We start from the raw sequence: 144,179 nt of genomic DNA on the forward strand, positions 1-144,179 counted from the left end.
GACTATTTCATTCTAACTAAACTGTGCCCTCCTGAGCCTTACCTGAATTCTTACCAAAACCCAGAGCAGGAGCCGTGCTAGGCAGCTCCCAAAAGCATTCCAGAGTCCAACGGAGGCTAGGATGGCATCAGGACCTTCGGCATGGGGGACACTGGAACTCAGAAAGGAGATGGAGTTGATCAAAGTCTCCGGAAGCTCGCCACACTCCGGGACCAGGACACTTGTGCTCCCAGCCCATGCACCCCCAGAAACCGACCTGGCCCCCACAACAGGGCTAGGCCCATTGTAGGGGTTTAATCAATGTTTCATGATGCTCTGGCTGAATGGGAAAGGAAGCAGGAGAAGGCGCCCCCCCCCCCTCCGGCCCCCCAAGAGGAGCTCTGACTCACAACCTGTTTGGCACAGCGCACCCCTCGGGTTTCCTGAATGTCTCTCTCTAATGCAGAAAGCCTCCACGGCAGATGTTTTAAAACAATGATCGTGACAATGACACTGTAATCCCCTACGTACCCCCTTGCATCACAAGAATTTTTTGAAAGTTTTTGCAGGCTTACTCCTTAGGGAGCATTTGCAAGACTTCTGGTGGGCCCACGGGAGAACTGCAGCCCCCGGGGCTGGGGCTCTGAACGAGAAGGGCCGGGAAGCAGGGAGGCCGGCGGGAGGCGGGGAGGCGGGCGGGAGGCGGGGAGGCCGGTGGGATGGGGGAGAGGCTGGCGGGAGGCGGGGAGGCCGGCGGGAGGCGGGGAGGCCGGCGGGATGGGGGAGAGGCCGGCGGGAGGCGGGGAGGCCGGCGGGAGGGGGGGAGGCCGGCGGGAGGCGGGGAGGCCGGCGGGAGGCGGGGAGGCCGGCGGGAGGCAGGGAGGCTGGCGGGAGGCGGGGAGGCGGGGAGGCCGGCGGGAGGCGGGGAGGCCGGCGGGATGGGGGAGAGGCCGGCGGGAGGGGGGAGGGGGGTAGGCCGGCAGGATGGGGGAGGGAGGGAGGCCGGCGGGAGGCAGGGAGGCTGGCGGGAGGCAGGGAGGCCGGCGGGAGGGGGGGAGGGGGGGAGGCCGGCGGGAGGCAGGGAGGCCGGCGGAGGGGGGTAGGCCGGCGGGAGGGGGGAGGGGGGTAGGCCGGCGGGATGGGGGAGGGGTGGAGGCCGGCGGAGGGGGGTAGGCCGGCGGGAGGCAGGGAGGCCGGCGGGATGGGGGAGGGGTGGAGGCCGGCGGAGGGGGGTAGGCCGGCGGGAGGGGGGAGGGGGGGAGGCCGGCGGGAGGCAGGGAGGCCGGCGGAGGGGGGTAGGCCGGCGGGAGGGGGGAGGGGGGTAGGCCGGCGGGATGGGGGAGGGGTGGAGGCCGGCGGGAGGCAGGGAGGCCGGCGGGAGGCGGGAGGGAGGGGGGGAGGCCGGCGGGAGGGGGGAGGCCGGCGGGAGGGGGGGAGGCCGGCGGGAGGGGGTAGGCCGGCGGGAGGCGGGGAGGGCTCCGCGGCTTCCGAACCCAAAGTGAGGTGAGAGCGCGGCCGCGGGGCCTTTCTCGGGGCTTCTGGGAGAGACTAGTGGGAATGCTGGACTTGGGCGTGTAGAGGCGGCCAGCGCTGGTCCCGGCTCCCCCTCGGAGGCCGCGGCGGAGGGGGCGTGGGGGCAGCGGGCACCGGCTCCGGGGCGCAGAGGGGGCGCGGCGCGCGCGTGCGGCCGGGCGGGGGCGGGGCGGGGCGGGGCGGGGCGGGGCGGGGCCGGGCTGGGGGCGGGGCGGGGCGGGGCGGGGCCGGGCTGGGGGCGGGGCGGGGCGGGGCCGGACTGGGGGCGGGGCGGGGCGGGGCCGGGCTGGGGGCGGGGCGGGCCGGGGCGGGGCTCCGGGGCCGTCTCGCAGGCTGCGGCGGCCGCGGGAGAGGCGTCCACGGCGGCGGCGGCTGGGGCAGCGGCGGCGGACGCGCGGCGGAGCAGGGCGGCGGCGACCCCGGGTGAGCGCGGCGGGGCGCGGGGTGGGGGCGCGGGGTGGGGGTGCGGGGAGGGAGGCTGGGAGGAGCGCGGAGGACCCAGTGCCTCAGCCCGTGTCCCGCGGTCCCGTCCCGAGGTCCGCCCGTGCGCCCGGTGCCCGGCTCCCCGGGACTGCCCCCTGATCGCCCCCCTCACCCCTCGGCCGCTCGGGGCCGCCACCCCCGCCAGGCACCTCCGGCTCCAGAGCGGATCTTCCAGGCGCCCCAACCCTCTGCGTCCCCTTCCCAGCGCCAGGGGCCCAGAGGCGAGGGTGACCCCCGCCCTCCCCAGTGCCTGCGCACCTGGACCCTCTGCTGCCACCTGCCCCAGGTGTTCTTGGCCAGCCGGCGCACCGCTGTGCCTAGGACCCAGGCCTCCTGGCCTTAGCACCTTCCTCCTCCTCAAAATCCCAGTCTGGCAAAAGGGACTTTACAGACAGATCCTGCGCTTTGGGAACAATTTGACCCACTTCCCAAAAGGCTGGTCCCAGGCCAGCCGTGCTCTTTGGTGGAGACACCTGTCTTGCCTGCCAGCTGAAGGACCAAGAAGCCTCTGTCAGCATGAGCCCGTGGGCCGCTGGATTCTTCTCCAACCTGTCCTGAGTTGATGGCCAGTGTCCCCAGGGGCCAGAACCAAGAGATCTTTGTCCTTTAAGACCCCCAGAGGAATTTGCCGACCCCACTCCCAGATCCTCAGAACAGCTCCCAGCCACTATGTTGGGCCTGCAGGGTCCGGCACTGACGGGGCCACCATTCTGGGCCTGGTGTCCTCATCCATGTCCTTGTTTCCTTGCCTGCTCCCCCGGGACTCCGGGGCAGAGTACTGGGGCAGGTGTTTTGGGCCTTGGTCGCCCCCACAGTTCTGTGGCCCTCCTGTCTTACTCTGTTGGAAACTTTTCCCAGCTTTCACCATCACCATCATCATCCCTCTGGATAGGGCCTGGGCCATCTGCATAGCGCAGAGTCCCCAGGGCACAGCAAGCTGGGCTGGGTTCATGAAAGGCTGGGACCTATGCTACATGCGGGCCAGCAGAGGGGGGCACTGCTAGCCAGGTCAGCCTGGGGCCTAGGGCTTTAGGGGGGGTCCGTGGCTTTCAGGGAGCTCCGAATGGGGTCCCAGGCTTGCTTTGCTGAGAGGAGAGAGGCAGAGCAGGGGCTGTTTTCCCTGCGTGCTTCTGACTGTCTTGTGTTGCTATGGTGACAGTTTTGCCTCTCTTCCTCCTTCTGACTCTTCTGGGAGCTGGTTTTTATTGGTCTGTTGTCCTGTCTTTTATGGCTCTAATTTCTCCTTTCTACTTGCCCTGAAATAAACAGTCATAAACATGGGCACTGGGCCCAGGCTGGGGGCTGGCAGAGGTTCACCTCCCTCGGGCCCCGGGCTCCGGTGAGGGGAGAGGGGTGGGGACAGTCCTGCCCACGCTGCCTCCTGCCTGCAGCCCTGGGAAGCGGGTAGCAGCGCCCCCATCTCAGGCACCCGGTGGGTAGCATGTGGCCTCGGTGCTGAGAATAGAATCCGTGTGTAGAGGAGGAGCTCACTGACGTGCATGACACCCTGTGCAGCAGGGGCTGTCCCCACTTTGCAGATGACAAAACTCAGCTCCGAGTGAGCTATTACCCTCGGGTCACACGGGTTTGAACACATAGTCAGCGCTCAGTGTTTGCTCAGTGAACAGAACAGTGATGGAGCTGACCCCCAAAGGCCCATCTCCCTGACTTCCCACCCTGTGGGGTGCCTGGTCTGGCTCCTCCCGGGACAGCAGAGTCCCCTGAACCCTGTGTTCTGAGGATGCCACAGACTCCCACGGGGGCGAGCTGCCAGGGAGTTGCCTGCCCCAACTTCTGGAGACCCAAGTTGAGAGGAGAGTCAAGCCACTTGTGACTTCCTGTTTTTTTACTCAGCATCAAGAAGCATTCAGTTTTCTTTTGCTCATGGGGCCTAGATGCAACTGGTTGAGTCAGGGAACTGAGAGCCAAATGAACCCCCACCCCAGGCAGCCCTGAGTGAGGAGTTCAGAGTTTGCCAGGGCCATAGGGTCACCGACTGTCAGCTGTCAGCCACAGTCTCCAGAGAAGCTGCTCACCTCTCTTGCACACTCTCCTCTTTTACAGCTACCCACTTTCTCCCTTCACTTTGCCAATCTATGGTCCAGGCTGATCATGAGCTGAAGGGGCATTATGGTCCCATGAAAAGACTAGGGAATCAGCAGCCTCATTGTCAACTGTTGGCCCTGGGGCAGTCAGTTCACACCTGTGGGCCTCATCTTAGTCTTTAAAATGGGATTAACAGTGTCTGTTCCAATGGCCATGTTTGCTTGTTCCTGAAGGATGGCACACAGGAGCCTGTAGGGAGGGCTTTGAATGATTGACCGCCTTAAACACCCCTAATGTCCTCATCCGGTTGGAAAATCTTGATGTTGAAGAGACCCTAAACTGCCCAGAGATGGAAAACTGATCTAGGAATCATTAAGGCATGAAATCCCAGGGTTGGAACCATGGTCTAAAGTCCTCTTGTCCAGCCTTGATGTTGAATTCTCTTCATTTCACACACTTGACATTCATTGAGCATCTACTCTGTACCGAATGCCATTTCGGGGACTGGGGACTTAAAACACTGTCTGTTATTCCTGTTTCCAAAGAACATAGATGTAGAAAGAGATCCTTATGATGCAGTCAGAGAGGTGGTGTGATGAGGGGAAAGTCAAGGGGATTTGGGGCCCCTGACAACTTGACTAGGTCATCCACGGAGGTTGAATTGGGCAGCCTGTGCTTGGTGGCTACGGTATAGCTGTCTTACCCCTGCCCACTTGGGGAGCCCTTTAGCCCTCACAGTGAAGGGGGGTATTGCCATGGAGCCCCTCACTCAGTGGGTGAGCAGGAATAGCGAGGCCTGTGGCAGGGAGCCAGGTCTTCCTTGCTGAGTTTTGACTAGTCGACCCAAGTATCCTCTGGTTCCTCTTACATCCTGGTTAAACTCCTTTCTCAGAGGCTGCAGGAATCACCTGACAGGGCAGCAGGGTGACGGGAAAAGTGGATTGTGGAGTTGGCTAGGAATCCAGACTTTGCTGCTGCTGCGTCCCAGCTGTAGGATCCTGAAGGACCCTCTAACTGCTCCGAGCCTCAGTTTTTGTACCTGTAAAATGGCAATGCTGATACCTTCTAGAAAGTAAATGATCATATGTCTTTCTGGGGTCTGGCATGGTGCCCACCTCACGGTAGACTTGCTGTTACTTAGTTTCATTGATGAGGAAAGAGTCCTCAGTAGCTGGGTCTCTGGGTCCTCTTAGAATGGTGGCAGTTGCTCTTTGGACTACTTCAGGCCTTCGGAGATCCCTTCATTATGTGGGAAGTTTAAAAATTGCCCATGCTCAGCTTCCTCATCTGCTGGTTAGTCTTCGAGTTATCTCTCACCAGGTAGGCTATCCTCCATCTCACGGCAACTCTAGGCAAATCACCAACATTTTTGTTTTCTCAAAGGGGAACAAACTTGAAATGGCCCCCAAATACCCTGAGTTTCAAGAATATGTTACTACCTGCGAGAATCCTTTAATTTGACTGAGCCCTGCGTGCTTATTTTTGCTTTGTTGCCTTTGATTTTGGTGTCAGATCCAAAAAATTCCCTGCCGAGACCTGTGTCAGGGAGCTTATCGCCTGTATGTTCCAGGAGATTTATGGTTTAGGGCCTTACTTTCAAGGTTTTAATCCATTTGAAGTTCATTTTCCTGTAGGGTGGTCCAGTTACGTTCTTTTAGTGGTGGAGGCATCCAGTTTAACCCAACACCATTTGTGGAAGAGGCTGTCCTTTCACCATTGTATATTCTCGGCTCCTTCGTCACAGAATACTTGAAAAAATGAATGCTTCAAACTCTTCGTTCTGGGCATGTTTAGCTTCCTTTTTTTTAAGTTACTATATATAGGTATATACATTTTGCTCAAGTCATCACCAGAACTCTGTGACATTAGTCTTATCATTCCCTTTTCCCAGCTAAGGAAACCAGGAAAAGCAAGGTAACTTGCAGAGAGCCCATTAGCTAGGAAGTGACAGGGCCAGAATTTAAAACTGGGCCCTGCTTGCTCTTTCTGCCACGGTATACAATCTTGTCATTTCCTTGGCTGGTGTGTCAGTGACCTAAAATAATCGTGTTTGGAGAAGGAGAGCGGATTTTAATGGGGGTGGAACTGGTCAGTAACTTAGACTCATAGTAAATATTTAGAGACTTTATTAGGGTTTTGCTCTCAGCGCAGCATTAACGAAGCTTTGTGCAGTTGGCCAAGGCTTCATTCCTAGAAGTGATGAATGGAAGAGGAGTCTGATATGTCTGAGTTAAGAGAAGATGTTTGATGATGCTGGAAGTCGCTTCCTTTTCACAGGAACAGATTGCTGGGTTATCACTGAAATAAATTGAACTGATTTTGTGACCAAATGTATGAATGGAGAGCATGACAGGTGCAACCCAGGGATATATGGACAGAAGCAGCAAGGTCAGAAAATGTGGGTGGGTGGCTTTTAAATGTGAGGGTGATTTGGATTCAAGCTGTCATTATAACCCATGTCGAGGAAGATGGAGATTTTGAAAAGCTTTTGTAGAATTGCCCACTACTAACCTTTCTCGGGTAATTTGGATGCCTGATTTCCCTGGTTTGAGAACCCGTTGTCCCAGTGAATCCGAGTGCTAAAAATGGGAGCCCTGTTCACCTTACGAGGCCCAGCTTAGCGCTGCAGACACATGTGCCTCTATTTGCAAATTATCTCAGGGCCTGAGTCTGGTGTCTGCTTATTTAATGACTTCACTTTCTAATAAAAATTCTGTATGGTGTAGATAATTAGATCTTTAAAATGAAACTGGGGAAATGCTATGCCCCCGAAGACTTTAATTGCAGTTTTATGATGTATCAAGCGTAAAAACGAGATCGTTCATTCATTCATTTAACAAATACGTATGGGGTAGATTCTTGCCCTGTGCTGCCCTAGGAAGGATATAGTGATCAATCAACATGGCATCATCCCTGCCTGCAGCTGGCTGTCATTCCAGGGGAGGCAGAGGAGGAGACACATACCTACGTGAAGCTTGGCATTTGTCATACGGAGTGCCATGTGCCAGAGAAAGAGGGAAATGTGATCGTTTCGACTCCTCCTGCAACGCAATACGCGTTATTACGGTGTCATTTGCAGAGCACCTGAATTACATGTTGCAGGGAGAGGAGGGAAAGCGTGTGGCCTGGACAGCCGATGACCCAGGCGTGGCTCTCAGCTCTGCCCCTCACTGCCTGGGTCGGTTTCTGTGTTGTTGAAACGGGCGGGTTGGATTTGATCATTTAGAAGGGCCCTTTGGCATCTAACCTGATAATTCTAATACACCCGTGGGCTCCTTTTCCTGAGTGACAGGGGAAGAAGCAAACCTGGCAACCTCAGCCAGCAGCACTGCCGAGGCAGAGCTAGAGATGGGGAGAGCCAAGGGTGTTTTCAAATGATCCTCTCCAAGAGCAGAGAAACATCTTTCTCTTTTCCAGAAAGGGAACCACGTTCTTTTTTTTTTTTTTTTTTTCCACGTTCTGATTGAGCATCAGATAAATGAGTGCAAGTCAAGGCCAATGACAACAGGGAGAGACAAAAGGGAGGCTGGAGCTCAGCAGAGGCCGGGAGCAGGGTCACCAGTTTCCTCCCACTTTCCAGGGTCTCTGCTGACATGGCTGTGGAGGGCTTGGCTTCACAGATGCCTTGGTTACTGCAATTGTTTTAAGTTAATGTCCTTTAAAAAAGAAAAAAGAAAAAAAAAAAAGCAATGTGGTTTGATGATTCCCAGGCTTTAGAACCAATGAAAATGCACAGTCGTTTTAGGATCGTGAGGAACAATGACAAACACACAGCTTCCTCAACACCCCATCTGGTTCTGTCTTTCCCATTGACAACGGAACACAGGCCCTCCCGTGGCAACCACGGGACCGGGCCCCAGTCTCCTAGAGTAGGGTGGCAGCGTGCTGTGGCTGGGAGATGAGCAAATTCCCATCTGTCTGAGTCTCTGGTCCTCTCGGTAAAACATGGGCCACGGCACCCCCTGAGCCATGTAAGTTATTATTGGCAGGAATCATGAGCATCTAGGATCACTTTTAGCCATCTTCTGACAAACTTTTGAGAGAGATATCCCCCTTCTGGATGGGGAACCTGAAATGCTGAGGTATTCAAGAACTCTCATAATGTCACCTCCTTTTGGAAGGTTGCGGGCTGGTGCCTGAAGCCACATCTGTGTGTCTGCAAAGCCTGATCTCTCTCTACCACCCACATGAGAAATGAGAGCCGTGAGTATGAGAGGAGCATGGAATTAATTAATAAGCATGCATCTTGGGTAAAATCCTCATCTCAGAGGGCTAGATGTGCCTCCATACCTTGAAACTGAAAAAATAAAAATAAAAATAAAAAATAAAAAACCAAGAAGAAGAAGAAAACAAAGTCTAGCTGTATATTCAGTGCTTCCCTGTGAGCAGTATCTCTGCATTGGACTGACGTCCTTGGAGGGTGTCCTTTGCTTAGCCCACTTCATCCGAGAATGCCATCCAGCAGTCACGAGCTGAGCCTCTGGTGTGTGCGGCATATGGCCTTGCTGAGCCGTGGAGCCCACCCAATTGAGGCAGGCTGTGTAGAACTTCTTTTTCAGGCCTCTGCCTGAGACAGCTGGAGGTCATGGGAATGCAAGAGAGCTGTGGTCTCAGCTTACAGAACGACAGACTTGCCATGTCCTCGAAACTAGAACAACACCTTTGGTCCACTTCCTCTATTTTGCAAAAACCGAAGTCAAGAGAAAGAGACAGATAGATCGGGAACCAACAAACATCAGAGGCTTTTCCAAGGCTGGGACGAGAATTCAGCTTCGCCAAAGCTACAACTGGGCCATAACTCTTCGAGATGTCTAGAGGTGAAATATGCATCTAGACATTTTGGGAGAATATCCCAGGGCTCCAGGGCGAGCGTTCACCTGGAAGCAAACAAACCTGGGTTGAAATCCTGGCTCTTCCCCAGGACTGGCAAATTCCTTAGGCTTGCTAAGTAAGGTTTGTAATTTATGAGCTGAAGTTAATAATATTTGTGTCTCAGGGATATTGTAAAGGATAAATTAACATATGTCAGTCTCCTTTTTTTTTTTTTTTTTTTGCCTGCTCTTTGAAGAAAATTTAAAAAGTTTTTGCTGCTTCCAGTAGGCTGCTCTTTATTTTGTTGTTTGGGGTAGAAAGTGACATGGGGCTCTTCCTTACCCTGACGACACATTCCTGAATTGCCCCTGACAAAGCCCCCAAATCTACCCCTCTGGATTTATATTTCTAGCTGTGAGCCTTTGTTTTATACTTGAATTGAGCCTGGCTGTATTGTTTGCTGGAGTGTAAAATGAGAGTCGTGCTTACTCTATAAGTAATCCATCTCCCTACCCTTAGTCTCTATCTTATTTGTGTGCGTGTGTGTGAATGTGTGTGTGTGTGTGTGTGTGTATTTTCTTTCTGGAGTGTTGAGGAGGTTTCAAATCTGGGCCCTTGAGTGACTTTCAGAACAATAAATGATGTTGTAAGCTGTTTTCTGACATTCCCTTATTTGTAAGTCCAAAATGGAAAAATCCTCTGAAAAGTTAAAGTTTTGTCTTTCTTAGCTCATTTGGAGGCAAAAGCTGGCCTGATCATACATGAGAGTATTCATATTTTTTTTATTTATACCATTCTAGGTGAATAAGTTTTTCATCGAAGGAGGAGCGCCCCCAACCCTGCTGGGGGGTATACATAACAAAGTATATGCACTATATTGTTGTTTTAAAATCTGGACAATTCTTTTTTTTTTTTTTTTTTTTAAGATTTTACTTATTTATTCATGAGAGACAGAGGGAAAGAGAGAGCCAGAGACACAGGTAGAGGGAGAAGCAGGCTCCATGCAGGGATCCTGATGTGGGCCTTGATCCCAGGTCTCCAGGATCATGCCCTGGACTGAAGGCAGCACCAAACCACCGAGCCAACCTGGGCTGCCCTAAAATCTGGACAATTCTGAGTTGAGGGAGGACATGGGGAAGGAATTTCAAGAAGAGTTTGTGGACCTCTTCCTCAAAAGCCCAAAAGAACACACAGCCTCCCTGGGATTGGGGGTTTAGGAAGGCATAGATGGGGTCCGCAGGCATCCTACCTTTGGTACCAGATGGCATGGTGACGTGATTCATCTGGTGCTCATCCAAAGCCTTAATGCGTGTTTTGTATATGATATGTGTTATGTACTATATTCCTATGATAAAGTAAACGAGAGAAAAGAAAATGTTAAGAAAATCATAAGGAAGAGAAAATATATTTACACTGCTGTACTGCATTTATCAAAAAAATCTGCATATAAGTGGACCCACATGGTTTAACTCTGTATTATTCAAGGGTCAACTATAGTAGGAAAAAAAAAATTAAATGGCCATCCTTGACACAGACACAAAACAACAGCAGCAACGACAACAACACAACTTTTTAAAGCAGAGCTTCCAGAGTTTCACTGGGACAAAATAATTTTTTAAAAACTTCCATAGAACTAAAAATAAGCTGGGAATTTTTGGACTAATGTGGCTTATAGTCAAGTTTCATCATTGGCCGTTGGAGGAAGGTAGAAGGGAATTTTTAAATCTTACTCATCATTTTAGTCCTAGGAGGAGGAACCAGGGCCTAATAGTGAGCAAGGGGAAGTGAAAGCGGCAGGCAGAGCGTGAGAAGGTCTTGCTTCTTATCTCTGGTCTGCTCTTGACCTGTTGAGTCAGCTTGGGCATCTTGCTTCGCTTCTCTGGACCCTAGGAACTCTGTTTCTAAGTCAACCAAGTCTTTCTTGCTCCTTCCCTGAGAGGCTAGGGGTTGAGGTGGGGGCCCCTAACAGAGTGAAAAGCGTTCTCGTAGCTTCTATCTGGCCTCCACGCAGCCTGGAGGGAGGCCAGGAGGTTCCCGCACTCTGTGTTGGTTTCTTCTCGCTGTTCCTTTGCTTCTCACAACACTGATCCTCTGATGCTGCTGGGGCTGGTTTGTGTGGGATCCGCAGAACCTGCACTGGTGCCCAGCAAGGGTTCGCTGAAGGCTCCGGCAAGCGTGGCAGGTGACGAGGGGCCACCCTGGCAGCTGCTCTCATGACTAGGATGTAGTTGAGGCCATGGCTCGACACTGCCAAGGAGGTGTCCGGAAGGAGAGGGAAAGTTCCATGTTGTGGATTGTGCAATTGGGGAAGGCCTACCCCCAGGAAGTGAGTGGAATAGTCTGCACTTTTGTGAGCCAAGCATTAATTCTAGAACATGTGGGTAAAGGGCTCTAGGGACCAACCTCGTTCTCTCTCTCTCGTCTTTATCTCTTTGCCTTCCAAGTTTACACTTACTCTATCATAATTCTGGCTTTTGCCACGTTGAGAATTTATCACACGCTCCTGGATCTGGCACCATTAAGGGAGTCAGTAGCTCTCACTCTGAGCGCTCACCCTGATCCTCTCACTTAGCAGTGACTCCTGACTCGGGACAGAGGGTCTCCACAGTGGAGAAGTGACCTTGCATTTTAGCATCCTGGGGCCCTTTGTGCAGACCGTGGGAGCCACTGGGGAGCGGTGGAGGTGCCGGACACCAGGGCACACCAATTTGGGGGTGCCTCTGGGGAAGGATGGTGTTATAGATGAGAGTCGCCTGGACTCTTCTGTGTGTGTGAGTGTGATTGTGTCCAAGGTAGGTAGACATATGTGCGGTGCGGTGTGTGAATGTGTGTCCGTGTGTGCATGTGTGTGTGCAGGTGCATGCATGTGTTAGGGAGTCCTTTCAGATTCTGGGAGGTGCCGCCGAGGCCTGAGCCCCCTGCCAGGTGCTCCCTGAACAAGGAAGGCTCTGCCTCAACCTGAGCCCTGGTTTCTGTGTAGCTCCCTGGGGGACTGACCCGCTGGGGTGCTCCCGCAGGGCTGAGGGACCTTTTGTGTTTCCAGGCCCAGAGACCACTGAGATCTGGCAACTCTGAGCTTCCCTAGCAGGGAAGTGACTAGATTATGTTTCTTAGGGAGAAATATCTAATCCTTTTGCTTGGGAAACACAGAATTCTGTCAAATCTTATTCTAGGCATACTTGAAACCACTCAAACCATTTGAACATATTACTTTAAATCATAGAAATAAATGAAAGTAAAACCTAATAGCAGTTTTTAAAAAGTAAAGGACTAGGGAAATATTCAGTCTTATTTAATAGCCATTTGGGGGACCTAGGAAAAGGTTGAGAATGAGAGGGAAAGGGCAGCCTGGGTGGCTCAGCGGTTTAGCGCCACCTTCAGCCCAGGGCGTGATCCTGAAGACAGAGGATCGAGTCCCATGTCCGGCTCCCTGCATGGAGCCTGCTTTTCCCTCTGCCTGTGTCTCTGCCTCTCTCTCTCTCTCTGTGTGTGTCTCTCATGAATAAATAAATGAAATCTTTAAAACAGGAAAAAAAAAAAAAAAGAATGAGAGGGAAAGAGAGAAACTCTGCTGACTTCCTTCTCCCTGGGGAATGTGGATAGTTGGGTCCTCTCATGCCAGGTTGGGAGCCTGGAGGGGAGTGGGGAAGAAGGAACAGAAGAGTAGGGAGCTAGGGATCCTGGTTCTGTTTTGCTTCCTAAGCTTCCAAGGAGCAGAAAGACCTAGTGGGATGTGGAGGAAGCACTGCTTTGGGAGTCCCTGGGGAACTGAGGTCTGCCACTGACCCCCTAACCTTTTGTAATCATCCTGCCTCTCTGGATTCCAGTCCATGTCTAATGAGCAGGTTTCCCTAGATGACGTGGAAAGCAATTCCTGGGGTACATGAGGGAAGGCTGGGCCCAGACTGGGCCCAAGGCCTTCCAGGAGAGAGGGTTGCCTGACTCTGGCCTGCAGTGGTAACCTTCTTCCCCATGGGTCCCCAGGCGGGCTTTCCTCCCTTGTGCCTGGGGGCAAGTGTGTAAGCCCGTGCCTGCATCCATGAAGTGCTACATGCATAGCTCCTATTTTTTCCTTCTTTTCAACCACTGTGTCAGGGCACCTGAGTGGCTCAGTGGTTGGGCATCTGCATTTGGCTCAAGTCCTGATCCTGGGGTCCTGGGATTGAGTCCCACATCGGGCTCCCCACAGGGAGCCTGCTTCTCCTTCTGCCTATGTCTCTGCCTCTCTTTCTGTGTATCTCTCTTGAATAAATAAAAAATAAAATCTTGTAAAAAAATAAAATAAAATAAAATAAACCACTGTGTCAAGACCCCATCCTTCTTCCTCCCTTTTGTGCTGTGCACTTGGTAACTGCTAGTGAGGTTGTGGGTTGTATAAATTTATCTGTTCAACCTCAACTTGAGGAAATACTCTGAGTAGCTCGTATAAACAAAAATAGCTACAGTGTTTCTGATATTTCATGGTATAGGCACATGAATTATTTTTATTACCCAGGACTTAGAGGGCCCCTCATTTTGCAAAGTACACTCAAATATTCAAGTATGTTAGTAGCAACGAATAACACTCTTCAGCATGCATTGAGCACCTAGTAATTCCATTTTGCTAGTCTGTTTGTATACACTTCTCACCCCATGGACAACCTTGCAAGGTAAATCTATTTCTTTCTCTTTGGAAGATAAAGACAATGAAGTCAAGAAAATTTTTAAAAAATATTTTGTTTAAAAACATAAAAATAAATAAAAATAAAAATAAATATTTTGTTTATTTGACAGAGAGAGAGCACAAGCAGGAGGAGTGGCAGAGGGAGAAGGAAAAGCAGACTCCCCACTGAGCAGGGAGCCTGACACAGGGCTTGATCCCAGGACCCTGGGGGCATGACCCAAGCCAAAGGTAGACACTTAACTGACTGAGCCACCTAGGTGCCCCAAGTCAAGAGAATTTTAAAAACTTGCTTGGAGACATAGGATTGAAAATGGGGCACCAGGATTTTGGCTCAACTCTGCTTGGCCCTCAAAGTCCTACACTTTCCCACACCACAGAGTTCACACTGCTTCCAGACCACAAGCTTATTTTTTTAGGAAAATACTATCTACTTAAGCCTCAGAAAATACAATCTTAGCTGGAGTTCTTTGCCTTTTTCCAGAATGGAGTCCCATGGCTCTCCCGACTTTAATGTAAACTTCATGAAATCACTGTATTTCCATATAGCAGACTTTTACTCTGCACTTCCAAAGTAACAGACACTGTTCTAGAAGCTTTTATGTGTCATTTAGTAGGAGATGCTTGGACTTTTATTTTACAAGGGGCAAAACTAAGACTCAGGGAGATGCAGTTATTAACACAAAGGCAAATAGAAGATGAAAAGTGGTGGTTTGCTTTGTGAATTAGCAATTTAGAATGCAGTTATATAGTGTGCTTGGGATTTTGCTCTTGGCCTAGGACCGAAGCACTGCTTGTTAAACCGCAAGATCAAGTTCAGCTGACCCACCCAACTAACACCCTCATTGTGCCTGGCTTCCTCAGTCTCTGCTGCGGTTGGAACTTGATTTGGTGGTTGTGGAGAAAGGCATCGTTCCTCTTATCTTTTTCCCATCTTGCATTAGCCTGTACCACTCTTAGCTCACTTTAGTTAGTCTGAAAGTTCTGTTTCACTTTCCTTGCTCATCACACACTTGCTAATATTATGCATTAGCTTCATATTACAGAGAAGAAAGTGGTGATGTGATTTACCCAAGATCATGCATAGGCTAGGCATTCTCTTTCTGAAATGCATTTTGTTTACCCAAAAGATCCTTTGAGATTCAGTTCTGGTATTACCCTCTCCTGGATACATCCCCCAACTCCTTGCCAAATCCATCCATCCATCCATCCGTCCGTCCATCCATCTATCCATCACCTATCCATCCATGCATCCATTCATCATCTATCCATCCACTCATCATCCATCCATCCATCCATCCATCTACTTATTCAACAAATATTTATTGAGCACTCACAATAAATGGGAACTTCTCTGTCAATTTCTGGAGATTCAGCAGGGGAAGCAAACAGACAAAACCCCTTGCTGCCATGAAACTTTATTCTATTGGGGAAAGATGGGCCATAAGCATGTAAACAAGTAAGATTTATATATGTCAGATATCATATGTTCCACGAAGAAAAATGAAGCAAAGATGGTGTATAGAGTGAGGGGTGAATAGGGGGAAGAGCTGAAGTTGGGTGGTCAGGGAAGTCCTCATGAAGAGTGGGGATGAGGGAAGGTCTGTAGGAAGTGAGAGGATGAACCACGTAACTTGCAATGGAAGGCACACTCCAGGGAGAGAGCAAGAAGAGTAGGTGTACCTAGGTCACTGGAGGAGCAACAAGGAGGCCAAGGGTTGTAGCAGAGTAGGCGGGTGGGTGGTGGCAGGTAGAGATGTCAGGGCGACAGTCCAGGGCTGGCCTCTGTGACTTCAGTGTTTTCCTGCTGTTCCCTCTGACTGAGAGCCTGCACTGTATTTGTGTGGTCACCTCTTCCCCTGATCTATCCCCACACTGGTCTGTGCACCCTGGGGGGAAAGGGCACTCCTCTTTGATTTTCACATCCCCAGATGCCAGCCCAGGCCTAGGGGAGAGGAAGAGTGCAGCATTTATAACCTCACTCCTTTTCTTCTTCTTTTTTTAAGGCCAAGTGTTCTCATTAAAGACTATTTGTGATTCTTTTTGATAAAAAAAAAAGTGGTTATTTTGAAGGAATGCCACTTCTAAACTCCAATTAGCTAGTTCCTTTTTGGCCAGCCATCAAACGGATGGACTCGCTAGGGAGAGAATAAGGTGCCAGGAAAAAGCTGGAAGTGAAAGTTGCAGAGAGGAGGGTGTTAACTGAGTCAGGAGGAAGAAGACCTCACCAGAAATCCCCAGGGATTAGCAGGACAGCCCAGTTCCCTGCCGGGGTCTGGTGTTTACAAAAACTGACCACAGGCTGGAACAAGGAGGCTCTCGAGAAACCCTCAAAGCGTGTCAGGAGACCAGCCAGGACTTTCCACTTACTGCTTCTCAGTGGAGAGCTGGGGAGGGGGGATCCCCAGGGACCTGGAAGGCCTTGTCTCTGGAGACCTTTCTGGAAAAAAAAGTGCATTTTCCCTGGTAGGGCGTTTTCCCTCACAGAGTGGAACGCTGGTCTTTGAGAGGCTTATGCTGCTTCTGAGGTGGGGAAGGAACATGTGTAAAGCAGATGGGTTAGGAGAAAAGGCCAAAACATGTGGCCTCCGGTGAGGTGCTAACATCAGAGACCTTCATGTCTGCTCCCAATTGGAATCCTGCATTCTCAAGACAAAGGAGACGTAGAGCAACTTGGCCCAACTCATAGCACTTGGTCCTAGTAGCTCAGTAGGGTCAAAGCAAGGGAGCCTGGGGGAGTGGGAATTGAACCTGGGCATCCTGAAGTCTGTGGGAAACCATTGGGAAATCTGTACAAGGCAGTAATGAAATTGGATTTTCAATGAGAGGTATGAATGCGTCAAACTGTGTATGATATATGTATAACACTGCGGAGTGTTCATTAATGAGAGTTGGAGAGGACAGTAATTCCTTTAGGGCTGGTATGTCAGGTGGTGGGTTTGTTTAAAAGTGATAAAGTAGGGGAAAAAGTTTGTCTTGTAATTATTCAACAACTCTCTCTTTTTTTTTTTTTTTTTTGAGAATGGACTGTGTGCAGGCACTGTGCCAGGTGCTAGTGTAACTAGATCAACATGCCCTCATGGAGCTTCCATTCTACGGGGACTTCTAGAACCATACATCGGGGCACTTGAGATAAGACCACTTGAACGTCCAGGCCTCAGATGCATGTTGCAAATGTCTAAAAGTGGGGGAATACAAATTCACAGTACCTGGCATTAGAATGGGGAGTTAGTTCTGTACCAACCAATGACCTATTTAAAGCAAGTCACAGCCTTGCCAGACTGTCAACTCCTCCCCGCCGGTGGAGTGGACCCTCTTTCCTTGCAGCTCTCCCTCTCGGGGATATTAGGAACATCACCAAACTCTGAAAACAAGAGCTCTCTGCAAATGGCAAGTGTTGCTCACCTGCCTGGGAGGCAGCAATGTGGTACCTGTGAGAGGTTTGGATGAAGTCCAACGTGGGTCCGCAACTCAATCGTTACAAACTTTGCTTCTCTTGGTATGTCTCTGGCTGCCTGTATGGGTTTTCTTCCAGCTTTCAGAATGACTTTTCCTGACATTATGTTAGTGTCTGGTTTCTGCAATCCGGTGCAAAACTTTCAAAACGTACATGTGTATACGTGTACCTGAGTGCTACAGGGCCGATTGTGTTTTTGGTGGCTATGATATTAAAGAAAGAAAAAGGCCAGGATGGTCACTCAGGATCTCAGAAGCCCTGGGTGCTATATGAAAATAGCATCTGTGGGTAGAGAGCGCAGAGGGAGGTGTCAGAAGTCAGCCTCGCTTGGGTCAGGGTAGGAAACCAATAGTGTGAATGAAAAGCAGCATGCAGGGTGCCAACTCTCTCAAACCCCCAAATATAGCTGCTGAAAACTGCGCCTTCTGGTGAAAAGATCAGCTGTGGCGGGATGCCGTCCATATATGTCAGTAAGCTGGGACTGAGAGCATAAAACCGGCCTGAAATGTGTCTAAATCAATGATGAAGGTGACTCACCCGCTCCTGTTGAAAGGAGCGTTTCTGAAAAGTGAAAATAAGAGGGAAAGAAGAGAATCAAGCAAAGACAGAGAACAATGGGCTTGGATTTAAAACAATAGGAGTAAGAAAATTGAATTAGTCACTCCACACAGATCCTGTGAGCCTCTGTCCTGAATTATGACCTCCCTGCCAAGGTTTTAAGGTCGGGGTTTCTTTATGGTCTTATTTCCTGGTAAAATGACACACTGTTCCCAGTGCTGGCTTCAGGCATGTGATGGGCATCCTGGGGATATGTGACATAGAGCTGCTGCAGGGCTACTCTGGGAGCTCAGGAAGCCTTGCTAGGGCCAGAGAACAACCACTGTCCATGCAAAGTTTCAGTATGACCACGTGGAGCCCCTGAGCCACAGGGCAAAAGAGCTGAGAAGAGCCCCCCCCCCCCCCCCCCCCCGGCTCAGTTCAATGCAGATGGAAGCTCAGTCCTTTGGTTCTGCATTTCTTTCATGATAGATCTCTTGTGTTTGGACTATATCATCCCTGATCTCAGCTAATGGCCCAGAAACCAGGGAAACAAACCTGTGTAGTTTGCTAGTGTTTTAATCAATCTGCAGTTTGCAAAAGAGATTTTTACACTAAATATGTGTCAGTCCTGTTTTTTTTTAAAGGTTTTATTATTCATGAGAGACACACAAACACACACACACAGAGAGAGAGAGAGAGAGACAGAGACAGAGACACAGGCAGAGGGAGAAGCAGGCTCCATGCAGGGAGCCCGACGCGGGACTCGATCCCAGGATCAGGCCCCGGGCTGAAGGCGGCACTAAACCGCTAGGCCACTGGGGCTGCCCCCAGTCCTGTTTTTAATCACACTTGGCGACGATAAGAGCGATGATTGTCTTTCTAGTGTCTTCATCTCGTTGCTATTTGGTGACGATAACACCTATGATTGCTTTCTAATGTCTTCATCTCATTGCTGTTTGATTCTGGGCCCATCCCATAACCACTTGTAGTTAGGTCTTAGGGACTTCATCCATCCAACGGACATAATTCCTTTTTTATATCCATTGGTAGTATGTCCTCAGCATACTACCTATGGATATGAAATGATTTTGTGTGTGATAATGTGGTATATTAGTCAGCTTTGCTGCTATAAGAAATAGTCCTCAAATTTCAGTGGCTATAGCAACAAGCGTCTCTTTTATGTCACATGTCAGGGACTGCAGATTAGCTTCTGTGGTCTTGTTCTGCATTTCTTATCCTGGCATCCGGGCTGAGGGGACAAGTGCTTCTGGGAGCATGTTATGCTCGTGACAGAGGGAAGAGAGTTAGCAAGGACGCAGAAACTTGAGATGCTTCTTGAAGCTTCTCCTTTATTCTACTTCTATTCTATTTGCTAAACGGGGCAAATGGCCAAGCCCTCTATCATGTCCCCCTCTGTGGGAGGGGAGGTCAGACGTGCAAGTCACATGGCAACCAGAAAGGCAGTAATAATCTTTTTACAGTTGACAAGACGATGCAGCCTAACCTATACCTTATAAAACTATGCAAAAACATGGGAATGTTAGGTGCTTAGTAAAATAATATGAGGCTGCTATTTTGTGGTGATATTTTAGTTAACTGTTATATGCCGACCTAGCCAACATTTGATTACATGAGAAGAAAGTGTTCCAGGATAGAGGAAGTTTTATATCATTTACCGCTATCTGCTGGGGGTAAAACCTAGCACCATGTCTGGGAAATAGTAGGTAACAATACATACTAGGTGTCCTGAATAACCGCATGAGGTCACAGCTGCTCTAATTCTCTGGGAGCCCAAAAGCCAAATATAATTAAAGTTTCCACAGTCTATTTAAGATTAGAAGATTTGGCAAAGCACGGATTTTAACTGTGCACTAGATAAACAGGTTTACCGGTATAGTTCTTAAATTCGAACCTAATCACATCTCTTGAAGCCTTGTCTTCCTTTATGTTGGAACTCATGTCATTACATCAGAGAACTCTCGTGCAAACATAACTCAAGGTCCCCAGCAGTGTTGATGATCTCTGCCCTTGTCAGGAGCAATAATAGCAGTGCTATTGACCATTGTTGCGTCTTTCTCTGGGGCTTTCCAGAGCACGTATTATCCTTCCTATCTTTTGTTGTTGTTCCTAACCTGCCTTGCTGGGAGCCTCTTAAATTCAGAGAAAAGAAAACCAAGATGCCAAGATGTGAGGGCAGGGCCAAAGGCTGGGCTGTGGGCATGGGCCCCTGCTCCGCTCACCAGCTGTGTGATCTTGGGCTAATTACTCGGCTTCTCTGTGTCTCATTGTTCACATCTGCAGAGTGTGGATGATAGTAGCATCTTCCTCCTGGGGTGCTGTGAGGAGTTAATGAGGTGGTACGTGTGGAGGGTTTGGAGGCATGCTTAGCAATAGTGAGTGCTCGCATTCACGATCCATTTCAATGAGGAGCTCTGTCCAGCCTTGGCACCGAAGAGAGAGCAAAAGCAGAAATGAGGTCTCGGGTTGCGGCTGGGATGTGGAATCATATGGACTAAGGGACAGAGATGGGCACCCAGGAACGGGGGTCCCTACAGTAGATGTGGCTGTGCTCCTGTCTTGAACAACCTCATGACATGGTGCAAAGACTGGAAAAGTCCTCGGGTTCAAGGCCCTCATCACTCCTGTACCCGAGCCTCGGCAGACAGGGAAGGCCCTCTAGGCTTCCTGTTTGGGCAAGACTTCTAGTCAGTTCCGGCTCTGGGCCTCAGATTGCTGTGTTGGTGACTCGAGCAAGGCTTTCCAAAGCAATGCTCATTTGAGACAGGAGGGACATCCACGGGGATGTTCATCTTTGTCTCGGGCTCATGGCCTGGGTAGGCAGTGCCCACTCGTCTGTCAAAGGTATGGGGCCTCTGCATGTGAAGTGCAGCTCCAGAAACGTGCTCAGAGCTGGTTTCAGGTGAGAGGGTTCCATATGAAATGCAGGCAGGTACCCCTCCACACAGTAGGAGGCACCTGCGCACATAAGATCCTCTGAGGGTCCTTCCAAACCATCACCATCTCTTTCCTTCCAAGACCCTGAGTGGACAGAGTTCTAAGAGGCCAGTGTGTACTCTATTATGAACTTGAAAAAAATGAAATGTCTTTCTGCTTTTTAGTCTGTAATTGAGATTTACCTCTCCTCCTAGGCATTAAATTTAAATAATCTCATCCTGAGCATCCAGAAATTTCAAAATCCATTTCAACACCTAACCCTCCTGTCACCAGGATTAACAGGTATTAATAGCAAACGAAAACAGCTCATTTAGAATGCTGTGTTTTAGGAATAATGGAAATATAGGCCTTATTTACATTTTAATCATTTTTCCCTTCTGATAGCATTAGTGGGGTAGGCTGCTCTGTGTACAGCTCTGATGTGTGTCATTCAGTGGTGCATGGACACTGGTTTCCAGAGTGATTCCCACCTCCATTGTCTCCCTTACTCTTCACAACAGCTCTGAAAATTATGCCTTATTATTTATGCCCATTTTATGGACTAGGGAACCAAAGCTCAGGCTCATGTGAGCACTTGGCTCAGGGTATGATAGCTGATGAATGGAGGGGCCACGACTTAAACTCGAAAGCAGATGTGGGTGACCTGGAGTATGTGGTCTTGGCATTGCACAGGGTAGTGGTCAGGTGCATGAGGATCACATCAAACTTTTTTTTTAAGATTTTATTTATTTATGAGACACAGAGAGAGAGGCAGAGACATAGGCAGAGGGAGAAGCAGGCTCCCTGCTTGGAGCCTGATGTGGGACTCGATCCTGGGATCATGACCTGCGCCGAAGGCAGATGCTCATCCCCTGAGCCACCCAGGTGCCCCCTATCAAACTTTTTGAGGGTACTTTGGCCCTAGCTGCTTGGGCCAAAGGGAGGAAGGATTTGTGTTTATGAAAACCTTTCTACTTTGGTTCAAAGTGTGTATGTGAGGGTGGTTTTAGTGTTTAGGAGAGATGGTCGCCTATACAGAGGGCCCACCCTGCAACCATGCAGTGGTTTCTTCCTGAAAGAAGTGGGAGATGAGCCTTGTCAGCATCTGCAGAGAGAGGTGGACTGTACAAGGCATAAGGAAAAGAAAGTGAGGGTGTTTTACTGATTCAAAGACAGGAGAAGAGGTTGGTGGGATGCCTGGGGTAGTAAATTAAGCCAGAGTGGTAAAAGAAGTGGAAGCTGGGCAGGACCTGAAGGACCTTGCTGAATGGGTTTTTAACATTTACTGAGCACTCAGTGTACACTAAGCTCTGAGCTGGGTCTCAGATTAAAAAGATTATTTTAGTAATTCTGCAAGAGTAGTTGGAGCAGCTGAGAAAACTGAGGTGCTTGTCTGTAATCAGGTTGATCACAAATGACCAAACCAGCACTGAGACAAGGTCTTTTGCATTTCAGAACATATCCCAAACCGGCTTCAAATTTAGATATTTGCTAATTAAAATTGACCTCGAACAACGTGGGGGGTTAGAAACTCCCCTGAGTAGTTACAAATCCCTGTAGAACTTTTGACTCCCCAAAACCTTAACTACAAATAGCTTACCGGTTAGGAGCCTTACCAGTAACATAAATAGCACATATTTTGTATGTTATGTTTTATACACTGTAGACTTCCAATAAAGCAAGCTAGAGAAAAGAAAATGTTATTGAGAAAATCATAAGGAAGAGAAAATACATGTACAGTACTGTCCTGTATTTGCACAGTTCAAACCCCTCTTGTTCAAGGGTCAGCTGTATTTAGGATCTGAATATAGTTGTTCATTTCTCTGCATCGTATCAACTATGATGATGGAGGAAAGCTCAATTTCTACTCTCTAATTTGCATTAACGCAGTTAATGGCCACAACACATCTTTTTGGAAGGGAGATTATGTCAGCGGTGGTTTCATAGCTTCAGCAAATTAACACATCCTCTGTTACCTGGTATGGGTTAGTGTGTTTCCAGAGAAACAGAACTGATAGGAGATACACATGCATGTCCAAGAGGTCCAGGATCTGCAGTTGGCCAGCTGGAGACCCAGAAGTGCTGCTGGTATAGTTCTAGTCCAAATCCAAAGGCCTGAAAACCAGGAGAGCTGATGGCTCTTCCCGAAGGCAGGAGACTCATGTGCTAGCTCAAAGACAGATGGATAGAGAATGCAAGTTCTCCTTTACTCTGCCCTGTGTTCTGTTTAGGCCTTTAAGGGATTGGATGGGGCCCACCCACATTTGGGAGGGCATCTGCTTCATTCAACATACTGATTCAAATACACTCTATGGTAATTAGTTGAATTTAAGTAAAATAAAAAAAAATTTTTTTTAAAGTTGATCTTGTGCAGAGACACCCTCAAAGACACAGTCAGAATGCCCAGGCATTTCGGCACGCCATGTCCCAACTGATTGACACAGGACACTATCGCAGAGACCTTTTTTATCAATATGAATACAATGAAAGAAAATTGAAAGTTGGAATGAGGAAGCTTCAACAGTAGGTGTGCCTTGCAGGGAGGCCTGAGCTCCTTTGCCAGGACCATGCTCAGAGCTCTCTCCCCTTACGTGGACCAGCTTCTCTAGATTCCTCAGACTGCTTTTAACCAATTCAAATGCCCTTCATTTTCAGGCCAACATTCAAGCTCCACTTGACAGGCTGATGGAACAGGCAGGGTTCTCTGAGATCATCTGGGCTAGGGATTTTCTAACATGCTCTATGTCACCGTCACATGGAAAATGGTACTATTTGTACAGCACACGGAGGAAATGCTGAAGCTGTTTGTGGCCACAGAGCAGTGGCCAGTGGGGGTTTTGGCCACACTGAGCCCACTTGCTATCTCCCATGACTGTGGGCATGCATTAGCTCATCTTTGCCACATGGTTGAAAAATGTCTTGATTTAGCCCAAGCCATCTATTTTACAGATGGGAATACTGATGCCCAGAGTGGGAAAAGCTGGAGCTAACTGGTTACAGCTTGAGATCATCTGCACACCGTTGGTTCACTGCATGGCTCCAGATTTCTGAATTATTCATTAATCATTTGTCACAAATTGTCAAAGATGGATGACGTCTGTGTGTGCACATGTATACACACATGATCTCTTCCCCACTAGGTTATCTATCGTCTAGGGACAGAATCTTTGTCACGTTTCCTTCTTTTCTTATACCCTCCAAGTTAGCAAGCATAATAGCTTGGACTTTTCTATGTATTAAAAGATAAATGAATAATCCATCCCTCCATAACCTGAAATGTAAACTATGGCATGCTCCTACATCAAATGTCCCTTCTGCCAGAGGCGTCCACTGATGTCCTTGGCTGTAAATCATCTCTGCTTTTTCTGACCCTCTAGAGTGTTCTTTTTGTGATATCAGAGAGCTTTTACTACTTTCTCCTTTATATTGGAGTCATAGGTGAATGTATACCATCTTCCTTTTCAATAATACAGCTGCTTTGAGAGGAGGGCATGTGGCTCATGAGACAGGCATTTGATTCGGATTCAGCATATTTTGAGAAGGACCTCTTGAATATCAGATACTGCACACAATCTGTTGTCACAGGAGCTCGTTTCACCCTCAGCAGCCCTGTGAGGTGGGCGGGGCACATTAGCTTCATTTTATGAGACAAGGAAGAGGTTCGAAGAGCAAAGTTACCTATTCAAGATGGTTTTAGTTGAGGCCAAAATCTCTAGCTTCAAGTCCCACACCCTTTGCACCAGCCCAGGATGTGTCCCTCTGACCTTAGCTGTTTGTTGAATAAATATACAAGCCAAGAAGAAATTAGCTAATTAACCTGGAGGCAAATAAATGCTGGATGTAAGTCATGTGTGATTTTTGTTACTGGTCAAAAAGTACCCTCCTACTGGAGAAAAATGAAAAGAATGTTTGCTTTCAGGGATGTGTTCTCCCCTTGTCCCCTGGAAGGTCTGCAAGTTCTATTGAAATGTGCCTTTCAGATGCAAGAATGTCTTGCTCCCCTGGTTTATACCACAATGAAAATGGGGATTTGTGCCTTTTCATTTTGATGTTTGTCTGTTTCCTTGATAAGCCTTGCATTTAGGAGGTAAATCCAATCAGCTGTTGGGGTCTCGGGGAAGCCTGGTGGCTACAGCTTCCTGTGCATGTGTTATGTGCGTGTGTGTTGTGTGTGTGTGCAGGTGGCAGGGCAGTGAATACCCTGCTTTAGATTTTGGCTCTGCTTTCTTTTTTCCCATAGCAATAATTGACCCCTTCCATGGTAAAGACCCTCGAAAAGTAGAAGAAAGCATGCCCAGCGATGCGGGATTCATCTTGTATGTGATTATCTAAGTGTGGCCTCCAAGGAAGTTGATTCTCTGGCCCAGTTAATTCCTGACCCTAATCAGAGCCCAAAGCCCCTAATCATGCTTCTGAGTTTGGTAATGGCACGTCTCTTCACAAACATCTGCGAAGAAATCATGCTTAGAGGAGTCTTTTGATAGAGAACAGTAGTTAAGCCCCAGCACCCGCTTGACAGATGCCTCTTGAATAGCATGATAAGCTCCAGCTCACTGGGGTACACGGCAGGGAGCGCCCACAGAAGAAATGGTCACCCGAGGCTAAAATCAATGAGATCAGCCTTCAAAGGGTTTTGCAAATCCTCATCACAGCCTATGGAGATGTCCTTTTTCTGGATGCAAACACTGAGGTGTCTGTGACTCAGCTGGTTCACTGAAGGGACTGGTTCCCATCATAGCCTCTCTTTGGGACAGGTGGACATAGAAGCTGTGTGGAGCATTCCGCTCACCCGAGGCCTGCTCTCTACATTGGGTCAGATCATAGCAACAGAGCAGAGAGCGATGAGACGCTGGCACAGAGAGTCAACAAGAGGGATGTTGTCAGCACTCTTTACCACTTTAGTCCTTCATGTAGACGAACTTGATTTTAGCCATCAAATCCATCAAATGTCTGCTGCAAGCCGGCCACGCTGCTAGGTGCTGGGGGCAAGTGAGGGCTAATGCATTTTCTGCCTCAAGGACGAGTCTGGTGGAGAGTAGTTTCTCAGAATATTTTCTTATATCGTGGCACTGGTCCAGCCAGGAGACATTCATAAGGCATTTACTCTTGCCTTCATTGATCAAATAAATACTTTGAAAACACTATGTCTAGGAGAGTGGAGACTGAGGGAATGACAGGGAATAAGATTGACATGGGCCTGGTCCAGAAAATGCACACAGGATGTTGAATTGTAGGTGAATATAGACAGAACCGGAAGTTACTCTCTTTGTAGTATCTGAGGGGGAAAAATATGTAGAAAATGTGTGAGGTAAATAAAATTGCAGAGGGGATGTTTACACACAATTATTTACCAACTTGGGTGTGTTTTGTTTCATTTTTACCATATATATTTTTTATGTAAAAGCATAATTATTCATTGAAATTCCTTGAACCTTTCCTTCGCTGGTCTGGACAAATTGGGAACTGTTCACAACTGCTCCTTCAGTGGTTTTATATAATTTGGGCAGGCTTTTGGGGTACTGCTGTCTTAAGACGTTGAAGAAGGTTGTATCTCTAGGCCCTTGCTTCTTACATTTCCCCTGCCTTGCTCAGTGGTTAAATGCTATTTATTTATTTTTTTAAACTACAGTTCAGAGATCATCAGCTAAAGTCATTCATTCCAGCATTGGACAACTATTTACTGAATATCTACTTTGTGCCATGCATAGTTCTAGGCTCTAGGGATTAGCTACACCAGTAAGGGGAAAATGTGATAATATTGGAATAATAATAATAATAATAAATCAGAGAAAGGTAATAAAGTGTTATTTATTACCTTCTAGTATATTAGCAGGTCAAAAAAAGCAATGGAAAAAAATAGAGCAAAGTGTAAAGGGAATACATTTTGATCTATGCTGGATATATTTTAAAGGTAAGTCTAGAAGGATTTGCAGAAGGATTGCATGTGGGGCGTGAAATAAGAGAGGAGGCTAGGATGACTCAATATTTTGTCCTAAGAGACTGGATGGATGGAATTGTCATTAGCTGAGATGAGAAAGGCTTGGGGGTGGGTGAGCAGCATGGGGAGAGGGGACGAGGAGTTCACTTTGGGGCTGTGATAAATTTGAGGTAGGCGTCCAAGTGGATATTTTGAGTAGGCTGTGGTTATGGCAAGTAAGGGAGAAGTCAAAGCTGGAAATATGGATTTGAGACTCATCAAATAGAGATGATACTTAAAACCATGAAACTGGATGAGGTCACTAAAGGCGTGACTCCCGATAGAGAAGAAAGAGCTGAAGGCCTGAGTTCCAGGAAATGCCAAGGTGAAGAGTTTGGGAAGAAAGTCAGGGAACCAGATAAAGAGAATAAGAAGGAGCAGATGTTAACTAGGAGACTGTGATCTAGGGGTCCAGGAAATAAGACTTTTTGGAATGGACAATGACTCAAGTGTGTCACAATTGATGATGGTCTAGTAAAGATGAAGGTTGAGAACTGACCATTGGATTTTGCCTCTTAGAAGTCATGGGTGTGGTCCACTATGGCCCCACCCACCCAGCATGCCTCCTGGGCATGCTGTGTGCCCCCTTCATGACATACTTCTACACGGGGCAGGGACACAGTCTGTTCAAATAGCCAGGCCCCCACAAAATAGCTTACCTCTGCAATCCTGTAGTCATCCTCATTAATTTAGTTAGGCAACACTAGTAAGCACCGCTTGCATACCAGGACCTATCTAGATGAAAATAAGTGTGTTAGAGTCAACCACACAGTCTTCTTCCCCTAGATATCTTACTGTCTAGGGAGGAAAACACGGCGTCTGGGCTCTGTTATAGCCCTAGGAAGTGAGTGAGGTTGGATAAAATTATGGAAGTTCAGAGGACGAGAAATTTCCCCTGGGGGTCAAGATTGAGTCCATGGCTGACTTGAATGTGGTCTTGAAGGATGAACAGCATTTGGAAAGGAGAAGGCGGAGTGAAGAAAGAGCTATTTCAGACAGAGGGAACTACCCGAGCAAGGGTGTGCAGTGAGACAGCTGGAAAGGAGACAGTGGGTTGACGGGTAGGAAATGGGAAGGAGAGACCGAAGTGGGAGACCGGGCCTGGAATTTTGGCCAGGACATGATGAAGAGAGTCTTAGAAATTAGTGGCTGGGCTTTATGTCTTGGTCAATGGGGAAATCATTAAAGGCTTTTCAGCCACGGAGTGGCGCGGGGATCTCTCTGCTGCTTCAGGAAGAGCCATCTGGCTGCGTGTGCAGAACCGTCCAGAAGAAAGGAAGAGAAGAAGGACCTAAATTAGGGCAGCGGCAGTGGGAGGCAGGAGGAGGGGTGACGTGAGACACAGAAGAGGCAGGATCCGCAGGACATAGCACTCCAGAATGCAGGGTGCTGGGCGTGGAGCAGGGGCTCTGGGCCCTCCCTGAAAACCACAGGAGCCTTTTGAAGCGCAGTGGCCTAGGCAGTCACTGGTCACTCATACTTGTCACTTCCACCCCCATCCTCATTGGGACTGTGTGTGCTTGAGCTTCACCTCATTAATGACATAAAGCTTGCTTATTTTTGGAACTCTGTGATTAACACAGTTTCTGCATTTAAGAAACAAAGGAGCTTTGCATTCCAGGACTCTACGCCTGCACTTTAAGGAGGTAATTTTGGAGATGTGAGAGATGAGTGCTGGCAAGGGCCCATCCAGGCCACCTCCAGCCTTCAGTCTCTGATTTTCTGTCGCGTCTGGTCTGATCAGCTGCACACGGCATTTCCCGAATTGTTGGGCAAAGCAGTTCTCCGAGCCTGGGAAGGGCAATGCACGGGGCCACCCCGGCTGCAGTGCCATAGGAAATGCCAAGTGACCCAGATGGGGCCCAGGCAGCCTGCCTGCTGGTTTTCCCCATAAACCCAGCCCCAGGAGCACGGCCTTTGTACAAAGGACAGAAGCCCTCCGGCTGCTCTGCGATTCTCCCAGCATCAGCTCGAGGGGGCTCAGATGAGCAGGTAATGGCACCCAGGGGGAGCATCACTGATTTCGGTGAGGTTAGAACCCCAGGCTGTGGGGGAAGGGGCTGGCCTGCAGCCAGCGCCAGCATCCCAATTCATGTGGCAGCGTAGGGGGAAGAGCCTTTGTGGCAAGGCTGGCTTCCTCCTGAATCTGCCCATAAAAGGATAAAAGTGCTGCTATCTGGTCGGCATTGGGTAGGATTGCTGATGATAAATTTTTTAAAAGTGTGGATTTTTCCCCCCTTTATGCAAGGCGGTGGGGGGGGGGGGGGTAGAGAAAGAGAGAGAGAAAGAGAGGGAGAGAGATTGCTTTCACACAATTTCCAGCCTGTATGTGCTAACAGATGGATTCAGACTCATCTTTTATCTAGTGTTACAGAAGATAAAACTGAAACTGGATGATACGCTGCCTCTTCAATTTACAAGAGGAAAAAAAAAATAAAAAGCTTTTTAAGGGAAGCCCTTATGGTCGAAAAGAATGGTCCAAAATATTGTCTGGCTTTACTCAAAAGGCAAAGTACAGCAGGACCATTTAAAAGTGACTTTTTTTCTCCCTCCCCCTCCCTGACTTCTCCAAAATCTATGATCTCTGTGTCAGAAGTAGGCCAAGCTTTAAGGCTATCATGAATTATATATCAAGAGACATCATTACCCAAGAGTCTTGAACAAATGCCCCATGGTTTAAATTTTACAGACATTTTTCCCCCCTCGGTGGCAGCAATTTCTGTCTCTGCCTTCTTCCTGAGATGGAAAAGGAAAGTGTTTTTACAAAATGCACGAGGAGATGTTATGCTAATAAAGGTGATTGTGCAGTGATTGGAAACTGCTCTGTTCTCTTCGGAAGGCAGCTTTTGTCCCGCACACGTTGGCCCTGCATCCAGGTACTCTGACGGGCAACCTGCTCTGGCTTTGTCTTGTCTGATTCCAGCAAGAGTCAGACACCCACAGAGCCGGGGCTGACAAAGGGGAAACCCAGGAACTGGGCATTTCAGCACCCACCCTTTATCATCTGACTATCAGATATGCTTCACCCACCTGTGTATTCTCTAAGATTCAAGAAGGGCTTTATGAAAATAATCCTTCTATCTGAAATGGAAGGTATCACCTGGGTAAATAGGAAAGGCAAGCGTTTGGTGTTTGCTTTTTTGCCCCCGTATAGCTCCCGAAGGGATTAAATTTTAGCTCAGAACACAGGCGCTGAGGACATGATGCAAGCCCCGGGCACAGGACTGATAGGGCATCCAGACAAGAATGCCTGTGGCTGTAGGAAATGGTCTTCTCTGCTCCACACCCCATAATCTCCCTCCCAATTCCTTTTTCGGGGGGAAGGGGGGCCAGCGGGTAGTGTGTCTTTTACATTGCTGAGCTCTCCTTTATACAGCCCAAGAGAAGCTATTCCTTATATAGGCTTCTCATCTTTTTTTAATCTTTAATAATCCTTTTTTTTTTAAAGATTTTATTTATTTATACATGAGAGACCCAGAGAGAGAGAGGCAGAGACACAGGCAGAGGGAGAAGCAGGCTCCCTTCAGGGAGCTGGATGCGGGACTCAATCCCAGGACCCAGGATCATAACCTGAGCTGAAGGCAGATGCTCAATCGCTGAGCCACCCAGGTGTCCCTTTAATAATCCTTTTATTAAATATCTCCCTTTATTATGCTTTGGGATATGGTGGGCACACCGTGTTTTTAGCATTTTAGAGATGAAAGCTGGCGTGGAGATGTGACTACGGTCACTGTTAACTAGAACGGCGAAGTATACGCATATCTCCACACACACGCATGCGGGGTATAGAATACAAACCTGATGGTATCACCCAGCCACTGCCAAATAACGAAAGGTGAACTCTGTGATCCAGGTCCCATTTGGAGAGTAGATTCCTTCATGAGGCTTTGCCAGTGCTCTGTCTTCTGGCTCAACCCCTGCCTCAAATTTTGCCCAGGCTTCCCACCCATTGCACCCCATCATTTTCAGCCATCCCCAACCTCGTGGAGTTCCTTACTTCCTGAGCCTCATCACTTCTGTCTGTACATACTGTCTCACAGTGACCTGAGCCTGAGCACCCTCCCTTCCCACGTTCCTCGTGTCCATGCTAAGTCCTGCATGGATTCCAGACTCAGGGCAGGTCCTCCTGTGAAGCCTTAATCCCCCAGATTCCCACTGTGTGGGCTAGGCCTCCATTCCTGGTCCTTCCACATCAGCCCACGCTTCCCATTGCAGCAACTGCCACACTGTATTTTCTTTTCTTTTAAAGATTTTATTTATTTATTGAGACTCAGAGAGAGAGAGAGACAGAGACAGGCAGAGGGAGAAGCAGGCTCCATGCAGGGAATCCAACGTGGGACTCTATCCCGGGTGTCCAGGATCACACCCCGGGCTGCAGGCGGCGCTAAACCGCTGCGCCACCGGGGCTGCCCCACACTGTATTTTCATTGTCACTTCACGTATGTATCTTTTCTGGGAGCTGAGGAGCCACTAGCACACATGAGTGAGGCATCACACTTGGCCCTCAGAATCTTCATCTCCAGAGTGGAAGAAGTTCTGGAAGGTAGCCGTAGGCTGCAGGGGGGGGGGGGGGGGGGGGGGCTTTGTGGGATTCTTTGTCCCTATCACTGTTCCTCTACATGCACCCCAAACAAGGAGTCAGCCCACCAGGCCGGGCTTGGTGACTATCCTGTGTCCCATTCCTGTGTGTGATTGCTTTCAGACCCCAAGATGAGGGTCACCACTACTGTCCCATTTATCACCTCCACTGACCCAGACCTTTGGTACGTGCCCAGCTGACACAGTTTAGAAGGTTGGTCTCCAGAATCTGTGATGTCTGGCCTGGCACTGAGTCAATAAAGTCACTGGGGGAGAAGTAGGCCGTTAGGATAGGAATACAGGGTTCAGACAGTCCTGTATGAGAATCCCACTTCAAGGGCAGCCTGGGTGGCTCAGTGGTTTAGCGCCACCTCTAGCCCAGGGCCTGATCCTGGAGACCTGGGATCGAGTCCCATGTCAGGCTCCTTGCATGGAGCCTGCTTCTCGCTCTGCCTGTGTCTCTGCCTCTCTCTCTCTTTCTCTCTCTGTGTCTCTCATGAATAAATAAAATCTTAAAAAAAAAAAAAAAGATCTGCTAAAAAGAATCCCACTTTTTTCATTAATGGGTGATCCGTGTGATCACTAAAGGCTCTGAGCCTTCATATCTGTCTCAGTAAAATGAGGGCGAGTGTCGTATGAAGCTATTTTTTAATAACGAGATTTTTTTTTTAATTTTTTTTTAATTTTTATTTATTTATGATAGTCACAGAGAGAGAGAGAGAGGCAGAGACACAGGCAGAGGGAGAAGCAGGCTCCATAAAAAAAAAAATAAAAAATAAAAAAAAAATAAAAAAAAAAAAAAAAAAAAAAAAAAGAAGCAGGCTCCATGCACCGGGAGCCCGACGCGGGATTCGATCCTGGGTCTCCAGGACCATGCCCTGGGCCAAAGGCAGGTGCTAAACCGCTGCGCCACCCAGGGATCCCCAATAACGAGATTATTTTATAAAGTATTTGGTATATAAAGGATATTCAAAAATATTGAGCATTAGTAGTATGAAAAAGTCCAGTTTCCAATCCAATGAATCAGATGATTAAAAATATACCAAAATGATTCTTATCATTGCTGAAGAAGTAAGGCCTCATATTGTTGCTTTAGGGATTACAACTTTAAAGTAAAAAAAAAAAAAAAAAAAAAAAAAAAAAAAGAAAGAATCTATTGAAGGCATAAGCATCAGAATAATAATAATAATAGACCACTAGCTTGTCTGGGCTCTTATTTCTCTTAGGCGGGGTTGCCTTATGTCCATTGTGGGCCTAATGAGACCCGTGTTGCCAGGGTGTGGATGTGAGAAATGAACGAGAGATGAGGGGTGGAAAGGGCCTTGCTCAGCCAAGGGCAGAGCTGGTTCTCAGTAAGTGGTTTTGAAATTTCTTTCCCTGAAGCTGTTCTCCCATCTGTGAATTGTGTCTGGATTGTAACCAGCATGTTCCTCAGCTCCAAGCAGCCTCAGAGTTCAGTGCAGAGATCCGAACAAGAGCAGTTTCTGGGCACTTGGGGAAAAAAATAAAATAAAATAAGGCATCTAAATGAAAGTCAGGACGAAACGGCAGCGAACCTGGGGCGGCCCACCTCGTCCCTGGGCCCCGGGCTCCTGGGCCACAAGGCCCAGGGGGACGCCAGACAGTTGCCCAGGTGGCCTCCAGCTCTGGCATCCTGTGAGTCTAATTTATAGTTGAGTGAGTTGTCATTCACAGACCAGGAAGGGCCAAATTACCCTCATTATTCTGCTCGCAGCTCTGGTGCCTGGGACGCCGCTGGGTCCTGCCACCACTAGAATTAGCTCGAAACCCTTGGGCTTTTAATTAAAGGGCTCTGTGAGTCGGATGGTTTGTGGTCAGATGCAGATCATCGGGGAGGCACGGAGGGAGGTCCTCTGTCCTGCCACCGAGGCCCTGAGAGATCCGCCGCCTGTCTCAGGCCTGGGACAGGGAGTCGGGGGACTTCCAGGAGGGGCTCGTGGCTAAGCGTTGGTCCCCAAGGCCTGGGGACAGCTGACATGCCACCCGGGCTGCTTGGGTTGCGGCCACCGTAGGCCTGGAGTAGTTCTTCCCCAACGCTCTTTCCGCCTCGGGTGGCCTGTGCTAAATGCATTTGCCATCCCACGTGGTACAAAGAATAAAAGGATTGTCTTAAAAAAGTGGTTTCTGAAGGTGGGGAAGGCAAGGCTGCCTGCTGTGTGTTTTTAACAATTGCCTCCCCAGAGGAGGCCTGAAAACCTCACCTTTCAAGATGTTTCAACTCCTATTAGGAAGCGACTTTAATCAAGTTGCTCTTCTGACCGCTGCTGCTGCTGCTGCTCCTGCGATTGCCAGACTGGTGATTATTTGTCTAACCGGAGTCTCCAGGGCTGGAACTGGACACCATTTCCCTCCCAGAGGAGGTGAAATTGTATAAGTTACATTCTCCCACCTGGCATCACCTTGCGGAGGGGGGCGGTTGTGCACACTGGAGTGTGAGCTTTCTGGAAAGAGCACATCCTGGTTTCAGAGCCATGTGCTTTTCCCACAAACCATGAGTGAGCATGTACTGTGTGCCTGGCACCATGTCTTGTTCTCGTCTTCTCTCGCTGTGGCCTGCCTCGCAATGTTCCGCACCCATCGGCTGTCTAGGGTTCCTGCAGACTGACCCAGGTCCCCTTAATTTTTCTCCTTGGATGCCACTGTGTTTAGGGAACTTGAATGGGCCACTGTGTTTGGATATCTTACGTCGGGGCTTTTCAACTTCAGCACTACTGACATTTTGGGCAAATTAAGTCATTATTGTGGGAGACTCTCCGATGCTCTGTGGGACGTTTAGCAGCATCCCAGGCTTCTACACTGGATGCCGGTAGCACCACACACACTCCAGTTGTGACAGCCAAATACGTCCGCAGACTTTACATTTACCAAGATACCCTTATGTCCCTTGTCTTTGTGTACGTAGTTATACGTAAGGATTTTGTTGCTCTCCTTTTATAGCTAAAGTAATTGAGGGCCAGGAAGGGAAGACTTGCCTATCAGTGAGTCTGGGAAAGAGCTAAAGTTATAATTTAAGCCTCCTGTCATCCCAACCCAGCGTCCTTCTTATGGATCCATTTAATGGTGTGCTGGTAAATGTTTAATAACTGATTCTCCAGGAAAAACAAACCTGATTAGGCGTGGTTGCCAATTTCATGGTTCAAGTATTCATTCCCATCATGGCTGGTTTCTTCTCGAAAGACATCCCTGAACCAGAAGTTGGGAGAAGACAGATATAATTGGCTCTGGTTGGCTGGTGCCTTCTGGCTTTAGGATGCCACTGGGCCCTTGCTCTCTTTTGGACCATGTGCTTCCACCCCATTCCCACTTCCACATCAATAGATATACTGGGAGATGCCATGGGGAAGCAGTAGCCTGGTGAAGCCTTCGATCACCTCTTTGGATAAGTACAGAACAGTTAGAGTAAAATTTTCTCCCTCTCCTGATAAATCAACATTTGGTTTCACAATCTTTTCACCTAAGGGGCTGCAGGAGCAAGACAGCTGTGGTCTTAGAGCAGAAACCTCATGGAGCTCATCAGTAGGAGCACCTGGATAGAATCAAGTCCTGAGCAAGGTCTAAGGGCTGTTGGTCAGCATCAGTCATACTGAGTGCAAGGTACCCAGAGGCACAAGGTAGTGATGACCACAGGGTTATTGGACTTAACCATTACGGAAGGTGGAAGTAGGATCTTAGCTGGAGTTTTAGGCCAGATATGAACTTTGACTTCCATAAGCCTCAGTTTCCACACCTGTGAAAGGAGAACTAGCTTATGCCTGGAGCCTCAGGGGTGTGCTCACCCACTCAGTTGCCTGAAGGATTGGCTGGTTGTTATAGTAGTATAAGCTCATCAGGCCTAAGGACTTGGCTTTTTCACTTTGGCCATGGGTCAGTGCTGTATCTCCTTCTCTTTGGTCCAGCCTTAGACCCGGGGGGGGGGGGGGGGGGAGCTGCACTGTGGGAAGAACCCTCAGCTGGTTATCAAAAGACCTGGGTTCTTGTCCCAACTCTGGTACCACCTCATTACATAACCTTGGGAAGTAGTTCAGTGTGACTAGAATGTGGGTAGCCCCACGGGAAGGGTGGGAGCATGATGTGGCATTTGGATTTTATCCTGAAGGCGGTGGGAAGTGCTTGAAGAGAAGACACGTCATCGGAAGTGTGCTTTAGAAAGTTCTCTCTGCAGAGCACAGGGCTGGAGTCCAGGCAGGATGAAGCCAGTTAGGGGGCGGTTCAACAGTCCAGTCAAAAAGTGATGAAGCAACCCACAAGCATGAAGGCTGAGTGGCATAGACAGAAAATGTTACAAGAGTTCAGAGAAAGGAGAGATCAGAAGAGTATCCGAGAAGACTTCCTGGAGGAGGTGAGGCCGCTGCTGATTTAGAAGGATGGAGATGTATGGAGGTATAAGTCTAAGGCTGCAGCACAGGGCAAGAAAACATGAAACTGCAGTAAATCACATTGGGCTTAAACTGAGAATTTATGCAAAGGACTTGTTGACGGAGCAACTTGAATGCTAGGCTTCGGAAAGTGGATTCTGTTCGAAGGGGGTGGGCCTCACAGGGAAAGTGCATTTTCTTGTGGTCAGCTTCCAAGGAGCTTGGATTGCAGGCATTCTCCTGTCTGTTGGTGTCACTTGCTGTTTTGCCTCGGTGAGATATGGGGTGCCTGGGACCCTGATGAGGGGGTGCACCCACTGCGGGGGAAGGCACAGTCCCTCTGAGTCCTGAGGATGAACGCCACGCTGAATGCTGACATATGACTCCTGATTCGCCTTGCAGCAGGGGCCCAGGAAGGGAGCAGCTGTGCTGTTGTATGAGTGCAGTCCCCGGTATTTGTCTGCCTAGGCCAGGGTGACCACTGTCCCCCGAGATAAGCCGCCTCCCAGCTGTCACAGGTATGTCCTCAATCATTCCTCCCGGTGTTGACTCTGAGTCTCTACCCCTGCTAAGGAGGATGGAAATGCCCCGTTTTCTCACGTGCCAGTTTCGAGAAAATGTGTCTGTCCCTGTCCACAAAGCGAAGGAAGGCCAGCGAGCCTTGCAGCACCCGAGGTAAATGAGATTTGGGCTTCTGGTGAAATGTCAGGAAGCTGAGTTTGCTGGGAAGTGGCACGAGCTAGGGAACATAAGCTCTGAGGCTCATGTGAGTAAACAGGCTCAGAAGGGAAATGATACCCCACGTCACCCTGTCTCCCATTGGTAGGACAAGGACAGAAAGCAGACACCTTCTAGACCTCGGCGTATCCCTGTTGGGTTTGGATCTGGCCATTCTACAGGAGGGGATCCATTTGCATGGCATTCTAGGAGAGGCCTGCCTGGTGAGAAGCTCACTTTCACGAATGGCAGTGCATATCCTAGGTTAGGCTCTTAGTCCATTGATGGGATCCATTGATGGGCTTTCCCGAGTTCCAAGGACCTCTTCATTATGCAGGTGGCGGTGAATGACTTGCCCAGTGCCTTTGAGATTTGGGGTCAAAGCAGAGACTGGAGCCCAGTCCACCAGCTTCTCAACCCTCTGGTCCCATGGCATAGGTGCCGTCTCTATTAAAACACCCAACATAAGCTGCCTAAAAAGTGCCCCCTGTTGTAGGCCAGGGGCTGGTGGGAAGCTCACAAGTGGTTTGTGACACTCGGATGACGTTGGCCGTGGGAGACTCGTGTGGCTTTGGGAGCATGAGTGCTGCAGATGTTGGCACAGGATGCTAGAGCACGCCACAGTCTTGGACAGCAAATGACTCCAGCCAGATTGGCTTTCACACTGGGCTCAGTGCAATCTGGCCATGGCACCATTTCTTAGTTTCCTCCTCCTGGGCAGCCCTGGCCTTGAACTTCATAGCAGTCATTTGAGATGAGAGTCACTACTCTCATCGTGTAGGTCAGCTTTGCCCACTGATTTAGGAGCAGTTATATTTGCTAAAGTTCACATAGGGGCCAAGTGCAGCATTGGTCACTTTTAATGTTGGGCAACCCTAACAACCCTGAAATGGATGGGGTGGGGGTGCGGTAAGGTGCAAAGAAGTTCTAGTTCACAACTGATGGACTCAAGACCCTGGGCTCTTGCCACAGCTCCATCCTCCCACTAACACTTACAAAAGCGTTTGATGTACTAGCTCGCTGTCAGAATCCCGGGAAGCGCCAGTGCGGGTAAAGCCCTTCACAGCTTGACACCTGTCTCTTTTCCTACCGTCTCCGCTCCCTCTTCCATTCTTCCCCAGCCACACTGAGCCTTCAAGGAAGCCAAAGTTTACAAATCCAGCCATCAGTACTCGCCACTTGTGCGGGACCTTGGGCTAGTTCACAATAGCTATAACTACCCTATAAAGATAAGTAAGACGTGCCCCTCCTCTTAACCAACTCCCTGTCCAGTGGCAGAAAGAAAACATGAACATAAAGTCCCTTTGATACTTCAGAAGAGGAAGCTCATTTGATCTTCAAAGTGGCCCAGAGAGGCTGCTGGTGTATATTGCTGCGAGATCTGCATTTAATAGACTTTCCATCTGAAGATCAGAGATAAGAAGTGACTAAGCAAAGGTCACACAGCCCAGCCACGGCCAAGTTGGGAGCAGACCTAGGTTTCCTTGACCTCTGTAAAGCGTTCCTGCTACATCAAGGCATCCTCCCGGCTTGTGTTCCTGGTGACGGCCGGGCACGGCCTCTACAGGCTGGAATGTTTGTCTCCGTCTTACTGCTCCCTGCCTGTGGAGACAAGGCAGCTGTCAGCTGCTGATGCCTCAGACCTGCTATGTTGTGCCTCTTTCCCTCCGGAAAGGCAACAATCCTATGGGTGCAGCCCAGGAAAGGAGGAGGGGAGATGAACGTTCCCCTGTTGTCTGGGATTTATTTTTTATTTTTATTTTTTAAGGTTTTTATTTATTGATTCGCGAGAGACACAGAGGCAGAGGCAGAGACACAGGCAGAGGGAGAAGCAGGCTGCATGCGGGGACCCTGATGCAGGACTCGATCTCAGGACCCTGGGATCACGACCTGAGCCAAAGGCAGACGCCCATCCACTGAGCCACCCAGGTGCCCCTGTTGTGTGGGATTTAATTATACTGACGCTCAGGGTTGTCAGGGAGAAGACACTGGCTCCTTTCAGTTTCAAAACTGTGTCCCCACCCCCCCACCACCGCCCACCCCAGAGGAGGACCTCTGGTTGACCAACACTGTAAAATACCTTCTCAAAGAGGAGGGAGTCGCTGAGGGAGTGGATTTCAGAGAGTGAGATGGGAACTTCTTGAAAAACTGGGCAGAGTTTTCATTTTCTAATATTTTATTTCAATTCAATTTGCCAACCCATAGTGTAACACCCAGGGCTCATCCCACCCAGTGCCCTCCTTCTGGGGAGTCCAGCCAGTTAAGCTGTGTCCTCCCACCATCCACATGGGGGCACTTACCTTATGGCATTTTGGGTGTGGCAGAGATGTCACGCAGGTGTTAAGCCACGACCCCGGGACATGGAACAGATGTGAGCTCGGTAGTAGAGGCCTGGGCCCCTGTCCTGTTCTGCAACTGCCTGCCCCTGGCTTTGGCCTTCGTGCCTTATGTCAAGAAAACCAGCTGTGAGCTGTAGTGCGCAGTGTTAGACGTTGAACCTGGGCTCTGAGGTATGGCCTGCCCCTGCTCACCATCACCAGCCTCGGCTGCTCCCTCAGCCTCTTGGCATTGCTCTCCCGGTCATTATCTGCGTGATGAGGCTGGGGGGAGTCTGGCCATGTCCAGGAGGGCCATGCGATGTGCCACACGGCCCCTGGCACATAGGGGGTGCACGGCACAGAGCAGTGCCATGCATTTGTTCCCCCACCAACATCCGCTCATTGACCCCTGACCGTCTGGGATTGCCTGAGCCCAGACACTCTGGGCCATCACCATCTGGACTCTGGGCTGTTCCCAGGTTGGGTTCCCAGCACAAGAGGCTACATGCCAAAATGCAGGAAACCAGAATCAGTCTGGAGAACTGTGTCCAGTCCTGGCTTTTCCCACCTACCTACCTGCTTGGCGGCATTAGATGAGTCCCTCCCCTTCTCTAGAACTCAGGGATCCCCTAAATGGCATTAACAATCATATTGATCCTAGTAATGATAATACTGATGGCAGGAGTGGGTTTACTGGTGCTCCCCCCCAAAAGTTCATGCCCTAACCCCCACAACCTGTGAATGTGACCTGATTCAGAAAGAAGGCTCTCACTTATTCATCAAACAGCACCACATGCAGAAGCTCCTACAAGAAGCAGGTAACAGGTGTTGTTGTGCGAGCTACTGTAGGATGAGGCCTGCGGCTGGTGCCTCAAGAGCCCCTTCAGGTATGGGTAGACTTCCTGAGCCCAGTGAGCTTCTCTAGAACTGTCAGAAATCACTGGCCTCCGAACGCTGTGATGTTCCTTGATTAAACGAATGCCCGAAACAGCCTCTTCAGAGAACCCACTAAGGCCTGTTGTCTCTCATTAATGTTTCCCTTTACCTGCATTGATGTAGGAGTCTGATTCAAGACTCAGTGCCTCATTTTGAAAGAGCAGCAGGTTCTTTTTCCTCTTGGCCTGATTCCTAAGCAGGCAGATTCTTCGGGAAAGAGTGAAATTTAAAAGCAGGCCGCAAGCACTGCCTCCTTCCTCCTCGGGCCAGATCCCTGGCCAAAGGCTCCCGCTCGGCACCTCCCGGGGCAGGGTCAGTGCCTGCTGGCCATGGAGAAAGGCAGGCTTGTCCTAGCAATGCTGCCCCTGAGGAAGAGGCTCTTGCACCCTGTCCCTGGACCTCAGTTTCTCCAGTGAGTCTGGGTGGCTGCTCCCACACTGGTTGTCCATCCAGCTGCCTTAGGCTGCCCTGGAGAGGAGAGCCACTGAGCCCTCCCATTTGGGGGACTAGCTGGTTATCAGAACAGCTGCACATTCAGGTTCTGGGTGGGAGGGCACAAGGAACCCAACGGTCCTTTTAAAATAGATTGCTAAAACTCGTCACGCCTTGCTTCTTGAATCGTAGCATGACTGCTTTATAATTGGGTTACATCAGCCTGTTTTATATGTAAGGCCTACGAGCCCAGCAGATTGAGAAGGCATTCTGCTGAGCAAAGGAGAGTGAATGGTTGCAGAGGGGCATTTGCGTGGGTTAGAAAGCAGGGGGTCACCCAGGAGAGTCCAGCACAACTAGCCGTAAAAATAACCAGCCCCACGGGGCTCGGGAGTGTATTCGGGTGGACCATATGTCTTGTGTGCCTGGGACAGTCCTGCTTTATGTCTGTTGTCCCAGAGGCATCATTAATATCCCCCTTTTCACTCTCAGAAGGATCTGGGTTTGGCTGATAAATCACGTGGTCACCCTAATTGTACATCACCTTGTATGTGCACTTGGTATGGATAATATGTTTAAATAAAAACCTGTACCCGCATGCTTCGGCAGATCTAAAGCTGGTTGTGGGTTAGTGCCACTGTACCACGGTGGCTGAGGCACATCACCGTCTCATGGCACATGTGGCTTCGAGGTGAAATCATGAGTCATGTCAAATAGGTAGTGGTTTAGATTCTTTCTCATAGCTCGCTGGCTTTTTGACCTTGAGGAAATTACATAGCTTATCTCGACTGTAAATTGAGAATAATCGTACAGACCTCAACGGGTGGTGTCATTATGAAATAATGTACGTCAAGCATCTGGCTTATTTCTTGACACATAATGAGCTGCCAACATATGGCATTGCTGCTATTATTATTATTATTATTATTATTATTATTATTATCTCATGACCATTATTATTTTGGCTTTAGTCTCTCCATCTGTGACATGGTGAGGGATGATCCCTGTCCTGCCCTGCTCCCCAGGTCCTTGTGAGGCCAAAAACAAGTAGCATCCCCAGAACCTAGTGCCCCTGGGAGTGTGTGCACTGTTCGAGGGGAGGACTTGTGGCAGAGTCTCACTTGCCTTCCTGCCTGGTGGGTCCATCCCTCTGTGACATGGGAAACGGGTTCCCAAGATACCGTCATCCCTTCCACCCTCCCTCATGACTCTCCCATTCCTGGCCCTCCTCGGCCCTGCCTATTTCCTCCTCTCGTGAACAGAGCTGTATAAACACCAATAAACACCAAAGCCAGAATGCCATTTACTGGTGCTGGGTGACTGGGGGAATGGGGGGGCGGGGTGGAAGGGGATGCCACACAAGAGGGGGCAGGAGCCAGATTCCTGGTTGGGCTGTGAGTTCAATGTTCTCTGGGGACTTTTCTCCCTTCCTCTGCCTCTTTTTTTTTTTTTTTTTTTTAAGATTTTATTTATTTATTCATGAGACAGAGAGAGGCAGAGACACAGGCAGAGGGAGAAGCAGGCTCCTTGTCGGGAACCCGATGTGGAACTTGGTGCCTGGACCCAGGGATCACACCCTGAGCCAAAGGCAGATGCTCAACCACTGAGCCACCCAGGTGCCCCCTTCCTCTGCCTCTTGAACGAAGATGTTTTCTGTTCCCAGCATCCTTACCTTATTCCTTGCCTCTTTCCACTAATTTGCCTTTCTGCATGCCTCACCCTTTCTTTCTTTTCTTTCTTTCTTTTTTTTTTCTTGTTCTTTTATGTGATTGCTCTGAAAAGGATGATTACCTAGTGGTTGAGAGTGGGAACTCCACCCAGATTGCCTGAGCTGAAATCTCTCAGCTCTCCCTCCCACTCCAAAGCTGAGAACCTCTGAGGAGCACATCAGGCTCCTTATCTGTAAAAGGGGGCAAGAACCATGCCTCCCTCGTGTGGTTGCTGGGAGGTCTCAGGAGTCACTGAGCTTGACAAGGCCTGGTGCCCAGTAGGTACCTGCTGAATGGGAGCTATTTTTATCATGGAAAATCCTGCCTGTTTGGATTTCTTCCTGTCGACAAGTGCTCTTGCTGATGCAGGAAGGAGGCTGCAGGGAGGTCTCCTGACTCAGAGTCCAGGCTCTGCTGCTGGTTAGCTGGGACTCTAGGCAGCACACTCCCACCGAGGGCTTTAGTGTCCCCACTTGCTCAGCCTGGGGCTGGGAATGGGTCTCACCCGTGCTTCTCACCGTCTCTCTGCCTTCTCTTTGGTTTGTCACTACCCTACCCTTCCACTTCTGGAGCCTTTCAAAAGTGGAAGACACACAGCTGTTCTGAGCTCTCCGTGCCTCCATTGAATGGGGCAGAGACACATGACAGAGAAAATGTCACAGGTCGCTAGACCAGAGGTCAGGAGATGCCTGTTGGAGTCCCAGTTCTGTGGTGTGACCCTGGATAAGTCATTTCATGTCTCTTGATTTCAGCTTTCCCATTTTCTTTCTTTCTTTTTTTTTTTTTTAAGATTTTATTTATTTATTCATGAGAGACACAGAGAGAGAAGCAGGGACATAGGCAGAGGAAGGAGCAGGCTCCCTTCGGGGAGTCCTATGTGGGATTCGATCCCAGGACCCCGGGATCACAATCTGAGCCAAAGCCGACACTAAACCACTGAGCCAGCCAGGTGCCCATTTTCAAAATGGGGGTAATCACCCCTCTAAAAAGTGACCCAAAATGAGATATTGGAAAGTGTTCTGTTGGCTGCCGGGTGTGCAGAAGTGAAGACTCCTGATGGTCTCAGATGGAGCAGAGGGACTGTGGCCACAGCTCCAGCCACGGTCCGTGCTGCCTGTGGGGACCCGAGATGGGAGTTGTAAGTGTCCTTCCTTGCCTGACCTCTGTTCTTTCTGAGGGACATCTGGCCCGTGGGTGACTCAGACAGGAAACTACCAGCCATCACTTCAAAAAGCTTGGACTCCTCTCAAAGATATGCTTACTTTGTGTTGTTCTGTGTTTGTTTGGATGGTGGGGGAGTAATTTACAGAATCAAGGACAGATCCTCAGTGCGAGCCACTCCCTGGGAGGACCTCTGTGACCCTGGAGGGACTCTAAAAGGAGGTGGAGTGTGCTTAGGGCCAGAAACGATAAGTTTCTTAAATGCTGGTCCGTGGACCAGATCCAGGATGGTGTCATCAAAACTCTCCAGAAGCTTTGACCACTGCTCTGGGGAGGGAATTGTGTGTTTCGTTAGAGACTGGGCTGGCCTGTCAGAGGGCTTCACCTTACCTGCCCTGGTCCCCATCAGGAGGCTGGAACATGTTAACGATACTAGCACTGAGGCACGATGAGTTTCTGATTACGGTTAGCTCTCTGTGTAGTTGTGGGTGTTCAACTTAACCAGGTGACTGAGTCCTTCATCCTGACTTTTTTGAGAGCATCTCTAAATAAGCAGAGGGGACAACATGAGTAGGAGAACATTCTGGAAGTACCAGAGAGTCACAGTCTTGCAAAGACTCAGCATTCTACTGGCCTACCCCTCTTGGCCTGGCGGTGGAAGAAGGCGGGGGTCTTGCCGGGCCTCAGTGGGAGAATCACGTCCCTATCATATACACTGACCATGGATTATAATTTTGAGGATGTTTGGGAGAAAAAGCAGTGGGTTTGGGATAGTGCCCCCAATACCTGATTATTTCAACATCTTCTCTCTCGTTTCCAGGTCCTTCTGTGGCACATCTGGCAAGAGGTAAGAGATTTGATATTACCCCAGGATCCTTCATCGGAAATTCACCTTCTTGACTATCTAGACCCAAACTTATAGGAAACAGCCCCTGTGTCAGGGCACCCTTTCTTCAGGCTGTGCCCTGGGATGGGAATTTACAAACACAACCCTAAATCCATCGGAAACAAACCTCTTTCCCCCCTCTGCCTCCGCGACCTGGTTTCCCAAAACGCAGGGCCAGCCCCATAAACGTGGGCTCAGAATTCACTTTCTCATGGGGCCAAGGACTTTTGAGAGTTGCTGTGTTTTCCATATCATTTCCTTCCTTCCTCCTCCCCCCCCCCTTCACTTCCTGTTTTTTCTTCCTCTTTCTCCACCCGCCAGCCGGGCTCTCCAGCCATGTCCCTTGTTGTCTGAGAACAGGGACAAAGCCCAGAGCGTAGATAATCATGATTTCCTGATGGGCCCTCTCTCTCTCTCCACTGGGAGCCAGGGCCAGGCTCAGCTTCTCTGGGGCACTGGAACCTCTGCTGGGAGCACAGCAGGAAGCATGGCCTTTGGAGCACGCTGTCTGAAAGAGAATCTATCAAGAATAATCCTTCATGTCCTTAAGAGAATTCATAGTTTCCAAAGAACTTTCTCCTGCATTCAAGCGAAAACACTGGAAAAATAAGACAACCGCTAGTGTTTTGGCCAAATAACTAAAGTCTGGTTTAGATGGACAAAACACCAGTGTGGCAGTTAGATGGGAGTTTATTTCTGGTTCTGCACTTTATTCTCTTTATGACTCTGCAGATCATGCTAGTTCTTTGAAACTCGGTTCCCTAAACATTTGGAAAAATGGAGTTAAGGGTACCTCATGGGGAGTTTTTGAGGACAGATCAGGAAAATGTATCTGTAAGACTCAGATGATGTGCCTGGCAGATCTGATTTGCTTAATAAATGTGAGATCCCCTTTTCGGTTTTGGTTTTCTGTGCAGAGGAGTGACTGTTCAAATATACAGTAGCCAGAAAAATCACATAATAAATGATACCCCTGGGAGGAGGATCCATATCTGTTACTGTGTTTTCCGGAGACAGAGAGAGAGAAAGAGAGAGACAGAGACAGAGAGAAAAGACAGAGACAGAGAGACCTACTGGCTGGGCACAAATCACTGAAAAACAAAGCCCACCCACTACCGTGCTCATGGGGCCCCCTATTCTATAATGATATTCTTTCTGATGAGAAATAGAACAGTCCCAACCACATGCCTGAGATAGACTGTTTCACTAATTTAGCTCCCAGGGTCAAAACTACAAGAACAGCAATCTGGAAAAAAATCTCTCCTCCTTTTTTGAAAAATTGTATTTAAAAAAAAAAAAAAACAACAAAAAACAAAACAGACTTCCCATTCAGGGTCAGTGACCACTTGTTTGAGAAGTCAGCCTGACCATGAAACTGCTTTTTAAAAAATTCCAAAGGCCAGAGAGTCAGAGACATATTCCAATGTTATTTCTCCAAGTTGCTGAATCCTTGAATGAGGCTGTTTGCTGCTGAGGCTCAGTTTCCCCAACTACAAAACAAAAGCATTACACAAGGTTATCAGGTTATTGCACCAATTTCTTAGAGCCCTGGTAATGTGTAATTCTGGTATTCTCTGTGTTTTCCTTAAAAAATGTGTTATTTCTAGAAGAGAACAGGAAATGGCCTCTCAAAGTAACATGACTTGCATTCCCTTTTAGCAGATTATCACTCACACAAGGACAGCGAAAGGACAGGACTCTAGCGGGGGCACAGCCCTGATTTGGGAGCCAGACACACCTCGGCCAGCTTGCTCAGCTGTTTTGTCCCATCAGCCTGGATTGGTGAACCCGAATCACCAGAGAGAGCTCCAGGTAAGAAACAACTGACTTGGGTTATAGCAGACGGCACAGTGATAATCATCGTTTTTGGTGGCGAGAATGTGTGATCTGCGCGCTTATAGGATACATGAAAGTATTGAGGGTGATCATTTTGCCAGATTTGTCATCTTTGATTAGAAGTCGTGCTTCTTAACACCACATACGCATAAAAGGGGAAACAAAAACCTTAAAGAAACCAAGGATATAGTTTTGAAGTGGTTAAAGGTCTCTGGGTTTCTACAACTGTATTCTGAGTGGGAACTGTTGTTACCCTGGGTCTGGTGAGTATTTAGGCAGGAAATAGAGTAGCTTAGAACTACAGGCAGGGACGCCTGGGTGGCTCAGTGGCTGAGCATCTGCCTTCAGCTCAGGGCCTGATCCCAGGGTCCTGAGATCGAATCCCACATCGGGCTCCCCTCAGGGAACCTCCTTCTCCTTCTGCCTATGTCTCTGCCTCTCTCTGTGTCTCTCATGAATAAATAAATAAGATCTTTTTAAAAAAAAAAAGAAAGGAACTACAGGCAGGGGAAAACAGATTAGGGCTGGAGTTCTAGGTTACTGTCCCTTGCAGAATTCATTTGAGATGAAGCACAATCCGACTTTCTTTCTACCCATCCTGGTCATGCAAACTTAGGCGAGCACACATCCTTCAGTAGCAAACCCGGGATGGAATTTCGGTCTCCTGCCACAGGTCTGGCTTGTCTCGCACTTGCTATAACATTTTTTGAGGCATTTTCAATTTGTGCACAACGCTGCTCCAGCTGCAGGTGGCCAGGCCTTACTGTCAACACATGGATTCTTTGTTGTTACTATCTCCCTCCTCTGGCACCTCCTCCCAATCCTTTATGGACACTTTTCTTCTCATCTGCAAAGACTGGGCCACACCTACCTGAACTCCTTCATTGAACTCAGACCTGACAGGAGCTGACACCCTCACCAGATGGCTAAAGATCTACCGAGGGGCTCAGCGCATTGGGTGCTGGCATTCTAGTGCATCCCCTTAAGTTGCCCCAGGGCACCCACTTAGGATCAGGAGTCACAAAGGAGATGCCGGTACCTGAGATGGTCATGCACGTGTTCATCTTTCTCCAGTTGCTGGGGTTCCCTTCTGCTGTCTTTTGTCCTAAAGCTCTTCTTCTGCATCTAGATATCTTGAGTTTCCTTGAAGACTCTAAGGAGAAGCATTTCATACAGCTGAGCATAGCGCAGAAGGTAAGACCAGGAGAATTCTAAGATGGTTCCAGTCTAAGTACCTAGGATCATTTTATCCTAGACTTGTTCCTTATACCACATTCTCATTCTTTGGGGGAACAGGATTATCTTGTGGTCTGTTCCTTTCTTTTCTCTTGTGGTTTCTTTTCCTAGGGTGGCCACGAGCATAATTCAGAGGAAGGAGAGGAGCTTTTGGCATTAGACTTGATTTCAAATCTCACTTCTATTTATTAGTTCAGTGATTTTGCTGAGATCATTTTAAATTCCTAAGGTTCTGTTTCCCCATCTGTAAGATGGGGATAATATGCCCTTATGTTGTATACTTGTGATCAGGATGAAAGGAGATAATTTAAATGTATTAACAGAGTTTCTTCCTCAAAAAAATGTTAGCTCCTTTCCTCCCCAATCTTATTTAGAGCTACTTAAATATAGCTTTGACTCCCCCATCAGGTTCTCTTAGAACCTTGTGCCTTGTGTGTCTCTTGGCTTTGAGGCACTCATTCAGCCAGCCAGCCATTCAGCCAACAGATGTTTATGAAGCATGTACTACGTGGCAGGTGCCATTCTTGATGTTAGGGATACAGCACAGAATAAAACGAAGTTTCTGTCCTCGTGGGGCTTGCGTTCTCATGGGACTGTTGGATCATCAACAAGGAAACATGCGTACATTGTATCAGGCAGTGTTAAACACTGTGAAAAAAAAAGTAAAGCAGGAAAACATAAATAAATGAAGTCAAGCCAGAGAAAGGGGAAGTGGAGAAAGTAGCCACTGCTGTTTTACACAGGGTCCAAGGGAAGACCTCTCGGATTAGGCGTTACTGTAGTACAACCTAAACAAAGTGAGGGAGTGAGGCTCAAAGGAACAAAGCCCTGAGGTGGGAATGTGCTTGGGCATTAAGCAGCAGAGAGCAGCCAGTAGGATTGGAGCAGAAGGAGCAAGGGGACAGCAGAAGGATGTGAAAGCAGAGAGAAGCCGTCAGATCCTGTAGGGCTTCGTAAACCACTGTAAGGACTTGGGCTTTTATGTCCTGACTGCCCTTCCAGAGATTCTTCTACCTTTCCTCCCTCTTCCCCAGAACATCTAAAAGGCCCCATCCCTAAATCATCACTACGTAGAAAAAGGGATGGATGCTTTTGCCCAATAGAGTATGAGCCACCCATTCAAAAACTTGTGTCGGGCATTAGGTACCAAGTCTCTGGAGATGAATAAGACAATGCCCTGTCCTGAGAGCCCATGGTCAGCACTAGTTCAAACTGCTTGAGCAAGTTGCATTGATAAATTAGGTTGAAGCGAGGAGTAGTTCTAATTTGGTCATTGTCGAACCAGTTTGCCAGAGTGATCATTTTCCCTTGGACCCTCTCACAGGTCACTCCCCCCAGTTCTCTTGGAATGCACTCACATATTCATGTATTACCAAGTCTTGCCTCCAGGGTAGAGGGGGGGATCCGTTCATTCCGCAAATACTTGGGTGCCTATCCTATGTCAGTGTCACTGTAGACACTGGGTACAGATGATGACTAGATTCGCTCCCTGCCCTTGAAGAGTCTATGGTTTTCCAGGGATACCTGCTAATGACCTGGCAACACACACTGATCTGTGCTGGAGTGAGAGTGAGTGTGAGGGAGCCCGAGGAGAGGCTCCTGACCCAGACAGAGGGGGCAGGATGGGGCAGCTCCCGGGGCATGTCATGTCCACTCAGTCCTCCAGGTGAGGCGCAGTCAGGCAGGTGAATAGCAGGGAGGGTAGGCAACATCAGAGAAGGGGATAGAATTAGAAGGTCAGAGTTTCCTCAGATGTAAAGTAGGTTCATACAGACAAATGGAATGAGTCCTCTGGCGTGGGTAAATATGTGGTCCCTTCTGTCTCCCAGTGCTCTAGTGAGTGTTAAATGTTGACTGTTCTGTGCACGGCCTTGCTACACAAATTGCTGAGAAACGGTTAGAACATGAGCCTTGTTTCTGTTTGGAGAGAGTGGCTGGCAAAAGCCTGCACTATTCTGGTAGGAATGATGGAATTTAGGTCTTGATACTTTTTCTTCTGGTCAGAAAGCAAATGGGTAATATCCATCTCTTAACCCTCTCCTAGTTGAATAGGACAATAAGAATGTTCTCTATGGAAAGTACACATTCACTGGCCAGACAAGACCCGAGTCCCTACACATGCCAGACTCTGTGCTGGGTCTGGAAACCATCAAGATGGATCAAGTCTGTGCATTCCTCCAAGGAGGGCATGTTTCTGACAATGACAAAAGGGGCCAGCAGTCACAGACACAGATAGTAGTCAGGAGCCTCTTGCACGAACAAAGTGCAGAAACAAAAGGACGCCTAGAGGGCTCAGTCTGTGAAGTGTCTAACTCTATTCAGCTCAGGTCATGATCCCAGGGTCGTGGGATTGAGTCCCATTTCAGACCCCATGCTTAGCAGGGAGTCTGCTTTAGATTCTCTCTCTCTCTCTCTCTCTCTCTCTCTCTCTCACACACACACACTCTCACACACACACACACACATAAATAAATAAATAAACAAACAAATAAATAAATAAATAAATCCTTTTTTTTTTTTTAATTGCAAAAAGGGAACATGTTCTCTGCCCGGGGAAGTCAGGGAAGGCTTCCAGGAGGAGCCAAATGAGCTGGGCATTGAAGAGTGAGTAGGAATTGGGATCCGGGCGAGAGACACCCCTAGAACAGAATAGCACTCTATAAACACTAAATACGGGCCGACATTCAAACATCTGTGGTAGTGGTGGAGAGGAAATAGCCAGAGTGATCATCACGCACAGATAATGCCTCAGCTCTGCTTTTTAGAAACCATTAGTAGCCGCCTCCTCAGCCTCCCACCTTGTTCCCAACAGTGATTAAAAATAATCAGATTGACTAATTTTGAGTTACTCTCTCCTCTGACCCCATGGAGGTGTCAGTAAGCAGAGTAGGAGGAGAGGGACCACGGGAAGGAGTGGAAAGAGGTGGAGGAGGAATCCAGCCGCATCTCCCGGAAACACGAATGTAAAGGCACAGCAAGCTTGCACCAGGGCTCTCCGGTAGCAAAATTCACCTTTACAGACAACTAGGGCTGCTGCTTCCCAGTGAAAACTACAGAAAAGGTTTAGAAGTGTGTCTGTCCCTCTACCTTCCTCTTAGGAAAGAGAAAGTATATGCACACACATATATATATATATTATTATATGTAAAATAGATATTCATATTTATATGTGTGTATGTACATGTGTGTAAAACATATATGTAAAAATATATATGTAAAAATGTCCATATTAATATATATAAATATATATACCGAGACATGTATCTGTGTGGGCGCTGTGTATGCATCTATAGGTACGTATACACACAGACACACACGTATGTATTATTTGGAACCTATTGCAGCCTAACAGAGCCTGGCACCAATGCCCTCTGGCCTCATGGGCCAGCCGCAGGGTGAATGGGTGGGTTGGGAGTGGCCTTGCACACCTCCCTGGGTGCTGCGGTCTGCGTGCTTCCTGGCACTCGGGGTTCACAAGCACACCAGGATGCCAGTTACAGAAGAGGAAACTGAAACTTTGAGCCCCGAAGCAGCTTGTCCAAGGCCCACAGCTGTTATGTTAGGTGGTCAGGAGTCAGGCTGTCTTGTGATTGTCTCCTCTTCTGCTCTGCCTGCTGTGCCACCCTTCTGATAACCCAATGAGATGGGGCTAAGAATCATCTTGGACATGGCCCTCACCTAAAGCTCAGAAATGTGGAGCCGGGCAGAGCAGTAGCATCCCATCAGAGAGGCCTCTCCAGATCCCGCTGGTGCCATCAAACTCTCTACATTTTGCCCTGCAGGTGTCTGTTTACATGCTTCTGGGGACAGAGAGCTCACTACTTGATAAAACAATTGGTTCTAGTTGGGGACACCGGGGAGCCTTCCCTCCTTACAGAGCCATCTTTGAACCTGACCTTGTCCCATTTCTGGTAGGCTGACTTCCAGGTTTTTTTGTTTAAAGTAATCTCTATGCCCAGTGTGGGGCTCAAACTCATGACCCTGAGATCAAGGGTAGCATACTCTGCTGACTGAACCAGCCAGATGCCCCCTCATTCCTGGTAGGTTTAAGTATCTCAACAGCAAGCAGCTTAAGGAGTGAGTGCTTTGCTCACTTTGGAATCTCTGGGAGACCCCGACAGCTCCATGACATACCCCGCTCTCCAGTTCTCCTCTTAGAGAACCAGGAGAATCAGCCAGGGCTTCCTCGTCTCTTGCTTTTAGGGGATCTATGAGTTCTTCCTGAGGGGCTAGGCTGATTGGAAGACAAAGCAGTTGGGTATCTTCTCTTGTCCCTCTAAGGAGAGACCTCACCATGAGCTTTCTCCTGCCCTCTTCACTCTGCTACCCTGGCTGTACCGGAGGGTAAGCATTTCCTTTGGATGCCATTAACAGACAGAAGGTGAAGTTTGAAAAGGAAGGAGGGAAAAAGCATGGCTGTGGCATCAGGGTTGTGGCACTGAGTCACCATTTGACCTTGGACCTCCCTTCCCTTCTCCATCCACTACGAGGCAGTTGGGCTTGATGGTCTAGGGCTTTCCCTTTACGAACTTGACCCCAGAGAGAGTCATTGAATGCTGTTGAATCTGCATGTGGTCCAGCAAGACCCCGGTGTGAGGTTCCTCATCTGCATCACATCACATCATCACTGCCAAGTGACCTTGGAAGGTGAGAAACGGGCCCCTTACCTTTGTGTGGCACCCAGGGCCTCCATCAGCTTGGGAGCTCAGAACGGCTGATACGGTTCTCAGAGTAAAAGGTCTCGGCCTGCACCCCCAACCCCATCCCGATGCTGGGAGCCTTGGTGCGGCTGCCACCCTCGCTCTGTCCCTCTGCTCCAGTCTTCCCGCTTCCTGCAGCTCTGTTTGTGCTCCTTCTCTGCACTGGAAGATAGGAGAATCAGCTTGGGGTGCTTGGCTTAGCCCTGATGGCGAGCCTGCCTTTCTCTGGGACTTGGAAGCTGCCGGCTCAGTGGCCCAGGATGGGGACCTCATCTGACCTGCAAAACAGAGTCAGGCCCAGGCTGCACATGGGCAGAGATGCTCTGGGGAGAGAACTGTTACTGCGGAAAGCAGGCTCGGAACGTGTCTCCTGCAGAGACCTCCCTTCCCAGCTTGTCGCCACCTTGCTCTGCTCCTGACTATGCTGCTGGTCCGGGAGGAAGGGGAGCAGGGAAATCTAACTCATTTTCTTTAGTTTCCAAAACATGGGATACACGAAGCCTAGAAATGTGACAACATTTGCAAAGGCGTGTGTCCCTAGTTTTAGGGAACGACACACGGTCATGTGCATCGGAGTGGACTTTAGGTGAGGTCATCACGAAATGCTTGTGTGGCATTAAGGTTGGGAGCCCAGACTGGAGCCGCACCGCCTGGGTCGGAATCCTCCTGTACTGCCCGCTAGCTGGTGAGCTCGGACAGTTACCACACCTCTCATCCAACAGTTTCCTTGTCTGTAAAGTGAGAAAGCCCATTGCACCTGCCACTTAAGGCTGCTCTGCCCAGTAAGCCAGCTAGTCTATGTAAGTGCTCCAAGTGGTGCCCGGCACTCAGGAAGGACCCAAATCACGTTAGCTGTTTTTATCTCAATCTGAAGCCTTAGTCAGATTTTTTATTAAAGGTAGGTTTGGGGGATGTGCTGTGGGTTCAAGCATTGAAAAGCTATTTATTAAGCATGTTCTGAGGGCAGAACTAATCCTAGAAGAAGGAGTTTCGAAGCTGAAGTCAGCAGCAGTGATAAACACTCCAACCTCGGACAGGTGGCACCGTCTGGCTGTTAGAACAACCAGAGCATCTTAGGGGAGCAGAGGCAGCCGGAGAGATCCCTGAACCAGGAGGCTTCTGGGGGGGAACAGGGGGTGGCCAGGAGGGGATGGAGGCAGGAGACTGGAGGCAGATGGTGGGGTGTGAAAAGAAGGGGGAGCTCCACAAAGATGATGGAGGGATGGGGGAGCCCTTCTGACCAGGAGGAGGGGGAAGAGCCAAGAAGAGAGGGATCTCCTGAGAGGGCTGGTGTTGATCTAGGCACCCCGAGGGCAGCAGATGGGGATCCCTGCACTTAGAGTCCTACTCGGGGAGCTCAGGATGAGCTAGTGGAGGCCCCAGGGCCCAGGCAGGACGGGAGCGGCCCCGCTGCCCCACACTGAGAGAGCACAGGCCCCTCTGTGTGCAGAAGAGCCCTGGCCGGGCCTCCTCTCCTTGAAGGGCCCGACAAAGACCCGCTTGTTCTCCCCTGACATCAGACCTCGCCCTCAGGACTTCTCTGTTCTTCTGGGGCAAGATCTCACACAGTGATAATAGCGTGAAAGGGAAGGGAGGGAGCAAGTGAAGGCTGGCTCAGGCGTCGCCATGCCAACCCGCTCCCCAGCAGAGGCCAGGAAGGCGCCCCGCGTGCGCCTGTGCCCCTCGTGGGTCCTGCAGGGGACAGTGCCCGGGGCCGAGCGCCTGGTCCCAGCCGAATGGGAGCCGCCGGTCCCGGTTCTGAGAGGGGCCAGCTGCTTGGTCAGCGATGGACAGACTGTTAGAGGGTCAAGTGAATGATCGCTGCATATAATGGTTTGGTTGTTTTCTGGTTCCTTTTCCTTCTTCCCTTAAGTAAAGCAAGTGTTGCATTTAAACACCTGGGTTGTCGATTTGAACAAAGATTTATAGAGAGAGTTTTGCCTTTGGAAATTTCAGAAAGGCTTACTGTTCAGGTGGCGCAGTGGGTCAAGCGTCCGACTCTTGGTTTCGGCTCAGGTCATGATCTCAGGGTCGGGAGATCAAGCCCTGCATGGGGCTCCGCGCTCGGCAGGGAGTCTGCTTGAGATTGTCTCTCTCCCTCTCCCTCTTCCCCTCTACCTGCTTCTGCTCTCTCTCTCTCTCTCAAATAAATAAATAAATAAATAAATCTTTTTAAAATATTTTTTTAAAGGCTCACTCTGTAGAGCAATCTGTGAGAACATCCGGTCTAGCTTCTGTCTGATTTTTTTTTTTTTTTTCAGTGAGTAAACCAAGGCTGGGATAGCAGGAGGCAGTGTGAACGATGGGAAGAGTCAAGCCTTCCCAGCCATCTAGTTTGGGCTCCAGGACTGGGATCCTGTGCTTCGTTAAGCACTTACTGAGGACAAGACCTGGTCCACAGCAGGGCTCAGATAATCCTATCTCTGATTATTTTCTGAACTTTCCCTAGTTTTCCTGCTGTGCCCAGTGGGATCCATAAATGAAACACTCATAACACAAAATACATGTTAAACAGTGCAGGAGCAACTCCTCACTTCCTTTGTCCTAAAACAAGCGCTTACTTTTGAGCTATGGGCTGAAAAGGGGATTTGACACTGGAGCTTCCAGTCCTTAGTCTAGTGCAGAGCTTCTCAGACGTATGGCCAAGGCCACAGGTTAGTCTCTGAGGATAAACTGGTGTCTCCACGGTCTCTCCACGGTGCTTCCCACACTCCACTAGGCACCTTAGGACCTGAGGTCATTTAGTGGGTTCTGAGCTGGTGCAAACCACAGAGCAGCCTCAGACCTTGTATTTGAATAAAAATTTACCATCTTCAGGTAGGATTAAAGGACAGCCTAGACTGTACTTGAACCATCTCTGAGACTTCGAGCCCCAGAGCAGATGGAGAGCAAAGCTTTTACATTTAGTCATTTGTGGCCACGGACACCAGCCTGGAAACTCCAGCTGCAGGGTAAAGTTTAAATCAGGATAGTGCACGGTTGAGTCATCGAGAGCAGGGCTGGCCTTTAACATAAATTTGGAGATAAACTCGGTGAGTTTGTTTGTTTGGTTTCATTGTGGTCTCGGTGGATCAATCCAAACAGGGAAATCCCACGGTGACTTTGCTGCATTCTCTGTGTACTGTGGATTTCCTGCAAGAGCATCCTCTCTGTGAGAGCAACATTGTGCTTCTTATAGAAATAAGCTGTCTGTAAGCACAGGGGGAGGGGGCACAGTCACCAGTCGAGGATCTCCCACTAGCATAATTTACACTTCCTTGGGGCATCTGGGTGGCTCAGTGGTTGAGCATCTGCCTTTGGCTCAGGTCATGATCCCGGGGATCCTGGGATCGAGTCCTGCATCAGGTTCCCTCCAGGCAGCCTGCTTCTCCCTGTGTGTGTGTGTGTGTGTGTGTGTGTCCCATGCATAAATAAATAAAATATTTTTAAAAAAATTTACACTTCCAGAGTATTTTCCAGTTGTGCTGAAGTAAACTATAGAAACTTGTTTTGATAGGCTTGGGATAGAATTTCAACCTTTCCTCCCCCCACCCAACCCCTCCTGTTTTTTCTTTCTCTTCCACTCCAGCTGGAGTCAAGGTGATTCAGCCACAGGCCATGTTTCCCTTGGTGGAAAACGTGACTTAAGAAATTAGCAAAAGCAGCTGGGGAGGATGATTACTTACCCAAATGGTTGAATCTATTAATCCACACCCCCATCCCCCGCCACCACCACCCCCCATGCCACCCCCTGCCAATGGCCATGGCTCCATTGCTGGCAGACTGGTTAAGACCAGTCCTTTGAAATGACCTTGAACAGGAATTAAGTGAATTCTGCTGTTAAGTAAGCACTGGGTACTGCGGCTGTGAGTGTGAACACTTCTTACTACTAAGAGGAATAACATTTAGAAAATATCCAGGACTTTGAAATCCATCCCCCTGCTTTGTCCTTTTTACAAACTTCTGCTTTTGCCCCGCTTTTGCACTGCTTTTACCCTGACCCGGTCTGGCAATTTTAATGTGGGATGATAATGCCCCTTAGTGGAGAGCATGCTTAACTGCAAGCTCTTGTGTTTGCCCAAAGAAAACCTCTGTTTTAGCAGGAACACATCATTTTCCCAGTTCTGAAAACTGAACAGGGTACCTGCTTTTGAAGGTCATCGTGAGAATCAAATGAGATAATGTGCAGTCAGCGCTTAAAATAGCATGGAGCGCAGGACTGCCAGTGGCTGTGACAGTGAGGATTTGGGGAAATAGGGGATGAATGAGGTCATCTCTGGAGTCCCCAGGATTTTAGATTCAGGGCCCTCTGTGTCAGCAGTGACATGTCGTAGGAAAGGTGACTGAAGTACATCCTCAGCTGAGACAGGATCTCTCCCAGCTGGCCCACCTGCCCGGAGGCGGGAGACAGCAAGACCCACTTCAGAAAGTGCACCCACGGTTCAGCCTTACATATTCCCACTGTGCAGGAGTTTTGATTCAAAGAGGCATCCACGGGGGCGCCTGGGTGGCTCAGTCGAATGAGCATCCCACTTGATTTCTGCTCAAGTCACATCTCAGGGTCCTGAGATGCAGCCCCATGTCTGGCTCTGCAGTCAGCGGGAAGTCTGCTTAAGATTCTCTCTCCCTCTCCCTCTGTCCCTCCCCCAGTTCTCTCTTTCTCTCTCTTCTCCCCCCGCCCCCCCAAAAATAAACAAAATGTTTTAAAAGCAAACAAACAAAGAGGTATCCTCAAATGGGAATCCACAGTCCTGAGACATGTTATTTTCTGCCCATCCCTGACCTTGGGCCTCTCCCAGCGCGGCCTCCGAAGTTGATTGGCGGGGCCAAAGGTGGAGACAGTCACAGGCTTCTCTTTGTGAGAACTAGTCGCTGGCCATCTCCACCACGTGGGTGAGGCAGGCTGCTCCCAAAGCCTCTCCCTGTCTTTAGTTCACTTGCACATTACTGAGGCTGGAACTTGCCTTTTTAGATGACTCAAGTTTTCTTTCTTTCAATTTTCAAGCATAGCGTGAGATCCCTGTCTGTTACTTCCTATGCCAGAAACTAGTTATATCTTAATTAAACTAGGTGAAAGGAGGAAAAACATTTCCTCCCCTCTCCTTCCATCCTACCATCCCTCCTTCATCCCTCCCTCACTCTTTCACCCTCTCCTGCCTGCCCGTCCTCCTTCCTTTCCTCTTTCTCTTTCTAAGTAAATGGCTGGGACTCAGGAGATCTTGGATACAGCTTTTGGCATTCATGCTCTCACTTCTGCACTCACTTTTTTTTTTTTCATTTATTAGCAAACACGTATTCCCTGAGTGGCCTGCTGTGGATTCAAGCATAAGTCCTAGCTCCTGTCCTGGAGGTAATCACCTTCTAGGAAAAGAGGCAGACAGGTAAGTGGGAGTGACTGGAATGTGGAAGGCTGGTGTGTGAGGACTCCCTGGGCTCTGGTGAGAGGCAGAGGGCAGAGGACACCACCCCCCACCCTGGGAATGGGACAGGCATCAGTTCAGGCCCCAGGCAAGCGGAGGATGGAAGTCTACTTGGCAGAGAACTATACTGAGAGCAGGTGTAAACGCACATAGGAAAACCAGTCCCACCGCTTCATCATAACCAGAAGACTGGGATCTTCCAAGGGATCTCAAAGCTGAGCCTGTGACACCTGCTACTCCCAGGACCCCTCATCTCCACCCCCACCAAGGGGGTGTGATCTCACTCAGCGGTGAGGGACCTGGGGTTGGCTTTGCTCCAGCTCCCGAGTCTCACCAGTAGCCAGACGTCCACTGACAGCTTCTCCCTCCTGACTCCACACACAGCCTCCTTTTGCATGAAGCCTTCCAGTTTATTCCAGCCCAGATGAGTCACCTCTTCTCTTGCACCCCTTTTCCAGAACACTTTCCTTTCACCCAAATAACAGTCTTCCCTGGAACGTTCCGTCCTTTACTGTGGGCTTTGACCATGGTTTCTTGCCCTCACTGGATTGTGCTCTCAGACCACTTCAGGGACTGAGTCTTACTGAGCAGTGGCCTCTAAAATGAGCAAATGTTTGTATGTTTATTCCTTAACCATGCATCAACTTTCAATACTCTATTAAGGACTGTGCTAGGTATTGAAGATATTAGGGTCATTGGAAGGAAGAGGTCACTTAAATTTGGGAGCAATTGACACGGGTGAGGAGAGGTATTGGAATTCATTGGTGGTGGGGGATCAGCTAAATTATATTGAATATAAATTGGCAGATAACCTGGCAAAGCCAGTGGAGTTTTGGCAACTATACAAAATCTTTGGTTTTGTGGTACTTTCTAGAAATTTTGAAAAAAACTTATTATTAATTCCAAGGAAATGCTGCCATTTCCTGGGCAATGTAACTCGACATGGGATCTGTATTAACATCATGGCTTTGTCATCTCATGGATTTTTTTTTTTTTTTATTTGAAATTTGAAAGCCAAAGGACAGAGCTTTGGTATTTGCAAATTATCCCCAGCCTAGTGCCTTCATGTTGCAGTTGTGCTATTATTATAATTGCAAGGAGACCTGATTTGGGCTTCTAGGGTTGGGACATGGCAGGCCCTCAACTGCTTCTCAAATTCCAAAGGAAAAGGGGCCGAATTAGAGAATGTCATATTAGACCTTTGAATACACATGAGAGATTAAACCAGACTGTCCAAGCATTGCTTCCTAGAGCTACTTTGGGGCCACTTTGTTGAATGGATGAGATTCATTTGTAAGTTTGTATGCCTATGCGTTTCATGACATTTGCTGCGTCAAACACACACAAGGGCTTGAGAACCGTTTCTCTGACATAGTATAAGCATTCCACCAGATTCCAGAATTACTCCCTTTTCACAGACTAACTCTGTAGCACCCCCTGATTGCAGCAGTGGACAATTTTGATACAGCATGGGACATTTGAAAGTGCTGGGGCTCTGGCCTCACTGTCCTTGCCTTATAACTTGAAATCCAAATGGCTTCAAGGAGCAAGAGCAGGACGGCTCACAGAAGTGCTGTTAGTATGTAATGCTGTTGCATAAATGGAAGGTGCATCCCTATTCTAATTAACTTAGCTCATGATTTGGCACTAGGTTGCCTGGATACATATTTGGAAATTGTCACCCATTTTCACTGTATAAAACCCTAGGATGTTGGGACAAGGGGGAGTTCCCAGATCATTGAGCCAGTCCTGGTGGGCAACAGATGATAAGGGTGAGGCTCAGAGCAGGGAAATGACCTTCCTCAAGGTCCTGTAGCAAATAAGTGACTAAAATGAGATTAGGACGCAGAGCCCATGACTCTCTGCACACTCGGTGGCATTACAGAGGCATTATAGTCCATGGTATGTCCTGTGTCCTTCGAGCCTTGAGTTACACAATAACCATCTGACCCACCCAAGGCACCAAGCTGCATTTCTGCCCAGGAATGTCCCTCCCTGCTTCTGCTCTATGGTTGCAAAGTTCCTCTATAATCAGTCCTCAGCTGCTTCTTCCGACCTTCTCTCCCCCGACCTTGCTCCCCCCCTGCTCCCCCCCCCCATACACAATGCATTTTCTATCTTACAATTTCATACTGTTCCTCATTAGGACCATGCTCATTGGTCATGCATTTCCCCATCCCTTGTAGTAACCCTTCTCCCTCATTCTTATGCAAATGACCGTGTCTGACTAAAATATTAGATGACCTGAGAGCCTCTCCTCCCATGGGATATGGAGGAAAAAATTTGTTGACAGAGAAGCTCCATGGGGTCATGGGAACTTTGTTCATGAACGAATGACTACATTCATCCAAAATTGTATGTAAGTGTAGCATTCCTATTATGTGCCGGGCCCTATCCTAGGAGTTGAAGGTACATATGTCAATGGTAATAGAGATTTAAATGAAAAATAAAGACAGGGGATCCCTGGGTGGCGCAGCGGTTTGGCGCCTGCCTTTGGCCCAGGGCGCGATCCTGGAGACCCGGGATCGAATCCCACATCGGGCTCCCGGTGCATGGAGCCTGCTTCTCCCTCTGCCTGTGTCTCTGCCTCTCTCTCTCTCTCTATGTGACTATTATAAATAAATAAAAATTTTAAAAAATTAAAAAAAAATAAAGACAGTGGGGGTCGCGTAAGGTGAGGTGGGGTGAAATCCTATTTTGGACTAGGTGATTAGGTTAGGCTCCACTGACAAGTGGACAGAGGCCTAAAGAAAACCATGCAGATATACTGGGGGAGAGCATTCTAGGCAGAAGGATTAGCAAGTGCAAAGGTCCTGTGGCACAAAGATATGTGATAAGTTCAAGAAAAATGGTGGGGAGGCAGAGGTGGCTGAAGCAGAGTGAAGAAGGACGGGAAGTTGCAGATGACTCACTGTGGGGTACCATCACATAGGGCCTTGTTGACTGTGATAAGGACCTTTTTTTTTTTTTTGTACCTTACTCTAAGTAAAAAAAGACACCACTGAAAGGACTTAAGCAGAAGAATGCATGATGCAACTTTTAAGGTATCATTATAGCTTCCAGATAGGCAATTAACCAAGAGGTTGGGAACTGACAAGACCAGAGTTGGGGAATCTATTTAAGGGATGAGTATGATATTCTGGTCAAGAGGTGATGGCTTGTGGTTTGGTCTAGGGGCATTGGTGATGAAGGGTGTGAGAAGCAATGAGATTCAAAATATATCTTAAAAATGTTGCAATGGTATTTGTTAGGTTGGTTATGGGCTATTTTAAAAGAAAGAGAGAAGCCTAAGAGAACACCACCTTTTTTAGACTGAACATCTGGAAATATAGAATTGCCATTGGCTGAGTTGGGGAAGACTGGAGCAGGGCAATTTTTGAGGAGAGATACCAAAACTTTAGTTTTGGGCATGTTGAGCTTCACTTGTTTATTGGAGTCAAGTGGTCAATTGGATATACAAGTCAGGAATTCAAGCGAGGAGATGAACGCAACAGGTATGAATTGGGAAGTCATCGGCATCCATGTCTAAGATGGTATTTAAAGCCCTCACAGATATTAATAGTTGTGTAGGAAAGATGAGCTCTTCGTCATGGCCGGGAGGACAGAACTAGGACCAGTGGTTGGAACCAGAAAAATAGCAAGAGTAGCAGTGAGTTATGACAACTCACTTATGCATCTGGCTGCTTACCCATGCTGTCTCATTATTTCTAAAAATCACCCTTGAAGAGGTTAAAATAATCTCTGTTTTACTCATATTGAAACTCCAGCTTGGGGGGGGAGTGAAGTAAATGTTGTTAAATACATTGATTAAGACCATTAAATACCCAGCGCATAAGCTGGCTGAGCTGGGATGCATCCCCAGTCCTTGTTGCCGTTGCATCAGTCAGGAAGCAGATCACAGCTCAGTTTAAGGAGTTCAAGGGCATGGTCTTTCTCTCATTTTTGAGAAACACCTTTCAGCTGAGAATTTCTGCCAGCAAAGCCCCCTCACCTTCAAATTAGGCATGGCCTGAACATCGGACACTTCAGGGGCCGCGGAAATAAAGCCTGAGGGGACACGCAGTGCTGCCCATGCCAACACGGCACATGGTGTAAAGCAAGGGGGGACAATTTGAAAAAAGACAGAGTCACGCTTCTGCTCTAAGCACCAGCTACAGTTTTAAGCAAAGACATTGCCAGGAGGTGCTTGTTGATGTCCTTTCCTAGTTCCAGAGGTCAGAGGACAGCGCCCACCGTCCCAGAAGCAGGTGCTCATTCCACGCTGGCCATCTGCAGGCACCCTGCCCTGCTGTCGTCTCGGCTAGGCCCTGCCGCAGGCACAGGAGCGCTGTGGGCTCCATCTAGGAGAGGAAGATCGGAGGGGCAACGTGACTTGTCCAAGGTCTGCAGCTGATACATGGTACTGTTGAGATCTGAACTACTTTGCAGACTCCCAAGCTCCTGCCTATTGCACTGCACTGCTTAGGAAGGGACAGGAGAGAAGAGTCTGGACTGCTGAGAGCACCTTGCACCCGATCAGCCCAGTGTCCCAGCATGTGCTTCCGGGGACGGCCAGCAGAGGGGACCACGCACCCGGTTTCTCCAGCCCGAAGCCATGTTGAATGAGCAAATGTCTGCAACAGACTCTGAGATCTAAATGTCTCCTTGGCAGGAAATCCTCGAGGAGCACTGCGGGGTTGTGCAAACAGCCTTACAATGTCCGCTTGTGTGTGTGCACTCGGCTTCGCCTGCGTCGCCCACAATGCTCTGTTTTTTTTGGATAATGGGGCTCTGTGGACCCATACGCCTTGTCATGCAAAGGGAGGGACCTGTATTTGTCATAAATGGGCTCTTGTATGATGAATAGCCATGCAAGTGAGCGCAGCAGCCGTTCAGCACCCAGCTTCACGTCTTCACCGAGGCGGTGGTCTGAGTCGGCTTCTCCCCTTGCTCCAAAGCAGCAGTGCAGTGTTTCTTGCTAAAAGGGAAATGACTTGTTTGCATGGTGGCTGCAGTTTTTGCTACACGAGACAAGAGGGGCAGAAAACGAGTTTTGTGGTCAGGAGCTGACTGCATGGCGTGTACTACACTAGCTACTTAACCTTCATTATCTTTATTTACTCAATAGCAACATTGCAAAGGAAGTGTTATGATTTGCATTTTACACGTGAAGAGAACTCAGATTCAGATGAGGAGAGCGACTTGTCCAAGGTGTCCAGAGCCCCTGCTATTCCCACTGAAGGACTCCCTTTCCTTTGCAGTGCGGTCCATGGTTCACACACTTGAAGATGCCTTCCTCGTCCCGTCTGATGCCCATACACCGAAATCAGTGGTTTTAAAACAGATGAGGAATTTCCATTCTGGGCTTTGGTGTGTCTACAGTACCGCCTGGAATTACATACAAAAAGAATATGTGGGTCTGTGGGTGTGTGCATTTTTCTGAGAAGGCTGATTTTCGACAGATTCTCAAAGTCATCTGTGATCATAAAACTACAGAGTCAAGCACCCCAAAGCATGTCTATTTTGGGAAATGCTCATTTTCCCTGACCTCTTCCTCTTACCAATGACTATTTTCTCTGTGGAGTTTACTCAGAGCTGACATCTCACTGTTGTTGCTATGCCGTGACTACTCATCTCACACTTCCGATCCGTTTCAGCAGACATAAGTGAAGAGGGCTGTGTGCTGGACCTGTGTTTGGTGCTCAGTGGGGAGGAGTAGGGAGGATGAACTGAAATGGGTAACATTCTGAAAATGAAGAAGACATAGGCCTTGAAAGAACTCACAGCAAGGAGGGTGGTTCATTCAGCCTGGGAGTCAGGTAGGAGGTTTCGGGGAGGGAATGCTATTTGATTTGGGTCTTGAAACATAGACAGATCATCGGCAGGCAGAGGAGAGGGGAAGGGCATTCCAGGCAAAGGGAATAACATAAGCAAAAGGGAAAAAAAAAAGCAAGAAGGAGGCCAGAGCTGTTGGCACTGTCCATATTCTTGTGTGACCAAAGTACATAGTGTTCAAAACAGCTGAAACTTGAAAGGGAGATTTGGGTCAGATTTTATGGCCCTGAATAGCATCTAAAAAAAAAATTGTACTCATCTTATTTTGACAGCCAGCTTGGAAGATAGTTATGCTAAAACATGCCTTCCTTCTACCCAACTAACCTCACGTCCCACTCAGCCATGGAGTCTGCCTAGGGAAGCAGCTCCTTGCACAAGAGCCACGTCTCCCATTGCTCAGCAAACCCACCCCACCCACCTCTCCCGTTCCAGCCTATGTTGATGGTCTTCATCATTTGCTTGGGGTTGAAGCCAGGGATTTTATTTGAAATGTCAGTTTGGTTTGCCACGAACAATGCTTTGAAATCAAGCTGATCACTGCCTTCAGAAGCTGGAAACAAAAGCAGAACCACCTCTGCCTCTGAGATTTCAAGGGAGGTTTTCAGGCCTTTAGATGTCCTTAATGCTTGAGGTATAATGGAGCATGCCTACTTCCCTTGGCTTCAGATTCTTCTGGTTTTTAGTATATGTGAAAGGGCTTTTGTTGGTCTTTTTGGAACTTTTATAATTTTTGACATCCCACACCCCCCAAAATAAATTTGACCTGGGAAGTAGTAATACCCCTAATGCTTTGACATGTCAATTCCAAGTCTCCTTTGGTATACAGGTGGGCCCCAGTTTAAGAAATCTCAGCATCTGAAAATCTAGACTTACAAATCAAGTCAACCCACGGCACTGGGGTGGGTGGGATATTCCAGGGGGCTTTCACTTCCCAGAAGATTTCCTTTCAATAGCACCTCCTTGTGCGTCAACCTGCTAGGTCATATTTCACCACCTGACAGTGAACTACGGAGGCCAAGAAACTTAAAGGACAAATGTGTGACACAGCTGCCTATGGAATGAAAACCAGACAGAGACAAGGAGAAATCTGGGGTTTTTTTTTTTTAATGTTATGTTGTAAGATAGCAGAAATGGAAGAGATTTAATCCACCAACATTCGTCTTGCACGTGGCATTTCCTGTAATGTGCTTGGAGACTGGTATGTGATCTGATGTGCTTAGAGTATCTGGTGATGCATTAGTGGGGATGAGGGAGGTGGAAATAGTGACTGGAGGTGATAAGGAGATACTGTGGCAAAGGGAAGGCATGGAGAGGGGTGGATCTCCAGTTGATGTGAAAGTTAAGTGGATAGGCTTTGGTCAGAGAATGGATCTGTGGTGTGTAGTAGGTGCAGAAATCTCAGATGACACTGGTTTCTGGCTCATTCAATTAGTTGAACGATGGTGCCTTTCACTGAACAAGGGTTGGGAGGGGATCTTTGCAGAGGATCTTAAAACCCTCCCCCAAATCACTGTGCTTTCAGGAAATTCGCTTAGATTTGCACTCCTGGAGCTGAGGAGGGTCCAGGTGGGGTTGAGAAGTCTTCAGCATATATATGGGTAAAAAACTGGGAGTCTGGACGGTCTCATCTGGGAGGGCGGGAAAGGCGTGAAGAGAGACAACTGGAGACTGACATTTAAAGGTTAGATGGAGGAAGTGGAAATTTGAGAAGGAAGATGAGAGGAGGGAGGAGCAGAGGTCTTCCAGCATCTCGGAGAGGAGGGGTTTGATCCAGAGCGCATGCACCAGGACTCCTGGGCAGCTCCTCCCTCAGAGGGAGGGACCCGGCACTTGTTGAGCTACTTCCCTGAGAAGGGATTCTGGATAAGGGGGATTTATCATCCCAGAGAATAGACAGTGCTTAACTACATCACTGATGGTCAGAACAAGCCAAATTTTTAAGTGACTTCTCGCTGTTTCCTTTTGGTTTCTAGACTGAACTGAGGCCATCCCAGAGAAGTCCAATAAATACCCAACACAAGTGGCATTTCCAAGACTAGCACTTAGGTCCCCAGGCTGCTGGCTCTGCAAAGGGTCACTTTCCCTTTGAAATTAGGCAAAACTGGCCTGGGTGGGCTGAGACTGTCAGCCCTCTTTCTGGATAGCCCGTTTTCTCATAACCGTTTTCTTGATTTCACAAGTGAAAGGGAACAAATTCACTAATGACTTCCCAGTGGTGGGCTGGTCCAGAGCAAAGCCCCAGGTTGATCGTTTCCACATTCACTAACATTTGAAATTGGGGGGCATGTTGACATTCATTCCCTGAAAAAGAATCTGATTTTTGCCCTCGTTTCTTGGAGGCTTTTTGCTGCTCTAATATTGATGTTTATGGGGTAAATTAGCTATGATGAGGTAATAGTCTATTTTAGAAAACTGAACTCAGATATTGAGAGGGCTATTTTCAACCTGCACTTAATCGTTCAGTTCCATAATGGTCTCTTGGTATTTTTTTTTTTTTGAGAATTCCCACGGATTGCCTTACAACTGGACTCAAACAGTTTGTATTCCACGGGGAATGCCAAGCCCTTTTGAGGGACACCATGGTATTAATGATCGATGAGAATATTCAAGGCATTTTCCCATTTGAGTGCCATTACTTGTAGTGTTAAAACGTTTTGAAAACACATTTTAGCCATTAACTCATTTTTATTGTCAGATGAAAGTGCTTTAATAGACTCGCTCTACTTCAGTTTTCCTCCTTCATCTCAGAATGAAATCATCTGTTGGATTCTTGGCAACCCATCCGGCAACACAACAGAGAGCCTTACGACTTCATTACAGGAGTGGCAGATGGGGAAGGGCATTCCAGCCCAGCCCAGCTATCTAAAATCACTAACCTGGCTTAGCAAATTCCAGCTCCCGGAATTTATAAGCTGAGCTACTTTATTCCATCGGTGCATTTTTTCCCCCAGCAAAGCAGGTGCTTATTTCGCTTAGGCAATGTACCTTTATTTTAGTTGAGAAGTGTTTTTTTTTTTTTTTTTAATGCCCTGCATTTTGTATCTGATATATTATAGGCTGAGGGTTAACTGGTTTTGCTTATAATTCAAAGCAGTCACGTCGTGTAAATGTTGTACCAGGGGGTTCTGTGGTTACCAGAGAAAGTGTCTATGAGCTGTATGAATAGCAGACTCTGGGGGCTGAGCTCTTTCCTCCTGGGACAGCTCCCTGGATGCTGTTGATGGTTCATGGGAGGTGAGCCAGAGGGGTTGCTTGCTTTCCAGGACAATGTGGGGAGTCTGCAAGCCTCTGGTGTCACTGGCAACAGCTGCCATCCTGGTCCTTGTGATGTTTTCTCCAGCTCTGAACCTTGTTGATCAGATTGAAAGGTAGCTTGTCTTAATAGCCCTCCTAAATTCACAGACAGGCCCCAGAAACATTCCTAAAGCTGGAGCTGGCCTGCTTTTCTCTATTCTGCTGGGGGAAATCTCGGGATGCTGTTGTTGTAGTTAGGAGGTCAGACTTGGGATAAAACTACGTAACACTGGCCTGAGACACTGGCCTGAGAGCAGAGATCAGGTTCCCGTTGGAGCTCTGCTCCCAAGGCCAGGCAAGTAACTGACCAGGTTAGCAGTTCCTAGCTTTTTGAAATTTCAAAAACCAGTAAAATTTCAAAATAAACTTTGGGGATCTGGGATGCAACTATCACCTTCACTTTGTAAAATAAATAAAAACACCACAGCATAAAAATGTTTGAACAGCTTTAGCTTTTTGCAAGGCTCATGACATAGCTTTTGGTTTTCTTATTTTGCCTTAGACCAGTTGATGCTGTGGAACCACTGGGCAGAGCATTCTTAAGGATTACTTGTTTTTTTTAGTGTTAACTATGTGCAAGCCCTTGTGCTGAATCATGGGGATAGAGTAAGGTGTAAAAACAGCCCTGCCCAAGAAGACTTCACCTTGAGAGATATAAGGGAGAAAGCATGTAATCATGGTCCAGGCTGATAGGCATTGTGACAAAGTCAACACAGCATGTTAGGTGAGCAGAGGGAGGCAGAGCTCACTCGAGGGAGTGGATTTGTTTTACCTGAGGTCATGCCAAAGAGTAGGGAAGAGTCAGGGGGCTCCTTCTGAAGGTCCTAGTTTCCAAACTCATACTTCAAAGGAGAATTCCAGGGAGGCACTTTCCAAGAACCAGAGTGCTTAGAGGGCAGGTGGAATTGGATTCCAGACCCTGCTCTGCCACTTGTGGGCTTGAGCAAGTCTCTACATCTCTAAGATTATTTCTTTATCTCTAAAATTGAGATAACAACTGTTCCTACCTCATATGGTGGTTGTAAAATTTTAAATATGGTAATACATGAGAAGCTCTCATCACCATGGCCTGTAAAGCATTAAAAAATGCTCGTTGTCATTATAATTGTAGACAGAAGGAGAAACATGTGCAAGGGCCCTGAGGCAATAAAGAACAGGCCCTTTGAGAGAAGGGCAGGGTGTGGGTGGAGTGCAGGGTCCCTGGACAGGGAGGAAGAGAGGGGTCAGAGGAGATGAGCAGAGGCCAAGGGGCCAGGTTTTTCTGTGCCCAGTGCATGTATCTGGAATCTGGCTGCATTATATCCTGCAGGCACTGGGGAGCAGTGGAAGCATATTAAGCAGGAAAGTAACATAATCGGATTCATGCTTAGGGAGAGGGCACTGCCAGTCATATGGAGATGGATGGCAGGGTAACAAGCCTGGAATCAGGAAGATCGGCATGGGGGCTATTTGCTGGATGCAGCTGGGCTGAGGATTGGAATTAGGATAAGCAAAGTAGGGGCAGAAAGAAGTGAGCACAATTTTATGAACCATCCTTGGAGGTATCCTTGTTAGGTGGCCCATGAGCCCACCCTGGCGAGACCTTAGGAACTTGGTGCAGAAACCCTCCACTGGCATTGCAAGGCACTGCACTCTGCTTTCTGTGTCTTAAAGAATGGATTGGATGTCTCATTTACTTTTTGTGGTGGTGGACAGAGCATGAGACTGAGAGGCAGAACATCTCCATTCTGGTCGCTTCTTCTTCAACCCTAATGTATTTTAGGTCCTTGAGCCAGTGCTTTTAAGTAAAATAGGAGCTTTAGAAAGACGATCCCAGTTCTAATGTAGAATGTATTGTGTTGACCTTTGGGACTCTGGATCAGGAAGTCCAGAGTCCATCTGGAAGACTTTGGGAAGGACAGAGTCTTCCTATACCTGACCTGTGAGTTCTGGTCTGTAAAATGGGTCCAGTGACACCTTTTCTACATTTGACACATGCTCGTGTTGAATGAAGATGGATTTTTATTATATAAATATATGTCGTTGTTGTTTTCATGATTGGTCTGTGGCTTATGTGCTATCTTGCAGAAAAATGTTAGGGTTGACCAGGACTTCTTATTCCCCAAAATACTGAGTTATAGATAAAAAATCAAAGTCTTTGATTTCTTAAAATCTTTGTACCAGGGGCAGGGGTGGTAAGTATTGTACATTCTGGAAGGTATCAACTCATTCCAAGTGCTAACAAAACCCATCCCTTCTGATAGAGGCACTGGGTATTTGTCATCTTAGACCTTAAGGAATAATATTAGAAGATAAACCCCTGCAGGGTGGGGTGCCTGGGTGGCTCAGTCAGTAAAGCTGTGCCTTCAGCTCACGTCATGATCCCAGGGGCAGGGTATTGAGCCCTGGCATCTGGCTCCCTGGTCAGAGAGGAGCCTGCTTCTCCCTCTGCTCCTCACTGTGCTCATGCTCTCTTGCTATCTTTCTCTCTGTCTCTCTCTTTCAAATAAATCAATAAAATCTAAAAACAACAAGAAAACCCACCCTGCAGGGCTACTGTATTATCTGTTTTTGTTCTTACCTTCTGTTCTTTATTGACAAAGGTAGTTTTGGCTTTGGAAATCTCTTTCCAAATAGTCATAACTAGTAAACAAATCTTCTGAGTGCCTATTCACTAATCAAGAAAATTGGTGTTGAAATTCTGGTGGATGTAGGAAAAGGTCAGCAATCACAATGATGCCTGCACCCTGGGCCTAAATCCTTTGTTATGTCTTACTGATCGTAAACAGATTAATTTCCTCTCAAACTATCACCACATTTTTTAAAAACAAGCTCAAATTGGTTTTTATTTGGTTTTACACTTTGGGAATACAACTAATACTATTATTCAATTTTTTGCTTCCAAACAAAAACAGAGTTCCAACTAAAAATGTGTGTCTGTGCATGTGTGTGTGTCCTTTAATTTCCTCCTCTCTTTTGGAACTGGAAATGTTAGCAGAGAACTACTTTTTAAGAGAATCTTTGTTTCCTACTGAGGAGGCTTAGAGCTAACTCCCGTGGAAGTGGTTTTGCTCTCAGAGCCAAGAAAGTAGTCATAGAAAATACCATGTGCACATCCCAAATTGTCGCCCCTGGGAGATGAGAGCCTCCCTTGGCAGGGACATGCGGGCTATCTCTGTAGGCACTGTGAACACTCCCTTAGTGACTAGAGAAACGCCCTCCTTCTAGACTATTTGGGGGGGGAAAAAGTGAAAGAAACCATTTCAAAGTTACATAGCAGTAAAAGAAACTTGAGAAGTAAGACTTCTGTATTTAAAAGACTTGACCAGTCACCCAACTCATGCCTTTGGCTGGCCTCTCGTCCCTAAATACCACCCCTACCCCAGGTGGAGTGCTTCTCCTGGCCAGTCCCGATCCATAGGATTCTTCATGCCCTGGGGACAGCTCACATCATTAAGCCAGCTATTCTGGGAGACTCCACCTGCCATGGTTTTCACATCCCTCGCTATCTATCGAGGGATTGAGCAGTGCTAGTGTGGAGCAGGCTACTTTGGAATGGAACAGAAACTGTGGATCCTCTTCCAAGAAAAGAGAGTGCATGCATATAATAATAGGCTAGCCTGCCTGCAATTTCCACAGCTCATGGACTCCCAAAGTCCCCAGACAAATATCTCCTAGGGGTCTGAAGCTTCAGGTTTCCTCCTTGAGGGAAAAGAGCATAGATTTTGGGGTCCCAGACTCTCAGTGTCAAATGTGACTCTATCCTTTTTTCTCCTGTAGTGCTCAGAAAGATGCTTTATCCACCTGAACCTCTTTTTCTTCCAATAACCATGAAGATAATTATAGCAAGCTCAAGGGTTGCTGTGAGGTTTGCGTGAACCAAAATGTGTGAAAGCTCAAGCATGGTGCCAGGCACACAGTAGACACTCAATAAAATTTGGATGTTCTTGTCTCTCTCCTGTATAGTAATAGAACAGTAAGCTATAATCACCCTGATTGGTTCTTAATATATACCGAATACATACTATTACCTTCACATTCAGTTAACATTTTTGAGCACGTACTGTTGATCAGAAATTTGTCGTATGCTTCCTTGATAGATCACATTCTTAAGCAGGTTGCTGTCTCCCTAAATAGAGTATCACGTGTGTGCTGAGACCCTGCCTTCTGTCATTGAGTACCCCACCCCCAGTGCCCTGTGCCATCAGGGTGTTCAACAAGTAACTGAGTAATTCCCTTGGGTAATTGTTACAGGTGTCTTTTTTTTTTATTTTTAAAAAAACAAAGAGGGAAGGAGGAAGAACCTTCCCACCAAACTGCTATCAGATCTCTGGTGTCAGGATAGGAGTTTGCTTTTCCTTTTAATTTGGATAGGTCACTGTCATCAAGAGAATCAGTGTTGAAGAAGGCCAACACTGGAAGGAACCAAGCCTCGCAGGATCAAGTGGGCAGTAATCCTTGCCTCCTCTTCTTTAATTGCTGGCAAATCTATATGTTACCCCTCTGTCCTTTGGCATTTCATTCCTTTTCATTGGAGATGTTTCATGAGGCACTTTGGTGGAAGGAAGGGTTCTCTTCATTAGGTATTTGTGTTTTCCTTGGACTTTATTCTGTACTTATGAAATGGGACACAATCGTAGACACAACCATTTGGTTAAAACTTGAAGTTTTCAATGATTTTTCTAGAATTTACTAAAAGAGTGACCTAGTTGTTCCGGTTTTCAAAAGCAGTTGTGTATGCTTGGAATTTTTGTGTTGGAAACAGCTAATAATGTATACAGAGTTATCTGAAGACCTCAGCCTCTAATTATTATAAACTTGCATAAATATTGTTCTTTTGAAAATTTGTGGTTTTTAAATAAGGATTTGTATCTTTTTCAATCAGCTTCTATATTTAATTTTAGTAATCCTAAATTTTCTAATCCCTAGAAAATAGACCTTCTCCTAGGTATATTTGGAAGATAAAATAAGAAAAATATATCTAAAATACAGTGTTTGGCACATGGAAAAGTATCTTACAGTGCTAACTATTAATGCCTTTAAGTATTGACCTGATGATAGTGAACGTGATTGGCATAAAGAAACATGGATCTTATGAGGCCAAACATGAAAGATGAAGAGAAATGGAACTTATATGAGTCAGGAGATATTATATTTCCTCAATTTTCTGAGTGTCTTAAACCATAAAATGAGTGGTAATGCTGAATAATTGTAGCTAATATTTGCATGGCATTTTGCAGTATACACAATCTTTTCACACTCATTTTATATAGTTTTTACAACAATATCATACAGAAGATGTTATTATGTAAGATGAGGAACCCAAGGCTCATAGCTGAAATGAATTGCACCAGAATAATGGGAGAATTGGATGGCACTTTATATTTGAGCAGTTCTTTCAAATTTTTCTGTGTGAAAAATCTACTCTATACATCTTTTGAGAACATCAGTTGGCCATATTGTTATTTGACCTACGCTGTGCTTCCGATTCTCAAGACCATGTCTTAGTCTTTATCAGAGAATCCTAGCTTACAATGCCATGGGAAAACAGGTCCAGCCAAAAGCTAAAGCCAACATGGCCAAGTACCCAGTGGACCTTTGCTTTGGTAGAGAAGAGGTAGTCCTGGGAAAATCCAGCCATGGAAGAAGACTGGTACCCCTAAGACCAAAAGGCCATCCAGAGTGGTAACCGATGGAAAGAGAACCACCTTCCAATGAATGCTAGGTGTCCAAAAGCAAGAGACCTCTCAAGTAAAAGAGTCAGAGGTCAGAGATTTTATTTTCAGGGCTCACCCCTTAATAAGCACTTATCCAACTGATATTCCTTTCCTTTCTTTTTATCTGTTAGCTAAGACCTTGTTCTCTTCCCTTGCTGCACCCCTGCCAGACTCTCCTCGAAGAAATGAATTCAGATCTCACAACACTCAGGTGCACGCTGTAGCTATAGCAAGTCCCAGGAGGGCTTCATTTTAGGATGATTTCTGAAGATGCCAAAGGAGTTGTGTGTGTGTTTAAAGTAAGCCTACACCTCACACCATAGACAGCATACTCTTTTCAGTAATAAATATGCTCTATACATTATTATTTGATCCCTTTTATGCCTTGAATCCCTCTTACCATCCTCCTTTGTGACTTCTGTTTCTAGTATTTTAGTACTTGAACATCTACATTTTTAGCTATACTTCGCTCCATCAAATTGGTTCTCCTCTCCCTCTTACAAGGGAGAACTTTCCTATCCCTTGAACTTACGTAAACAGTTTCTTCTTTTGAATACTGCCAAGAATCATCTTCAGAATGCTCATCATCCATTTAAGTGACTCAGGTTAAGGTCCTCCGAGGAGACGCGGAGCACCTGCTGGCTTTCTGTATTCTTTCTGATATAAGTTCCCGCACCATAAGGGAGAATGGCTAGTAGCTGGCATCCCTTGGGACAGACCCAGCAGCAGGTCTGTAGCTGTGGCGTTACCAAATACAATGTGGAAACGAGAGTCCCCACTTTCTCAAGCACAGCCCTGGACTGCCTCCAAGCTGCTCTGCCACCCATTCAGCTGCGAAACCCTTTCTGTACCCACGGGAGCTCTAATGCTTGGCTCCTCCTCAGATATGAATGACTTTCCCTGTCTGCCCTTAGCCAGAGATTTTTCTCAACTGTTTCTTAGCTATGATCAATTTTTCCTTTTTTCTTTCTATCAAAACAAAAACAAAACAAACACAAAAGGCAAACACCAAAAAATAACAAAACACAAAACTCTGCTTCTTCAGCATAACCCATTTGTTTTTGTTTTGGGGACACTGAATCTTGGAAGGGATGGTTTCTTCTCCTTTGCTCTGGCTAGCAGAAGCTCAGGTCCAAATCAAACACTCCTCTGAACTCAACAGAAGTCCTTATGGCCAAGATGACCTATAATTCACATACTGCTTGCCTGTCTACCTTTGTCTTCCTAGTCTACTTTAATTTTTCTCCTCTCCCCACTTTTGCCATATAAGTATTTGCATTCTCTAATTATGTGTAATAATGTATCATAGGTTCTTTTATTGCACAAGATAAAATATTAAAAATAACCTTCTCATTAATGAATTAAACCAGCTCACTAGTAACATGCTACATAGAAATGTATTTTATATGCACTGAGGAGCTATTTGCAAAGACTGCAGAGTCACTGACATGAGGATTATGGCTGAGGCTCTGGTGGAACCCCATGGATGAGGATCCCCTCCAAGTGGACCCCCGGGATCTCTTCTCAGTAACCCTCTGTGTCATGTTAACTCATTTTGCAGACCTTAAACCAGAATACACTTCCATGAATTCTTGTTGATCTTGAAGAGAAGTGGGAAGCATCAAATCTTTCTGTACTTATCAGAAGAGTGTGTATTGAAGTGCAGGTTCCACGGGACTGGACTTGACCTCTAATACTACATAGTGTCCTATAGTCATCGTTTCGGACAGTTCCTATTGAGGATATGAAACATCTAGAGTACTGAGAGTTCTATAATTGACCGCAGTTGATATTAGGATCATGTTGGAAAATGTTTGACCATATCAACCAGCCAGCTTAAATGACCTTTTGAACAGAAAGAATTCTGTAGCCAGCTGATATTTGAATGTACTTCTACATTTGTTCCTTCCAGTCTGTTACTAATTTTAAAGGCTTGACATATTTCCCACCCAGGTAGTCTGACAGTAAAATCACGCACAAGACAGAGTTTTAGGAGGAAGCTAAATCCATTCAGGTCTCTTGCGACACATTAATAGTGCAAAACCAGGAAAATCAAGAATAGTTAACTTCCATTAAGGCATTTTATGTGAAAGTTGGGACTGCTACTAAACAGTAGAATCATCTTCCTACCAGAAGCGTCTCTGGGTCTGAATTGGAATTGGTCATTAAGCTGGAAACACATTCCTTCCAAGAGACCCAGGAGGGTTTGTGAATGATGCCCAGTGGCAGGGGTGGACTACACCAGTTCTGAGCTTTAATTTGGCAGGATCTAGCTCATCCAGAGCTTTGCTCAAAAATATCTTTAAAAGAAATGTGCGTAAAGGCATGAGAGGAAGAGAAAAATGACAGAACAGGGAAGATTCTTTTGGGAGAAGCATGGTGTTTGCTTCCTAGCATGTGTGCTGTGCATGTGTGCATAGGCGTGTGTATGTGTGTGCACACATGTGTATGTGCATGCCCAGACAGTCATATACCTCAAGAGGGCAGAAGTCTAAGAAGTATCTTGTCTGACCTTCTGCCCAACACGTAATTCATTTTTATATTATTTTTACAAGTTGATAGAGCACATTTCTCCTTAGACACCACTGGTTACAGGAAACTCACTATTTCACAAGGCAAATCCCTCAATATTCAGACAACTGGACTGGTTACATTTTTTTTTTTTCATGACATTGAATGAAGATCTTGAGTTAGTCCTTCAGTGACCCCACCTCTCTTCCCTAGAGCTGCATACAACCTATTAATCCATCTTCCATGGGATAATCCTAAATAAGAATTTGAAGGGTGTTCTAATCATGATAATGATGATGGTGGTAATTATCATCATCATTATCCATACTCGTAGTACATACGTTTCTTGAGCACTTCCTATAAGTTATGTGCTTAGCATTTTATATTTTGATCTCATTAATCTTCAAAATTCGATTAAATACATTTCAAAAATTCATTTTACGGATGGGAATACTGAGGTTTGGAGAGATAAAGCAGCTTGCTATGGGTAGCAGAGGTAGCAGGACACAGAACTAGGGTCAAAATCAGGCTTCTGCAGCCTCTTTTCTGGCTTCACACGATCGACCTATGCAATGGATGATGTGTGGGAGTGTTTTCTCAGGGGAGGATTGAGAATTAGAATATCACCTTTTGCATCCAAGGGAGCTAACTGCTGGCTACAGACTGTCTCACACAAAGCTCTCCCCTCTTCTCACATCTTTCTTATAGTGGTGTAATTTTAGGAATTCCTGTATCAGCATAAACACTGTCTGAAGCCCTGTGCACAGGAAACTGCAGCCCTGCAGTTTTCTTTTACTGGCCCAATGATTTTTCGAATTGATCCTTTACAAACTGAGGTGTCTGAGTCATGTGTTAGGGAAATGCCTTCCAATGAGCACAGGACCCAGCATCAAAGTGTGGCTCCGTGAATATGTGCTGAATGAGTGAATGGACCAGTGGCCTCCTGAAGAAGATGGTTTAATCTCTAGAGCAGAGAGCAGTAGAAATTTTGCTGATTACCTAAATATAATTATGTTTTCCCTATTCTTTTTTTTTTTAAGTTAGGATTGCAAATATGTATCAGATCTGTATTTCTCTGTTCGTTTGATTCCCCCATGCAATTACACTGTAATTTCATTGAAAATAACTTTTTGGATTAAATAAATACCTTTTCATGTTTGCACTTCATGAAGTAGCCATTCTTGTTTCCCCTGAAATGTCAAATTATGAGACCTCTACCTTGCCAAGAAGTTGCATTTCTGGAAAATCTGGCCTCCTGTACAGACCACACAGGGTGCCTGGAGAGCTAAATCTGTGTATTCTAAATTCTTTTCCTCAGGAATTTTAAGAAACTTTCCTTTCTGGACAGATATTTTAATAATGTCCTCATCATCTTGCTTGTCCATTAACATGGTATGTTCCCACGGGAGTGGGAAAGGAAACAAAGCAATGCTGAAGGATTCAATGTAAAGATTCAGGGAACTGGTGAAGGGGGAAAGGAAACAATGTAGAATATACCTAAGCTCTGCCTCCTTTAACTAAAAATACTTGATTCTTAGAATAGAGTGTTCTTTGATTAATTGTCATTATAGTGAATGAGATACAAGACACAAGTGTATTCTCCAGAGGCAGTTTGCGACATTCTTCTCACCATCATACTTTATATGGTTTATACCAGATACCCCTAACATTGAGAGAGCCAGCACCTCAGAGATATTTATCTGCACCTGATTCAGGAAGAAGTTACTAAGTTATTAGTCATCACCTGGTATGGAGATGCTTTATATCTAGTCTTCAGATGTAACTATTGGGGGCCTGATGTGATTTATGCAAGTTAGCAATATAGGTCCAACCCTTTAAGAAGCCTGTTTTCTTTAAAAAAAAAAAAATTGTTTCTTTTCTTAAAAAAGAAGTTGTTTTCTTAAAAAAAAAAGTCTTTTTCATCCTGCTAATGGTATTTGGTTTTGTGTTGCCTCTCCTAGGTTTGCTGGGATGGGAAACCTGCTCAAAGTCCTTACCAGGGAAATTGAAAACTATCCACATTTTTTCCTGGATTTTGAAAGTAAGTTCCAAAAATTAAAAGATATTGATGGGAACTTTTTACTTTCTTTATACCTTGTTGATGGAAAAGTTATAAAGATTTTATATGATACTTAAATCCAAATGTCATTACAAATTTCTGAGTCTTCAAAGATTATTTCATTTCTTTCTTTTCCCATTATTTAAAAAAAAAATCTAATAGAAAATATTTTTAATGCGTTCATGGCTTTCTTTGGTTTTAGAACCAATCAGCTTTCATCAGTTAGCATCAATCATCATCATGTATTTTTCTTAATTTTTATGAAACACTATATTATATTCTAGGGAAAATAGCACATGTAATGTAGTATTTTACCTATATTAATATAAAACAAATATCACTAGACATGAAAAAATTATCAAAACTAGAAAATAGGCTTATAGATTATTTTTGAGTCATCTCTATCTGTTGTTTATGTTATTTGATTATGTAAAACTACCCCAGACTTTTGAGACATACCCCTTTATCTGACAGTTGTTTCTTTTATCAAAAATTTAATTTTTTTCTAAAGTAAAATGGCTTGTGAATTATGACTGAATAAATATAGAGGGTTTTCTTCTTATCTTGTTTATTTTCTGATTGAATATATTTCCAGATGAGTGACACATTCATATTTTATCAACTAAGCTCATGTTTCCTTGTGTTCCCCTTTTTCTAAATTACAGCTCCACAGTAGCAAGCCCATTAAATGTCCCTTTCCCCAGTATTCACCCTGTGTTGCAAACTTTAATCTGCATTAAACTTTAATTTTTCAAGTAGTTATGTATATTAAAAAATAAGTTAGAATTTCCTTATAGATTAAACTTGCTAACAGAGATTTTCTAGGTAAATGCTAGAAGACCCTTTCAAGATACTGTAGAGCAAAAGGACTGTTCCCTAGATGTCTTTTTAAAATCTTTGGTAAGTCTAAGATAGCTGCATGAAAAGGAAAAGTGACCCCAAAGCTCATATGTTCTAAAAAAATATTGAATCTAGATTATATTCAATGAAGGATATTTCACTTCTGATTTAACTCATTTTGCTGCTGCTGCTGTTTGGATAGATTTGGTTACATGGGGTTGGGTTGGTTTGGCTGGGATTGGTTAAGTGGCATAGGTAGGATCAATACCAGAGTAATTTGAGACATCAAAAGGAATGGGGGTTTTTGCTGGTATAACTTTCGCAACTCCAATATACGTATCTTTGTTGTTGTTGTTGTAGTTAAAATGGAGACTTAAGAATAACTTTAAAGAATTTTACAAGATTAATGACCTATTATCTCATTCCCAGTTACCTTCCTACTTGCATGTTTAGTTGATTCCTTCCACTTCTTGTCACATGCATTTTATACTGTTGCATCCAGCATGTACAAAGTCTAAAACAGTGAAAGTAAATTACCCCATTCGCTCAAAACTTGAGGAGGCATATAAACACCTAGGGGAGTTAAATGCCTGCACTTTTTGTGAAACTCTAAATTCCACATGCACCTGCATATCCTGCTCATAAATGCCTACCGTGTTCAGTGGCCCCATTTGTCTGTGTAGCTATTCCTGGATTCTTGGCTTTCCATGCTTTTACAAAGAGTAGTGTTGAATTCTTTGTGGTCTATTTTTTTTTTTAAGATTTTATTTATTTATTCATGAGAGACAGAGGGGGGGGGGCGGTAGGGAGAAGCAGGCTCCTTGCAGGGAGCCTGACGTGGGACTAGATCCCGGGTCTCCAGGATCAGGCCCTGGACGGAAGGTGGCACTAAACCTCTGAACCGCCCCCCCCCCCCCCCGCCCCCGCCCCCGGGCTGCCCAAGTGAAGTTTAATTTTAAAAGCCTTCCAAGTGAGAAAATTATAATCTGCAGGGATTTAAAGCAGTGGTTTTCAACGGGTGTTCCTGGAGTACCAGAGCTCTGAGGTTTTGAGGGTCCCTGGCCCATTGCTGTGGCAGACAGATCGCTCTTCCTCTCTCCTCTGACCCAGCACTGTAATCTGCTCAGTCTTGTTCTTTGGATAGTTTCTTAATTTTTTTTTTTTAAAGATCACAGTGGCTAAAAAGAACATCTAAATATCTTAAAATTTGATGATAGTTTATGGTACCAAAAACCCCATTTGTAGATCTACTATAATATCTTCAACAATGTTCCTTGTGGGCTGGATTCTCCTGCCTTGTAGCACATTAAGACCAGAGCAATCATACATAAGGAAAGTATAAAACTATAAATTTACAAAAATATATATACTGTTCATTTCCCCATCAATTCTATAGAAGGTTAACATTACTTCACTGAGATTCTGGAATGATAACTAGCTGAGCTGACATCACTAGTCAGCTGGAACCCAGTTATCTGGCTTTCCTCCTCCAGAGCTCATCACAAGCAGCCTCTTAGAAGTGCGACAACCATCATCCTATTCCCAACTAGAGAGGGACATCTTAGTTATCTACAAACTAAGACATCTCATGGAAAAAATACTTTTTTTTTTTTGATGCTGAAAATCCTATTTCCTAAAGGTGGTTCTCAAAAAGCATGGTGATGGACCAGAAGGGTAGCAAAGGTAGCTGTGGTCATGATTTTTCTGAATCTGTGGATTTTAGCTCAGCACAGTAGTATGTAGAATATGGTTATGAACATCCATGTAAGCCAGGCAACATCAGGGAGACAGCTCAAAAGGACAGTCATTGGAGTCTCAGGCTGGGGTGCAGGGTAATATAGACACATTTTTTTTTTAAGATGGATTGATTGATTTGAGAGAGAGAGAAAGTGAGTGAGCACACAATCTGGGGAAGAGGCAGAGGGAGAGGGAGAAGCAGACTCCCTGCTGAGCAGGAAGCCTGATGCAGGGCTACATCCCAGGATTCCGGGATCCTGACCTGAGCTGAAGGCAGACACTTAACCGACTGAGCCACTCAGGTGCCCCTAGGCACATTTTCACGACAAAATGTGAGAGGCTTATGACCACACCGTGGCCTGGGCATAAAGAGGAAGAAAGAGCATACATCTAGTTTCAGGAAATGAAAGAAGGAATTGGAGAGTCATCTAGCAAAAGAGGGCCTTTGGAATGGGCTTAAAGAATGGGTGATTGTCCTATCGGCACTTAGGGAGAGGAGTTTTCCAACAGTGGAAGTAGGGCTAGGAATAGGAAGGGCGTGTTTGAAGACCAGCAATAGGCCCAATTTAGACCAAGCAGCGCGTATTTGCTGAAACGGAAGGCTGGCTTGGCTTAGACCACAGCAGTCGCAGAAGCTCAGGGCTAGTGGTCCTTAACTGGGGCTCGACTTCATAAATAGCTGAACTCCCTGAGGGAAAACCCAAGAGCCGACAAGAGCTTGGCCTGTGGGAACTTCAGGTATGCTCATGCTTAACAGGAGGCTGATGAGTCAGGGAATTGGGAACAGAGACTAACTACATTGAACAATAAGGAAGGAGAATGTCACACTAAACCCAGCCTCCTGAGGGCAGGGTCTGGGCGCCACTCGGGTTTGCAGCCCAGCACTTAGGCCTGTGTTGAGCATGCAGCACTGATCACAAAACTACCCTTAGTAACAGATGCTGGCCGCGTGAAGGGATGGAATAGAACAGTCTAGATCGAGGTAGTCAGGGCACACAGATAGTAAGAAAGAGGGACTATACATGGATTGGGGGGCTGCAGAACGCTCAGGATGAGTAAGGCTTAGGAAGGGACCTACAGGTTGGGCCACGAGCTGCCCAATGACTGTAGCCCCCGGAAGGACAGATTCAAGATGTATCGCTTTGTGTAATAAAGGGTGGACTGCAAAGAGTTAAGAAGAAAGCAGCGGAGGGAGGAAGGAAGGCCAAACAGCATGTAGCCACAGCTTAAATGAATTTGGCACCTCTGCTTTGAGTGTTGAATATTCTTTTTGAAGTCAGCAATGGAATATAATTGAACTGGGTCAAATAGATATAATTAAGCTGGGTCAAAATATAAGGCAAAATTAGACACATCTGTCCTAAGGTTTTCCAGTTGTGTAGATTTAATTTAAATTCTTGTCTGACCTTTGCAGTGAGTTCTACACTCTCTGCTCACATTTCTCCACAACCACTTAACATCTTTTTTATTGTTGTTGCTTTTTTTTTTATCCCACTACTTTTTTTTTTCTTTTTCTGTCTACCTCCTTGTCGTATTTCCATTTCCTCTTTGAAGGCTAGGAAGCGGAGGAGGAATAAAATGCAACCTAATCTTGCCTAAGTGATGGTTCTGGGGACAGTGTATAAGAAGATGCATGCCTGAAGGTCTGCTGATAATTGTTCAATTGAATCCACTCGTTATGGCACCCAAAGTGGGCAGCAGGCATTAGCCCTCCAGCGAAATAGTTCCAGTGATTCCCACACCGAAATGATCATTAGAAACATCTGGTGGATATAATCTTTACATAGTTGTCCGAGCCTCTCCCAAAATTCTGATTCAGTGGCCTGGTTCCAGGAATCTCCTTTTGCCCACATTTCCCAGGTGGTTCTGAAGATCAGCCAGTTTGGGAACCACATTTAGCTAATGCATCCAAGTGAAGCATTAACCCACCCGAGGGTTTGCGACAGGGGAGCTGAACCGAGCAACCTTTCAAGTTCCCAGATCCAGAGCTGAGGTCCCAGGAATAGGTCACTGAAGACTCCTTTTGGTTCTTGTTTCCCTATCTTTCCCTTGCCACACGGGCAATATAGAGTTAGCTGTAAACCAGAACTTTGTAGAGTGACCCACTTTCTCAGTCCTTTGCACATCTACTTTGGAGTAGTCTCCAAGACAGTTTTTGGCCACTATGAGTAAACATGCTGTGAACGTTTTTTGTTTTTTTTTTTTTAAGATTTTATTAATTTATTCATGAGAGACACACACTGAGAGAGGCAGAGACACTGGCAGAGGAAGAAGCAGGCTCCATGCAGGGAGCCTGATGTGGGACTCGATCCCGGGTCTCCAGGATCACGCCCTGAGCCGAAGGCAGGTGCTAAACCGCTGAGCCACCCAGGGATCCCCCTGCTGTGAACGTTCTTATACAATCTTTACGTGCATCATTTCTCTTGGAAAAATAATGACGAGTAAACTGGTTAGGTCAGTTATATGCAGCTTTTCAAGAAACTGCCAACTAGTTTACCAAATGGGATGCACTATTTTCCTTTTCTACCAGCAATCTAGAGTCCTCAGGTGTTCCATGTCATCTCCAAAATTTAATATAATCCATCTTTTTTTCCTTTTAGCTACTCTAGTGACTGGGAGATGTTTTCTCATTGTGGCTTCCATTTGCGTTTCCATGATAACTGATAATGTTGGGCACTTTTTCCTGTGCTTATTGAATATTTGCCTAGCATTTTTAGAATGTATTGTTCACTCAAGTCTTTTACCCATTTTTAATGAGGTTGTTTTTCTTTATATCACTACGTTTTAGGAGTTCCTTACTATGTTCTGGATACCCGTCATTTGTGAGATAATAGCTTGCAAATGTCTTCACTCATTCAGTGCCTTGTCTGTTTTCTGGTTTTTGCATGAACAGAAGTTTTACATTTTGATGAAGTGCAATTTATCATTGTTTTTCTTTTGTGCCAAGTGCATCCTATCTCCTCTTTAAGAAATCATGGCCCACCCCAAGGTCCTAAAGACATTCTGCTGTTTCCTTCTGGAAGTTCTAGAAATTTAAGCTTTACATTAAACCAGTGCCCAACCATGAACTAATTTTTGTTTATTTTATGAGCATGGTGTTGAGTTCATTGTTTTCATGTGTTATCCACTTGTTCCACAACAGGTAGATTGCTTGAATGCCATTATCAGAAATCAGTTAACTGTCCTATGTTTGGATTTTCTCTTCTCCCCCATTGATTTATTGATCCTTTTCACCAGTTAATACCAAACTATAACAAATAATAAGTCGTAAAGTCAAGACAAGCAAGTCCTTCAAATTTGTTGTTTGTTTGGTTTTTGTTTTTTTTTTAAGATTTTATTTATTTATTCATAGAGACAGAGAGAGAGAGAGGCAGAGACACAGGCAGAGGGAGAACCAGGCTCCATGCAGGGAGCCTGACATGGGACTCAATCCTGGGTCTCCAGGATCACACCCCAGACTGCAGGAGGCGCTAAACCGCTGCGCCATGCCACAGGGGCTGCCCTTGTTTGTTTTTAAGATTGTTTTGACTCCTCCAACTCCTTTAGTTTTCTTAATAAATTTTTATAATCATCTTTCAATTGCTATAAAATAGCCTTATAGGGATATTGATTATAATATGAAATCCAAAGATCAATTTGTGGAGAATTGACATCTAAACAATATTGATTTTTCTTACCTATGTGTATGGTATATCTATCCATTTGTTTAGATATTCTTTGATTTCACTCAGCAACGTCATATAGTTTTTAGAGGTCTTGCAGAGCTTTTAAGTATCTCATTGAGCATTTTATATTTTGACCATAACAGCTTTTTTTTGCTTATTGTTTGTATGCCATAGGTTTCCCCACCCTGTCTGTGCCTTTATCTTTGCAGTGTATTTCTTGTCAACAACATGTAGTTGGCCCTAACTTTTCCATCTAAGCTGATAATATCTACCTTCTAATTGGAGTCGTTAGCCCATTTACATTTAATTAATGTTTGTATCTGAGCCTATCTTGATGTTGAATTCTATTTGTTGTATTTGCTCTTTGTTTCTCTCTTAATGTCTTCATGCCTTTTGATAAGTAGAATAATTTTGGTATTCTCTTTGATCTTTTCTGTTGGCTTTTTAGTGCTGCCTCTTTATGCTTATTGTAGAGATTACAGTGTGCATCTTCAACTTATTATAATCGATCTTCAACATGTATTCTTCATTTCATGAAGAATCTTGTCCCAGTACACTTCCCATCACTATCCTTTCACTCTTGTGCTCTTTTATGTTATGCTTCTACATCTGCTAGAAACTCTCCCATTGCAATGTGTGGTAGTCTTTTCCTTTAAACTCTCAATGTATGTATGTGTAATTTAAATAGATCTTTTATATTTACTGACATATTTGCTGGTTCTGGTGTCCTCATTCCTTCTTATATAACTAAGTGTCTTTGGTATCATTTCACTTCCACATGAAGAACTTCCCTGCAGAGAGGACTTGGATGGCATTTTATGCTTTGATCATTATATATGCACGGTCCAGCATGGAGCGGGGCATGAAGTATAAGCTTAGAAACTTTGATTTTTTTTTTTTTTGTACTGATACTAATTCAGTAATCATATGCAGCGCACCTCCTGCATTGTAGCATCAGGCAGGAACAACAGGAATGAGGATGGGATCTTAGGGGGCAGAGAGGCATGGAGGGATGACATAGAGCACATAAATATAGGGTCATCAAGAGTCCTCTTCTTCAAGAAGTATATAATTGTACTGGGGAGAGATGTAAGCACGTTGAACAGACAATAGTACAGGTAGTACAGACACCTACAAGAGAATGGATAGCAAGTGATGGGCTAGCCAGAAAAGAAAGTACAGGTTCTAAGTCTGGGTCGAAGAAATGTTTCTTGGCAGATAGTCACTGAGAAATGATTTTCTTATAAGACAAACCCACCTTTATGAGCGCGATAGAAATACCAAGAACAGTGATTATGGGCAGGGGTGGCAGCTACCCAGGAAGGAAATTCTAAAGCCTCCAAACCATTCATTATACTCTGAGAAAGGCCCTGTATATTTTGACTTGTTAGGACTATAGTCTTCTACTTTTTGAAACAAGGCCAAGAGTCAGATTAGCCACTCATCTGGGATGATGTGGATGACACAGGCTACCTCCTGCCACTGCTGAGCTTGTCTTTCATCCCTCCCTTCTTTGGTACCCTCAACTCTGCTAAGGTTGTTCAGAGGAGGGTAGATGATCTTGGGAGAGGAAGTGGGGGAAATAAAAGATGTGTTCTGGTCACTTTACAAATGAGACAAACAAACAAAAAACATAAGAACAGACCTGGAAAACAATTAATTTATGCCAACACAGAGGTTCAGTCACATGATACTTTAAATTTCCAGTATTTTTGCTTTTTAAATACTTTTTATGTATGTCAGCATCCCATTGTGACCCTACGGATCATAGTCCCTCTAAGACCATACAGGGAGGGGGCAGGGCTCTTGTCAGTGTCCCTTCCTGTACCAAGAAGTAATCTGAGAGCCAGAGAGATGAACTGATTGGCATTGAAGTCTCATATTTTGTGAGTGGCAAAAGTGGCATTTGGACCTGAGTCTCAAAAAATCTCCATCCTTGGCATTCCTTCCTTCTCCCATGAAGTCACAGGGATCCCACTGCATGCAGTTGAAATAGATTAGCCTCCCAGCACCTCGCCACTCCCTGCTGTTCACAGTCCCTCATTTGCTTTTCCATAGGAAAGGGCTCTGGTGTAGGATGACTAACGTTCCTGTGCAAATAAATATGTCAGCCCAGTCACACTTACATTTTCCAACGGACCTTTGTAATTTTATGTGGTTTGTGGAAGCAGCTAGTATTCTGTTATAAATCATTATCACTTTATATCCCCAAATGTTAATCATAGATAATTAGTTACATTTCTTAGTTCCTCCTGAAGGGAAAGGAGTAGAGAAGTAAGGAAGTGGTGGGAAAGAAGAGCTAGGGGTATAATTTATGGCTTTGGCAAATCTTTTTGCTGTACTTTTCTTCAGTGTTTATACAACAGCTGCTGGGGTGCAGAGAGAGCTGTATATCCTATTGATGAAATGCCAGGGCTCCCTTCAAAGCCAAAGACATCTCCAAATAAATTGTGTCTTCTGCTCACATTATCTTCAGTTAATTTGTTTGATTCTCTGTCAGATTTTCCGTACAGTTCTGAATAAGTTGTGAGGAGAAGGTATGCATGCCCCCACCCTGCTTGGGAAGACAGAGTGTGTCCTTGGCTGATTTACAAAGATAAGGACACTTTGATTTGACAGCCCTACCTAGGCTTGAGCCCTGCTGCTGTGCCCTGGGGTATGTTCACCAAAGATGTTCCTTCCTGACAAACAAAGCACTCAGCCACCTCCCTCTCCATCCGCACAGTGGAATGCCAGGCATTCTGCTCTCAGTAAACATCACAGTCCTCCATGCAAAGCCTTCACCTGACCCCAGTGACACCAGAATCCTGACACTTAATATCTGTAGTCATTAGCCAGTTGAGCCAAAGGAGGATAAATAGATCCCCTGTAAACAAAAAGAATACTGCTTCACATATCTTCATTGATAAGAAGGTTATTTTTCTGTTAAAAATTCTAGGCACTTGGAATTCAGCGAATTCTTGACAATATATTCAAGGTCACGGGACACATAATACATTTTCATACTTCCCACAATAGCGAGTCCAGAAAAGGGCTTTAAATCATCGCCTGGGGAATGGCCTGGATAGTCTTGTTCCAGGGCTCTTGGGAGTATTGGTTGCTGGAATTGCCTGTGTAAATCACACTTTTTTTTTTTTTTTAACAACTTCATTGTTAGACAAGAGCATCCCAGCATGATGTAACCATTCTTCTCAATGGAGATGAAATAAGTGACAATGATTAGAATCTTAGAATGTGATTCTTAGAAGAAACATCACAGAGGGATTCATTGTCTACAACTAAAAACAAGGACTCGTGTCCATCAATAATATTATTGGTGGGAATATGTATGTGTGTGCACCTTTGACTAAAGGTCAACCTTTGTGTTAAAAATAGAAAGACAAAACCCATACCTTGGAGTTCCTGTTCACTTAGCAAGTGCTTTAGGGGGTTGCCAATAGGTTAAATATCAACCTACCTTTTCAATAACTAATTTTTCAAGGAGTTTCTCTTTGACATCTGAAGACACAGTACATTTTTAAAACATGGCTACCAACTGAATTTGAATACGGATAATAACAAAAGCAAAGACCCCAAAGCCTCTCAAAGGGATAGTCCAGAAAGCAAGTTATAGATAACAGCCTTAGCATTGGAATAGTCAACAGAAGTACAGTTTTTCACTCAACACATCTCCTAATAATGTGCTAACCACACTGAAGAGACATTGAAGCTGTATATTAATGATGGATGATCTAAAAACACCAGTGTTAATGAATGTGTGAGTAGCCAATTTGATTATAGATAAATATACGTATATAAAAGCAATAACAGTGAGAGAGTAAACAGTAGAGAAACCATTGGGAAGAAGAGACAAAGGAGAGGATCCAGAAGTAACAGGATCTTCATTTCTTTCACTGCTTCCCAACAACCGCATCCTCTACCACCTGGTCAATGTCCTCTTTTATTTATTGAGTCATGACATATCTATTGAGTGTCTCCAATGGTAGGACATATGGAGGTATTGAGGAAAAGAATATAGACTGTCTCCAAAGATCTCCAAATTCAAAGACAAGCAGAAAGATCATCCATCATAAAACATAGTGTGAGAAGTAAATCATTCATTCAGGGATTTTATTCATCAGATCTTTCTTGAGCATATACTATGTGCCAGGCATCACACTAGGCCTGGAGATTTCAGGTCACATGAAACAAAATAAAGCCAGAGTCCTGCAGCCTAACAGATCAGATTCTCATCAATTAGTCTTGGCTGCCTGATCACATTGCTGGAGGATCAAAGTAGAATGAATCATGAATTTCCATAGGGATATGAGCCAATGCCAAATGTCACTTAGGGTTACACAGTCCTTTTTATACTTGGAAAACAAAACAAAACAAAACAAAACAGACAGATTAGAGCTTCTCCCAGTCAGTAATCTCCATCTTGGAAGTTGACCCTACTTGTGACTTGAGCTCCCAGAAGGCAGGGACCACATGCTCCCAGCACCAAAGGCCTAGTCATTAGCTGGATGAGGAAGTGACTTCAGTTCCATGACAGGGGAGGGAGAAAAAAAACGGGGGGGGGGGGGGGGGGGCACCCAATAAGACTAACAAATTCTGGAAGAAAATGAGCCAGCACATTTCTAAGTCGGGATGAAAAAGGAATGATGGATTGGATTTATCCGATCCCACCCCACCCCTGCTAAATGGGGCCATATGAAAAACATTTTTAACAAGACACCAGGACATCTGCCAAAAGAAACATTTTCCCAGAGAGGAAGGCTGGGAGTGGGGATCCTGTTTCACAGATCACTGCCGTGCTGGGAGAGGGTTCCTGTCTTATGAAAGGGCTTCCCCACAGCCCCAGCTCTGAGGGAGAAGGAACACCACTCATGTCACTTGTCCAGCTCTTTGTGGTCACATCAATGTCAGGGTTGAGTCATATCATAAAGTGTCACTTCACCTGGAATAGAGAGCGATGCTTGCCCATCTACAGCCAGTACCACCTTTTGGCCATTCTATTGGTAACAGTCTTCCTTTTGAAGCACTTAAGAAAGGCTTCTATTTTTAAAAACTGACTGAAATTCTTCTCCTTTTGTGTTAATCACCAGAATATTGGGTTTTTGTGTTTGTTTAGGCCTCTTCTTCCAGCCACTTCACTGTAATTCTGTTTTGTCTAAAACTTACCAGTGGTGACTTGCTCAGATGGAGCCATTGTGACAGCCAAGATCAGAAGACTTCCTTTTCTGGTCTCCAAGTGTCTTCTTCTTTGCATACTACTTTATAATTACATTCAAAGAGGCTAACCTCCCGGAAGCTTGGTCATAGCCTCTTTTTTCTTTCTTCTTTCCTCCTCTTCAAGTATCTCTCTATAGGAAATGGCCATTTTAGCTTATGATTTTTCAGTGCATTCATCAAAGGAGGATTTGAGGGAATGAGCTTTTTCTATTTCTTTGTTTTCTAGGACCTTCGTGTTGCATTTCTGCCACATAATCTCTTCCCAGACTTTGTTCTTACTCAGAAATTTCCCTGGAAGACTGTTCACTGAAATGCTCTCCTCAGTTACAGTCTTCCTAACTTACAAGGTTTTAAAGGTTTCTGTTTAGAACACCCATATCACCTTGAGAAAAGTTTGGGAAAGCAGGAAAGGTTAGGGCTATAAAGTAATTAATAGCATACATAACAATGTACCTGAGAGTTTTCCAGAAACAGTGGAAAGGTTGAAAAGGATAAAAGAGTAACCTAGCCTCCCAAGCTAGATGCTGTACTGTAACCTGGTGGGTCTCTGTCATGGTCCTCATGCTACGCTCACTCCCTTGGGCCTTCCAGCTAGCTCAAGTTCATCCCGTATCTTGAGTGATTTCCACTCCTCCCAGAACACATTCATATTTTCCTTCTGAGTTCTGTCCCTTCTCCTTCCCACCCTGATATCCATCTCACTCCTAGAAGGCAGAGTTTGCAAAACACCTGGATAGTCTATGAGGGCCTATGATTTTTCTTTCTAAAGAGAATTACCGTATGCCGATGAGCTTCATCCTTCATTTCCCAGGCAACTCTACCAATTTCTTAGGTCCTAGCAGGACATATAATAAAATGGTCTAAAAATGGGCATCACTTCTCAGGGGTCTGGCCTCAGATTAAGCTTAAGTCCAGCAGAGGTAACTGAAGCAAAGCAGCCACATCTGGCTCCTCCCTCACTCTGACACTCAGCCCTTTTGAAAGCCCACTCAGCACGGTCAGCACCTCACTTCAATGTCACCTGTCTCCTGAATTCTGTCTTTCATACTCTCAGTAAATCATTACCTTCTTCAGGTAGGTAGCAACCCTTTGTGCTCCCTCCAAGACTAGTCAAACTAGGTTTTGATCTGGGGACATAAGTGGAGTCTGCTGAGAGAATTCACTACCTTAGGACTTGGATTTTTGAACATGAATTTTTAGGAGATGACCTCTATAGCCCTTCTCCATTAGCAGTGTTTTTGTTTTGGATGGAGATTGATTTCCTTATTAGCCCGGGCAAATAACCTATTTTATATATATTGGGAGATAAAACCCAATCTTTACCACCATTCGACTTCTACCCACTAACCTTCACAAAATACTCATGGGTACAAGAACAGATACTGGCCACAGGAATGCAGCATAAAAGTGGGAATTCGGAGCTAAGGGGATGCTTCCGTGGCTGTTAGAATATGTTCTTCATTTGTGTAAACCTGAATGTGTCACTTATTTTTGTGGGTAGAATTTACAGTCAAGATCCAAAATGAGCAGTACAAGTGTCTTTAAAAGGAACCTCCTGTTGGGGGCGCCTGGCTGGCTGAGTCAGTAGAGCATGCAACTCTTGGTCTTGAGGTCATCAGTTCAAGCCCCCACATTGGGTATAGAGCTTACTAAAGGAAATTAATTAGTTAATTAACTAATTGAACCTCCTGCAATTCTTGAGTTCACAGTGGATGATAAATCTCAGTGCTTTCTCCATATCATTGTGTTCCAGAAGGATACATCTCTGTCCCAGCTCTGAAGGATTACCTAATATTTTAAGCTTCTTTGTTTCTATGGAAATTCTAGAAGAGGGGCTGTTTTTCCCATCTAAACCCAGATTCACAGATTTTTAGTCCTAACAGAACTATTCAGTAACTCTTCCTCTTAAATGTGGCCCCTGAAGACAATATTTATTCCGTCTATCACCCAGTTAACCACTTAGCACGTAAGTGTGCAAAAAGTATGTTCTACACAAATAAACAAGGTGCCCGCAATGATCCCAACATGCCTTGGTGTAACGTGTGCAGAGAGATGGACAACTGTCTTGAACAGAGTCATGGGCAGAAGTTGTGTTAGTTTCCTTTTCTAGCAGCTCATTACATTAAAGAGTAAAGACCAGGGATCCCTGGGTGGCTCAGCGGTTTAGCACCTGCCTTTGACCCAGGGTGTGATCTTGGAGTCGTGGGATCGAGTCTCACGTCGGGCTCCCGGCATGGAGCCTACTTCTCCCTCTGCCTGTGTCTCTGCCTCTCTCTCTCTCTATGTCTATCATGAATAAATAAAAATAAAATCTTAAAAAAAAAAAAGAGTAAAGACCAAACCTACAGGAATCAAACAGGACTGCCTAGCTGGTGGAACTGAACGCCGATCTTCTTCCCAAGCCGTTTGTAAACACAAGCCCTCTGTGTCTTTTGGTTTCCCTTCTGCTCAGATGCGCAGCCCACAGAAGGAGAGAGGGAAATCTGGAACCAGATCAGCGCCGTCCTCCAGGATTCTGAGAGCATCCTCGCAGACCTGCAGGCTTACAAGGGCGCGGGGCCAGAGATCCGAGATGTATGCCAATGATAACACTGAGCTGACAAGACCCTCGGACGAGAAGGGAAACCCACACACGCACACACACCCAGCAAGATTAAGTAATAGCCCTAGTATTTCCTAGTGTACGAGGAAGAACAAGGAGGGTAATGTGGTTTTTACAAAAGTATGAATGGCCCCCTTTATTCTAGTACGTTAATCTGAGTACACGGCACTGTAGACCGTGTAAGATATTAGCCATTCTCCTCTCAGTCATACCTTTGCTAGCAGAGGATTGACGTTTAAGCAATCAATTCATCAGCATGTTACTTCATGTAAGGGAAACATACATATAAAGTCTCTGGACAACAGTTGAAATATAAGTCGCAAGGAAAAAAAGAAGAAATATAAATCATGAGATCTGGGTCTGCACAGATTTCCCAGCATCTTGTAATAATTGTGTCAGGCCCCAAAGTATCACAAATGACAGCTGTAAGCTAGCTTGCTTTAAGTAGCCTGCAGGTCTCCTTCTTGAAATGGCTTGAGTTTAAAAAAATAAATCCCTGAAAAAAAACCCACCAAAACAAAACAAAACAAAACAAAACAAAACAAAAAAAGATTGTCAGCCTGGCTTTTAAGACTTCATAATGCCTTAAAGGCAAGAAACTTCACACTCCTTTTATTTGACATAATTAGTTTTGTGGAAGTATCAACACATACACACATACCTTACTGCCAGTGCCACCATCTTTCTGGGAAAAAAAATCCCACTAACGTAATCCTTCAGCTGCTGAAACCCAGACAAAACATCATTTTGAAGAAAGTGACAGCCTCTTGAGAGGTAGTCTTTCTACTTAGGGGTCACCATTAATTTAGGTGATGTAGGTAACATCACAGAACAGAAGGCGTGTGACACACATTATAGACAAAGGAAGACATCTGTAGGATCTGCACTGTCTAATGAGCACTGGCTCTACTTCAGTAGAATCAAAATGTGATGGAGGAAGGCTAAATGGCTTCCAATTAGATTTGCAATTTTTTTTTTTTTTTTTGCATTTAAAATAAGAGAAACAAGATGCTGCAGGATCTAATTGTAGGGGCACTTGGACTAGGTTCAAGGGCTCAAATCTCCATTCTAAGCAAGCATCTTGGAGGACAGTCCAGGGAACACATGTCACTTTAACAGCACACTAGCAAAGTATACTAGGAATTGTATTTTCTTAAAACAAAATCCTTTCTCAATCTTAAGGCATTTTGATGGGGTACTTTTTGCCTCTTTTTAAACAGACGATTGTTTCATGTTTTGGTAGGCGATTCAAAATCCCAACGACATTCAGCTTCAAGAAAAAGCTTGGAACGCGGTGTGTCCTCTGGTCGTGAGGCTAAAGAGATTTTATGAATTTTCCATAAGGCTAGGTGAGTATGTGTTTATAGTTTTCATCCTGTGTGTGAGTTTCTGTTACGGGGTTTGTGACAGGATTAGGAAGAACTAGCTCAGTGCACTGGGGAATGGTCTACATCCATCGGGAGTGTCTTTGGAGAGGCCAATCATGGACAGAAACACCTGTCATTTTCACTTCCTTAAATTCATCTCAGCGTTGCTTCCCCTGCAGTTATCCACACATCGAGAGTGTCTTTACTGGTGGGTGTCCCTCCGGTCTTGTTCTCAGCCAAGTCTCACCGGTAACAGTTCTGTGGGCTGATCACATTTCTGAATGACAGAGAAGTTGAAACAAACAGGTTACTTGCTAACTGAAAAAGGACTTGATTTGCTGGAGACATGTGATAAATTTAATATAGTAAAATACAGGAAAAACAAACGTTCTAAAGACAGACCTGCTTTTAAGCTTTAAAAACACCCGTACAGGTACAGGATGGCTTTGCAGAAACGAAAGTAAAGTCTGGCTAACAATAGCACCTATATGACATAACCACTCCTCCAAGTGTAAAGCTATATGGGGTTTCATTAATTATTATATTTGGGATGAGGATAGTCATGTTCTACTTTACTTTTGCTGTAAACAAATGCCACATTTTAAGAGTTCAAAGAGAAATTGAAACAGTTTGGGAGGATAATAGTCATGGTGTTGAGACAGCTTGAAGCTAAGACCCAAAGGGAATGGTTGAATGAACTGAAACAGCTTTTCAAGGAAAGAGAGCTTCTGAAGACTCTCAGATAGTTTCTTCTCTGTTTCCTTCTTTTCTCTTTCTTCAAAGTGTATATTTTGACCCAATGAACTGAAATCCTCATGAGCCAGATATTTAACAGAACGACAAAGATCCACCTGTCACAGCAGACCAAGGTAGAACAGGCTACCTTAGAAGGCAGTACATTCCCGTAAATGGAAAAGATAAGAGATATCCTTGTAAGGATGCTGTAAAAGACAATTAAGGGACTGTAGATCAAGTGCCAGCAAACTTGTCTGCAAAGACCAGATAATAAACATTTTAGGCTTCTGAGCCAAAAATATTTGTTGCATCGACTCCACTCTGCCACTGTAGCTCATTAGTAGCCATTGTTAATACATTAAGGAATGGAAATAAAGTGGGGCTATGTTTTAATAAAACTGTATTTGCAAAACTTGACCATCTGCCAGGTTTGGTCTGTGTTCCATAGTTTGCCAACCCCTGCTATGGAGCATTGCTTAAATGAGTCAATATTGTTAGTAATATGTTGAAGGGAAAACTGGAGGGAATGTATAGAGATAGACAAGAGGGAGTGATGAGACCATTTCAAGGGCAGTAACAGAGGTCGATATGGCAGTGGGTTGCAGAAAAGTACTGCTGGGTTAGGTTAGAGAGTAGGTGCCGTGAGGAGCTGGAAAGGGACCCAAAGTCTCTCTGGGCAGTGCAAATTATCTAACCCGTGTGTTCCAGGTCACCTCTTCTCCTCCTCTGTCATCAGTGACTGTCTCATGCACAGAACCCAAAAACATGTATCTGTGGTTTCCAAACAGTGGTAGGAGTTGGCACTACAGAACACTGAGAGTTGAATTGAGCTTTGAGAGACACAGAAAAGACTGTGTGGCCCTGGGGGCCTCCCACAGTGGGGTGCCAGGGGCAGCCCGTTTGGGCCTGGGCTCCTTTCTCTTATCCACACACATCACCCTATACACAGTTATGGGAAAAGACATGGAAAAGCTAGATCCAAGCAGGTTTATCTCTGAGAATGTCAACTGGGCCTAAGAACTGTGCTTTCTTCTGAAAGATCTCCATGGGCCACCTCAAATATATATTTATCACTTTGACTTTCAGAAAAAGCTCTTCAGAGTTTATTAGAATCTCTGACCTGTCCACCCTACACGCCAACCCAACACCTGGAGCGGGAGCAAGCCTTGGCAAAGGAGTTTGCGGAAATTCTTCATTTTACCCTTCGATTTGATGAACTGAAGGTTAGACCACATATGCTACAACAGTGTAACAGACTTGTCCTGAGCACCTACTGTGTGCCAGCACTCTGCTCATGCTGTGGGGCGGGGATTAGATGGGTAAGAGGTAGCTCCTTCCCTACGGAGACAGATAATGTGGTGAGAATTTGCATCCCTAAGAGTAAAACTGATTTAGGATGGTGGCTTGTGCATGGAAATTCAAAATCTGCCAAATGCAGTAAAAGAAAACCTTTTCAAGTATCTGTCCTGATTAAGAACAAGTATCCTTTCCCTGAAAGCTAGCTTATAGTAAAAGCAGGGCATATATTAAAATAATGAGGCTCTCAGTATTTATTTTTAACTAGAAATTGCTTTGATTGTTGGATAACGAAGGGACATCCTGGTGTATTTACCAAGTGTAGTGTCTGGGTTCCTGATGCATGTCCTCCATGTGATGCGGAGTCGTGACCTTCTTTCCTCTCCTCTGAATTGCAGATGAGGAACCCAGCTATTCAGAATGACTTCAGCTACTACAGAAGGACGATAAGTCGCAACCGCATCAACAACATGCATGTGAGCCCCTGATCCGTACACCCATTCTCCGCATCTTCCTTTGATTGTCCCATCAGGCAGGGCACAAGGAAAAGACAGCCCTCATCCGTAATTCAGTTTCCAGCAGACGCTGTTTGGCAATTTTTGACCATGTCTTTATCAATTGCATCTTCTCTTCTTATTTTCATCAGCTAGACATTGAGAATGAAGTCAATAATGAGATGGCCAATCGAATGTCCCTCTTCTATGCAGAAGCCACGCCAATGCTGAAAACCCTTAGCAATGCCACCATGCACTTTGTCTCCGAAGTAAGTGGGGCTGAGCACCCAGGCGCTTTTCTCTTAATTGCACGTAAAAGCTGCTAGCAAGGCTAACATACTTTTGTGTCTCCCGTTTAGAACAAAACCCTGCCAATAGAGAACACCACAGACTGCCTCAGTACGATGACGAGTGTTTGTAAAGTCATGCTGGAAACGCCGTAAGTGAAATCAGAGGCGGATTCGTGGTCTAGAGTTCACCTAGAGAGAGCTTGTCAACATGATTGATGGGGTTGATGATGAGGATGACAATGGTGGTGGTGGTGGTGGTGGTGGTGGTGGTGGTGGTGGTAACATTTGAGTCAGCACATTAGCATTTACGTGTATATTACCTGAATTAATTTCATAAGGAACTCTGGGTGATAAACGTAATCCAGCCCCATTGTGTAGTTGAAGACACTGAGGTCCAAACTGGTTCACTGACTTCCCAAAGGTTGCTTAGCTTGTTAGGTGGCAGAACCAGAACTCAAACCCAAGATGCTGTAGAAGATGGGGAAGGGCCAGATGGAGGCTTACATGACTGGGTATTATAAATATATTGGGAGAATGGGTTTGATAGAAGATTTAGAACGAGGAGCGGAAGTGGTAAGACTGTTGCAAGAATGATAATGGAGACCTCTCTCCCTCTTTCCTTCTCTTTTTCTCTTTTCTCTTCCCTCACTACCTCTCCCTCTGTCTCCCTGTCTCAGCAGTTTCTTTGTACTTAAACTAGTTGCTGGATTTGAGAAGTGGCAGAGGTTGTAAATGGCGAGGCAGCGTGGTGATGAGGAAGTCCACACCACAAGCCAGGGTTCCAGTTATCTCATTAGCTACATCTGTGCCCTTAGACGGGTGGTATGGCCTGCCCAGACCTTGGTTTCCTTATCTGATGAAGTACTTGTAATGTCATCTATGTGGCGAGGGCATGGGAGGGCCAGAGACCTCAAAAGTGCCCGATGAAATGTGCTCCTCTGTTCAAATGTAAAATGGTGTTAATTGCAAATATTTCACTTATATCAAAGTTAAGATTTATTCCAAGACAGAAATAGTAATCATCTTCATTGAGGGCCCAATTCATAATGAAATAGATGTTAAGAAAGCCTCTAGAATTATCTTGAGTTATCTGGAGTATCAGGGACCCTGTTAAGGTAAGTGAACAAAATCCAAACTCCACAAATACTCGCAGCCCAGGAAATGGTACATAATTTTTTTTATGTATCTTTGCAAATCCAATTCAATCCACAGCCTGTGTCCTAACAAAGGAAGTTACTCTGACTGGAGACATGATAGCTGCTCTGTAGAAATGAGCCTGATTCTTTTTCTCCATAATGAAGCCATTATTCTCTATAATCTTGGACAGCCAGAGGGACCTGCTATAAAATATTCAAGATTGATGGGTGTGGGGAGTGATGTACGTGATGAGCTGGCCTGCTGAAGGGCAGAAGAGAAGAGAATTTACTGCCCTCTAATTTACCTTATTTTCACACTGAATTGCTGGTTGGATAGATTCAAGGAGAATTATCATCATGGGCTTCTTTAAGAGCATATTAACCTGGTTGTTGCAGGTCCGAGATTGTTCTCAAGAGATGATTGGAGGAGTCTAAAGTAGCCAGAAATGAACGGGGTCCGGCAAGGAGGTAACACAGCTGCATTTCTTCTCTCTTCCAGGGAGTACCGGAGTAGGTTTACAAGCGAAGAAACGCTGATGTTCTGCATGAGGGTGATGGTGGGAGTCATCATCCTCTATGACCACGTCCATCCCGTGGGAGCTTTCTGCAAGACATCCAAGATCGATGTAAGAATAGTTATGAACTCTGCTTTCCAAATAAGAGCTCGTGCATGTTGCCAAACAAATCTTGCTTCTCTCTCTCTCTCTCTCCTCCATCCACCGTTGAGAGGAATCTCTCCAAGATGCAAGCCCCCTCCTGGCAGCTATCCTCATAGCAAGGAGTCCAATCTTTTCCATGTGCCTACAGCAAAGCATCCAATCAAAAATCATAGCAAGAGCTCAGAGATACTAATCCCCTCAGCCTGCAGAGTTGCTGAGCACATGTGAATGGTCACTTAGTTACAAACTGCCCCTTCAGGGGACCCAATGTGCCATATGGAGAAAAAAATTTTTTTATATTTATATATATATATTCATTTATGTATTTATATATTTATATATTTATATTTATATATTAAATATATAATATATATACGTATATATGTTATATGTGTCTTAAAGTGAGCAGCATTGGGAGATCTTGGATTATAAGACACCATGGTCAAATTTCAAACAACATTCCAACTTCCTCTCCTACCACCCCCCACCGGTGGCTCTACCCAATTGCCATGCCCTTTTTTGTCGTTGGAATATGCTTGAACCCTCTTCCTTGCCCAGAGGGCCTTCCCTTCTTTCTGATAGGTGGATTCCTTTAAAACATTCAGCAAATGTCACCTCATTCAGGAACACATCTCCTGGACCCTGCAGGAGAAAAAAAAGAAGGTCAGGACCTCTTTTTCTCCTCTGGCCCCCAGAGCACTTGCCATTTTGGATTTTCTAATATTTTCTCATAGACACCAAGTTTGATTATAAGGGCAGAGACCATGATTTGTATACCTCACATCTGCTCTACTGCCTAACAGTATACCTGACACGGAACATGACACTCAATAGATATTCTGTAGCGTTTTTACTGAATGAATGAATATAACTGGAAAACACATGATTTTAGTGTACAAATGATTTCTGTCGATTGTAGCATAAAACACATCTCCTCTTAGCTCTCATCTGCAGCATCAACCCAATAGTATATCCCATGTGTTAATATAAAGTCCTTTTAGGGCAGAGTAGGCCCTTTTGGGATTAAGTTATTCTGACCATGCTCAGTTTAGGGAGCATGCTCAGTTTTCACTCATCTGCACGGAACAACATCTCTGATACTTTATACCATGCAGACAGAAAGTCTTCAGTGCAGACAGAAAGAGGGACCACAAGTCCAAAGACTGTAAGGAAATGTATCAATTAAAGTGCAACTTAGGTTACTTATTTTGAAGGTCTGGATTCCTAGCACAGCTAGTCATGGTTCTTCATTGGGTCTTTGTTTTTTAATTATTATTTTGTTATTTTCTGTTTACCAAGAGAAAAAAGGATTTGGTACAAAAGAATTAGGAACATGTAAGAAATCAAACTACGGAAAATTAAATGTATCTATAGTAACCTTACCATAGACGGATGACCATCGTCAAAATGGCAGCGTATCTACCTCCCTTCCCTTTATATGGATGTTTGCGTATATGCATGTGTGTATGTACTTAACAAATTAGCACCCTACTATAATTGCTCTTTTAAAATAGCAATTATATCTTATTTTTTTCATACCAATAAACATTTTTACTGTATTCTTTGTGAGGCTTTAACATTTTTTTACTATGGGTTGAATATAAATAACTCTATTAATAACTCCGTGAATATCTTTGAATGTGGATTAAGTTTATTACTTAGTACTCATAGGACCTCATTTACTAGAGCCACTTGTTAACTTGTCACAGAGTCAACAATTAAAAATACACAGGGTACAAGTATGGCTTGTTACCGCTAACCCTTAAAAATCTTGTCCTTGCTGGTCATTTACTGAGTCTTTCTGTTGAGGTCATAATCATTATATCATGTTAAATCTAACCACATTTAGTCTTCATGAAGTCTATTTTTCAGTCTCACTAAGAAAAGCTTGTTCATACTGAAGTTTGTACGTTTCTCTAAGAAAGTTTAAGTTTACCAAATGCACATATATTCAAGATGGGCCATTTTCTTTAATGACATCAAGGGGCTCCTTCAGATACCAGTCTGCTACTAAGACAGCAGTTACAGGCACCTAGTTCGTAAACATTTGAGTATCATCAGCTGTGAAAAAACAAATATTGCTCTGTGAAGCCTTGAGATGAGTATCATTCATTATAGACACTTACAAAGAACATACCCTGGAAACCCAGATGAGGGAGAAGCTTATTTTGCTTAGAGAAGAGACAGAGAGTGATATTTGAGGTAGATCTTGGAGAAGGGTAGGATTTTCCCAAGAGGACTCCTGGAGCAGGGAGTCATCAGAGGACAGTCACTGAGACCCAGAATAGTTGGGTCATTGAAAGAAGAGACACCATTCTTGGGTACCAGAAAGCCAGGATGGAGTGAAGCAACCACTACCCCTTTGATTTCCTGATAGTATGCAGGTACTTATCAGAGAACCTCGGGGTTCTCTTCTACCACTAGACCAGGAGCTCAACTTCAAAAGGAACCAAACCTCTACATCCCCGGACTGGATCCCATTCTTGGAAGTGAGCAGGCTCAAGATGGCACATACCTGGCTTGTTTATAACCTCTGCCTATCCTGCAGAGCATCATGATAGACATCTCTGATTGACCATGACATTCTTTCTCGATGAGCCCCTATGTGACCCCTAAATGATTCTCAACCCTGTGCTTCTGGCTACCCCCATCAATCTGCCAGGATCTCTCAGGCCATAAGATAAAACCTCCTACATACCACAAGTATATCCACACAAAATATTTGAAAGAGACCCTTACAAAGAGGTCTTTGGTCCACCCAAATTCAATACCGAACGTGAACATCTGAGTTTAAAATGAGCGATTGAGTTTTTTGTGGGAAGATGCTTGCTTGCTTTGTCAAAAAAAAAAAAAATTCTAGGATTTGCATAATACAATGTGATCTATATAAACTTAGTTTTCATACACTTCCCAAATTATGAATAAGTTATATTCCAATGGCACAAAAAACTAAGGAACTTGCCCAGGTTCACACAGGTACTTAATAAGCAAAGATAGAGGAAACCCAAGCAGTCCACCTCCAAGTAGTTCATGTTCTTAACCTCTGCCTATCACCAGTCCCTTCCTAGTGAGGGAGACAGAATATTCTGGGCACTAAAATCTCCAAGACTCTCTGATAAACACCACCATACTATGAGGAGCACAGAGAGGTGCTGGTTACTTCCACCTGATGAAGGTAATGAGGCACACAGAGGCCTCCTGGTTTTGGTGATCTTTAACTGTGCCCTAAAAAAATAATAATTAAATTAAATTAAATTAAATTAAATTAAATTAAATTAAATTTTTAAAAAGGTAAGGGTTTGCCAGTCAAACAGCTAAAGGAGGAATAGCATCCTGGAAAGACAGATGGCATAAAATCATCAGGTTTGTAGTTCATGCAGTCTCCACTGAGCAGCTATTGGGGGGAGAGGCCTGCATGTGGCTGTAGTGCACAAGACAAGATCACTGTCCCAAGTCTTTGTGCCCAAATGCCAGACACATGAAATGTTCAACGGCAGTACAGTGTGAAAAGTGATCCACAACTTCTAGAAGCGCCTTAAGGAGCAAGTTACTAACAGGGAGCAGGGAGGTCTGTTGGTCATTTCTGCATCTGATTCCCCTGGGCAGACATAATGTGATCTGAACATGGATAGATGATAGTGTGAGCGGATATTGTCATGGACACAATTGCTGAGGTGTTAACAAAATGTTGTGCTTTCTCCTCCCAGATGAAAGGCTGCATAAAGGTGTTGAAGGAACAGGCCCCGGACAGCGTGGAGGGGCTGCTGAATGCCCTCAGGTAAGCTTCAGCCCCGCGACTGACCCTTCAGAGAGAATTCAGATCTAGATGCTGTTAGGGACCAAGCACTAGAGCACCAGGCTTAAGCCCATGTGTACCTTCACATTCTTAATCTTGGCAACACCCAAGATTGAAGTTGAAGTCAGCACCATTTTTATCATGGCCTCTTTACAGATGGAAGAAACTGAGATGTAGGGAAATGAAATAACTTGCCCAAAGTCACACAGCAGACGACAGAGCTAGAACCTAACCCTGGGTCGATGTGACCTTATAGGCCACGGGCCTAGCTCCAGGCTGCACTGCCTTGTAGTTAGTGGAGACTCCTCAGAAGAAGCAGCTTCCCCTTCACTTGGCTGTACGTGAGAATTGTGGGTGGCTTTTGAAAACTCTGATGCTCGGGCTTCAACCTGACCCAATGAATTAGAGTCTCCAGGGTGGGGACTCAGGTGTCCATTCTGTGTTTGCTCTAAAGCTCTCTAGACAACCTGCATACACAGCCGCCAGAACTGAGAACCCTGATCTACCCTGTCTCGACGCCCAAGCATTTGGCAGCTATGGCTCATGTCAGCTTCTCACTGCTGACAGTTCATGTCCAAGCAGCCTCTCTTCCAAGGATACATGTGCTTCATATACTCCAGAGACGGGATTCTTATTTTTTAGCTGTAACACATCTACAGGAAATTGTTGAATCATACTATGACGTAAATCATTCCAATGCTGGATTGCAATCTGGAAGGTTTATGGTCCTCGCTGTCTTATTCATCTTTGATTTTTCTGAGTTCCACTCAATGCTGTGCATGCAGTAAGTGATCAATAAGTATACGTGGAACAGATCGATAATCTTCTCCCTGTGTACAACACTCATGTCTTCTACTCCACTCCTGAGCATGTTGTCTCATTTAGTTATCACAACTCAGAGAGGGAAGGTGATCTCTTATCCCCATTTAATAAATGAAGAAACAGCCACACATTTAATGAACAAAACTGAGGTTGATGCCATTTTGTGGAGTTGCTAGGTCATCATTCTTCAGAAGAGATGTAGCATTTACAGAGGAGCCTTCCAGATTCCATGCATGAAGGAAGCTTTTATCCATTGGTGCCCATTTCATGGCAGCCTGGATTCCCGTACATAAATTTTAGTGCCTGATTTTTTTTTTTTTTAACTTTCTGGCTTCACTCAGTCAAGCCAGGCCTGGGGAAGAGCAGGACACTGTGCTGAGCAGTGAGTCCCATGGTTTCTTGTAGGTACTGTGATGAACAGAGAGCGCGCTGGCTTTTGAGGTAGACAGACTTGAGTCCAAATCAGAAGCCACAGTCTCGCTCACAAGTCATTGTCAGATCTGTGGTCTGAAAAGGGCCATTTCACCTCCCTGAATCTCAGTTTTCTCACCTGCAAAATGGAGGCAAGGACTGTGTGGGTGAAATGAGAGCTTACACGAAGTACCTAGGACTTGGCAAGGTTTGATGACATGTTAATTCCCCTTTCCTTCCTTTTCATAAACCACTCCTGTGGCAGGTGAATGTGAGGATGTTGACTGCGCAGCTTTTTTTTTTTTTTTTTTTTGGTTTGTTTATCTGCACTTGTGCCCCCTTGTGGTGGCAATGAGCATAGCACCCCAAGGAAAGTAGAAAACCATCAACATTACCTTTACGGGTAATGTTGTGATCAATCCATAGAGATCCATGTTCTGAAATTTGTAACTCAGCAGGAGGAGCCTAGAAGGGTGAGATGCTGCACTCCTTCAAGTGAAGTCTACCTCTCTGGAAAATAAGATTGCTTGTATCTCCTCCATGTACTTCTCTTATTAGATAAAAAGATAAAAAGCCTGCTTGTTGAATAACCACAATACAAAATTCCTCTGGGAAAAAGAACCAAATATTAAATCCATTTGAGAATACACTGGGCATCAGAGTGTGGCTATTTGTCTAAGGAACGAGCTCAAGTTTGATTTATAAATATCCATTGTGTTTCTCAAGGTGAAGAGGGGCTGAGAGTCATCATGAAGCTTTGGCAGAGCACTGTTTGCACACTGACCCCCATCACTTTCTCTCCACGCAGGTTCACTACAAAGCACTTGAATGATGAATCAACTTCCAAACAGATTCGAGCAATGCTTCAGTAGAGCTCTGCTCAAAGAAGAGGATCTATGTACTGACCTCAGAAGATGTATATGTTTACATAATTTAATACAGATTGATGTTAATACTTGTGTATTTACATAACCGTTTCCTTCTTGTCACTGAAATATACGGACTTTAATTTGTATCTTGACTGACTCGACCCAGCAGAGCATAAATTGACTTGAGAGCCTTACCTCTGATGTCTAAAACAAAACCCTCTTCTCCAAGGCCAAAATTTGGAGATAATTGATCTTTACTACTGGAGTCCTTTAACTACACCTGTAACAATCCAAAATTCCTAATAGTTTGTGGTAGTGTTTTAATTCTAGATGTGTAATCTCTCTGGGAAGTATACTTATAGAAATACAAAGTATTTGATTTCCTGTGTCGGCTTGGCTACAAGAAACACAACTGTTATCCTGACAGAGGGAGAGAGAAATCCAAGAAAAGAAAAATGCATGTGAAGACACAAACTCAAGTGTTTTGAATTCAGCACGCCCCCCTCTCTTTCCTCAGACTGCAAACCACATGTGCAGCTTTTTTGTTTGCACGTATTTTATTTATCAACATAGTCCCCTTCTGTCTGGATTTATATTCCTCTAACATCCCCTTTTGATTCTGCAAGAGGTAAATCACCTGTGCTTGAATCCGTTTGTAAGAAAGAAGTGAGAATACATAGATGTGCTCTCATAGCTGAGCTGTGAAGGTGGTTGTCTTGGAAGTGGGGGACAGGTGGAGAGGAAGGACATACAGGCAACAGGACAGTCATCTCTCTGCTTCAGTCCTCTGGCTTTGGGTAATTTTGCTGACACTCCAGTTGTCTGTGAGGTGCTAGTTGCACAGCCCCTCCTAAAAGGAGCCCTGTCCTTTGTGGGCTGATATGTGGCAACCGAAGTCTAGGGTACTTCACTGATTACCAGAAAACTGGGGAATTCAGAGGGGGAAAACCCTACATTTTCCAGTTCCCTACTATTTAAAAGGTAGCTCCTCCCTGACCATATTGCTAGCTTGTTGCAATGTGTAAAATTTTGGTCTGAGTACCTGGACTTAGTCCTAGCCTTATTGATCCACCAGGTGATCTTTGGAAGTTCCCTTAAGCTCGCTATATCTCACTTTCTTCATCTATAAAATGAGCAATTAGAACATGATCACCAAGAGCCCTACAAAGCAATGAGCCAATACAATGACTGACTCTGTTATGCTTCCTTAGTAAGTACAGTCTAGGAAGCATCACCCCACCTTGTCTTAATGATTGAAGATATGACAAGGCCTATGATCTGCAGATCAGAGCTTATAATGGAATCTTGTAAATCTCCTATTCCAACCTTCCATGGAAAAATGAGACGAGGGTATAGCAAACGTGATGAACCCCCTGTAGGACTAGAGCCCAGGATCCCTCACTCCTGACTCTTTCCCTCTTCACCAAGTGGCCTATGCATATGTACTATGGGATGAGATTGGACACTTTTAAGTCAATCTTCAGTCTGGTTTATATTATTACTTGCCTATTTCTAATAGAAGGAAAGAGCTGCCCAGTGATTGACAATCCCAGAAGTTGGGCATGGGTACATCAGGGTTTCATTCGCCATATCCCAAGGAATGAGCTGTCAGACACTATTGATTTCCAGACTTTAGTGTCCAGCTGGCATTCTCTTGAGTCCTCCAAAAAAAAGGGGAAACATACTTTTGTTTTGCTTTATTTTTAACAACAACAACAAAACCCAGTCAAGTGGCAGAACAGATTCTCTGGTTTATATCTAAATGTCAGTCAACAGAGAAAGAAAAAAAGACCCTTTTCCTTAGAACTTTTCAAGCTGAACAAGTACAGCTGCTTGGGTGGGGGGAGAGTGGTTCTCTCATCAGAACAGAAATGCACTTAGATGGCCTTCATGATTTTTTTCAAACCTAGGGATTTTAACACCTTTGAGGAAACCAGGAAATGGGGTAACAATGGGTGAACAAATTCATTGACTGTTCAGCTTAAGAAATGTTCAATTTGGCAGCCACATATTATCTTTAAGCAGCAACTGTCAAGACAAGAATTATAGAGGCACTCAATATTTATCATCGAGTCCATTTGTTTCCTTTATCGGGTGAGGAGCTTAAGTCTTGGAGACAGGAAAGGACTTGCAGAGTAAATAGTTGAGCACATTTATAATTTTTAATTAGACTTTTATCAAATGGGACCAAACATATGGGAGGGGCTGCTGGCCTGCCCCAATTTAGCCCGGCCACCTTGTTTCAAAGCTAAGATTCACTTAAACATGGATTTTCAAAAGCCTAGGGCCTGAACTATTGCCTCTGATTATCAGGAGGACAAGTTAATTGAATGTCTGTGATCACTAACAGGTAATGGATCTTGGGTCCATCCCTAAGCTACCGTGGGAGACAAATTCTTTTAACAGACTGTCCTCCAGGCATCAGAAGGCCACGTACAATCATGGTTTTTCTGTGTGTGCTGCATGCACATGTGTTCAAGACCCATGGATGGTTTAGGGGAACGTGCTAGCCACAGTATCCATGTCAATGTTAACTATATTTCATATTTGATGTTTCATAGTATTCAAATAAACAGTGTTTTCCATTACTCAGATATTTATTTTGGGGCAGGCAACAGGTGAAACTTAACATTTCTCAGATGCACTGCTACTTTGGCATCATAACTTTGTTCTCAGAAGTTTTTCATGCATCGTTAAGAACTACTAATCAAAAGCAAGTGGCAATGAATGTTTTTGAATTGTGGTAGCCCATTTGGGCTGGAGTATTTATTAACAACCAGAAAGAAAGTCTTGATGGTAATATCTTAATTGTTAGTTAATCTCATGCTTTATTATTTGCTTCTAGTCATCATCATTATATCAAGACATTAATGGTAAACTGAGGTTTTCGACACATCATCACATTTAAGTAAAACAAATAATAATCATGCTTCCTCAAAAGAAAAATGAAGCCTACCCAATCTTGGAATCCAATTGTACAGTAGAATTCAGAGACTTCTCATTCAATCTAGTATCCAAACAGCTACAAATTTTTCTAGATATTAAGAATAAACAATGGAATTTTATCTTAAAGAACAAACATTTTGGAACTTAACTTCCCCATTACATCTGTAAAGGCTGTTGCATACGCAAAGCTGTTTTAAAGTTGTCATATGTTGTTTGCTAAAGTCATTGTCATTTTTTTTGCCTGCTTTGCCTCTTTTTGTACAGAAGTTTTGAGTGTGAAATGAAAATTAAAGTTTGGTACATATATTTAAAAATATACCTCTATTTTATATGATGTTCAACGTTGAGTGGGTGCTGAGCACACGATCACAGATATTTGCTAAACACCGATATTTGCTAAACACCTGCTCTGGGGACCAGCAAATCACGCCATCTGCCTTTCACCTCTCTTTACATACAACATAAAATACACAATATATTCTGCTCTTGGTACCAGCAATATTTTATTCATTTCAGCAAAAGTCTTTCATTATTAAAAAAAAAAGGCATAGAATAAACAGAGACATGATTGCTATCTAGAGATACATGAGACCTACTTGTCCAAGGATGCTAAGAAGCCCTGATAAATACCCACGCAGTCTATCTTTTGAGTGCAGTACCCCTTTATGGATTCGGCAAAGTCAGCCATTAACTTATTCTATATAAGTACATTTTTCAGACAACTTTAGCTCTAAAATAATTCTTTCAAAAATTGAGTATTAAAACTGTTTTAGAGCATCCCTACGCCTTTTAAGCTTTTTACCTGAGACCTAATTGTGTATGCTACCAAAGTGTCAGAGTCCCCAAAAGAGATCTCCCATTATGCCCTATACAAAAGACAAAGGTACAATAATTAGGACTATTTGGGAAATAAGTAGGAATGGGAAATTTTCTGTAAATTTTTTAAAGGTTTTATTTATTTATTTATTCATGAAAGACACAGAGAGAGAGGCATAGACACAGGCAGAGAGAGAAGCAGGCTCCATGCAGGGAGCCTGACGTAGGACTCGATGCCAGGTCTCCAGGATCACGCCCTGGGCTGACGGTGGCACTAAACCGCTAAGCCACCTGGGCTGCCCAATTTTCTGTAAATTGACACACTGACAGATTACAAATGGACACAAGCTGGAAGGAGAGAGAAGAAAAGGGGCCAAGAGAGAAAGGCTCTGACTAAATGAATGTTGAGAGTCAAGAGACATGAAAAAAGGAGTGTACGTGTGATTGTCAAGAGGAATATAGCTACTGGCATGAGGAATACCCTTCATGCCAGCCAAAAAAGTTGGGTGTTAATCAGTGTTCTCTTGGAAGGATGGAGATGAGTTCAACCGCCACATTCATGAAACCTGGTGAATAGTGAATATATGCATTCTGTATTCACGCTGACTTCATATTCTGGGGTATCATTAAGTAGATAGAATTTCTAGGGAGGCATTTGCTGCCGGAAAGGTCTGTACTACTTTTAGCCATCACAACCTAAGTGATTAAATAATACTAAATAATATGTACTTAACACTGTTTATACAGTTTACTGATACTATTCATGTTCATTAAGTACATTATTCCATCCAGTGCCAGAATCCTGGTCTCTAATAGTAATAACAAAACAGCAAACAAACAAAACCTTGCTGATCACACCCCCACACATCGTTTATACAGTGATAAAGAAGAGTCTTGACTGTTCCGTCTCTTCAGCTCAAAGTCAGACTACAAAGAACGGAGATTTTCTGCCCTGGTCACATCAAGTTCCAAGTTCTATAAAAATACCTTTTGAAATTATGGTAAGTAGGATTTGAGATAAATCCCAGAATTTTATGTAGAGCCATTTAGGCTGAGACATCGTATAAACTCATTTAAGAAAATCTTTTCCCTATAAAATCTTCCAGTTTTCCCCCACAAATTGTATATTTCTAGATTCTTCTTTCTCTCTGCCTTCACTTACTGTTCATTTTTAAGTTGTCCTTGTTTGCCCCGGGACCGGCTTTGTTCCAAGTAAGGAGCTATATTTTATTGGCCATTCCTACTATACCTAAGAGGTAGAGTCTTCAGTGCTGTGACTTGAGGACCAGTGGTTTTAAAAGGCTCCTTCCACATTGAAGAAGGCTGTCTCTAGAAAATATCAAAAGTACTTGGAGGAAATTATAGGATTGTTTTCTCCAAAATGTCAATATGTCTGATTTTTTCCTTTTGTATAAGAGAAATAATGCAAACCCTGTGGGGAGGTGTTATAGGTGAATGTAAGTGGAGAGGATAAAAGGATAGAGAGCTGTAGGCTGAACCAGGTGAGCACTTACTACCTTCACGTGCCATGGGTGTTTCCACTCCCATGATATTACCATTAACATAGCCCCTCAGGATCCCTGGGTGGCGCAGCGGTTTGGCGCCTGCCTTTGGCCTGGGGCGCTATCCTGGAGACCCGGGATTGAAACCCACGTCGGGCTCCTGGTGCATGGAGCCTGCTTCTCCCTCCTCCTGTGTCTCTGCCTCTCTCTCTCTCTGTGTGACTATCATAAATAAATAAAAATTTAAAAAAATAACATAGCCCCTCTTCTTCCTTTCCTATCTGAGGTTTACCTAGACATCAAGGCCTGGGTCATACTCTACCTCTTCCAGAAGTTTTCCCTAACCACCTTAATCCATGCTTATCCTCTCTGTTCTTGGTCTCTAATTCATTTAATATATTTGATGCCAACTCTAGGCCGAACAGCACTTTCCATGATTGCTTTTTACACTAGATGTTAAGTTCCTAAGGGAAGAGAATGTGTCCCTTATAGGGTCAAGGTCAACATAAGCCGGCAGCTAATAGAAACTACCCATAAAGGGGAAATTCAGGGTTCACAACTATACACAGTAACAAAATATCTTCTCCCTTGGCTGGTCAACTTTATTCCTGGAGGAAATATTTACCTACCTGCCAGGATATGTTTAACCTCTGTGGACATAGCTTGCAGCTTGCAGCTGATATGCCTGGAGTCTAGCTGAGAAATTAGGCTGTTGTCTTGATCAAAAGTCAGAGTCAGTTAGTCCTGACAAGAGAAGCATGCTATCAGCTTAAGTCTAGCTTGGTCTGGGACAAGGCTGCTACTTCATCAGAGAACTGAGCTTGAGGCAAAGGCAAAAGGGCAACAGAAGCAGAGGGCTTCCAATAACGGGACAAATCAATTCAGCACCTTGGATAGCAGTCTAGGCCTGTTGTCCTAATAGTCCATAGCCATTTATCCTGGCATCTGCAAGTCCTGTTAGGTTTGTCCCTAAAACTCTGATTATCAAAGATAATATGTTCACTGGAAAAATTAAGTTGCCAGATAGCTGGAAAGCATTTTTCTTTGTCCTGGGACTTCTGAATAGCACATAAGACGGACAGAAAATAGTTTGGGAAAGGCCCACATATCATCTTAGGTTTTCATATTCATAGTTTTAGATTCAAGCCAAACTCATAGGAATGGCTCTTTCTTCTTCTTTACCTTAACTCTTTCAGCTGATCATTGAGTCCTAACAAATATCCTTTCTAAAGAGGTCTCAAAATCAGCTTCTTCCCAGTTCATTTTGCTTTATTTCCTCTAAGCTTCACCATCTTTTCCTTAGATCATCCAGCCCTTACTCTCCCTCCTGCCCATTCTCTATACAGCCAACGCTCATCTTCCTGTGACATATATCTGACCATGTCTGTCTCATATGATTGCCTTTAGCAAGTTTCCTGAAATATGTTCCCAGATATGTTAATTGATGTTCTATCACCAAAAAAAAAATGTCTTTTCAGTTTTCAAGTCCTTGTGAAACAATGTTAAACACATTATTTTTTTTACTTATTTTATTATTTGCTAACAGATTTTTTTTTTTATTTATTGTAAATCTCCACAAGAAGGTAGAGCATATTCTGCATGGGACTCAGCTTGATTCTACAGTTGATGTCTACACACACACACACACACACACACAATAGCTTTTTGGAATTTTATTAAGAATTTTTTAATTACATATCAATTTGAGAAGAATGTACATATTAACAATATTGAGTTTTCTGATCTGTAAATATAGTAAATCTCCCCCATTTGTTTAGAACTTCTTTGATTTCATAAGGTGTTTTTCATAAACTATCTGTAAGTAAAGATAGATTTGCTTTTTCTTTCTCAATACAGACCCCTTTCATTTCTCTCCTTGCCCTATAACACTAACTAACCTCCAGTATAATGTTGAACAAAAGTGGTAAGAGTGGACATTCCTGGGACACCTGGGTGGCCCGGCAGTTAAGCATCTGCCTTCGGCTCAGGGCATGTTTCCACGGTCTGAGGATTGAGTCCCACATTGGGCTCCCTGCAGGAAGCCTGGTTCTCCCTCTGCCTATGTCTCTGCCTCTTTCTCTGTGTCTCTCACGAACAAAGAAATAAAATCTTAAAAAAAAAAAAAAAAGAATGGACATTCCTATCTAGTTCCTGATCTTAAGGGAAAGCATCTAGTCTTACATCATTAAGAATGTTGTTAGTTGTAGGTTATATGTAGATGCCCTTTATCAGACTGAGAATCTCTTTTATTTCACTAAGAAGTTTTATCAAGAATACGTGTTGGATAAAAACACTAATTTTGAAAAGATTATTTATTTATTTATTAATGAAAGACACAGAAAGAGAGAGAGAGAGGGAGGCAGATATATATATATATGAAAGAGGAAACATAAAGAGGTTATGTTTGGTGTGTGTGTGTGTGTATATATATACATATATATATATAATAATACACCAATGGTATATTATTCAGCCATAAAAAATAATTAGAACTTGCCATTTTCTTTTTTTTAAGACTTAGAACTTGCCATTTTCAATGACATGGATGGCACTAGAGAATATAATGCTGAGCAAAATAAGTCAGTCAGAGATAGACAAATACCATATGATTTCAGTCTTATTTGTAATTTAAGGAACAAAACAAACAAGCAAAGGAAAAAAGAAAGGTAGAGAGAAAGAAAGAAACCAATAAACAGACTCTTCACTACAGAACAAACTGGTGGTTATCAGAGAGGAGGTGGGTAAGGGGATGGGTGAAATAGATAAGGGCTAAGGAATGTACCTGTCACGATGAGCCTTTTAGATGATGTGTGGAATTGTTGAATCACTCCATTGTATACCAGAAACTAATATAACACTGTATGTTAGCTATACTGGAATTTAAATCAATCAATCATACACTAAAAGCACTAGACTCTCAAAAATATAGCCTCTACAATGTACAACATATAGTCAATTTAGTTGACATGCAGAGAATCAGGGAACATTTATCAGTACAAAGAAACATATCCATAAATGTCAGAGATGATAAAATTAGCAGACAAAAACTTTTAAGAAGCTACTGATAATATGTTTAAGGAACTTAGAAAAACGAACTAGGGGTGGTGGAAGGGGAGGAGGGCGGGGGTGGGGGTGAATGGGTGACGGGCACTGAGGGAGGCACTTGACGGGATGAGCACTGGGTGTTATTCTGTATGTTGGTAAATTGGACACCAATAAAAAATAAATTTATTAAAAAAAAGAATACATGTTAGATTTTGGCAAATGCTTTCTCTGAATCTATTAAGATAATCATACTTTTTTTTTTCTTTTTAGTCCATTAATATAGTGAATTATATTGATTTTTGACTGTTAAACTAACTTGGCATTCCTGAGGTAAAATCTACTTACTCATGTTTTTTGTACCTTTTACACATCTTTGCATTTGACTTTTTAAAAGTTTGTTAAGAATTTTTGCATCTATGTTCATGAAGGATATTAGCTTTTAGTCTACTTTTTTTTTATAACAGTTTTGCCTGACTTTAGAATAATTCTGGCCTCACATAATGTGTTAGGAAGTCTTTGCCCCCCCCTCAATTTTTGGAAGAATTTGGACAGAATTCACCCTTCACCAAACTCCTTAACCTACCTAATTCCTCCTCAGTTGTCTTGTGTTAGCCTAATGATCACATTCTTTTGAAGCCTCATTTCCAATCCTTAGATTTTTACATCTTCTCTAGATATATGTTGCCATAACCTCTTTATGTTTCCTCTTTCATAACACATATTACACTTATAATTGCTTTATTACCATTAACTTTTTGGCCAGCTATAAGCTTCATCAAGTCAAAGTCCTTCTCCATCTTGCTCACCATTCTATCACAATTGCCTAATAATACATAGTCCATAGTAGACCTAGACAACTTTCTTGTTAAGTAAATTAATTTTTAACCAAATGTCCACTTAAGTATCTAATAAGAAGATTTTTTTTTCCTGTGAGACAAAATGTTGTCAAAAATAATATTGACAAATTTCTTCATATTGTACTATCCTTAAATCCTGGGATAAATTCTATGTAGTTGGGGCACCTGGGTAGCTCAGTGGTTGAGCATCTGCCTCTGGCTCACATTGTGATGCTGGGGTCCTGGGATTGAGTCCCACATCAGGCTCCCACAGGGATCATGCTTCTCCCTCTCCCTATGCCTCTGCTTGTCTCTCATGAATAAATAAAATCTTTTTTTAAAAATTCTACATAGTCATACTGTGTACTTTTTTATAGTGTAGTATCATATATAACTGGCCTCTCTTTGGTTTAGTTTCATTTAGTATTTTTCTCGATATTAATAGTGATATTATCTGTTGTGTGTGTGCATGAAGAAGTATACAGTTTCACAATTCCTTATTTTAGAATTAATTTCTTTAAAAGAATCAGATTTATTTTTTTCTATCAACTCTAGAATTAAAAAATGTGTAAAGACTTATGTGTTGGTTGAAGACCTGAAACAAATTAATTAAGAGATATTCCAACTGACATCTTTAGGGAGGCATTGTTAGTCAGTATTACTGATTTCTTCCATATTTGTGAGCCTTGTTCGTGTACTATTTACATTTCTCTTGATTTTAGTATTTCACATTCTCACAAAAAATGGTATATTTTATCCATATTTAAAAATATTTAGCAAAAACTTTTATAAATTATTCATGGTTTCACTATTTTCTCTTTATCTGCAGTTACATACACTTCACTGAACTAATATTTTTGACTTTTTGTTTCTTCCTTCTTTACCTTTACTAGGCAAATTCATGCTTTATCTGTTTGTATGTGTGTACATGCATGCATGTATGTGTGTGCTATAAGAGTGAGCCGTTGAGTAGCTTAAAAGAGGGAGAGGGCTTAAAAGAGGGAAGTGGCTTAAAAGAGAAAGATGAGCTCAAATTCAGACAGCAGCCTGGATTTCCATTCAGGTCCATGAGTTACTAAAATGTGTAACTTTACGCAACTTTGTGCCTCAGTTTTACCATCTGTGAAATGATGCCAATGATTAAAGAATAACAAAGGACCTTGCATATGGTAACTGATCACTAATTGTTATTTTCAACTATCAACGTCTATTGTAGTCATTTTTATCTTCATTATTACCTACTTTCTTGGTGAAACTTTTTTATTTTCATTTATTAACTTTAAAATTCATTTTTAATAATGTCTCATGTGGGAATACTTAGTGCTTTTATCTCTGTGCATGGAAAAACTCAGGAAATGCATTTTTTCTGGGGCAACACCTTTAGCTGCACGTCATTACCATTTTTTCTAACCTGTTTTATACTCTGGTTATGATTTATAATCCATCTAAGTCTTATTTAGGATTGATCACAAATATCCAGGTAGTTGAGGATTTTGTTGGATTTCATAGTCTAATTTTGTCCTTAGTATTAGTATTATTGTATCATGGTTGGAATGTGTCACTTATACTACTGCTACCATTTTGGAATTTATCAGTGTTTTCTTTGTAGCCTAATCTTGGTTTGAATTTCCCCCTGAACAGAGTCTGATACCAGCACTTAGGAATAGGTAGTTTATTGAGGAGATAAACCAGGCAGGAGGAGCAAGAGAACAGAGAGAAAGAGATGGGGAAAGAGGAACACCTAACAACTGATGTTTTGTTGAACAAGTTACATATTGTGGGCAACTGGAGTCTAGTCCTCTCAAATCCCTCTAAGAAACTGAGTGGGAAACTCCTAAGTGTCCTAATTGAAGGGCTGGATGCTGGAGCATTCATCCTTAGTTTCCCTGCCTCTATTAGTTGAGCTTTATCCCTGGGCTGCATCTGTGAATGGATTGAGCAAGCTTCCTTGACTTGAGAAAAAGTGGGAAACAAAAACATGGGAAGAGAGAGAGTTCAGACCCTGAGCAGACCACTGGCAACGTGCATGGGAACTGCCCACCTATCACCGTCAGCTGCCTCTGACATCATGGGTAGGCCTATAAGGTCAGGTATGGGGATCCATATTATGCATTATTTACAAAATCATCTCTATTTGTAAAGTGTGCTAACAATTTTGAGGTATGATTTCCAGCCTTAGCTTCTAATTTTGCATTAAGAAGAAGCTCAATACTTCATAAGGCAGACAATATTATATAGCGATATGTGAGAGTATTACCATTCCAAAAGAAATAGAGATACAGCTCTATATCATCTTCTGACTTAACAAGTGGTAAATAATGTCTCATATATATCTTATGAAGATTTTCTCAATGTCAAACTGGACCTTGTAGATTAAATAGCTTTCTATCATTTAGAACAGAATAGATGCATTCTAAAATCATTAGCAATAGTAATTTCCTGAAAATGTATTTTTTCTTATTACTACAAATAGTAGCACAGACCTTAGAGAGTGACTTCTCATTAGGTAAAAATAACAACCCTGTAAGAAATTTTATTTGTAATATTATATGAAAGGAATGGAAAACTTGATAGCCTCTCCTTAATTAAAAGACTTGTAATTTTTTTCTTTGGTTTCAATATAAGTTATTATCACACCCTATAATACTTCTGAAAAATCATTCCCAAAGGATTTTGGATAGCCTTATAATATGATAAAGTCAGCATAAAATTAATTGTGGCAAGTAAAGAACATATACTTACAAAAACAGAAAGAAGAGCTAAGTGGGGTATATAAAGAACAGCTAAAAATATTTAGGACAGATGATGGATTAACACTGCTACTGGTAATTGGGGATCTTATGTAACATAAGATGTTACAGATGGTAGGAATTACGGATATGAAAGGTCTCACTCTGACAGACTTTGCCAGTGTTTTTAATAAATGTCCCATTCTAGCCTTAGACTAAGTTGGGTTGTTTGAGGAGCAGCCATGCATGGCATGTTGACTTAAACTACCTGTTATTAACTCATTTTGTAGCCTCCAGATAGCTAGACTGTACCTATGGAATTATAGTTTCCCTTAACCAATTTTTTCAGAGGGTTGTCAAATTAGCATCTCTGCATTCCTGAGGTGATAAGGAAAGATCACTGACCCAGGGATAAAGGGAGGAAATTCTAAGTGAAGCATTTTTCATCTTTTCTCTGAACTCATGCAGGGTTTTTTTTTTTTTCATTTTTCAGTTACCAAATTACTTATACTGAGTATAAGACCATGTCTAATTGCCAAAAAAGTAATTATGAAAGTCGGAGAATTCATGTTCTAATGAAGGGAGGCATAAAAACGGTGATTCCATTCAGTAATTACTACAGTAAAAATAAACACAAAATCAAATCATAAGGAGAACATGGGAGATCTAACCTACCCTGGCCAAGGAAGTCATCCTGGTGACGGAAGCTGAGCTGAGCTTTGGGGACTGGAGGAAGACATCCAAAGGATCAAGGACAAGAGGGTGACTACATCAGACAGAAGTAACAGCATGTGGCAGGAGAGCTTGACACCGCAGGGACTTCATCTGGTTGGAGCACATAGGTTTTTTTCCTGGGGGTGTAAAAGATGGGAGACCAGTGGAAGATGAGGCTAGACAAGAAGGCAAAAATCTATGAGGGTGATAGGAAGATATGGATATGGATAGGAAGGTATGGAAAGGTTTTATTTATTTTGTTTTTATAAAGATTTTATTTATTTATTCATGAGAGAGAGGTAGAGACACAGGCAGAAGGAGAAGCAGGCTCCCTGGAGGGGAGCCCTGTGTAAGACCCTGGAATCACATCCTCAGTCAAAGGCAGATGCTCAACCACTGAGCCACCCGGGCGTCCCCAGAAAGGTTTTTAACTGAGAAGTGACATGGCCGAATTTGTACCTTCCAGAGATTATTTTGGTGGCTCTATGGGAGGATGACTTGGAAAACACGGACTGAAGAGGGAACTAGAGAGGGGCCAGCAATTAATAATGTGGACACAAATAAGTATGAATGCTTATATGTAACACTTACCAGGGTGTAGGCCCAAAAGGAGAACTATGCATATTATCTTTATGAGTTCCCTATATTTTTAAAATCCCCATTTTTACAAAGAAGAAAACTGAGGCACAAAGATGGTAAGTAAATGCCCCAAGCATTCAGAGCTGTAAGTGGCAGGCCCAGAATTCGAAACCAGGCAGCCAACCTCGGGAGCATGCTCTCAATCACTGTGCCTTAGAAACATGAACTTTCGGGGGTGCTCAATGCATGTAGGCCACATATTGAGCACTTTGTGTAATGTATTCCAATTACTCTTCACAACAGTGGCTGCAGGTAGGTGATAGTTTTAACCATTTTTGCTTAAAAACCCCTTTGCTTGAACAAAAGCTTACCTAGAACACTAGCAGGTGAAACATGGGCAAGCAGAGCTGGTTGAAATGGTAGGGATGATGGGTCTGGATACCTACTTGCTCACTGCCCAGTATCCTTGGAACACTGAAGACCAAAGCTATTGAACTTCACATTTTGGAAACTACTGATCCAGAAGTTAGGGGAGTTTTCCAGGAGCTCTGAGGTTCTAATTCCCTAAAAAATTAGAAGACAGATGGTGTGAAGATGGAATTATGAGAGCCATCTCCCTAGGGCCTGTGATATATCAACTGAGGCTGGAAACCTAGGTAATATTTTGAATATGAGTGTCTGCGCAGCTAGTATGTACGAAGGCTTCAAGTTCACACTGTGCCCCAGTAAGCCAGGCTCGGTGACAAATAACCGGGTGACAATGGAAAGTCAGGGATTGGGTCATACCAATGTTCTCTCCAAGCCGCTAGTTCTGCATGGTTCCCATCACACATCTCATGGAGTTCTCTTCAACATGCTGGCTTTGGGCATCTTTTATGGTCTGAAGAAACCTCAAAGTTGAATCTTAGGGCTTGGGGACTCCATAACCTCGGGACTGATATGTCACAGAATAAGGGAGATGACAGCTTCAGGAGGTGGTAATGAGACATGAATGGAGGCTCCAGGAATGGAGACTTCCATAAATCTCTGATCACTCAAAGACTGTATCTAGGATAGCTCAGGAGGTACGTACAACTGTTACCTCAGTATACAGATTTGTGTATAAGGGAATCCTTTACCAAGTGGGTCTGGCTACACTGGCTGGTTAGCATGGCACACATCCCAAAGCCAGAGTCTTGCCTCCTGTTGGGGTCCTAAGGCTGGCCCACTTTCCTACAGAAGCCAGCGTTATTACCTCTTAGTAAGCCCTAGGCTAGGACTTGGAATGGTTAATGAAGTTCTAAGCTCACTTTGCAATCTGAGAAAGATGGTTGTCATGCCATAGTGGGAAAGACAGACATCCAACCATCCTCATTCTCTCACCCCTGGCTCAACCTAACCCAGTCTTTGGCATCTACACTGAGCAATTCAGCCAGAGACATCAGATAATATCTAACAAGCCACCATTACGGCAATACCCTTGTAGAAGATCTATGTTATCCTTAGTAAAATGCAAGTGCTACTGGCACCTGGTGTTTCTCCCTCTGAGTGTCCCATGTGTCCTGGAGTAGATGATCATCTGTGCATGCAGAAGTGTTTCCTGAATTCCATGCGTTGTCCTGGATCCTTCCAGCTCAGACATTTGATACTGTGCATGTCATATCAGACTATAGTGAGGGCACTGAATAAACAGATGAATGAAACAAAGACAGAATGCTATATTTTTTTTTTTACCATTTTTATTTTCAGGGTTTCATTTGTAAACTACAGGGCATACCATATTTATTTAACTTAATCTATCAGAACGGCACTTACTTCATTACATTAAGAAATTTTAATTAACTAATGAAGATTTCATTGTCTACTCTTTTATGTTCATATTAGGGTAGGTCATTTTGATGACAACTTTTATAGCTATAATTAAATATTTCTAATAGATTTAGTTAAATTTGCAAATAATAAGGCATATTTCATCTTAATTTTATTATTCATGACATATCCAATTTAGCTGTGTGGCAGTCACCCAGCTGCTGGTGTCTACTCTGATTTCTTTTCACAAGTGTCTGCTTTACTTAAGAAAAAAGTGTCGGGTACTGGTAATATCAGGGTTGCAAGGTCCATGCAATTCAGAGATGGACTCATGAACAAAGGAAGTGTTTCTTTCTCTGCTGTGATATGTGAGTAAGGCAAATCCCATGTGACCAGCACACATATTTATCTCATAGCTTAATCAGCATAAATCCAGAAAGTGACAGTTTGGCATGTGTTCTCTGGGTTCTAGGCCATTTGGAAATGCCCTTCTGTGACATTCCTAGAAGAGAGTCATTCTGCCAATGTCTGCACACCCCAGGACTGGAGAGCTTATACCTCTAAAGGGACACTGGTCAATTAACTATTTAAGATGGATTTTTAATATGTTCTTTCTATTCAGCTAAAATAGAGGGCTGTAGTTCTTTTAATGGCACCTTTGACTCACCAACTCCTAAAAATGCTCAGAAGCTGAAAGTGAAACAGTGCTATGATCACCAGAGTCTGGGAGGCAGAACAAGCACATTGATTTTTCTTTCCATGCTGATCTATATGTGGATGGTCTCTTCTGCGACAAACTGGCACCCCTATACCTAGCTTACTGATTCCCAGACCTTCAAATAGGACACTTCGTGTGGACTGAATTAAAGGACTTAAGGACCAGAATCTTAAATTTTCCAAGCTTGAAGGGCTTCCCACTGCAAGTGCTTCATCTTTTAGGCAGGAAGGCAAGTTCACCAAGGGGAAGTGATTTGTCCAAGGGCTGAGCCTTTTTTTTTTTTTTTATCAGAATCCCTGGTCAAGACACTATTGTGTCCTATCATAGTGCTATTACTGTGATTATAAGCCATTTGGATCTCGAAAGGAGGAACTGCAGCTCTGGGTACAGGTTGACAATGCTGAGGTCATAGGTCATACTTTACACATGGGAGTCAGTGCTGTGTTGGGACCTTGAGGTTTCTTAAACCTCAGTGGGACATTTGTCAGTCTCCACAGATCTCATGACCCTGATCTGTGGCCATGCTTTCACTCTTGATCGAATAAGCCTACCTCTCTCTTTTACCTACTCCCCTCCGCTAACATGGCCTTCCTCATACCTAAGCATCTGTCCAGCTCCAACAAAAACCCTGCCCTTCCAAAGAAGAGTTTCTGACTCCTTCAGCCCCTCTGAAGACTGCAGTTCTGGCCATTTATGCTGCTTGCTTTCCTACTGTTCCAAGGTGGCTGCTTTCCCAAGAGATTGCTTTTGATTCAGTTTTTGCATGGATCTATGTGGCTTTCTCCCCAGCAGAGTTATAGTCTTTTGGAGGGTGAGGCTTGAAATTCTTTGTATTTCCTCACTCTACAACCCCCATTGCTCCTGTCGGCTCACAGTTCCCAAGTAAGCTCTGAGAGCCACTGCTAGATGAAGGAGTTAGCACATGATCTGCAATATTTAGTAATAGCAATGAATTTGGCCCAGTCCATTGTTATATTCCACTCTCTGTGGTCTAACATCCATAAAATCCACTCCCATTCATATTCCTGGGTTTCTGCTTATATAGAAGCACAATTTAAGTCCATTTTGGTTTAGAGACACATGGGTGGCTCAGTGGTTGAACATCTGCCTTCTGCTCAGGGTATGATCCTGAGGTCCTGGGATTGAGTCCTGCTAGGGGTCCCTGAAGGGAGCCTGCCTCTCACTCTACCTATGTCTCTGCCTCTCTGTGTGTGTCTTTCATGAAGAAAAAATAAATAAAATCTTTTTAAAAATCCATTTTGGTTTAAATGATTTCTACCTGGGCCTTAGTATATATCTATTGCTGGAGTATATAGGGATGTGACCCAGGCTATGGATCCAGTGGCAACAGGGGTGGTTATGGTAGATTTTCAGGAAAATGATCATCCACTATTAAGGCATGGGACAGGAATAACTTACCCCAGGTAGAGTTATGACAAGGTTTTCAGATAAAGGGAGAATAGTCTAATGTCATTGGCAAAAGGATTCCAGAGTGACTTGGAAGCTCACGATTGCTAATTTCATCTGGGTCCAACCATATGTTCTCACTCCAAATTTTAGTGGCCAAATATTTTCCCAAAAATGTCCTAACTATCACATCAGAAACTTGGCAAGAGTCTGAATTCAACTGTCATTAAAATTCAGCAACTTGCACAATTTTTTGTTGATTTTTCATAATATCAGCCCCATGGCTATAAGAAATAACAGCATATTTTAGGGCTCTCTTGATTCAATTTGAGCAGATCACGAAAGGACTAGAGTCTGTCATTTTCTTTATGTAATTGCTCAGTTGTGTTCAGAAGAATCCTCCCACATCACAGCTCCTAGAGTCAACATCACTACCATAATGATCATGTGCAGGAGCCACGTGGGCCCCATGACATGTCTTCAGTTGGCTCGTCACCACGTTCAACCACAAGTGATAGCTTGACTAACCAGGAATGCCACTGCATGCTATGGACTGCTAGCATCTCATATCCCATTAGCAAAAACAACAAGCAAACAAACAAAAACCAAAACCCCAGCACTACATTCAAGTTTGAAGACAGAGCCAGGTCAATCCTTAAATCCCATCTTTGTGGTCTGCCTCCTGAGACAACCTCCCACAATAATTCTGTATCAGTCAGGGTACAATCAGGAGACAGAATGTCTGCATATACTTACTTGAACAGAGAAAAGTTCAACATAAGGAATTACTAACTATAACAACAGTTATAATTACTCTGTAAAGGAGTAATGAATGAATGAAAGGAGTAATTTCTCAATGGGGGAAATAAACCAGGAAGTCAGATGCTCCCTGTGGACAGGAGGGAGGTTGGATGGGTTGTCACGGGTCAGAGCTGATGCCCAGGCACCAGGCTGAGGGTGGTGGGCAGGGAGTTGCAGCTGAAAGTGGCAAACAAGAAATACCCATCCTGGGTACAGGGAGGCCGAGACAGATAGGCAGGACCTCACAGCCAGAACCGGCAAGAAGGAAATACCCCTCCAGGATGCTCCTGGGCCCAGGATGGAAAGCAAGGAGACACACACATGACTGGCAGCCTGGAAGCCTCCCATGATACAAGCAAGACTGCGAGGCTGGCCTCTGAAGAATCTGTGAGAACCAGAAGAAAACTGCCCTAAGAAGTGGTATTCAAAGTCAAAGGGCAATTGGCCACAGGGTGCCACCACAACCTAATTAGGGTGAGCACCAGTAGATGTCCTTAAATGTGACTCTAGCAGAAGAAGGCCAGGAGGAGGAAGCTGCTCACCGGAATGGAGAAAGGTCCCCTCCTTCTTGACCTGTCCCTTCAGCGCCTTCTACTGGAAAAGCTAAACATTGTGTAAATTGACAAAGGGAAAATATTTGCAGGGTCTTTCATTATCACAGAGCAAGCAAAGAAAGGTGACTTTGGAGCTAGGAGGCAATATTTGACACAATTCCATCAATTATTATGATAATAATTGACATCTTACATAGTCTTTACATTTTGCCAAATCACCTTTATATTTATTACTTTATTTCACCCCCTCCCATTATTGACTTCATTTGAAGGAGGAAGAAATGGAAGGTTCAAAGATGTTGACCCATCCGGAGTCCCACAGCTAGTAAACAGCAAAATTTCTGGATGAGATTTCTGAAAATCTCTGAATTTCTGAATCAAATGAGATTTATGGATGGCCATGTGAATTCTTTCTACCAAATCCACTTCCTTCCTCTCCCTGGGGGAACTAGAAAGAAGAGATCAGCAAACCAATATTTATTGAACACCCACCCCGTGCTAGACACTGTGTCAGGTGCTGAGTACGTAGAAGAGATAAAAGAGACGTGGCCTATGTGCTCATGTAGCTTACAGCCTAGAGCAAGGTGAGCAAACTTTATTTTAAATGATGAATATAAATAATAATATTTTAGGTTTTGCAGGGCAAAGAAGCAAAATCAAGGATATTATATAGGTGCTTATCTAGTCATTTACAATGTAAAAATCACTTTTACAATGTAAAAATCACTTTTACTCAGGCTGTAGATGACAGCGATAGATAGTTCATTGATCTCTGGTCTTGGTAAAGAGATAAATAAAAAGAATAAATATGGGGTGGGTGCAAAGCGTAAGAAGAGCACAAAGGAAAAGAAGTAGCTCTACGAGAGAAGAAGGGAGATGTAGGGACGGACTAAGATAGAGGATCAGGGAGGTCCTATCTGAGGAAGGACACTGGGACCAAGGCCCAAAGGGTGAGTTGTTAACTGGGTGGAGTAGAGGGAAGAACATTCTGGGCAGAGGCAACAGCCTGGGGAGGAGGAGAGCCTGATGCACTCAAGAAGTAGTCAAAACACAACACACACACACACACACACACACACACACACACACACACATGCAGCAGTGGAGCTGGAACTCCGGGAGCAAAAGGACCGGAAGATGAAGATGAAAGAGAAGTTGGGGCCAGGTCATCGGATCGCCAGGGGCTTGTGAAGAGGGGAGCCAGAGAAGGCAGTCGTGCCTGGGAACAATCAGAAGTCAAAGGGAAGGAGGAAGAAGGAAGAGAGCAGATGCATGGGCAGAGCCCGAGTCAGCGACCACGGGGACCTCACAACCTCACAGCCTTGCCCATGAAATGCAGTTATGCGTGTCGGCCTTCGGGGAAGGCCCGCCTCTCGAACCCCCAACCCTCACCAGCACACATTCCTTTCAGGTCTGTACTTTGATGCATTCGCAGAGAATTCAAACCATCTTTCCATTTCATAATTCAATCTGTTGCTCCAGGCCTGACCAAAAGGGCAGGAAAGCAGCCCGGCCATCCGCCCCCCTGCAGAAGCTGGGCAGCTCAGGACACAGGAGTGGGGGTCAGGAGTCAAGAGACCTGGGGTCTCCCTGCCGGCTCAGCCTGGATCTCACATTTCACGCTGGTATCAGGGTTCTGATTTAAGTGGTCACAGAGACCCGATCACGTCACGGTCAAGAGCACAGACTCTGGTATCAGACCCTCCAGGTTCAAATCAAGCCTCCACCATCCTCCGACTTAACTGTGGTCATGTTACTGAACTTCCCTGAGCCTCCTTCAGCTCCCTCATCTTCAGGATGGAGATCATTCTGGTCATCTACGTGGCAGGATTGCTGTGAGCGGTAGGTGGGCGCGTGAAGGCTTTTAACAGTGCACAGCACAGCAACAGCACTCAGGGAATAATTGACCTATTAGCTGTTTCTTCACTGGATCCTTCCATCATTGTATGACATAAACAGGACAGAAATCACCATTATCCCATTTCATAGACAATGAACCTGAGACACAAGAAAGTTGAGGCTCTCGCCTAAGGTCACAGAGTAGAGCTGGTTCTCAAGCTCTCGCGTTCTGAGCTCCATAGCTCCGTGTAGTTACCTTGGACAAGTCATCGCAGCCCTGGGGGGCCTCAGTTTACCCAATAGTGAGATAATAGGAGTAGAGGGGAATCAATCATCTCTAAGTTTTTGCCCCGATCTGACCATCCACATACCTACAATCCAATCTGGGGATTGAGCCAATTTGGAACTATCAGGTTCCGCTCGTGTGCTGTTGGTGGTTTGCCTCTGGGGGTGCCCGGCAGGATCGTGGCTGGCCTTCTAAGCACCGCGGCTTCCCCAGGCCTGCGTCAGCTGCCAGCCCCCACTCCATGCTCTCAAAGTTCCCTTGTCACATAAAATTCTCCTCCTGACACTGTTTCCCTTTAGAAAGAAAGTAAATCATAACTTTTCACTTAAGCATTTCTGCTTCTAGTCAGACCTGCTTTAGCCCGAAGTTGAAAAAGAGTATATTTGGTTGGATCACATTTCAAGTCAGTCTAATAGATATTTGCTTAAGGGGGAAAAAGGTTGAAGAAAAAAGGGAAATGTCAAAACGGAATAATAAAATGGTCTATAAACAGAAGCAGGTTTTCTGCGATACGTTACCCCGATAAACCCGATAATAGTTCCCAAATGCACTGTCCTGGTTTGATGCCAGGATGGGCGGCGGGGGGGCTCCGGGTTATTTTTAATTTTACTGTAGCCAAACCATGACCTCATCCCGAAGGAATTCTCTCCCACCAAAGAGCTGTATCGAGTTATTTGTCGGCTGAAATTCATTTGAATGTGGACTCATCGGAAACATGTGTGGCCACAGGAGCGGCCAAGAGGGAAATCTGGGGAAAAAATAGGATTTTCAAGGAAACCCTTCCCTTTGTTTTAATGAAATAGGCTGGTCCTCGCGGGGCCTCGGGGCTTTGATAGCGTCGGCCCCAAGCCTGCTGTTCCCCGTGACCGCTCTGTGCCCTCAGCAGCTCAAGCAGGCTCCCCGCTGCCTCCCACCACAGTAAACCAACCCTCCTCACCCACCACCCATGGGGGTAGACCCTGGGCAGCCACCGTGTGAGCGGGGCTCGGGCCTCTGAGTGTAGATGCCTTGGCCAATGGCTACACCTTATGATGGCCATGAGTGTTGACAAGGATGTTCACCCTTTACCAAACACCTACTATGGGCATTGTCCTAAGCACCTGGCATGTACTGTTTCTCATCCCCCCAACAATAGATGAAGTATGATTAGTCCCCGTTTCATGGATCAAAAAAAATGAGGCTTGGAGAGCTTAACTCCCTCATGGCACCTGGTTATTTAGTGACTTAATCAGATTTCAAGTGCAAGCCTGTTTTCTCTTGAGCTTTGGGTCTAGCCACCATGCTTCTACAAGAGAGTTGGAGATGAAAGGTGCCTTCAGACAGGAAGATCAGGCAAGGCTTCATGGAGGAGGTGGCATTTGAGTAAGTGGCAAGCACAGGGGACACTTAAACCAGGGGAGGTACACACTAGACAAAATTAAAGCCAAGAAGAAGAGGAAGCATCAGGGAAACAGAACTGAACCCCGGAAGGGGGAAAGCAACTGACAGGACAATTCCCACGGGAAAACAGTGGGAAATCCGGTGGGAAATGTCTCATGAGCCTGCACCAGGGGGAGCACCTGGTTTTTGGATGACTGGGCAGGCTTGACCTTGATGTAGATGGAGAGCCTTTGGCATGAGCTGTCATCTGGGAAGGGGTAGCTCGGGAAACCCAGGAGGGAGGTCACGCCAGACAGTCAATGCAGCAGAGCTCATGAGATGGGAAAGGAGAAATAGAAGAATAATCTAGAGGATTTAGGATGTTATATGGGATCCAGGATGAATCCCACGTCTCTGGTAAGAGTGATAGGAGTGGGGGTAGAGGGTGAATGGGATCACTCACAGAAATAGGTGTGAGTTTATGGGTAAAATGAGAGAATCTCACTTTGGAACACATTCAGCTTAAATTATGTTGTTTGGCTCCCCAGCTCCCACATGAAAGGACCCAATCACATTTCCCTTTATTTCTCCCAGGCTCTTAGCACAGGCCTCAGCATGTAGAATGTACTCAGTGAAAAACACTGAACTGACAGATGGGTACAATCACCCCATGTTCCCCTCGTTCCCCACCCCATGTTCCCCACCCCACATTCCCACAGCCCAACAGATTTCACCCACCAACAGAGCTGGGATTGGCCACACTCAGGATCCAAATTATGCATGCAGTAGAAGCACCATGTCAGCAGCTAAAACCAGTTTCTAAATCCAGAAAGAACTAGAGGAGCAGCTTTCTGAGATCGTTACGTGGCCGCCTTTTGGGTGGGAAGAGATCTGACAGTAGCACAGGACCCCGCCTTTTGCCACGCTCGGTATAGAGATGGATCCATCTACCAACAAGCCATTATGGCCAAGATTTCAAAGAGCCAGGAAGAAAAGCCTCCTCAGAGCAGATGGGAGACAGAATCAGTGGCTTTGGTTTTCAATCAGGCTCTTTCCTGTGCAAAGCAACCTCGTAGGAAATCGATTATTCTATTGCCTTCTCAGAAATGGAGACTCTGATGTTGAAGAGAATGGTTTCCTGTAAGGCAAAAGAACAATGGTCTATGTGTCTGGGGGTATCATCATCTTTTTTTCTAGTGACTTCTAAACAGTTATCATAAATAGTGCATGTATCACAAAAGGCTTGTGAAACGGAAGATAATATGCTACGCAATGTCCCAGCTGGGCAGAGGCTTCTCATCCCAGGTGATTCCCCTGCCTGCGTCCTGTATGTATGGTTCATGTCCTTCGCTTCCTCCTTTCTCTCGGGCCATTTTTACCTCTCCAACCCTACACGAGAACAAGGGCTTATAGGGACAAACCTGCTTTGGCAGAGTCTCTGTCTTCAGGAGTCTTAATTTCTGAGAAGGGATGCTCCAGGTGGGGTCTCTGTTATTGAGAAGACATAATTATAAGCCACCTGCCATGGCATTTTCAAACATCAGCCAGGTATAAGGAAGCAGTGCAAAAAACCCTCAAGGTACCCATCACTCAAGTTCAACAACTACCAACATTTTCCCATTCTTGCTTCATCTGTGACTCCCATCCACTTTTACTTTGGATATTTCTGTCCAAATTGTGATTGGATTGTGCCAGGCGGCATGCTACAGTGAAATCTCAGCAGGATCACAGGGGCTCAGCTGCTGCTAGATTACGAGAGCCTGACAGCAAATGGCGTATTTATCTTTGCTCTCCAGGGCTTGCGCAGGACCTAGTGTGTCGTTGGCACTCGAAGAGTGGCCTGGTGACCTCTTACTAGATGTGCGATTTTGAAAACATCCTTTGATCCCTCCGGCCCCATATTTCCCATCTGCGAAGCAGGCACAAGGAAAATCTGCCAACAGAGTGATGATGAGCATGATAACAGGTGATGTCTGCTTAGCCCAGGGGCAGCTCAGCAGGGCTGCCCCTCTGTCCCCTCAGGCCCTCCTGCCACAGAGCCAAAATGGGCAGGTAGAAAGGAAAAGGAAAAGAAAGGCAAGGCAAAGGTAAATGAGGAATAAGGTAGCAAGAGAAAGGAGAAACAAAAGGCAATGTGGAGTTAATAGAAGGTGCAAGAAGGGAGAGAGAGCCCTCCCAAGCACCCGGCGCCCAGCTTTAGGACATAGTTACTCATGGTGGAACGGTGCATGTCAGAAAACACCCTCTGTGTTTCCAGCTGAAAGAAAGCCAAAGGGCTTGGCACTATCTGCCCCTGGGCAATGTCCTTTTTCTCCACTATCCTCCATCCCAGCCATCTGGGGTCCTTATGCCCCCTCCTCATGGTCCCTGCAGGGCTTTCTCCCGAGAGAATGTCTGGAGAAGGCACCACAACTAGAGTGTGAAAGACACTGAGCTCTGAAGGGTCCAGGGAGGATGGCATGCATTCCCTTCCATCTGGTCTGTATGAGGTCGTGGACACAGACAATGAGAACATGGTGGCATGGGAACTATGACAGAGCTTAGGCAGGCGAGAGGTGGCCACAGACAGAAGTGGTTAATGCACTCTCAGGGAAGTCTTGGTGGGGGGGGGGGGGGGGGTGCATTATTCTGTATCTTAAGTGGTGAGTAAATGTTTACCCAGTAAAGCGAACAGGAGGGGGATCTACTTTCAAAAGAGGTAAAACTCCTATATTTGATTAGCCCATAGGTTAGCCTACACTCTCAAACATGGGGATGCTTGTTTTTAAGATTTTATTTATTTACTTGACAGAGAGAGAGCACAGGCAGGGGGAGCGGTGGGCAGAGAGAGAGGGAGAATCAAGCTCCCCACTGAGCAAGAAGCCCAATGCAATGCAGGGCTCGATCCCAGAACCCTGAGATCATGACCTGAGCCAAAGGCAGATGTTTAACTGACTGAGCCACCCAGGTGCACCAGAAGGTTGTTGTGTTTTGTTTTGTTTTGTTTTAATTACATGCTCACACTCCCATTTGCAGGTAAAGATGGCAGTTCTCCTACACCACGGACCTCATAGTCTTGCCTCACTGTCCACTCTAGCCTTGGGCAACCCAAGGACGTCTCCCCATTCTACAGATTAAACAACTGAGCTTTCAGAGGCTGTCTCATTGCTTTGACAGACTGCAGCTTCCAACATTCCAGTTCACTGATGGCCTATGAGCCCTCCACCCCCAACCCCATGACGCAACCTCTGGAACCTTCACATGGTGGCACTGTGGCCTTGGGTAGAATCAACTGTGACCTTGTCACCCATGCCTCTGGCCTGCCAGTTCCTCATTCACCTCTAGATCCCCTGCCACCGGCCCAGGGTCTAGCAAAGAGCTGGTGTAAACAAATGTTTGTTGAATTTAAAGTAACTGAACCTTAACTTAAGGACACAGAATGAAACTGCAGCCGTCACCAGATGGTCTGCATTCTGCTGGCAAACTCTCACATGCGAAGAACACCCAACTATGTGGTCTGGCTTGTGCATATTCCATCCAGATGTTTGGCTTCAGGTAGAAGCAGACTAGGAAATCCTTAATGAACAGACTAGTGTTTCTTACCATGTCGAACCTCCAGACCGCCCTGTTGTCTCCTATGCTGGGGCAGCTGGGAATTCAGCATTCTTCAGGGGGCTACACAATCAAGTGCCCTGGATTAGGGATTCAAGAAAAGAGTGAAGGGGAGGGAGTGCAGAGATGGTGCACAGCCCCTATGCAGGAGTGCCTGCTGTGTTGGGGGGTGCGGGGAGCAAGGGGCTGTGTGGCCAGAGTAGGTGAGTGTGCAGACAGCAGCCAGAAAGCTAAGTTGGAGTGGGTCGGGCAGAGGAAGATCTGGAATCTTTATAGATCACAGTAAGGATTTGGGTTTCTACTTGGAGTGAAATGGTGAGTCATTGTTGAGTTTTGAGCAAGAAGCAACTTACTAGAAATTGCATTGAAAAAAGAAAATTCTGACTTCTTTGTTGAGACTAGCCTGTGAGGTATGCAGGAGAAAAGAAGGAATTTAAGAGGATTTAAGGAAGCCACTGCAGTTTTCCAGAGAAGAGGTGGTGATGGGGACCAGGTGGGTGTGGTGGAAATGCTGAAAAGTGGTTGGATCTCAGAATGTATTTTGCCTTCTGCTTCCCAATTGTCTGTCCTTTGACTCCAATCAAGTGCCATTCAAGAATGAGGCTATATGCCTGAAACTGCGTGTTCATTCAATGAATGAATGAATGAACAGATGAATGATCTGGAGGATCTAGATACTGGTTCTGAAAGACATACTGCCAGACATCTCACTTTGACATTAACTTGCCATTTTGAGGGACATAGAAGCTAAAAGAACAGAAACTGTGAGTTATGCCCCTAACTGTGGTGTGGAACAAGAAGACCTGTTTTTGAAGAAGGAGGAGGAGGAGAAAAAGAAGAAGGAGAAGAAGAAAAGAAAGAGCTAATAGATTTCATATTTTGGTGCTTTTTTCAATTCATATAAAAGGAATCAGCAGAAGGAATCAAAGTGGGAATTCTGACCCCTTGGGTGGAATGAAGAGAGAGAGAGAGGCCAGTACCTATAAGGAACAAGGATGGCAGGGTGGGATTGGGAAGTCTGGCTAATGGGCACAGAAACCACCAGAGGGAGGCTCTGACATGGTCAGGCTCCAACTGGAGGAAATGGGCAAGCATGGGGTTCTCACAGGTCGGGGGATTAGGGGCAAATCTTTAGGAAAGCCCACCCAGAGTAGCTCAGCATCTCCTGGACTTCTTGGCCTGCCCCCTCTTCCTCCCTCTGGTGCAGTGTAAAGCATCTCTCTCCTCCCTTACTCAGCAGACCTCATGGGTATGGGCACTTCATCCAGCTCTGAGCACAGAGGGGCTCTGTCCACACAACTTTGAACCTCACAGCACCCCAGTGAGGCAGGAGATGGTATCTTCATTTCACAAAAGACACGAAGTCCCAAGTTTGGAAGTGACACAGACAGGACCCTTCAGCAAGTTAAAGAGACTCAACCTGCCTGTCACACCAGAGCTTCCTGTCTTCCAAAGTATCTAGACCTCCCACCAGGGCCAGCTGACTCATCTGTTAGAGGGACTAATCAGGGGATTTGGGTTGTTGGGTATGAGTATGATATAACAGAAAGATCCAAGTGCTGACCCCCTCAGCCACTGGGGTATCACTGCCAAAGAGTTATTCCCTGCTCCAACAGCCCTGGAGAGAGCAGGTGGTGGGCTCTTTCTCCCGCTTCCCTTTCTGAAGGGTATGAGCTAGAAGCCATTTTGATGACTATAAGATCTCTAGAACAATCGCTCTTAACCTTGGCTATACAATGAGAATCACTTAGACAAGCTGGAAAAAAAAAAAAAAAAGATGCCAGACTTCTCTGAGCCTCAGAAAAATGATGATTACAATGCCTTTCCCTCCAGGTTCTTGAGATAGCTAAAATGTTAATTAGTATGCAAAGCACCTAGTATGAGACTTGGCATATAGTTTACAATCAATAAGAGGTATCCATTATTATATTATTAATTCAAACATACCTTCTATCCTTCACTTTGCACAAGGGTAATTAAATGGTAGAAGGATGGTGATCGTGATAATTATAATAATGATGATAAGAGCAACCACCAGTGTGCTGGACATTGTATCAATACAACCCCTCGTTTTCACCTGGCCCTTCATAATTATCTAAGCAGCTTTACCTTCACCCAAAAAAAAAAACCCCAAAACAAACAAAACAAAGTTCCTAGAGTATGTATTATAAATACAAAGTAGATGAAGTATGTATTATAAAGGAAGAATCAAGAGGGTTTAATGATTTCTTTAAGAGCATTGAGAAAGTTAATGTTGATTTTTAGTAAGATCAAGTAAATTGAATCCCACTCTAGGCTCTATAATTCAAAGAAGTCTTGTAGAAAATGCTTTGTGTCATATTTCCATCCCTTTCATATCAACATTTTAAACATTTAAGATCCTTTGACTTTTTTAAAATAGGGGCCACCTATTCCTGCTTTAATCCCATCTTTTCCATTTTTAGCATAAGATCTGGTATTGAAGACACTGTTGGAGCTCTCAGCATGCCTGGTTTTTGGGTCTTCCCCCTATACTCCAGGAAGTTCCATTATTGACTCCAGACTCAGGTAAATCTCCAGAGCTCAGGCCTTCTGCATATCTGTGGTAGGGAGAGACAAAGAGCCTGCTTCCCAGGCCGATTCTGTTTACACTTCCTTGATCAGGGATAATGATTTGTTTATAGGAGACATTCTGTCTTCATTAAACTCATTTCTGGACAATCAATAGAGGGACTAAGATGACAGGGCACATGTGTATTTGAAGTTCACACATCCTGCCGTGCTCAAGAGGGACTGAGGCTCAGCCAAGACTTTCTGATACTGACATCCAGGATCAAGACATCAAAAGTTCTACTTGAATTAAGAAAGATGACCCTTCCGCAAAGGAGCATGAATGCTCAATAAATGATTTTGCTAGTTATTCTTTGATTCCTGGTACCTCTAGGCCCTGCCTATTATATCACATATATAGTGCAGTCTGATTTTCCATCCCCATTAAAAAATCCTATTTGAAGATGTTTAATAAACAAACTAGCAACATTTACGCAATTAACTTAGGTGCGTATCTTTGCCAGTGCAACATAGAGAAGGGTCCACCAACCTTAATTGGCCTAAATGCCTTATAAACTTCAAGGCTCATGCTTTAATCTGAGATTCAGATCAGAACAAAAGAATTTATACTTGTCCTTCCTTTTTAAAAAAAGTGGAGTATTTTTAATTAGCTAAATATAACATTTTTAAAAGCCTCGTATTTATGCACATATTTTTCAGTGCAAAGTTACAAAAAAATAAAGTAAATGTATTTCGTTTATGAATAATCACTAGTTCTCACTCACTTCTTCACTCTGCCTTCCTTCTTCAAGGTCAAGTACAGTTCGGCTTTCTCATTTGCCTTAGATCTCTTTATTGTCTGCCTTGTGCATAGGTTCAACCCTTGTTCTGATGCAAGTCAGCAAAATCATGTTAAAAAAAAAAAAAAGGATTTTTGTGAGTAATAGATGACCCAGCACTGAATGACCATCCTGAAGCTGCCCTCAGTCCCAGCTGGGCATAATCTCAGGTAACTCACAGCCTAAAAGACCCTAAAGATTGGTAGCAGTGAAAGCGATGGGTAATCATTTTTGGCTGAGCGATCATCTTAACTTTGGAACAAAGGGGTTATCCCACAGGGAACCTCTAATATGCCTCTTTAGATCTGGAAATTAATGAAGACCTGGTCCATGTATTGGCATCCAGGACTAAGAGAACCCTGTGCCCAGTGAAAATCAGATAGGAACAATGCCAACTTGGGTTTCACACCTAAAGGAAGGCACCCTGAGTGTTCGATCCAAACCCCAAGCCTAAATATAGATCCTGACATTGCATTGGACAATGCAGTTGGTATCCAGTTACAAGGACCAAGGAACAAAGACATTTACTAGCTTCTAGAAACTAGAAATAATACTCTGGTTCGGAGAATGGTGGCTAAGATCGTATGAGTGGTGAGATATAAGGGTCAGGATTTAATTTCAGTCTCTGACACCAAAGCTGAGTCGTTTTCCCCTTGCCATAATCTATGCTCAAAAAACAAGGGGGTGTCGGACGTGAGGCGATTTGGGTTCTTGCTGAGCCAGAGTCCAGAGGTCTCAGCTTCTTCAAAATCAGACTAAAATGCCACTGTTGCCTCCATAGAAAGAGTCAGAAAGCAGCTCCAATCTGCAAGGTTGACAACCTTCACACTTCAGTACTGGGCAACAAAGGCAATAGGAATAAACACCTCCTTGTTACAAGACCTGGATCCTCGTTCTGGTTCCACTTCTAACTGAGTGACCCTGAGCACGACACCTCAGCCATCTGGGCCCCACATCTTGCTTACAAATTAGCTATAGTGATTGGTACACTAATATTTTTCAGTGCTGATAATATATTTAAAGGGCATCTGGAGAGGTCAGTGCTGAATCACAGAGGCTTCATGATACACATACCTGTGATTTTTGTTCTAATTCCTCGTCCATTAAGACTTCTTCGGGGGCAAAGGAGTATCATCTTCCCTCCTGGGCCCCCAGTCCTTTCAACGATATGACAAAAGGGGTGTTCCAAGTTTCTTTTGGGGACTCACTTGGCTTTGATAGCTTATGACCCTTAGTCTCTTCAGAGACCCAGCACATTTTGCCCACTCACCCCATGGAGATCTGAACAACCCACCAAAGAAGAGATTGGACAAGTTCCCCCATAGACCTGTCAGTGCACAGAGAAGGAAAGTCCAGGGTCAGTCAGGTTCGTTGGGATACCCTACTGTGCTGACTCGGGTGTGACTAAGGCCACCATCTTGGTCTATCTGATCAGCCAGTGTCATCCAAGCCACCAGAGACTACAGACTTTGCTTGGAGACCAGAAAGCAGAAACAGGCTGGTTGACTCCAGAACACTATCACCAAAGTTTGGGAGAGGATGGGTGTCCTTTAAATAGTATTGGCAGTAAAAATACGAGCTATCCAATTGGCTGCAAGCATGGGTCACTCTTGAGACAACCAAATATCCCCACCAGAAAGAATAATACTGGGAAGAAAACGTGCAACAGTTTTAGGGATAAGTGGACCTGGATGTGCACGTCAGCTCTTCCACACACTAGCTCTATGACCTTGTGTGAAACTCTCAGCCTGGCTGCCTTGCAACTTCCCCATCTGCTGTGACAAGGTGTCTGGGGAGTGGAGCTCATTACTTGTTTATTTGTTTATGCTGGTGAGGGGAGCAGGAGGAAAGCTCTGGATGGCCCAGGACATATTCTCTGCTCAGTCAGCCAAGCAGCTGCCTTTGGTTAGAGAAAAATTAGGTAAATTGTTTGCCCACTGGTCTTGGAGGAGAAAGGGGTTATGAGACTTTTTCTGGTCGTGTGCAACAAAGCCGGTGACTCCTGGTACCCTTGGTTAGTAGAGTTGACTCACAAGAAGGAAGGGGGCCAGGAGGCTTCTGGAAAGAGGCTGGGATCTTAACTCCTCTTTTGAGATTTTTGTTATTAATCTTCTCTGGAAGAATGAGAAAGCACCTATGCAGTCCACTTGCAGGAAGGTAGAGGGATCTGGACAAGCCAGGCTCCAACCTAGGTGCCTGTGAGAGAAAGGTGAGATCTTGGCTGAGGATGGAGAGAAGTCTCTACAGATCCAACTTGGGTGACCCAGAAGACAGCATTTATTTGCAATGACTGAGTGTGTGAGTAGAAAGGAGCAGTAACCTTGGGATCATGGGGGCCAGGGCAGGAGAGGCCTATAAAGGCACCAGAGGAACAGCGGCCAGGGGCTCATCAGTGTGTCCAGGACCAGTACCCACTGCAGTCCACTCTGATACCTACCGTCCTGCAGCTCTCTCTGCATCTCGCATTGGTTAGCAGGACCAATCCCTTCGGTCTAAGACCTAAAGATCCCTCAGACCCTGGGGAACAAGTGGAAGAGGGGTGGAGGTTGGTCTTAAAAGGAGATGAAACACTCTCTGCTAAGCTGGACATGTGGGGCTTGGAAGATTAACTAGGAAAATTGACTGTTTCCACTCATATGTATGATGGGGTTAGTACAACACGCCTATACAAGAGTGGGGGGAGAATTTGCCAGTGCATCACCTAGGTCTGGCAATTGCCTGGCACATAGTCGATCCTCAACCAGCGTCTGTGGCAGTGAGCCCCTGGAGGTGACGACAGACGCCAGGAAGGGGTTAAAGAGCCATCCGTTCAACAGTGCTTCCACAAAACTCTCTCTTCGCAGCACTGTACTGGGGTAGGAGTGGGGCATATGGGGCAGAGAATGAAAGAAAGAAGTCTGGGAGGTCTGGGTCCTAGGGAACAAGGCTCACATCCAGCCCTGGCTCCTGCCCTCTCAGCAGAAGGGACAAAGGCGCTATCTTGGGCACCTGCTCTTGGCAACCACTGGCTTCCTGTCAGGACTCCTTTGAGAATAAGGTGGGGATGCCGGAGTCGCTCAAGAACCTTGAGATGGGGCCTCAGAGAGAAGGCGTGGGCCCCGGCAGCTCTGGGAGGGTCACCCCACATGCCACTCGGCCCCCAGGCTTTGTCAGCCTCTGGCTGCCTCTGCTTCTGCTCCTCCTTTAGCTAAAAGCTGGTCACTCCCCCCACTGCCCTGTGAATCCCTTCTCTGCCTCCTTCCTCTGCTTGCTCATCCATGTGTCTGTCCATCCTGCTATTCAGGGACAGCCCTCGTGCCCTGGGTCTTCCCTCCTCCCGGCCAAAGCCTCCACATCCTTCTTCCTGATGTAAAGTGTCCTCGGGGTGCCACCCCCCCCATTGGGGCCTCAGAGGGCCTTGTGCTTTCAGCCCATCCAGGAACCCTCGGAGGGGAGCCCCCCCGCTCCTGGAACAGGGGACTTGGGCCCAGCAGGCAGTGACCTCAGTCTTGGCTGGCCTAGGACCGTAGCTCTGAGAAAACATCTCTGGTTCTTTGTGCCTCAATTTTCTCAGCTGTAAAATGGAGATAATGACAGGCTGCAGGCCTCAAAGCCAGGGTCTAAACGAGGTTGGCCTGCGGCTGGAAGGCTCTGGAGCTCGGTGTGTGTGGGAATGCTAATTTCTTCTATTTATGGAGCTAGCGCGTTTTTCAGAGGGCCCTTCTTCTTGATCCTCACATGACTCACGTCTGATTTGCCTGCTTGGAGTGAATTTTGACTTCAAAACCTTCCCATGCATGGTGGACAGATGCATCCCTGTGGGCAAGGCCCAAGCAAAGTCTGGGGGGGGGTCACCCCTAAGGGTGAGTCTCAGAGGGGTGACCTGGCTTGGCCACATCACACAAGGAAGGAGCAAGATGAGCTTTCCCAGGGACATAGAAATGCAGAGAAACTGCCCTCCCCCAGGCAGCGCAGCAGAGAGGATGAGGCTCCAAAGCACCAGGCTGTCCCCCACCCTGCTGTGCCCCGTGGGGCTAGTTACTGAACCTCTCGGAGCCTGCGTTTCCCTCCTCGCCGGCCGGTGTCCGAGGATGGGTCACAAGGGCTCGGGCAGCAGGATGGCCTCGCGTCCTCCGGGGAGCCGGGAGGGTGGGCGTCACCCCGACCCCAGCGGAGGGGGAGCCGAGGCCAGGCTCCGCGGGCTGCCGCGCCCTGCGCTCCCCGGGGCCGCCCCTAGGTGGTGCTGCTGCACCGGGCAGCGCGGGCGCCCGCGGGACAAAGGAAGGGCGGCGGGGCGCGGCGGCGGGGCCCGCGGGAGGAGGCCGGGCGGGGGCGGGGCGGGGCGGGGCGCGGCGGGGCGGGCGGGGCCGCGGGAGGAGGCCGGGCGGGGGCGGGGGCGGGGCGGGGCGCGGCGGGGCGGGGCGGCCGGGGCGGCCGGGGCGGGTGGGGCCGCGCCTGCCCACCTGCCCGCCGCGCGGCCCCGCTAGGGAGCAGGTGGGCCGAGCTGGGGGGGGGGGGCTCCGCGGAGCTGGGGCGTCAGCCCCTCCCCCGCTCCAGGCCCGGATGGTCCCGGGCTCGTCCGTCGCTCAGAGGCCGCCGATCCCGGGCTTGGGGCTGCCCCGGGCCTGAGCAGGAGCCCGGACGGGAGGCCCTGGGCGTCGGGCCTCGGCGTGCACCGCCGCCACCCTCACTCTGCCCACCTGGCTGCCCCCCCCCCCCGCTCCCTTCCACAGCCTGCAAACCTGTCCTGTGCACCCCCCTCCTGCCGTGGGACAGAGCTGGGCTGGGGGTGGGGATGGGGGGCTCCCTGCTGCCCGGGACCCAAAGGCCAAACCCACAGACCTCCAAAGGCAGGTGTCCAGGGAGAAGCCGTGAGAGGAGGGGCTGCAGGGCAGATAATGCTTGTGGAAACGCCTGGAAATTCAGGGCAGGGGGGTGGGGGGGCGGGAGAAGGGGGGTGTGAACTGTGAACATTGTTATTACCAGCACATGAGGGCGAGTGTGCTTTTATTTATTTATTTATTTATTTATTTATTTATTTATTTATTTATGATTTATTTATTTATTCATGATAGACACAGAGAGAGAGAGAGAGGCAGAGACACAGGCAGAGGGAGAAGCAGGCTCCATGCAGGGAACCCGACGCCGGACTCGATCCTGGTACCCCAGGATCTCGCCCCGGGCCAAAGGCAGGCGCCAAACCCCTGAGCCACCCAGGGATCCCTGTGCCTGCTTTTAAAGGCCCTTTCAGGACTCCCTTTGTGTTACTTGGAATGATAGGTTGCAGACTCTCAGCTCCTTACTGCCTCCCACCTGCTGCAGGTGGGGCCCATCGGGTGCTCCTTAAAAGAACAGCCCCAGGGATCCCTGGGTGGCGCAGCGGTTTAGCGCCTGCCTTTGGCCCAGGGCGCGATCCTGGAGACCCGCGATCGAGTCCCACGTCGGGCTCCCGGTGCATGGAGCCTGCTTCTCCCTCTGCCTGTGTCTCTGCCTCTCTCTCTCTCTGTGTAACTATCATTTAAAAAAAAAAAAAAAAAAAACAGCCCCAAGTCAGACTGGATTTGAACACCAGCCCTGCCCATTCCCTTTAATACTTGGCTCCGTTCAACTCCCCAAGACTCCATTCCGCATCTGCAAACGAGAAGGTTTTAAAAAGCTCTGTTGCTAGAATATGGGCAGCTTTGCGGTGACGCATAGTGACACACTGGGTTTCGTAGGCAGGCTGGGTGATGGCAGCAGACAGCCTTGGAGATCTGCAGACGGGAACCCTAATCCTATCTATGTGACCGCCTAGTTGAGGGGTCTTGGGGAAGCCTCTTCTCCTAACAATTCAACTTATCCATCCAGGCAAGCTCGACAGAAGGGGCATGAACCTACCTGATGGCCAGTGTCCCCCCCTACCCTGTTCCTGAGTCTATTTCTCAGACCACTTTCTCCCAGTTTATAAGCAGGCGTAGTAGTGGGATGATCAAGGGCGTGAGCTCTGGAGCCAGACTGCCTGGGTTTAAACTCCAGCGGTAACAGTCTAGATGGGTGACCTTGGGCAAGTTACCTGTACCTCAGTTTCCTCATCTGTAAAATAGGAATGATGATGATGATAGTATAAAGCCTGGTTAGAGTAGACCGGGCAATGGTAACCAACTTGAACATGCATTAGCTCAACAGAAATGTCTCATTCAAGGGCACCTGGGTGGCTCAGCCGTTTAAGTGTCTGCCTTGGGTTCAGGTCAGGATCTTAGGGTCCTGGGATCGAGCCCCACAGCAGGCTCCCTGCTCAATGGGGAGGCTGCCTCTCCTTCTGCCCCACCCCCCTCTCGTGTGCTTGCTCTCTATCTCTCTCTCTCTCAAATAAATAAATAAAATCTTTTCCAAAAAAGAAAGAAAGATTTCTCATTCACAAAATAGGGCAGTTTCAGATGAGTGGGGAATTCTGACCCTAAATGCCTCAGGCTGGCTGCTCTGCCATTTATAACCTTTGGTTTCCAAAGACCGTGGGAGGGAGAGGAACATGGGAGTTCCATGGCCTGGCCTGGAAGAGGCACATGTCCTGTCCACTCACGTTCCATCACCCAGTGCTGAGTGGTGTGACACACCTAGCCCTGGGGAGACTAGAAACTCAGTCTTTGCTGTGTGCCCAGGAAGAAGAGACCGGATCATAGAAACCAGCCAGCTGTCTTGTCACAACGACCCGTGTTGTAGGGTGTCTTGAGGATGAATTTGTTAAATGTACGTGACTACTTAGTGCCAGACACCTGGTTGATACGACATAAATATTTACTTATCTTATTTTTACTGTTATTCCTGTCCCTCAAAGAATTCATTAAAGATACAAAGTTGGGAAGCCCGCCTAGACTCTCCAGCCCACACTGCGTGGTCTATTTAGGAGGCCCCTGAACACTCTCCCCTTTCCCAGCTCAGCAAATTCAGGCACATCGTGGCCACATATGCCTCCCTCTCCCTAATACCTTCTGTTTCTGTACTGACAGGGAAGCTACCGGACAGCAGTCCTTCTAGAGCCTCTTTAAGTCATCCTGGTGCATTGAGAACAGCCTCTAGGAATGCCAACTCCATGCTTCACTTTTATACGCAAGTACAGCCCACAGGGTACCCCAATGCACACACACGCCTCTTTCCCTCCCTTGCACCAGCTCTCGCATACTACCCCCCTACCTTCCTCATCATGGTACAGGGGCGAGAGATACCTATTAGGATTGGAGAGGCCCTTAGAGGAAGGCAATCAGATTTGCCAAATGTTAGTGTTAAAAATGACTTAACATCTTTGTTCCTCAGTTTACTTACCTGTGCAGTGGAGTCACTAATGGCTACAGAGAGCAGGTAAAGGTGAAAGGTAACGGATATGAAACACCAAGCCCTGAAGAAAACAAACAGCACGCTCTTAAATAAATAGTAGCTATTTTTGGTTAATCGACTTTGTGTTGACTTCTTGTGAACTCTACATTTATGGAGTGCTTAGTGTATACCCAGCTAGAGGTAACCAGGTGGATGCGAGTGAACTTTTAGGGGGTCTAGTCTTTTAAACGATCCACCATCACCCCCACCGGCTTGTTCTGGCACGGAGCCTCACTCCCTGGACACCCAAGTTTTCAAGGGAGAAAGCTCTCAGCCTGCTCTCTCCTTCGTGAGCTGTACTTCCTGGCTCCTCCTGCCTACCGTGTTTCTCTCCTCCTAGAAGTCTTCTGTGTCTAAGACTACCACCAGAAATTTTTATTTGGAGATAAGGAATGCGAGGCTATGCTAGGAAGTCAATAGAAAGCAGTGGAGATGAAAATGGTAGAATAGGGGACACTTGACGGGATGAGCACTGGGTGTTTTTCTGTATGTTGGTAAATTGAACACCAATAAAAATTAATTTATTAAAAAAAAAAAAGAAAATGGTAGAATACTTTAATAAAACCTAGTAACATTATGGAATCTTGATATAGTCTCCAAGTCACTTAACAAGAGTATTTACTCTGGGCCCAGTGCTGTCCGGGTCCAGTGTTATAAACAGTGACACTGTGGATGAATGCCCATTATCCTATCAGTCAAAATCCCAAAAGTCAATGGTATGCTGGCAAATGTTTGCCAATCAGCTCTCTAGGAAGATAGACAATATGTGTGTATGTACATACACACACACACACACACACACACACAAGTGGCATATATGTATGCATTCACACGTAAGTTGGTTATAAATTTTGCTAGTGTAAAATATTGTAGTACACAATTTACAAAGAATAAGAAAACACGTAACGTTCCTTTTGTAATTTTCATATAGCCAATTCATTCATTCTCACAGAAAGCCTGCCTCGATTTTTGCCAAACTCATCTATCTGTTGCTGATCTCTGGTCGCTATTGAGGAACAATGCATGCAGACTAGATATGAACGTTAGTTGATATTTTCTTTTAAATGAGCAAATAAGATGGAAGTGAAATAAATGAAGATGTGTATTGGCATCTCGCTTGTTTACCGATGACATGAGCGGCTTCTTTGCTGATGCAGATCATTGTTTTTGAAAACTAAAATAATATTCCTCGGTGTTTTTGCAGGTTATTCACAACGTAGCAGCCACAGACATGGCACATTTTTAAGTTTAATTTGCATTACTGACATTTTATCTATCACTCTCTTATGTCTAGACAATCAACAGATTCATAAATCAAGGCTTCACTTGTGATGTTTGAGGATTTCCATGGTATAAATGCTCCCAACCATGACCAATTTAGAGCGACCAAGATAATTTTGCTGAACTCAGAGTTACAAAGATATGTGTACACCACCGAATAGTATTTTCATCATATAGATGTGATGGATATAAGTAACCTCAGAGCAGAGAAGCTGGTAAGATACAGTGCAATTATTAGCAAGTGAAGACTTTGAATTATTATTATTATTATTATTGCTGTTTTCACTGTAATTTTATTTAATTAAGCTTTATCATCTAACTTTTAAATAATGGTCTGTTAAACCATTGGCTCGCAAAATTTCTGACAGGTTAACAACTGGCTCATGAGCTGGTTTAACAACACCACTGTCAAGGGTCTAATGTATTTTCTCTGGAAATCGGGTAAAAAAAAAATGTACTACTTCTTAATATGGTTCAATAAAAGGTAAGGAAAGAGACAGGGAAAGTGGGTAGGAGGAAACAGTTTATGGAGAAGTTCAGTTTCAACAGAACAGACACTGTTTGTGCCAACAGAAACCATCAGTGTGGGCACCAAACCCTTTGAAAGTCCTGCCTGAACAGAAGTCCATTCTCTGCCCCAATTTTGCTTTTGCCCAGACGTGTCTAATAGCTCCGCCTCCGGCGATAGCCGGGTGTTCAGCTTTCCCATTCGCCCACATGAAGTGCTAGCTGGAGGACCCAGAGTGTGAGCTGAGAGAGGTGTATGGCTTCCCTGCATCCATTTCCACCACATCCCCATCTCCTGGCTCCTCAGTGCTGAGAGCAGAGGGCTGGGCTTCGTCCTCCGGCATCCTGTAGTCTGCCTCTGTGCCTTTCTCTATTCAGATAAAGTGAACAAGTCACTCTGTTCCCCAAACTCCCTGGGACTGAGTGATGTTATGGGCCCCAGGGAAGGAGGCCTGGTCCGGGTTCCCCATCTGTTTTCCCTTTGAGATTCCTCAAAGTCATTCTTCCAGGACTCCAAATTCTGTGTGTCACACATTGGGGATGAGCTGGAAGCCATTAGAAGAGGAATCCTATGAGGAAAAAAAATAAGTACCCAAAAAGGCCAGCTGAGTCTCCCTCCTTCTCTCTGTTGGTCAGTCCACTGGAATCCAGTTTGGTTGTGTGCCACCACCACCATGGAGATGGAAGGGACTTTGGAGCACTCTGGGCCCAATGCTCCTGGCAGATGAGAAAACCCATTGAGGGAAAGTCAACTGCCCACGGTGATGGGTGATGCGGAAGGTAGGGAGCAGCCAGGGCTCACCCCCACCCCTTGGAGGCACAGCCCAGAGCACTTCCCAAATGGTCTCAACGCCTTCTTGCAGCGTTGGAGATGAGCAAGATTCTTCAGAGTCAACAGCTTAACCATCTTGGGAGTGTCCTTCTCCTTTGACTCTGTTCCATTTGGAGAGGCTCTGGGTGTGTCTCTGTTGTAATCTTCTACGATATCTGTCTCTCCCCTCCAGCTTAGTAGACTCTGAGCCCTTGGGTCACATGAGCCATGCCCTAGTCATCTCTGCTACAGTAGAGAGAGCCAGGCTTAGACTCCACGCAGACGGATTTTAACCCCAGTTCAGCCGAGCTATGTGGCTTGAGCAAGTCCTTACCTTCTGTCTCTTAGCTCCAATTCCCATAACTGTGGAGTGGGAATGACAGTACCTATTTACAAAGACTTCCTAAACAATAAATGCCATAAGATGTGTGGGCTTCCTAATACTAAGTTTGGCTCCTAGGGACAAAATAAACACAGCGTATTGTGATGCTTGTGTCCTTGTATTTCCAGTGCATGCTGCAGAGCCTGGCAGAAAGTGCAGTAAAAGGAACTGAATGAAGTGATTAAGTCATGAACGTGCCACAAACCTCTATCACATTTTCCTTCCAGATATGCCTTGTGTTTTTTCCTTCTTTGCCATCCCTACTGTGACCATCTTCTTTCAGTTCCCTACGATGTCTCACCTGAGCCACTACAGCCAACTCCTCCTTTGTGTCCCTGCCTTCAGCCTATATTCCTGTTTAGATCCATCTTTTTACAGCCTAGATCAAGGTCAGGGTCTGTGTCTTACACAGCATCCCTGTGGTTTCTAAACATGTTCAGTGAACAGCTGACCGTTTAAATATGCAAAGTGCATACAGCTTTGCAGATGCAACAAACCATATATATATATGTATGTTTTGTCTTATATATATATATACATATTTCCCTCTCTTTTTCCTTCTGTCCCTCCAAATTTTTCTATTACCACTTATGTACCACTTTCAGCATAAGCAGAAATTTAGCAGGTTTATGCTAACAAAAATAATTGCATTTCTGGTACTGTACTAAGCCTTGTATAAATATTATCTTATTTAGCTATAACAATCTGATAAGGTAGGATAAAAGGACAAGTTGTCACATGTGTTCTAGGTACGTAGGCACTCTGTTACAAAGGTTCAGCTAAATGCCGTGTAACAGAGGCAAAAGCATGCTTAGTCTTATTTGGAGCCCTGGATACATCCACTAAAATACAGAAGGGTAGGGCAGGGATCATCCGGATCCCTGCTCGGAGACCCTGTTTGTTGTTGAGTGGCCTTGAGCAAGACTGTCCACCCTAGATCTCATTGGCAACTCACAGTTGGTAAAATTTCCCACCTCTCCCTCATCCATTGTTTTACTGAACTACAAGTTCCCTGAGCCTGGAGAGATGGATATCTTGGTCTTTATTTGACCCCAGCAATGTGCACATAGAGGTCTCAACAATGTTGGCTTTTGCAAATGTAACAGAACTGAAACAGGTATGATTATTCCCATTTTATAGATGAAATAAACAGCCTCAGGTAGGTGAAAGTCTATAGCTAGGATGAGATCATAGGTTTTCTGATATCTACTTGTTCTCTAGCATGCTTTAAAATTATTTGTCATGGGTCTTTTGGACAATTGGCTGATGATTTTAGAAATCATTTGGAAAAATATGACACCCTATAGATATAATCCCATGGGCATCCTAAGGCCTCTTATAGGTTGGCCATTCATTCATTCAGGAAACACTGATTGAGCACTTTCATGTGCCAGGCACTGTTCTTAGCACCAGGAATACGATGATAAAAAGCAGAATCTCAGCACTCTGAAGGTTAGGGAGTAGAGAAAGACAGTAAATGTATAAACAAATACATATATAAAGTATTAGCTGATGATAACTGAAGAAAACAAATGAATCAGCATAAGAAAGAGCATTCCCTAGAGGTGCTGTTTTGCATAGGGTGGTCAGAAGAGTGCTCTGATGAGGCAACACTGGAGCAATATTAGAAAGAAAATAACCAAATTATGTAGGTATATTGGAAAAAAGAATCTCAGGCAAAAGAAAATGCAAGTACAAAGGCCCTGAGGTGGCAGGCGTGGAGACCAGAATGGCTGGAGTCTAAGTGTGGGAGAGGTTCGTAGGAGACAGGCCAGATGATACTGGGCCATGCAGGCCTTTACAGAGGCAGTGCTTTTTACTGTGAGTAGCATGGAAGGCCACTGAAGGGATCCCAGACATTGAGGGCCTTTCTCCATACCAGTGCCACCAAGCTACTTGTACCCTATGTAATAGCAACTAGGCTAGATAATTGCCTCCTTCGTGGAACAGTGTATTTGTTTCCTTGTGTTGGCCACAGCATCTAGATGCAAGTACTTCTGCACCCTGTCAGGAGTCCCTATTGTCTGATAACCCATGTAATACATTATCCTACCTGCTACTCTACCAAAGTCTATGATCTCGCTTCCTTGGGCCACTCCCACCCAGGGCCTTTCCTAGAGTGGCCTCCATCAGCTCTCTTCTTCTTCACTGATCTCAGTCCTCTACAGTATGTAAGGGTTGGCCCAAGTCCCACCTTTCTTCCCTATACCTTCCAGGCTACCAACCCCTGGCATCACCTCCACCTGCTAAGGACTATGATCCTCCTGATCTGGATCGGTCAACTGGACGTGGACTTGCATGTCATGCATTTTAGCTGTTTCAGCTTTGTCTCCTAACTTCCTTGAGAGCACAGTCTTTGGTTCTTTATGGTACACACCTACAATGCTGGGACACAATAGCGTTTCATCAAATCAAATCAAGTCAGTTTATGACTTGAGGTAATGTCCGATTCCTCTGGTATCTTGGCCTTTTCCAGATAACTGAAGTCAAGCCTGTTGAACACCAAACAGATATATTTAGCTCTTTTTAATAGACATCTTTCTGAAATGTATTTGACATTTCCAGAAATTCTGAATTCCCATCTGCCATACAGAACTATGTAATTTCAGAATCACTCAGAGATGTCATTCTAAAGACCCATTAGCATCCTGAACAGTATTACGGTTCCGTATCTGGCTTTAAGTCTTTCTGTCTCCTCCCTCAGTGTCATGCGATGTCACCTGGATTTAGCTTAGAGCTCATGTAGTCTGTTTCTCCTGAATGCCTTTGCTAACTTTCCCTTCTGGGCTACTGTTTCTTATACTAAGGTCCAGGAAACCAGATGATTAGAGGTCTCCAGAAAACACTGCCTTTACACCTACTCAACGCCAGGCCCCATCCTAGGGAACAGGGTTAATAAAACATAACACCAAACCTCAACAAGCTTAAACTCTCAACCCGCGTGACAGTAACACAGAGTGGCAAACGCTACAATGAAGG

At 45.4% G+C, this 144,179-nt stretch overlaps 1 protein-coding gene across 12 annotated transcripts; it reads left to right on the forward strand.

Moving 5' to 3' along the window:
- Positions 1 to 1,820: 1,820 nt before the first annotated feature.
- On the forward strand, positions 1,821 to 105,272 carry CYRIA (CYFIP related Rac1 interactor A). Of its 12 annotated transcripts, none has more exons than XM_072767671.1 (15): positions 6,318 to 6,429; positions 8,163 to 8,244; positions 43,469 to 43,495; positions 45,194 to 45,346; positions 56,571 to 56,666; positions 75,982 to 76,061; positions 89,988 to 90,109; positions 91,381 to 91,486; positions 93,326 to 93,462; positions 93,934 to 94,011; positions 94,182 to 94,298; positions 94,389 to 94,468; positions 95,955 to 96,081; positions 99,822 to 99,892; positions 101,952 to 105,272. In XM_072767671.1, the coding sequence occupies exons 6-15, from the start codon at positions 75,992 to 75,994 to the stop codon at positions 102,013 to 102,015; spliced, it is 972 nt and encodes a 323-aa protein (XP_072623772.1). In that variant the 5' UTR covers positions 6,318 to 6,429; positions 8,163 to 8,244; positions 43,469 to 43,495; positions 45,194 to 45,346; positions 56,571 to 56,666; positions 75,982 to 75,991; the 3' UTR covers positions 102,016 to 105,272. The 12 variants fall into 12 exon arrangements, with proteins under 12 accessions (XP_072623770.1, XP_072623771.1, XP_072623775.1 ...); XM_072767673.1 differs by having other exon boundaries at positions 45,197 to 45,346; XM_072767669.1 differs by lacking the exons at positions 6,318 to 6,429; positions 8,163 to 8,244 and adding an exon at positions 1,821 to 1,935.
- The last annotated feature ends 38,907 nt before the right edge of the window (positions 105,273 to 144,179 follow it).

The sequence above is a fragment of the Vulpes vulpes genome, chromosome 8, assembly GCF_048418805.1.
Source record: "Vulpes vulpes isolate BD-2025 chromosome 8, VulVul3, whole genome shotgun sequence".
Lineage (NCBI taxonomy): Eukaryota > Metazoa > Chordata > Mammalia > Carnivora > Canidae > Vulpes > Vulpes vulpes.

Excerpts from the sequence above, each read along its gene's own strand:
- CYRIA (XM_072767669.1), top strand. The coding sequence starts at position 75,992 with ATGGGAAACCTGCTCAAAGTCCTTACCAGGGAAATTGAAAACTATCCA. Across the intron at positions 96,082-99,821 it reads GCAAGACATCCAAGATCGAT|ATGAAAGGCTGCATAAAGGT; the intron begins GTAAGAATAGTT and ends TTCTCCTCCCAG. Across the intron at positions 99,893-101,951 it reads GGGCTGCTGAATGCCCTCAG|GTTCACTACAAAGCACTTGA; the intron begins GTAAGCTTCAGC and ends CTCTCCACGCAG.